At 42.9% G+C, this 144,179-nt stretch overlaps 3 protein-coding genes across 3 annotated transcripts; 1 reads left to right on the top strand and 2 right to left on the bottom strand.

Moving 5' to 3' along the window:
- Nucleotides 1-23,685: 23,685 nt before the first annotated feature.
- ABCB7 (ATP binding cassette subfamily B member 7) lies at nt 23,686-62,281 on the bottom strand. Its single transcript, XM_034064248.1, has 16 exons — nt 62,113-62,281; nt 55,505-55,582; nt 53,988-54,074; nt 48,598-48,717; nt 39,692-39,824; nt 38,983-39,251; nt 37,441-37,529; nt 37,270-37,357; nt 36,164-36,338; nt 34,658-34,815; nt 33,951-34,114; nt 33,658-33,787; nt 33,082-33,253; nt 28,732-28,835; nt 27,106-27,213; nt 23,686-24,749 (listed from the first exon to the last, which is right to left on the bottom strand). Exons 1-16 carry the CDS (start codon nt 62,278-62,280, stop codon nt 24,531-24,533), a joined length of 2,262 nt encoding a protein of 753 aa, XP_033920139.1. The 5' UTR covers nt 62,281; the 3' UTR covers nt 23,686-24,530.
- An 8,736-nt stretch (nt 62,282-71,017) lies between these two features.
- On the top strand, nt 71,018-83,472 carry LOC101877723 (uracil phosphoribosyltransferase homolog). Its single transcript, XM_034063756.1, is given in 8 exon segments — nt 71,018-71,188; nt 71,190-71,326; nt 78,229-78,271; nt 79,717-79,786; nt 80,445-80,507; nt 81,242-81,403; nt 82,176-82,274; nt 83,047-83,472. Coding segments are annotated over 8 exon segments (840 nt in total). The 5' UTR covers nt 71,018-71,029; the 3' UTR covers nt 83,154-83,472.
- Nucleotides 83,473-84,126: 654 nt separating this feature from the next.
- ZDHHC15 (zinc finger DHHC-type palmitoyltransferase 15) lies at nt 84,127-102,866 on the bottom strand. Its single transcript, XM_031045281.2, has 11 exons — nt 102,712-102,866; nt 99,074-99,100; nt 97,201-97,295; nt 96,009-96,129; nt 95,131-95,200; nt 94,490-94,522; nt 93,326-93,446; nt 92,399-92,531; nt 91,753-91,879; nt 90,769-90,878; nt 84,127-88,864 (listed from the first exon to the last, which is right to left on the bottom strand). Exons 1-11 carry the CDS (start codon nt 102,857-102,859, stop codon nt 88,794-88,796), a joined length of 1,056 nt encoding a protein of 351 aa, XP_030901141.1. The 5' UTR covers nt 102,860-102,866; the 3' UTR covers nt 84,127-88,793.
- Between the last annotated feature and the right edge of the window lie 41,313 nt (nt 102,867-144,179).

The following is a 144,179-nucleotide window of genomic DNA, read 5'->3' as shown; positions in this document are numbered from 1 at the left end:
AAAACCCTAATCAGAGGAGAAAAGTGAATTGGTAGCAAAGGCTACACACACCTGGTCTGCAGAGTACAGTCAATGCTTGTGGAGGATCTGGCTGACCCAGGGAGAGACCTGAAAATCGAGGCCAAAGCAATGGATGAGAAAGAACTATCTGAATGTATAAAACTTATAGTTTCAGCTAAAATACTAAAAATTTAAAAAAGAGCTTCAGTGGCACTTCTGAAGAATGAAAAAAAAAGGCTTTACAAGCTTTAGATTTGAAGCTTCACAAGCTCCTTATGAAAAATGCAAGCTTTGAAAAACTTCTGAAGATTTAATATTCTTACTTTGGGCTCTTCTACTGCCAACGGACGATGGATGCTGTAACTAATAAAAAATAATTAATGCAAATAAACAGACCCTTCATAAGGCTTCAGCTTCTCTTCTCCATCAAAGACTCAAGTCATTCATTGGGACATTGTAGAGGAAACAAAATCCAGCTACAGAGCATGTCTTTTCTACAATTGGCTCTTCTGCACTACAATTCATAATCAAAACCTTCCAAGTGCAAGGAAAGGAATTTGATTCTCTCCTAAGTAGACAGGTCCCCAAACAACTCCTAAGCATGGCAGAGACCTTACCTAGAATGGGACTGAGAAAGAGCTGGAGTTTGTGCAGGAGCCCTCTACAGAGCCCAGGGCCATGCAGGCAATGAAGTGACCAGGCAGTTCCTCTGGAGTGCTCAGTGTTGAGTGGTACCCTACAGTCCACCAAGCCACATCCCAGCACTCCTGGAAGTCTATCCATGTCCTTAACAGTTCTCAAGAGCTGACTTTTTTGGTAAGCTCCATTTGGGAATTTGAATGCCCTAAAAATGCAATGGTTTCATAGTATCAGCCAGCTTCTTACCAGTTCTGGCATGCCACGGAAAGTACAGTGACAATGCTTAGGCTTTAGTACACGAGAAGCTCCTTAGCCCAACAGAGAGGAGAGGCAGGAATTGCATCAACCATTTGCTTCTACTGTAGAAGTCCTGACACTCCCATCTCCAACTGGCTTAGTGGAGAAGCGTGCAACAGCTTCAGACAACACCAGTGAGCACCACAAAGCATTAAGGATGACCTCCACAACACGAACTGCCGACCAGTGCACAAGGAGCTACCTTGCATAACAGAGGCTCTACATGAGGCAAGGTGAGAAAGCTGAGAAACTGGCAAGAAACTTAACCAATGCCTGAGGCCAAATGTGCAACCTCTGCTGGTCCTGTCAGTTTCAACCACACACTGAAGACTGGCATTGCAAGGCCATGCAAGGTGACATCCACAAGTCCAAGCTCAAGCTCTCCCAGACTCTTAAGATGCTGTTGGCCTCATGCCTTGGGCTAACAACAGCTATTTGCAGAGACAACGATCACAGCAATGACAATGAGAATTCAAGAAGCTTTACAACTGATTTGATAAATTCACAGAATCACAGGATGGTTTGAGTTGGAAGGGACCTTAAAGCTCATCCAGTTCCACCCCCCGCCACAGGCAGGGGCACCTTCCACTGGAACGGGTTGCTTCAAGCCCCTATGTCCAACCTGGCCTTGAACACTGCCAGGGATGGGGCAGCCACAGCTTCTCTGGGCACCCTATGCCAGTGCCTCAGCACCCTCAGAAATTGATCAGCTGGAGTCCAAGCAGAAGCAACGCCAGCTCTTTTGGTGCTCCCATCTTCCCAGGCAGCAACAGTGGTAAATCCAAACGAGAAGATTGATCAGAAACTTCTAGTGACACATCCACCCTATTCTAAAGATACAGCACAAACAAGAAAAAGAACTACGGGATCAGTGAAAGGGAACAATTAGCCAGCAGAATTTTCTATCACGGGAGACTATTGAGACAAGAGCTTGGATAAATTAAGCAAATCAGGCATCTTGTAGTAAAAAGCATTTCCAGAGCTTTGTTAAAACCAGACAAGACTGCAAATATGAGCTCACCCATCACTAGGCACACACCCCCTTCTGAATGCCCAAGGGTCTGACGAAAACTTTGCCCAGGGACAACAGCCCCATTACTGCCCACTCCAGGTCTCCCTGGTGTCCCCCAGCACAACCTTTCCTGCGAGCAGAGGGTGCTGGGGTGCAGCCCTGGTTTATTCACAGAGCTGACATAGCAATGCAGACGCAGATCCAGCTCATACATATCACTGTTTGGAGCCTGCATAATCATCCAGCTCAGCCCATGCAAAAGCAGTATGAGAACACCTTCTGTACAGAAGAAATTCTCGAGATTTAAAGTTTTAACACAAGCTAACAAACGCCAGGGATGAAAGAAATCCTGGGATGAAAGATCTCCATGACACCTGCTTTGAATAAAAAGACATTGCTACAAAAATATCAGAGACCTGCTGGTCTAGAGCCTTTGCTACATGTCATTCCCCAGACATCAATTTGCAATAGAGGCACACAAAAGCAGTATTACACAGATTACATGCTACTCCCCTGAACTGCAAACAAATCTACCCAGCACTACCCCCTCACCGTCCAACCGCAACTGAACTAAAGCCACCTCCTCTTGCTGCTCCTAAGATGACTTTGTGAAGGATAAGGCTCACAGCCGGCTCAACACTGATCTGCAGGACTGACAGCTCCTCCCGCAAACTTCACCCTGGCTCAGCTTTACCAAATCCTCCCAATTTTCCCTTATAGGGAACGGATGGTACCAGCACTTTGGCACTGACAGCAGGACAGCTTATCCTCGGTTGGTGTGTCCTTCAGGCAAAACCCAGGCCCATCGCCTGGATGCTTAAATCTGTAACATCAGCGCTTTCTACACAACAACATAACACATGGTAATTATTCAGTGTTTCATTGCAATGGTCCTAAAATCAAAGGGGTGAGGTCCCACCAAGCCTCTCACACAACATGCGCATCACAAATTAGGTGGCTCCCTAAACCGTAACAGCCCAGACCCCTGCAGAGGTGACACCATGACCAACTCAAAGGAGGCAGGAAAGAGCAAGGTACCAACAAAGCATGGCTCGCTCGGTTTTATGCTACATGCCTCATTTACTCACTGCTGGCAGCTTCCACAAAATCAGGCTCTCAAGCACCTGACTGCATACATAGGTAATGATTATAAAGCCAACTCAAGCGGGGCTAAAAGTACACAAAGATCTAGCATAAACCCAAAAAAGTGCAATCATCTCCCAGGTGAAAACACAGGACTTGGAACGGAACTGGTGGATTAGAGAAAAATCATTTCGCTCCCAATCCTCAAAATATTGGTTTTAAATTCCCTCACAGACCCAAAATTGTCCTTACTGAGAAGCACTCGTAATTTCACCCTGTTTAACATTCAGGCTACACACCTCTCCCATGGCCAAACACAAACACAATCACAGCAGCATCTGCACAGCCCTCAAGTGAGGAGCAGGGCAAGGTCTGGAGTATCCACAGCTCTCCTCCCTGGATTCCACACAAGGAAAACGTTATTTCCCAACACTGCTTTTTGTTTGTGACAGGGCATAAACTTAGAGGGGATGGTCTGCTGTTGTGCTTGAGGAAATCAGCATGGTTGGATTGTTATTATGATGGAAATGCCTCATTATCCAAGGAGTGCTGCTGCACTGTGTATGGATGGTTGTGTCCCTACAGCCGGGCTGCCAACCTGAGTGAAACCCCACTGCGTGGGAACACTTTCTCCCCAAGCCTCACCTGGGCCCTTCGTGCTCCTGCAAGCACATTTAAGCCTTTGCATATATTCCTTTCCAAAACAGGAAAAAGATGTGCACGTGACCGATCACAAAAACATCCATGAGGCACCATCTCAGAAAAGGGAGAGCACCACCAAAGCACTGCCCCACACAGACACACTCCCTGTGTCCCTGTCCCAGCTATGGAAGTTAAAACCCACTGGCCACAATCTTTTCCCCTTCTTTCAAACCCCAAACCAGACTCCCCATGGCTCAGGCTCAACATTTAACAGAGCCTCACCTCCAAAAGGCAACAGCAAACACGAAAAGGGAAAAACAAACCCACAAAAATCCCCCCCTTTGCACCCCTGAAAGGTGCAGAGGGGGAAAGGGGGACGAGGCACACAGGGAAGCCAGCCAGTCGCTCCCCTTTTCTGCCTCCCTTTTATTTCTGCTGAGTGTAGTAACACTTGAACTGGCTCTCTTTATTTGCAGCCGGATACACGCTTTCAAAGATACTGTACTACTGTGTAGGCCAAGCAGGGACTCTCTTTCTTCCCTCCGTTAGGGCTTTTGGGAGAAAAATAATTATTCACCAGAACTGCCATCGTGAACAGAGAAAGCTAAATCAATGTAGCTTTGTATGGGCCATTGCCACTGCAAAGCAAATACTCCATCAAGCCATGGATCAGTGAGAATTTTATCACCAGGAATCCTTACGCACATCTTTGTGTGTTTTTAATATCCCTCTTATTACTTGGTGTACCCCCTCCCTCCCCCTGCTCCTGCACCCTCCCTCGCCGTGGATCTGTCTTGTGCCACTGGCAGCTACAGGGCTTGGCTGGGAGGTTCACATGCTCAGTGGGACCATCTCAAACACACAGCCAGGTCTATTCTCTTAAAAAATATAAATAAAGCATTGGTGCAGAGCAGATTTATCCACTGAACAGGTTGATTTATTTAAAAGACTTGACATACATCAAAACCTACTATGGGCTTACATAATTGTTATCCATTTAGCAGGTCTGGTTCTTTTGTCAAGTGTTTGTTTTTAAGAAAGTGATTCACTAAAGGCTGCTGCCTTACGGTGCACGTTACCCTAACAAATGTGGTCTTGCACAGGGTATTAGCTGAAGTGACTTTAAATTGCATCCTACCTGCTCGAGCACCGCTGTTATTTTCTGCTTCTGTATTCTCCCCTTCCCTAAACTAAGGAAAGCCGAGCAGCACGGCGTGTGTAGAGGCACACACACAGCCAGGATCCACTTCCCAGCCGACTCTTTGCTGTGGGCACCGCGGTTACCGCATTACCACGTTGCTCCAGCGCTAACAGCAGGTACCTCCAGCACCGGGGAGGCACATCCGAATACCAGGATGTTGCTGGCTGCACGGAGGGGTTTCGGGCGAAGCGGAAGCGGGGGGAAAACCTCGGGGAAGGCTTCAGAGCCACGGAGCCGTTTTGTTTTCACGCAGGAGGCTCCTTGAGGCCCCGGCTCGCACAGGCGCATCGCTCCCCTCCGGCCTCACGCATCCACCCAGCCGCCGACCCCCCAAAAACAAGCATTTGTGTAGCCGTGAGAAAACGCGGAGCCGCCGCTTCCATCGCCGGTCCCGCTACAGCTTGTTTGGGTTAATATATCACCAACCGCATCGCAGCAGCTCGTTTGGGAGACGAGGGTTTCATTATCCATCCATCCCCCCCCCCTCGCTTCCCCGTTCCAGCATCTCCACGCACACACAGGTCACACCGCGCTCGGCGAGCACCGCACGGGCGGCTCGGCGGTGACAGAGGCACCGGAATGAGAACCGCACGGACCCGATTCTCCGCCGCTCGCCAGACAGATGGTTAATTATATTCACAGCCGCATTTTGCGCTGGGATAGAGTTTCAGACAATGAACCGGTTCCCCGCGACCAGCCGGCTCTCCAGTCCAACACGGGCAATGACAGCTACTTTAACGCTGCGGCTTATTTTGTATTTTGTGGTTTAAATCCCATCCCCCCCACCATTCTCCGTTATTTTTTGTTCACTGCACACCCCCCCCTCCGCCTCACACCAGCCGCGGCCCGGGGGGTGCCGCACATCCCCGGGGCGCTGTGGGGCGGCGGCCCCCGCCCAGCACGGCACCTGCCCCGGGGCGGGGTGGGGGGGACACGGGGACACAGCCACGGCCACAACTTACGCGGTGCGGCCGCTTCCCCCCCCCCCCATCGCCGCCTCACACCACACACACACAGCCACCACAGAACCGGCCGCCGCCACAGCGCAACTTCCCCGCAGGCCTCCGCGCCCCGCACCGCCGCGCAGGCCGGCGCTGCCATCAGCATCCCCCCCGCCTCCTCCTCCTCCTCCTCCTCCTCAGCCTCCTCCTCCTCCCTACGGTGTATGGGGGGGGGGGGGAAGCTCCGCCGTAGCGGGACTCAGACTCACCTCAGCGCCGGGCCCGTGCTGGAGGCGGCGGAGCGGGGCCGGGGGTCCCCCCGCCCGCCAGGCGGTGTCGGCTGCGGCGCCTCAGCGCTGCTCCATGCGCCCGGGGCCCCGGCGCGCGCAGGTGGACGCGCCCGCCCCTCCCCCCCCGCGCGCGCCGGCCCCCGCCCCTTTCCCCCCCCCCCCCCCACCCCCACCCACCCACCCCCACCGCCGCCGCCGCCGCCGCCTCAGGGCCCTCAGCGGAGCCAGCGCTACCGGTACACAGCCACCGAGCGGCGGATCACGGCCGGGACCCCCGCGGCGCGCCCGGCACCGCGCTCCCTACGGGGAGGGGGCGGCTCCAGCCTCGCCCCGCCGCCTCCTCCTCCTCCTCCCCGTCCGCCCGTGCCCATTCAGGAGGTGCGGGGCAGCGCCGCCGCTGCCATTGTTTCCCTCAGCCGCGGGACCCCCACCCCACCCCGCTTCACGTTCACCCCCCCCCCCCCCTTCCCCTCAGGCCCTCGGCGGGAGCGCGCACCGCGTCGCCACCGGGCATAAAGGGCGCGTGTCCGCGGGCGGGGCGGGGCGGCCTCACCTGCCGCTGGGCCCGGGGCAGGTGGAGGGGCAGCGGGGCCGGACCGGGGCGGCGGAGCCGGGAGGGCACGGACACGGACAGGGAGGAGGGCGAGGCCCGGCCGGGCTGCACCGGGCCCTGGTTTACAATGGAGCCGGCCGAGCTCCCCCCTGCGTGCGGCCGCGGGGCTGAACGTGGTCCCCGAGCACGTCTGTCAATCCGGATTAATCCCCTAAAGCGCAATGGATGCCAGAAGTGAACATTGGGAAAGGGACGGGGAGCGGGGTGAGGGGTGGCAACAGCTCTCCTGGTTTATTTTCATTATCGCGTTATTAATGCGTAACAGCTTCTAAAACTCTGCTTTGCCTTCAGATGTTCATTCAAAGGAAGAGGCTGCCTCCCCTCCAGCTTGCTCAGGACTTGCCAGATGCCAGGGAAAGGCAGGGACACGGCAGAAGGTGCTTCTGCAGAACAGGAGGGCAAGAGAAACAGGCAGCGAACCCAGGAGCTCATCAAATACATCCCTGCTGCAGGACCCCACAACAGCTTTTGGTATCGCAGCCCAGTCTCTGCTCCGTGACACCCCCAGCACTGCCGACCTCAGACTTACTGAGTTACTGCACTAAGGACTACAGGAGAGTTTTGTTATTATAACAGCTTGTTTACCAAATAGAAGGCAAACCAGACCCGAGTATTTTAACTGCAATTGGAGAGAAGCAAGATGAGGATTATTGGTTTAATTAAATTCACTGTGATGTTCTCATTCTTAAGTTAAGCTTATGCAAAGTTCTGCTGCCTTTCATCCTGAACAGTAAAAAGTTGATTTAGGTAATACCACGACTAAAATTATCAAGCACTGCAGTCCTTGTTCTCACAGCATCGGAGAGCCCTGTGTACACATGCAGTAATAAAACAGGAATAGCATATAGCAACATATGCAATGCTCTCCGAATTCAGAACACTTCATACACCAACTTTCAGCACTGCAAAATAAGCAACTGATCTCATTTGTTCTATGTTAACAGCCAGGATATGCCATAGATGACATGCAAATAAACAATTTATTCCCACTGCAGCAGGGCACGCACCCTCCTGTAGAGACAGAGGCTTGCAGCAAGCAATTGGATTAAGGCCACAGAGTCACTGTCACGGCAGTGACACCTCCCAGCCCTGTCCTGAGTTACAGTTTTCCTCACCAGCATCACCACGTTGCTGTGGAAGTCGCACACTTCAGTCCCTTTGCATGTGTGTAGTCACAGTGCTGCATTTTATTTAATTCACCCATCGTTTTGCTGACAGAAAGATTTAAGTGATATAAATGTGTAATTAATCAGGGTCAGGTGAGATGGTGACAGTTGCCTGGCAATGCTTGATAAAATAAACATGGAATCATGGAATGGTTTGGGTTGGAACTACGTGCCTGGAAGCACCAGGACACAGACTCCTCTGGGTACCTTCAGAAGGGAGGCAGTGGCTGTGCTGTGTGCAGGGAGCCTGGCAGATACAGCCAGCTGCAGAACACAACCACACAGATCAGATGCGATGTAAGTGTGAGGAGCACCATCATGGAGATGAAAAGCCACGTTCCATTAAATAAGCACTGCATCTGGATCCAGTTTAGAAGACGACAACCCAAGGATTGAAATGCTGTCTTTCAAAGAGAAGACAAACATAAAGCTCAAAGATTATCTTTGTAGCTGTGGTAGAATATAATGCCTTTAGTTTCACTTATCCACACACTACCCATTTAAGGCACTTCAGTTACAGAACTACCACAATATTAATCAATCAGCAGCATAAAATCCTGCCCAGCATCTTTGGCAATCTGAAAAATTAACAGTCTGTGCACTGTGATCTTTTTATGTACTGCCGCAAACAGACGGAAGAAGTGCACTGACATGATGGAAGTGCAGCTCCACACCTCACCTGGGTAGTGATTTTCCAGGCTGTCAAATGAAGAGACTCACAGGTGTGAGAGCAAGGTGCTAAGAAGAGATCAGCAAGCCCCAGAATGAGGAGCAGCCGGGATGCCTTGCTTTGCCCTGCTGCACACCCTCTGCTCCCCTGACCTCCCCAAGGCACTGGCATCAGTCACTACAACCTGTGAGACAGACTACATCAGATATTTACATCTGTCCCATCTTCCTGGCTGTCTTCACACAAAATCCATGTGCCCAGACACACACACACGTGGAAGGAGTCAGAGTCTAAAGTAGCAGAACCTGAGTTATGGCAATAGGCCAATGCCACGGTGCTCCTCAGTTCCCCAAGCACCTGATTGTTCCTTCTTATTTGATGCCTAATTTTCCTGAGGGTTAAATCCTTCATTTGACACTACTCACTCATGCCCCATCCCTGGCAGTGTCCAAGGCCAGGTTGGATGGGGTTTGGAGCAACCTGCTTTAGTGGAAGGTGTCCCTGCCCATGGTAGGGGTTGGAACTGTGTGAGCTTTCAGGTCCCTTCCAACCCAAACCATTCTGTGATTGCTGCCATATGCAGCCCCTCTGCTAAAGAGTGCTGGAGAGAAAGGCAGAGGTTCACAGAAGATTCTAGTTTGCCTGTGGCCCAAGCACAACCTGAATGTGATTTTCAAAGCTCTCAGATCCTATGCTCTTGAGCAAGCCTGTAAAACCCAGTTCAAGCAGGAAGCTGCCCAGATGTTATGAACTTTGAAAAGCCAGAGCAGAAGGCAGCAGAGTAGCAGACCTCTCCCTCCTGTCCCACCCCACCACAAAAAGCTGGAGAGGATTTCTCCCTGCACTTTGTCAGACTTTCAGGACCAGCTTTTGAACATGATCAGTGTCATGCAGACTGCTGGCAGAACAGGAGGCACCCCATGCAGGGGGAGCTTTGATTCAGGTGGGTGAGGGACTCACCCTCCTTCCTCCTTCCTTCCTCCCCAGGTCCAGATGTGCAATTCAGAACTGGCTGTAAGCTGCAGGAGGTAATGCTGAGCCTGCAAACAGCATTTCATTCTTACTGAGGCTGAAGCAATTCCTGAAGAAGAAACAGAGCTGGAATCATCAACTGTCACATACTGAATTTCTCCTTCCCTGCCTGTCACACCTGGCAAGCCTTAGAGCTTTGTCAGAAAAACATCAAACCCCTTCCCAAGACAGTTGTTCATTATGAACCCCACTGATTGCAGAAAGGCTCCCACAACACTCCTGTCTCTTTGTGTCCCCCTTCCAGTGTGCTGTCTGAGAGGAGCTGGAAAAACAGTGTTGCTGTCTAGTCTATACCTTCTCTGATGGCTGATGTAAAAACTCAAAGCTGTCAGTGACCTCCCTGGGCAAGATGAATTTCCAATGTGCCTGACCAAGCTCTAGAAGGCAGGAGGTAAGGAGGGTCCCAAAGCAGATTACCAGGCTCCTCCGTTCCTTGATATGCCTCTTGCTCCACTGGTCAATCCCCTCCACCTCAAGAAAGCCCCAACTCTCCCCTGTAACTCCTTCCCAAGGCTAAAAACCTCATTCAAGTCAGAAAGCTCCAGTAGGTTAGTAGCCCCTGAGGCTTCCATGGCCCAATACAACATTCAAATTGTGCTACTGATAGCCTCTGAACCCCCACATAAGCCTGCATCTATTTCTCCATTTCCCTTCACCTTCCTCCCGACATTCCAACCTTAAATTGTAAATCTTTGTTTAAATTGTGCATTTGTCTTACCACGTTTCCACAGCCAAACACCTCATTATTGGTGGCTTCTGAACAGGAGGAAATAAAAGCTTATATTTGTGCCTTGGCCAAGACAAATGCTTTGCGGACAGAAGGCTCTGTGTTCTCTCATTTCCTTGGCAGGACTAACAACCTTGGCCACTTCAGGGGAGCCTACTGCATTAGCAGGGGGGAAGGGAAAAAAAGAACAAGCAAAAACCAAGGAAAACCAACCAGCAACAACAACAAAAGGCTCCAGAATGGTCTGGTGTGGTTGCAGTGAGCCAGAGCACAGGTTGGAACAAAACCTGGAGACAGCAAAAGGATCAGGATATGTTAGGGTGGAAAGCTGTGGTGAAGGGAAGAGGGGCCAATCTGCTGAATGACAGCTTCCAAGACAGCACAGCCAACTGCAGCAGTCGAGCTGTTTGGCTCCTGATACCCTTCAAGCTGAAACTCCCAGTACTTTATCACCATTGGGGTCCCAGAGCCTCTTCTGCACCCCTACATCCTGTGCCACATTGAGTCAGAAGGATGAGTATGAAATAGAGCAGATTGAGCCAAGGTGAAAGGGACCTCAAGGATCATCTGGTACAACCTTCCTTGGCAAAGCATGACCTAGACTTGATGTCCCAGCACCCTGTCCAGCTGGATTTTAAATGTCTCACCACCATAGATGTTGTTCACTCCCTCGGTTGAAGGTTCCTGCATTGCTGTACAGAGTTCTGGAGTTGTGCAGTGAGCCCCATGCAGCCTGTGCACCCCATTTACTGCTCAAGCATCAATCCTTGGTCCAGCACATCCCTGGAAAAACTCAGACCTGCCCTGGATTCATTATAGATCCACTCATAGCAGTAAATCTGGTGACCAGATGAGGGTGGACACCTCTGCTATGTGCACTGGGCTAAGGAACTGCAGAGATGCAGAAGATGCTTCTGGATACCACACAGGCCAAACCTAGTTACTGCTTTGGCCAAGCTGGTGGGCATCGAAAACTCCTGAATTAAGGTAAAGTCAAAAGAGGACTCTGCTAACAGGTGAAAGCACAGATTTTGTTTAGCATTCCCACCTCTTGTATTATGTTGTTCTCTGTTTGGGGTGGGCTGCAGGAGAAGGGAAGAAAGTTAAGTCCTGTTTATTGCTGATGGAGTTGTTACAAGTTGTGTTCTTAAACGTGATTTCATTTCTTTAGGAAACATTAAGCTCCTTATGCCTGGAAGCACCTTCTGCTTTATGCTCTTGCTTCAAGTACAGAGGATGCTCCAGTAGAGAACAGAGGTGATGAAAATGGTTGGGGTTAGTGCAAACAGGGCAGCAGCATGATGTGGCCACATAGGTTTTGCCATCCCAAGTGCTGCTTGGTCAATCTTCACAAATAAATTCAATCTTAGAGAAATCCATAAAGGTAAATTCATTTTTGCCAACAAAAGGGTTCTCTGAAAGGAATGCTCATGAAAACGCTCACTTCCAATGAACCTAAACATCCTTAAGCTATTTTCCTGAAGCACTGACAGCTTGGTGAGCTCTTAGTTGGCTTGCAGTTCACCTCTGCACCAGCCCACAGAACCACCGAAGTTGAGCTCTCACCTCTTTTAGCCCCATCTAATTATGCAACTTAACTACAGCAAGAACAACAGTTTTGCTGAATATGCAACAGTCTCGGCGGCATATTTTGAAGCAGGAGACAGAAGGAAAAGGCTATTTTGGTTAAAGTTCAAGCATTTCTATGAGGCTTGGCTGATGTGGAAGAGACAGAGCCCTCTGCGGTGTATCTGAAGTCAAATCCATTCTCTTCCTGTGTCTTGGCTGTGCCCACATCTACCTGAACAGAAAGCTATAAATCTTACTGGTTTTCCTACCCATTCTTCTTCAGGACTGTAGTTCATTAACTACAAGAAACACAGTTTCATTAATGTGCATCAGCCACTGACTTCCCCATTACCACTGCTGTCTCCAATCAAAGAATCATTTATGGAAAACAAGGGCAGAGGGAACAGCATGCTTTGGCAGCTTTAAGATTATCTGCCTAAAGCTTTGTACCCTCTGTCTTATATTTTTATGTTAAAGTATCACAAGCTATTACCATATTTTTCATTATTATTTGTGGCACTAAATGCTGCAGCACACAGTGCCAGATGGCTAATATTCAGAGTAAAAATAATGCAAGGCCAAGCTTAGAAAGGCTCAATGAGAACGTAACAGCATGTCTTCAGCCTACTTCCCTACTGCACGCAGTTTAAATATTAGCAGACTTCAAAACTGGGTTTCCAATTTAGAAGACTAACATACTATAGAATTCTATACATGCATATATACATATGTTTACATATGTACCTATAAAAAAGTTAATTCCTTTATATTTATTGCATGTTTCAAGGGTCCTCACATAATACATGGGCACATCTTCTTTCACTCTTTAAACGGTTCTTTTGACCAGTAAACCAACCCATTTCAAAATGCATGAAGACCTTCAGCAGACCCCTTTTTCCAGAGCCTGTTATTGGTACAAAATATATATTCTTTTAAATATATAAACAGCTTGAGTCCTAAACTTAACCAGATGGAAACGTGCCTACAAAGAGTTGGAGCTAATTCAGAAGAGACTGACAGCCAACAGATGAGCCAATTTAGACCACCCTATGCCAAAAATGGTCAATCATGTTATCTTATGTGTGACTCTAATCTGGCACATGCCAACTCCATCCAAACAACTTCAAGCATCTTTTTGGAAGACAGGATTATTTTACACACACTTTAAAAAACCCCATAATAATGCTTGATTTTGCTGGAAATATTCCATGGAGTTTCAGCATTTTTCACTAGAGAGTTTTATTAATTTATTTTCAGGGTAAATCTTTGGGTGTTTTTAATAGCCTGACAGAATAGCTGCTTCCCCATCCAACAAAGGCTGATTAAACCCATCCTAAACTGCAGTGCAGTGACGGTCCCCCATTTACTTAAATATTAATAAAAGGGAAGCTTTACACCTGTGCAAACCAATTTAGTTTCTTTCTTTAGGCAAAATGTTCCCTTTCGGAAACGCAAAGAACCAGGAGGGTAAGCGCAGGGGAGATGTACTTCTTGCACCTCTTGCCATCACCCCCCAAATTAACATCAAAGAACATTTGTCTACAGCGAGTGATTACAATAAGTTGTTTTCTTATATCATTTGTAATTCATCATCTCTCAGTGAATTTTATAGTGGTTTTTTCTACCTTCCAGAAGACATGTTGACAGATGCGTCGTTCATCTGCCTCAGATGGTGGCAGATGACCTCCTCCTCTGTCACTATATCCTCTACATCCCCTCTCTAGGAAATAACAGCACTTCTTGCCCCTAATCTGAATGAGAATAGCTAAAAAACAAAAACCCACACTAAGTTATTAGTCCACTCTGGCAGTACAGGAGCATTCAATTCATTCTCTAGTGCATCACATAACCTATATTTAAGCCCTGTCTCTCCTGTCAGTTTGCCTCTGTTTAAACTCAGCCTGAATTTTAGCTTTACACTAAAGCCCTAGGAGGTCTCAGGTGATGAGATTTCTCTATCTGTTCAATTGAAAGCTGCAGAAACCAGTGTAAACACTTTGCAGATCATCATCCTTCACAGGACACCTGGAAAGGCCACTTTAAAAGAGAGAAACATCTTCCAATCTATTGTTTCCAGACAGAATCAGGTAAGGCTTTTCTTCCAAAGAGGAGCACAGCAGTCCTGCCAGATAGCCTGCAGTTTGGGTGCCTTCTTGGCAATCACATGCAAAGATGTGATTTCGTTTTCCATTTGTACAGTAATTGCATTGCCTGCGTGAAGTTACTGAAGCTCATGTGGCACAGGGGAGTCGGGTCATTATCTATGGGACATAGTGCAAGGTCTCAATTCCCAGCCTTTTTATAGAGCCTTTTGTGATGATTGCCCCAAGATTTTAAGATCTATAGACATTAATCTAGACTGGTCTAGACATTGGGAAGGTTTTAGAGATCTTTCTTATTGGAGAAATATGTATTCTCAGTATGGCATCATTTTCTTACATTGTGTCTGCTTCTCTTCCAAAGGACAGTGTCAAGATGTGTATGACGATGAGCCTGACCACAGATGTTGACTTCGCACTGGAGGCAGCTCTGGCACAAAGGGTCAGTCACACTGAAGAGAGTCACAGATGCACTTCCCACGCATAGAACATTCAGGTTTTGGCTGATGAAAACGCCAGGGTTGAGGTAACCACACCAGGCTCACACCAAACCTTTCTCTAACTCGTTATAGTCTGTATGTTATTGTTAAAACACAGAACATTTAAATCATCTAGTTCCAATCCCCCTACCGTGGGCAGGGGCACCTCACTCTAGACCATGTTGCCCAAGGTTCTGTTCAGCTTGTCTTTGAACACTGCCAGGGATGGAGCATTACTTGTTTTGGTAACCTGTTCCAGTGCCTCATCATTCTCACAAGGAAGAACTTCTTCCTAGTATCTCAACTCAATCCCCCTCTGCCAGTTTACTGTTCATTATATTGTTCTTGTACCTTGGCAGCACATTGGGCTCCACTCTAGTGGACTTCTAAGACATTTCAGCTAATCCTTAGAGTAGTATGTTTGACACTTCCCAAACCCAACCACCACATCAAACAGTATCATATGCTGCAGACTGATCCACAAAGCTCACTTCCCAGTCTGCACAGGGGAGCACCTTCAAGGTGGGACACAGGTAGGATCAGAGATGCTCTGCTCCAACCTGACCCAGGATTGTCGAGAAGGTACGGGACCTTTGGAAAGAACCACAAAAGGCTCAGTAATGAGCACTTTAGGACAGGTGTGTATTAAACCAAGTAGATGTTGCCTGTGAAGTATATCACAGAGAAAACTTTGTTTCACTGCAGCAAACCCTATACTTCAGCCTCAGGGTGTAACAAACTAATCTAGGAAACAATCTTTTCCTGCAGAGAGACACAGCTCTTCTACTTGATGGGTCACACATACACATCTTGCACATTCAAGGCCTTCTACACATCAGTGACACACGTGTGCCTCTGAGCTGACATCTCCTCTAACACTGTCCATTTCATTTTACATTGTCACCGAGTTGCTTTGAACCATAAAGCCATCAGCCTGTGCTCGCCTCCCATGCAGACAGTGCTGGGCACATCACAGCACTCCATAGCAAGGACTCCATGAGGTTCCTCTTGTCTCCTCTTCTGTTCCCTGCAAAGTCCATAGGCTAACTATTTTCACTTTATTATCTCCTACAGTCAGAGAGAAGTAATCTGTTGAGTAACTTCTACTTCATCTGGCTCAAGTGTTAGGAATGTTGCATGGTCATGTATATAGAAATTCACCTGAATGGCAACATGGGTCCTGGATGAAGACTTTTGGCTCCCACTCTGGAACACAACCACTCCATTTCCATGAAATATCACTTGCATCTCACTCCAGTCAACAGGAATAAAAGCACCCATCTTTAACAGATGTCATGAACAGTTTCCAGATTGTCACAGCTTTCCAACGTTTTCTAGTTGATTGTTAGTACAAGATTCCTGTAAGTCACCAGCCAGCAACGCAGCCTCTTCCTCTGCTCATCGTGTTCCGACTGATGACGTGAGCTGTCAGACTGCAAACTCAACGTTGTCAAATAGCTATCATTTGTAGACTTGGGAAAAGAGTTTAGAATTCTTTTGAGCAAAGGACTTCAGAAATGCATTCAGTGGAATTTAGGGCCTGTGAAAGTCGGTGCAGTTTTCTGGCTGGAGCAGGGTCTCCATAGGACAGCTCAATGTCAGTAAAGCAGCTTTGGTCTAAGTCAGAGCCTGCCATTAGACATGAGCTTATGTTCCCGCTGAATGAATTACCACAGAACCTTTAAGATTCAAGTCTAAAACCACAGTCACTGTAGGATTTGCTTTTTTAGACACCTATTAGAATCAATTGGGCATTTGTTTGCTAGAACTTCACTACTTTCCAGTAGATTAAATAACAGCTAGAAAGTTTGGGGCCTTAAAATAAAGCAAAACCCACAACAGAAGCTGTCTGAGGCTGATCATACATTGCAAAGTAGTTTTCTGTGTTCCCCTTCTGTTTTCACAAGTATTACTTGCATTTGACTGTCAGCTACTCCTATGCTAAATCAGATAATCTCAGTATCACAGTCCACCGTTGGTTGTTTCCTGCTCCTCCTGCTATTAACTGTGGTCTCTGTGCTTACATTTAGTATATACATATGTACCCAGGGCTTGGTGGTGTGACACGATGGCCTTATGCGTGTAAATAAGGAGCTGAGAATTACTCTCTTGTAAATTACATATACATCTCCTACAAGATGCACCCCACTCTGGTGCGTGTTGTACTCAAGGTGTGAGTTACAGGCTGGTGTGTGGGTAAAGTACTTTCCAGATTGTGGCTAAGAGCTGCTCCATGATGGAAGCATCCAGCTAAGCCTGACAGAATTACAGCACCTGATGTACAAACCTGTGACACAAAATGCACAAAGGAAGTCTTAATCCCCCTTTCTGGTACAGAGTATTTTGTGACTAGAGAATCCAACATTCCAGACACCAGTTTTGGTGAAATTTGGAAATTCCAGTATGTCAGGTACCAGCAACTGGTTCTGAAACCCATCCTGATGGTCCATGTGCTGCTAGCATGTACAGGAGACCTCTTGTCTGGGGACAGGTAAATCTTGCCCACGCTGAGATTCAGGAGATAACATTTCAGCATGGAGTTCTACACTTGGTGAAGGAAGGTTTCTGTGGTCAGCTAGAGATCTCCAACATCAAAAATCCTAGGGGATTGATAAGAAAGCATAAGGCTAATGGGACTGAATTCAGTCACCTCCCTGTGTTACAGCTACACAGCACCCAGACACCCTTTTCAACAGACAGGGATGCAATTTGCAGCAGCACTAAGCAGAGCTAAAGGGTTCTGGTAAACACTAATTTTCAGTGGACATGACATTCAGAATCATTCTCTCCACACAGAGAGCTGTGTGCATGTACCACTCTCTGCAACACTACCTCCGACTGTTTTGGAAGCACTGCTACCCAGAGATGCTCCTGAAAATTAGATGCCTGTAGAACTCAATACAGAAGCCAGAGTGGACAAAAGCCAGCACTGAGCAGGCTGTTGTTGTGAGCTCCCTCCTATTTCAGGCTGCTTCCCTGCCCAAATGGGAAAAGCAGATGCTGTGGCAAAGCTCCCCAGGCAGTGTTTCACAAAGCAAACCTCTCCCCACAAGACAGATGTGGCAGGAGAGGTCCAAAGGTAACACAAAGACCTTCATTGTGCAGCATCCCACCCCACTGAGGTGACATGGTGAGGTCCTTCAGAAGGCAACACTCCTCCCCAGCATGTGAGGGACAGAAGCCATTGTTTCCTTAAGTTTATAGACAGGATTTAGGGACAGTTACAGCCCAGATATGGGGATAGGGGAGGAAGAACAGGGAACAAAGTAAGGTGATGTTTAAGGAGAAGCAATCAGCTTGCATGCAAAGCTGCAAGAAAAACTGCAAGCAGCCACTGTTACACAAAGCCAGGATTAGCATTCAAAGCTTGCAGTTAAGGACTGGATTTAGAAAACCTTCCTTCCCCTCTAACTCACGTTCACCTCTCATGGATTTCTCTTCCTCTGACATTTATATTTAAATGCTGTAAAAATACTGTTTAAAAAAGTCACTGCATTGAACATAGGAACCAGTTTGCTCAGGAACATGACATTTCAGGAGCAGCCTTTATAGTCTCACTCCATGGTCTAGACACATCACACAACACTGCACATCACTCGATTCCCTCCACACCTTCAAAGATAAACTTCAGGTGTTCCATGATGCAATTTTCCAGGTTACTAATCTTGTCAAATCCCCAGTCTTCACTTCAATTCTCAGATATATTCTTAGTCTATATTATTAGACCTCATAGCAGCCTTCCAGCATCTGAAGGGGGCCTACAAGGATGCTGGCGAGGGACTCTTCACTAAGGACTGTAGTATAGTAGGGTAATGGGTTCAAACTTAAACAGGATAGATTAGATTAGATATATGGAATATTATTAATCAGGTTAGATATATGGAATAAGATCTTTACTGCTAGGGTGGTGAGGCACTGGAATGGGTTGCCCAGGGAGGTTGTGAATGCTCCATCCCTGGCAGTGTTCAAGGCCAGGTTGGATGAAGCCTTGGGTGATACGGTTTAGTGTGAGGTGTCCCTGCCCATGGCAGGGGGGTTGGAACTGGATGATCTTAAGGTCCTTTCCAACTCTAACTATTCTATGACTCTCCGATTCTGTATTGTACATGTACTTTATGCACACACAGAAGTCTGGATTCAACTGTTAAGAAGTCTAAAGTCTGTCAAAAATCCTTCTCCTGTTAATGCTGAGGGTATTTATACTATTACATTCTCTTGCTAATGCTGCAGTAAACCTCACTGTAACCCAGCAGTGTGCGCCTGCAGCCCAGAAACAAACCATATCCAGCAACCGGATTCAACACGCAGTATCCCAGGTTGGAGGCTCTTTCCTTTAGCACCTGCGGGACAGCACACAGCAATAAAATATGGAGATGGGTTTTTTACAAGGGCCTGTAGGAACAGGACAAGGGGAATGGCTTTAACCTGCCTGAGGGGAGACTGAGATGAGCTCTTAGGCAGAAGCTGTTCCCTGGGAGGGTGCTGAGGCGCTGGCACAGGGTGCCCAGAGAAGCTGTGGCTGCCCCATCCCTGGCAGTGCTCAAGGCCAGGTTGGACATACACTTGGAGCACTCTTGCACTGCATCATTACAAGATTTAAAGACAGATTAAAGGAAGCTTTAGGAACAACTGCAGGAAGCTCATCCCACTGCACTTGAACACACCCAGCCTGCTCCAGGATCTCCCATCCCTTTGTCCCAAACATACCATGCACTCCACAAGTGGAGCTCGGTTGTTGTGGGGCAGTGACAACAGGACCAGTGGCTATCGCTGCTCTGGCTTATACAGTAGAACTAAGTGTAAATAAAAACAATTCCCTGCTTTCTCATTTGATAATGAGAATCCACAGTTACAGCTGCAGAAAACCAAAATCCAGGCAGTAACTACACACAATGTCATGTCAAGGGCTCAAGGAAATACTTAAACCAGATCTACTTCTATTGTTCATAAGTTAAAGAGTTTACATTTATAAAAATACAGTGTTTTAAAGTAAGAAACAGTCAAGCTTTTAACAAGGATTTGCATTCTCATCAGCAAGATGAGTCTCACAAGTGCTCTTCATGTGATTTTGCAGCTCCAAACACAGAAAATTAAGGGGATATAGAAGCTGAGTGGGAACAGAATTCAGGTGTGGTACATGAACTCACCTTTCTGATGGATCATCTGGAATTCGGATGCTTCGTGCTAACCCACATCCCCACCAGCTGTTCTCTGCTTCACTCCCATCACCAAGCACTGCAAACAAATGCTTTTACTGAGAAAGCCAATTCAGAGCTTCCCTTTTGGAGGGGAAAAGCCATGATTCCATGGCTGTTATTAAAATCACTGCTATTCATATTCCACACCACTGTTTCCTCTGGAAACTGCTGCAAAGCTGGAAGAGCCATTTTGACAGGACACCCATTTCTATTCACAAAGATAAATCCTTTATTCCGTAATAATTCTCTATACACAGCTGAACAACGGGAGTCAGGGTAAGAAGTCTTCCAGCGGAATACTTACACACTGGGATCTTAACCTGGCCTTTCTGGTTGTTCTTGAACATCATCTCACTGTACAATGTAATTTCTACATTTCCATTCTGAAAAGAAACCTGAACATAACTTAAAACCTCAGTGGTAAGAGATGTAGGTAACGCCTAATCCATGTAACAGAACTGCTGAGGAAACACAGGGATCATCTCCAAGTAGCATATTATTAATATCCATATTATTAATATCCTTTTGTAAGGAGCAAAATGACCTCCCCACCAAGCAGTGATTCAGTTTTCTAAGGTGGAGGTTAGAATTTCTTGTGTTGTGTCTTCAAATCTTGTGCCTAATAAGTTTTTACATGGAAATTCAATTCTCTAAGCTCATAGTTAATACATGAATATTCACTGCAAGAAACAGCCCCTTTTTAACACCCATTTTTCACAAACATTTATCTTTTAACAACAGAGAATGGGGGGGAAGGAATAAATGGCTTTTTCTACTCTAAAATTGCAGACAGATTTTTATAATGGTAATAATGACTTGAATTTAGGAAACCAACCAGCTAAAAGTCCAGATTATGGAAAGCTGCTGTTTGGAAAAGTGATGCTTCAGCTTAGGCAAGAGCAGAATTACCCAGATCCACAGAGGCTGTGAAAGAGCTCCCAAGTAAATCTGTGTTCTGTGAGAAACTGTGCAGCTTCATACACAGATGCCACATCTACTGTCTTAAGAGCCAGAACACTACAGCAAGAGGGTCTCCAATGCCATATCCCTCCCATTCTGTATTTTAAACATCTGCTTTTTCTGGTGATGTTCGAGTCATAGTATATGAAAACAAAAAGTGAAGCCAAAGAGAGCACAAGCTTTACTTTCTAGCAGACAAGAAGTCACCAAGTATTGCTCTGAGGTGCCACTCACAAGCCAAACGTTAACACTCACCATGTTGTCTAATACCTGCAAAGTCCATCTCCAGTGATGAAATGCACCAGCTCTCAGCTGAGAACTTCCCATCACAATCAAATCTAGCATTAAAATGGCTTTTGGTTGCAGACACTGAGAAGAGAACACCAGCTTCTGTGCTCTCTGTTGGCAATTGCTAGGATGGAAACCTGATCACTGAGGAAAAACCCCAGCTCTTCTCCATCTTTCAGACCATTGACATTCCTAATACTGGTGCCAAAGGAAAATAAGAATTGCTAGGATTGCAATATTACAATTTACAGCCTTTGTACATTACCTGCTGCATACAACAGTGGACAAATACTCCATTCCACAAACTAACTCATGGGGCTAGGCAGGGACAATACATGGTTTGGGTTTTTATTATCCACAACATAGGAAAGGGAGATGCCTGCTAAGAAAAAAGACTTTTAAACAAACCTTTGCCAACCATTTCTAGCAGTTCAGAGATAACTGCAGCTTTACAGCCAACCTTAGTGCTGTCAGGGACTAAAAAAGGAGACAATTAGTGAAAAGAACAGGAAGATTGTAAGCCCGAATCCTGAACTGCCGCTACATGAACAAGGATTCGCTTTGCTTCTGCACTCCAAGGATGAAAATAAGTCCTTGCATTCCATATACTTTTAAGATTGTTTGTAACTGGAGATTGGCTTTTTCTTACCCATCACTTTACTGAAGTGAGTAACGAACAGAAAACATAGCAAAGGTTTCAGCCCCACTAAGGTACTATTCCTGTCTTTAGTTGCAGTGTGAGGGTGTAACACAAGCAAAAGAAACACTATTTGCAACTACATTTCCAGAAGCACCAGATTCAGTGCTTTGCTGGTGCCCCCACAAGAAATCCTGCAGCTGATTTACAAACCTAACTCTGTCTATCAGTGTAATCATACTGGTGTAATTCCCCAGGGAAAAAGGTTATTTTTCAACATAGAGAAGTATCTTTATGTTTAAATTCACCCTGAAGAATTCTACCAGAGTAACCAGTGACAAGCAGATAATTTCCCTGAAGAGCTAAGGCCTAAAAGTACAGCCTGTTGTGGTGGGCTGAGGTTGTCCTTGGCTGGATCTCAGGTGGCCCTCAAGCCTCTCCATCAGTGCCCTCCTCAGCTGGACACGGGGAGGAAACATAACAAAAGGCTCCTGGGTTAAGATCAGGACAGGGAGATCACTCACCTGCTACCATCATGGCAAAATGGACTCTGTTTTGGGAAATCAGTTTAAGTTCTTGCCAGTTAGAGTAGGATAATAAAAACCAAACCCAACTCTTAAAACACCTTTTCCCCATCCCTTCTGCCTCCAGGACTCCACCTCATTCCCAGTTTCTCTGCCTCCTCCTCGAGTGGCACAGGGGAACAGGAAATGGGTGTTGAGGTCAGTTCACCACATGTCTCTGCTGCTCCTTCCTCCTCACGCTCTTCCCCTGGCTCCAGCATGGGGTCTTTCCCATGGGATACAGTTCAGGAACTTCTCCAGTGTGAGTCCTTCTGTCCTGGGTCCAGCAGTAGCCGTCCTTTTTTCTCCTTCTTGGTAGCTGGTGCAGTGCTGTGGTTTGACTTTCGGGCTGGGAATGGTGCTGATAGCACCGATGTTCTTAGTTACTGCTCAAATGTTTGGTTTGTCCAAGGACTTTCTGAGCCTCATGCTCTGCAAGGGAGGAGGGGACGTCAGGAGGAAGGAGAAACAGGACACCTGACCCAGGCTAGCCAGAGCGGTATTCCATACCATAGCACGTCATAGCCAGGAGGTAACCAGGAGAGACCCGGAAGGGCTGGAGCTCTGGGGGGATGGAGGAGGTATCGGTTGGTGCTCAGTCGGGCAGGGTGGGGTGAGTTATGGGTTGGTGGCTGATGAGGTGTTGTATTCTCTCCACTTGTTAGTTCCTTTATCATTATTATTGGTGGTAGCAGTAGTGGTTTGTGTTACACCTTAGCTATTAAACTGTGCTTATCTCAACCTGTGGGAGCTACATTCTTTGGATTCTCCACCCCAACTCTCCAGGAGTTGGGGGAGCAAGGGGGGGAGTGAGTCGATGAGCTCTGCAATTTGGGTCTAAACCACGACACCTTCTTACAAGCTGCAGCTCTTCACGAGCTTCTCCAGTGTGGGTCCCTTCCGTGGGCGCATCCTTCAGGATCAGATGGCTCCAGTGTGAATCCTCTGTGGGGTCACAAGTCCTGCAGCAAACCTGCTCCAGTGCAGACTTTCCACGGGGACACAGCCTCCTTCAGGCATCCTCCTGCTCCAGCTTGGGGTCCTCCATGGGCTGCAGGGGGATAACTGCTCCACTGTGCACCTCCACGGGCTGCAGGGACACAACCTGCCTCACCATGGGCTGCACCACAGGCTGCAGGAGAATCACTGCTCTGGCACCTGGAACACCTCCTGCACTGACCTCGAGGTCTGCAGGGCTCTTTCTCTCACAGTCTCATTCCTCTCTTCTGGCTGCTGCTGCTGTTGCACAAACATTTCCAACCCCCCTTCCTAAATATGTTACCCCAGAAGTGCTACCTTTGTTCCCGATGGGCTCAGCCATGGCCAGTGAGTCCACCTTGGGGCCATCTGGCACTGGCTCTATTAGACAAGGGGCAGCTTCTCATAGAAGCCACCCCTATAGACCCCTCGGCTACTAAAACCTTGCCACGCAAACCCAATACACCTGCAGTGTCCTGCAAATCACAAAGACTGAGGTTTCTTGCCACTGAGGAGGTTTTGACTATTGACATGCGGAGATTATTATAGCAATGCTTTTACCATTATCCAGGTCATTTTCTCTAACATTAATGACATAATAGAAATTTATGGAAGTCTTTATTGAATCTTAATTGCACCCCAGGACCACGACTGAAATAGAAAAAGGGACTGAATTCTGCTTTGACTACTACAGCAGATGCTGAGGATACAGAATCTTTGAGTTCAGATTCTTTAATTTAAGGGCAGCTCCCAATTCTTCATATTCACATCCAACATTGTGGTGGTTTTCCGTGAAGTCACACAATATTCTGTCAATTCCAGACTCTTGCCAGCTCTGTTAGTTCTCTTTTAGAGTAATACCAATGCATGGTCTGATAGCCCAGTATGAAAGGTGGTTTTGAAGGGTGAGATGGCTAATTCCAGTATTTATTGCTACTAGAAGCCTCTGATATTTTGTGGAGGCTTTTCTTCTTCTTTACAAGGAAGAACATTTTAAACCAAAATACCACTGAAGAATTTATATTGCATCTTCCTCTCTAGCAAATAAGTTCAAATTAGCTCAATTTAAATGGTGACATTTATCAACCATTAATGATGAGAAATAATGTAAATTGAGGACAAACCTGTTTACAGTTTAATAATGCACCTCAAGCATCTGCCAGGAGGGTTTACCAATGCCTAAAGCCTGCCATAAATTACACTCTTAGCTGAGAAGTTTGAAGTTTTTGAGCTCACCTCCTGCAGATGCCACTGAATATTAGAGATTCCTAAAGATGAAAAAATAGAACTCCTTTGGTTGAAATTATGTCCCTCTGAGAAACTGTAAAAACCCCAAAACTGCAAAACCCAGGAAGTATTTGAACACTGACTTAAAAACAAGGGCTGCGCTTCACTGTCATCTTGTGCATCCTTAACCTCTTAGACAAGATTAAGCCAAGATCATACTTAGCATGAACAGTTTCCACAGCCCTTCACACTATTGGTGATCTCTTCTTCTAGTTTCTTCCTTTCCTCCTCTTTGGACATACGATTATTCCTCTCTTCCCAGTTTGGATGGTTATGACTATCGAGTACTTTGCTGCTCTGTGTGTGCCACATTTCATAGTAGAGATTGCTAGGACTTGCAAGGAGGTCTGTGTGTCTACCACGTTCCACAACTTTACCCTGTAAAAGAAGAGGAGTAAGTCAGCAAACAATATCAACAGATCCTTAAGAACATAAATGCTTGTCACCCAAACCAAACATGTATTTGTCTTTGCTTGATAACAGACACACACTAAGAAGCTAAAAGAACAGAGAGGGAGGGATTTGTACTAGATAAGCAAAACACATTTAAAATCAAACCCTAAAACCCATTAGTGTAAACTGTGTTTTTAGATGGGTGCTCAGTAACTTGTGTCACTGCCCTAATGAAAATCAAGGGAGCAGCTTGGTTCATCTGTGCTATTCTCGAGAGCAAAGATGATTTATTGCCTATCACTGTGGAGATGGGAAGGAAGACCTGGAGAGGAGAACTCAAATCCTACAGACAGCAAAACACCACCACTCTTCAAGAAAACAGACTCATCTTTTTACTGCGAGATACACGTTTTACGCTCAGCAACTTCAAATTAAAACACTGTACTCCTTCTCCAGCCATTATTCTTTTGGGGAAAGACAGCATTATACAGACAGCTACATGGGTTTTGTATTAGAACTAAATTCGGATCTACAATTAAATCTACCTCCTTGTGACAGCTGCTGATGAACATGCTGGGAAAAAAACTGGGTCTTGTCACTTCTATTCCTAGTCGTGCTGGTGGAATCTGAGCAACCATACACTTGACCAGCCTAACTGCAAAATGTATTTTAAACTTGCAGAGGTTAATTTCCAGAGTTCACTGTAGTAGAGCCTAGGCTTTGAATTATGGCCTCTTTTTCCTTCAATGAGTCTTGAACAATCATGTAAAAGACCATTAATACAATGTTTACTCACTCAAGAATTATCCTGATTTTACCTAGGCAAAAGGTGCTGAAAAGATGATGCCCTACTTCCATTGCTAAGCAAAACCAGCCACAATCATCTTGTCTCATCTCCACTGCTGAGCCTCATTTATCTGGTTGTTAACACAGCACTCATCAGTCAAGCTGGGATGACAAGAGGCAACTTTCTGCTGAGTAAACGTCAAAAGATGCCACCTGAAGCAGTCGGGCATCACAAGTGATGCACCACGCTGCCTGCCTTGTTCGCAATCTTCATTATACTAACACCAGTCATGAAAGTGAGCACCCTAACTGGTTTACAGTTTGAGGTTGTGCTTTTATTTTTAATGTAACAGTTACACTCTAACACAAAACACACTCGTAGTAAGCTGTGAAAACTTGCCTTGAAAACAAAAAGCTGCAGATTGCCTCATAACATGTGAAAAACATTTGCAAGATGCTTTAACGTGTGGTTCCATAAAGGATACACCTTAGGAAATGTGATCAAAATGAAGGAAAAACTCCACAGAGCAGTACAAGTGATTTCTTCTACAACTTCAAGAGTCATAGGAAATGAGATTTGTATGGCAAAGATAGTCACGAATGCCACCATTTCATAAGACTTTGTTCCAATTCCCCAAGAAATCATTTAATGTAGTGTAGGAATAATTTATTTTCTTTTAGAGATGCATATTTTAGTCACTAAATACACCTATGATCACAAGCATATAAATAGCACCTGAAACAAGTGAATGCAGAGATATATTTAACATCCATTATCAGCAGATTAGAGCGCTGTATTTTCAGCATTATCAGTTAAAAGAGTAACTATGAAGTTAGAATGAAGACGTGTTTATTTTAAATCTATAGCCAGATATGGGTGAGAGAACAAAATGGATTTAGGACAAGCTGACTGTGAGATAACAGCTTAACAGTGATATTAGTAAATCAAATGTTTGAAACTTCTTCTTTTCATTACAAGAGAAGCATATAGAGAGGGAATAACCAGACTTTTCTACAAGTACAATAGAGAATGATGATCGGATTTATAACATCATTTGACCGAACAACAGTTTTATCTGTATGGAAACAGAACATGCAGTCCTCTCTCCTTCCTTGGAAAGAAAAAAACACAATGGATGTATGTGAAAAACGGACATTCAATAAGTTCTAAGAATAAAGTGTAAATTGGGGGAACACATGAGGAAACCTAATCTGAGAGAAGCATGTAACAAATGAGGTTCAAAATATGCAACATTAAGCCAGTCCCAGACCATCAAGTGGAATTTGTAATCATCCATCCGAAGAACATGTAATTAAATGAACTATGTAAATGAAGTGAAAATAGAACATACAAGAACCACACATCCAACTGATAAACTTTGTAAATATATAAAAAGCAAAGCATCAGCTTTTAGAATTCTCTGATATGGTTCATCCCCAAAGAATGGACTTTGGGGCTTGATGGGAGTATAATGTTTCAAAATGGACACACAGACTCTCTAAAACCAACACTGCTGTTATGTGAAAACCACAGATCCCAGGGTGATCTCCTCACCTGATCCAGCACAATGATTTCATCTGCATCAACTACTGTTGACAACCTGTGAGCAATGAAAACTGACGTTCGGTGCTTCACCATGTCCCTCATGGCACTGAGAATATTCTGCAAGATTCAAAGAGAGACAAACTCTTGACACACTCCTGGGTGGTACGAAGGGAAATAAAACCTTGTCTGTAAATACACAAGTTGCTGTAAGTAAGTTTTGAGAAACATTTCCAGTGCTGCTGCAGCTTTACAGTAAGAACCAGCTACAAGTACCTACACAAGAGCTCCAAGCACGAACTATCTGTGGCTCTGAGTATCCACAGAAAACCACACATATCCCAAGGGAAAAAGGAAGAGAAGTGTTACGTGACTGCAGGAAGAACTTCCCTATGCAGCCACGCTCAAAAGCAACATAAACAGCAGTAAAAACATGTGACAGTTATAATACTTTCAAATCAATTAAAGTTAAAGAAGAAAACCCCTCTCAATATCATGCCAATACGGAGCATGTAGTTAAAGCAATCCTGAGAATTACCTATCCACAGCTTCCACCTTCCTCAACTGCATTCAAATGCAAGCAGCACTAGTTGGGAATTTGTGCCCCCACTACAGTAACTGTCCATTCTTCCTGAGAAACACTTGCCTTTGTCTGAAAACATTCCCATTATCAGACATACTCTTGTGGGAAGGACTCGTTTCATTTGCTGCCTTTAAAGCTCAGTTCTGCTGTGAAAGTTTCAGCTTTGCTTGTGGTTCTTGCAATAAATACAGCAAAACAAGAGGAGGAATCCAAGCAGCTTTCTGTAGGATTGTGTTATGAACATTTCTGGCCCAATGAGGAAGCTCTACTATGAGTGTTGCACTATACAGATGTACGGTTTGTACCCTGATTGTTTTGTATCTGGAAAATGAAGGTAATTTAGTGATTACAGGTCAATAAATTTGCTCAATAATCTGCATAAGTGAACACAAACATAGCTCTAGCTCTAGTTTTTGATGACATTAGTTTGTGAAATTACTGCTGGTGCTGAGAGCTTTTGTGCTTAAGCAGAGATGTAGTTATGAAGCCTGATGCAGTTACTGCGGTCGTGTCACGACACCTGTGTCACAACGCTCTGCTGTTTCACAGCCCTTCCTGTGAAAGGAATACAAATTAATACCAGCACTGCAGGTCCCACCTACCTGATTTACAGCTCAGAAAGATGCTGCATAACAAACAAGAGGCTTTCTGTGCTGCATTATGTCATGATTATTTGTAAGACATTTTTAATGACTGCTAGATGTCACCTAAACATCCAGCAGTGGACTGAAGAGCTTCACACTTCATGGTCACCTCAAGTACTTGCAACAGCTTCAAGAGATAATTGTTTAAGAGTGACTGGGACCTCAAGAGTGCACAGCAGAAAATACACCCAGGGTTGATATTCTTCATTATGTCTAAAGATAGACAGACCAGACTCCAGCCTTTAGGAAACCAGCTTAGACATAGAATCTCCTAATAATAATACCAGGAAAACACATGATAGCAATGTGGCAAAAAGAGATTTCTTTCTGGGAGGAAAAGAATGAGGAAAAAGCATCAGAATCAGCCATCATTACACCACTTAAGTTTTGTATTTTTATATCCCCATTTACCTCTTCTGTAATTGAATCTAAAGATGATGTGGCTTCATCATAGAGAAGAATAAATGGCTCCTTTAACATTGCTCGAGCAATTGCAACTCTTTGCTTTTCTCCTCCTGAATGGGGGAAAAGGGAATAACAGATAAAGTTATAACCATGATAATCTCTATTCATCAGCAGGCAGGACTGGTTTTGGGGGTGGTTTTTTATTTAAATATACTTCATAGTTGCTACTGATAAAGGTCTCTACATGTTACATGAGATATCACACAAGTTCCTGCTCTCTGGTAAATCCAAAGTGACTCAAATTGCTTATCCTTTTAGAGATCCTTTCAGGTCTCTCCTTGAAATTCATCTAACTCTTCACTCCATAATGGCCCAGATTCAAAGCATCCCCAACAGCTTTAACCAGCAAACTTAATCAAAGAACACAATTAAAATGGTGCTGAAAACCACCTTCATTATGCCTGCTGGTTTCTGATGTGACCAGGTTTCAGACTAGTTTCCTCCCTTCACAATTCTCACAGCCAACATCTACTCAAGAGTAACTTAGGACACCTTTTACAGTTAGGAAAATGTGCATTTGAGAACTTAAAATCTGCTAACCATTTGGTATGCAATGCAAACATTTCACATTGGTGCTCTTGTCCTCCTTTGTTTTATTCAAGACTTCAAAACATTCCATTTAATACCATTACATTCTTGTTAATGTTCCATTCCTATCAGGAGAGAACATGCTTTAATAAACCATTTAAAAGGCTGATGATAATGCTGCAGTTCAAATTTTAAACTGTCTTTGGCAGAACACAGTAGCAATTAGAATTGTACAATTTACTCAGTCTATTTTAATATACCCTCCCTTTCTCACCTTTAAAGCCTGTTCAAAACTCAGCTTGACAATACCCATGTTTGAAAGACATTACAGTAACTAAATCCAAAGTCTTTCCTTATATTTGTAGCATATTGATTTGTTTCATGTACTTCTCATATTCAGGACAGCAGCATGTTAACCCTTCCATTTACAGTCAGGGGTTGGGACTGTTACAGCTCTGTATTACAAACCACTGAAAGGGATTCTACTTGAAAAAGACAAAACAACTTGGATTTCATCATTTACTCCTGATGAATCAGTCACTGAGACCAGTAAGAACTGCACTAAATGCTCACTTCACCATTTTAATTGATAGAGTTCTCATTGCAACTAAGGCTTCTTTATGTCTATTTTTGTACCATGCAAGCAAGAGAAACCACACTAGGGGACAGAAACTGAGATACTGAGCCTGTTATCCATGCTGCTGTACTGCCATGAGGGATCTTGTTTGCATTAAGGTTCTTGCCAACTATAAAAACAAATCCAGCACTTTTAAAGTATCAAGACAGCACTTCTAACATAGTTAGAATGTCAGTCCTCACAGAGGTAAACTGTTAATTTATTGGAGGAATCCATAACATACCAAATTCTTGCATACAGGCAGAATCCAATTTACTTAACTACGACACTCACTTGCTGCCCCCAACAGATTTATCTATTCACAGAAACAGGGGCCCAGATTAAGACTGCAGCCTTTATTGGCCCTACGCATCACCACCTCTGTTAACACATCCAAGAACCACATTAACTGCAACTGTGCCTTTCACACAGACACCCATGGCAGTGGTCCCCAAAACCATTTTTCTTCCCCTACCACACACATAAAATGCCTGGATTTTAAAGAGAGCCACTTAAACTCACAGAGCTCTCCATCCCCCTACTTCTCCCACAAAATAATATCTAAAATAGACAAAGCGAATCAGGACTTCATCTTTTTGTTGGAGGTACAAGAAGCCTCACCCAACTTCAATGTTAAACAGAATCAGAAGTTAATCTAATCTACACCTTTAAAACAATTTAGGAAGCCATTCCATTATTCAGAGATTCCAAGTAACAGATGCTGTATTTTTACAGAGCTACTGAAGGAACTCAAAAATACACCTCTGACATCTCCAACCCATGAAATAGCCAAACCACTTCTGGCCATTATAACTCTCTTATCAATGAAAACACTGATATAACAAAAGCACATGGGATACAGTGGACACACTGGCTCCACACTCCAACCCAAAGCCACACAGCAGGAGCACAGAATCAAACTTCCTAAGAGCCGAGCACGCAGCTGCATTTAAGATCAAGTCAGGGATGAGCAGATGTTTCTGAGAGCATTAGCTCATGATTCCTGTCCCCTACCTGTAAACATCACTGAAGCTTGTTTATTACTATTGTTTGCCAATACTCGTATAATTTGTTGAAAATAGAGAACTGAAGCTGCTACTTCAATGGCAGACGCCCACTCTGAGCTCTTTTTTTATCACCTCACAAATCCAGTGTCTTTCTCCTGAGAAACATTTTACAGACTCTTTTTATTTAAATGAAAAAGATGAAAAGAACACACTTCACTTTCTAAATGGCACTTCTGTTAAAGCACTGCTAGACAGGTGCTTATGACCACCACAGGGGTAGCACAAAAGGAAGGATGCAGTAAAGGCATACCCCAGTTTCAGTAAAGGGTTTGTTAAAGGAGTTTCAAGGTCAGAAGGAAACACCAACACATCTGAACACACTTCTCCAGATTCAGAATTGGACATAGACCCATGGAATGATTTGAATTGGAAAGGACCTTTAAGATAGAGTCCAACCATCAACACAGCACTGCTCAGTCCACCACTAAACCATGTCCCCAAGTGCCACATCTACATGTGTTTTCAATACCTCCAGGGATGGTGTCTCACCACTTCTCTGGGCAGCCTGTTCCAATGCTTGATAAGCCTTTTAGTGAAGAAATTTTTCCTAAAATCAAATCTAAACCTCAACATAAAACTAAGGCTTTCAGTAACCTGGTCTAGTAAAAGATGCTTCTGCTAACAGCAGGTAGGTTGGTCTAGATGATCTTTAGAAGATCCCCTCCATCCCAAATCATTCTGTGCTTCTGTATAAATGCCAAAACATTTCAAACCTATTGTTAGTCAAATCCTCTTTCTAGAAATTACCAGTCTGGGGAGACAGGCAGCACAAGAGAAATCTTTCATCATTATCACAGTTCTCTACAGTTCTGCCAGTACCTATCTTGAATCTTCCACTCACCCAGATTTGTGCTTCGCATATTTTATCTCCCTTTCAACCCTCTCTGTATTCCCCTTTTGCAAATGTGCATGCTTTCCCCTCCACATACACTCTGGATGCAGAATGTAACCTCTGATCCTCTGTTTCAAAGAGACCAGAACTTACGACTCCAGCATCTTCACAGCAAGAAACACCATACACAGCTTGCTGCCTGCAACAGGCAGCATTTCTGCCTGAAACTATGCTGCATTCCTGTGCCTCTGGATCCCCACCAGCCCCATGTGCCTTGAAGATCCACACTCCTCAGCACCATTCTGAAGCAACCTCAGTACCCTGAAGTTTCCAGACTCACTGAGGTTGTTTCTCTCTCCTGTAGGGCCACAGCTCATTCCCAGTGGAACAGAGCAGTCTGCCCTCCACCGCTCCACCCTACATGCAAACAAAAATAACTGAACCGTTCTTTGGTCTATCAATAAATGGTGTCTTGTGCACAGAGTCAGAGTGGAAGAACATTACACTCTGCCACGCATATTTAGAGCTTGCCAGACAGTAAGGCCTTGTATTCAGGAGTTTAGAAAGCCACTGCAGAGCTGTAGTTCAAACTGCATATGTACTGCTGTTCCTGCTGCTACTCTTAGCATACCCAGCGTTATGTTACCTACCTTGTCAAAATTCACTTGCTTAAACACTTTTAAGATTGTATTAGAAAAAGATACCAAACCAGTATCAAAACCTGTGCCTCACCACTTTACATATGGGCTAGCAAGTTTAGGTAAAAACTGTAACATGCTTTGCTTTTTCAAAACAAGACAACGGGAGATGGCCTATCGCATCCTACATGCAAAGCACACGTACAGAAAGCTCCCAATTCTAGTCACATGCATTCCACTACCCAAGCAGTTTACAAGAGAGATCATTTTTACTTCAAGGTATGCTCACACATCAACTCATTTAATGCTGCCTCTTGAAAATACACCCCTTTAAATATCTTGTAGAGTACAGTCGCCTTAAACTACAAATCCTGGCATTAATATTTAGCCTTGCAACTATGTTATAATGCAAATAAGTTAAAAGCAAGTCTGATTGTCACTTAGTGACATACATGACTTAGTGGTGACTTGGCAGTCCTGGGGTAATGGTTGGATTTGATCTTAAAGGCCTTTCCCAACCTGACTGATTCTACGATTCCATGACTGAGGAGTAAAATATAAACTTGGAGGTATTTGCAAAAGGGATACGCAGACCTTGTGCACTGAAGAACATACCTGAAAGCTTGAGTCCTCGTTCCCCAACCTGAGTGTTGTAACCATTTGGCATTCGAAGAATTGCATCGTGGATTCCTGCCAGCTTTGCTGCTGCATACACTTCTTCTGCTGTTGCACCGATATTGCCATAGAGCAGATTGTAGTAGATAGTATTATGGAAGAGAACAGCATCCTACATATATGGAAAGGATATTTTAAACAAGAAACCATGAACAATAGGTTAAAAACTATCCCCAGTCCATGAAAGAAAACAATACAGAACAGCTCAGATTTCTGCAGAAAGTGTGAAGGTGAAAGTATTTGGGGAAATTTCTTTTCCCAATAATAGGATTAATACATTTTGTGTCCTAAATATGTTCTGCACGATTTTACCACTTTGCTAACTCATTATAGAGGGTAATCTACTATAAAGCTAGATCATTTAAAGCTGGAGGCAGTTTCTCATGAAGCATGATGACCTTCAAAGGAACTAGACACTACCACTGCATTAGACTTGGCCTTCATTGAACCACAGTGTCAGAATACTGAGATTTACTACTTCAATGGGCTATCTGAGGAGAATGAACCATGGTATACCTGAGGTACGACTCCTATTGCCTTTCTCAGACTTTCCAAACTGACATCTTGTATGTTCTGTCCAGCAATGTAAATATTTCCTTTCTGAGGTTCATAGAAACGAAACAATAATCTCACAATTGTGCTTTTCCTGAAATAGAAAAGAATTAAAGCTTATGTTACACTCCTAGTTTGTCATTTACTATCTCCAATCAGAACTGATGTCACAAACATAATAAAAAGCAAAACACAAGAAGAAACACATTGAAAAACAAAATGCTGCATTGATTGGCATATTTAGTCCATTTACCCACCCTGACCCACTACCTCCTACAATGGCCACTTTCTTTCCTGCAGGGACTTCAAAAGACATTCCAGCAAGGACTTTCTGTCCCTGAAGGTATTCAAAATGCACATTATCAAAGGTGATGGCAGCAGTCTGTGGTGTGATCTGCAGGGGTGGAGCCAGCTCTTTGTCCTATGAAGAGAAGAGTACCACTTTATACACTGCCCAGCAAGTATCTCAAGCAGTTCAACAAGCCGAACAGTCCATTTCCTAGCTCAGAAGAAAGGCAAACAGACACTCCAGCTTGGATGGGCTGAAAATCATTACAATCCACCACATGAGTGAAATGGGTTTGTTCCTCCTTTGCCCCAAAGGAGGTAAAAATTTCTGCTTAAATGCTCTGCTTCGTAACTTCTTTTGCAGCACTAAACTCGGCATCATTAATTATAAATAAATTAATCATCTAGCACCAGGCATGAATACTTAAATAAAAGAGATCTCAATAGAAACAGAGCTTTTGTGAAGCAACTTTTGCTGTCACTAAAAGGCTCTCCGAGAAAAAAGCAGCTGCTATTGCACTAACAGCACATAAAGAGGAGGCAGAACAGCATCCTTACACAACAGCTTGAATAGAAATTAAACCTGGAAAGTAAGAAGCAGGGTGAAATGATGGCATTGCCAGAAAACAGCCCTATTAAATACCCAGATACTTTAGGAAAATAAGCTACTACTTACTTTAATTTTGGTATCTACACTGAGAAGTGTAAACAAGGTATTCATATCTATAAGTGCTTGTCTTGTCTCTCTGTATACTGTTCCCAGGAAGTTTAGGGGAAGAGAAAGCTGGAACAGCAATCCATTCACCATTACTAGATCTCCAACAGAAAGGCTGCCTTAAGACAAAACGGATGTGAGAGAATAAGGAGACTTAAAGGGTTGTCTTGTTAGGAAGCACCAAAAGATTAAAAAAATATATATAACCAAGTCAATCAAGTCTAGTTTCTTTTATCCCATTTTTAAACTCAGATGTTTAAATAGCAAACCAAATGCATTCCCACAAGATCAGATTTTACATAGAAAGGCGCCTGAAATGAGGGGCAATGCTTGTGTGGATTTCACTTAAAAGATGTAATAGCATCTGGAAAATTAGACAAGCAGCATAGCAGGAAATTCATGGAAAACATCAGATTGGAAAGTTGTCAGTTCCACAGAGAAACATAAAGGGGCCTAAATGAGTGAGAAGGGGAGGAACTGCTACATGACAGCAAGAATGGGGGAAGAATCTGAAGTACAATTACAGACAAATCCAAATGACAGAACTTGTCATGATCAAGAAAGAGGACCTGCATGCTACACACAACAGAGCTGCTAAAGCATATAGTGAGAACCTCCAGGCAGCTTAAAATCAAATACACTGATGAAAGGAAAACTCAGGATGACACACTGGCTAAAGGTAAGTGCAGGGTCAGTTCAGCTGAAACAGGTCCTGAAAGATGATTTAAAGCTGTATTTCTACCATCCTGCTTGAAGGCTATTCTAAATTTTATTAAGGACAGCCATAAACTGCACCTATTGACTTACCCATTCACAGCATAACTCTTCCCCATCCTGGCATCTCTTAAAAGAGCAAAGCAGACGCAAGAAAGGCAACATGATATAAAGGTCTACCCTTCAAACAGATCTGGATGCTAACAGTGTTCAAAGAATCATTATTTTTACTCTGAAATCACCTTGCTTTAGCTGAGCCTCATCCCAGTGCTGCATTCATCTACTGGATTTGAAGCTTGTACTGTGTCTTGCTAAACAAGAAGGCTTTACTTCATGTAGTAAATTAAACAAGTACAGATGCAACACTAACATATTGAAGCAATTGTTTGAATAATGTGGCCTTATTATTCTAAGGAAAGTGAAGGACACCAGTAATAAAACTACTGGAGACAAAGCACATGAATATATGCATTACACATTGCGGAAAAGTTCTGATCCTTGGCAACACGGGAAAGGAGGGTAAAAAGAAAGGATCTTTATAGAAGGTCCACAGCAGTATTTGTATTTATATAAGTGTCTTTCAGAGCCCTTTAACAGAAACTTCCCAAAATTTTATGACAAGCAGCAGAAACACCCAAAACCTCTCAAAGTAAACTATCACATCCACCATACGTTAATTTTAATTAACACCTCTATTATGAATGAATTAAAGGTAAAAGAGAGTCATTTTTAGCTTACAGACAGATGAGTTACCTGCAACAATGCCCTGGCTGGCAAGCACCATGATGGCCGTCAAGCCAACGCTAAATATAGCACTCTGTCCAAAGTTGAGGAGAGCCAAAGTAGAGGTAGTCTTCAAGGAGGCATTCTCATATCTCTTCAAGAACTCATCATACCGCTGGGCTTCGTATTTTTCATTATTGAAATACTATGATATACACAAAAATAACAACTGTGACAGTCTCAAACATACTAGAGTGTATACTTAGTTATATACTTCAGTATAAACATACTACATGCACAGATATACACACAACCCCCCTTCAAGACTTCTAATAGTTAAAAAGAGATAGAAGATTAATATGTGGAAACAAAACACATGAGCAAACCCCAGCACCTTCTGCACTGGGAAAGGAGACATTAGAGATCCCTACCATACTCATTCTGGTAACACTGGGTGCCTGTCTTGCACAACTCCTACCTTATTAATGTCAAAGCCAAACACCAGCTGCCATTTGATACTAAAAAGAAGAGAATGTTTCTGCCTCTGTGCTAGAATATCCTTGTGACTTTGTCTAGAACAGTACTTCTCACACAATAGCTACTTCTGAGTCCTTCTTCATGGCTGACACCACTGTTTATCATCCCAGTTCTAGCTCTCCAATTAAAAGTAGCATAAAATGAGCATTACCCAGGACAACCTCAAAGTGGCTCACAGGATTTTTTAACAGTAGCAGTACAAGAACTGATAGACCTGCTCTTTAATGTGAACATTGCAATGGAGTGCTGCAAACCACAACAGGTAATGAAAGCAGTACACAGGCCTTTGAGAAGACAGTATGCTGCAGGCTGACATTCAGAAGACAACTTTGCAAGTGATGACTCTTGCAGAAACCGAGGGTCAAGGTGACTGCGCATGAAAGAAACTTCTCACTCTTACTAGCAAATAGGTTTTTCCAAGCCCCACTAATGACTTTCACGCTACCCAGTCAATATCATGTAGTGCTCTTCCAATGAGTAATGTTTATCAAAATATGCTATTGCTCCCCATTTGTAGCCCTACAAAAGAATCTTATTGCTCACTCTCCTTAGACTGACGGAAGAAAGACAAAGAGCCTGGCAGTAAAGACTGGTCTTACCTTCACAGTCTCATAATTCAGTAGTGAGTCAATCGCAGCATTACCAGCATCATTATCTGCTTTGTTCATTTCTATTCGAAACTTAGTCCTGTAAAATGAAGGCTTAATATAGTGAAGAGTTCAGGCTGAGGCAACACCAAGTACCCTGAGGAATCTGAGGGCAGGCCTTACCTCCACTGAGTAATCCCTATCGTGAATGCTGCATAGGCTCCTAGTGTCCCCAGAGTCACTAAAGCAAACTCTGCACCACATTTGTAATACTGGAATAAGTAAAAGAAACAAACAAGAAGTTATATTCATGTTCAAAACTTCACTGTTGTCTCAAAACTCTAACAGCTTAACCCAAGACTAGGACTCTGAAGGTCCCTCCCAACATACTCCCTGCTCTGAACAGCTTAAACCAAATACAGGTATAAACTCAGAAGGAAAGCAGCAAGGAGAAAGGTGCAGATAAAAAGGTTGGAGGAGATAACCAAGAGCTAACGTGTTATGACACTTGGAGTTATTTTTGCCATTATAAAACATAAATGTTGCTGATGTTTGTGTTGTTATCACAAATAAGTATTTGTTTCCATGCTTTTGGGGTGGATTTTGAAAGCAAGCTGAAGACTAGGAAAGAAACAAATGGCCTTGCAAAAAAACTGAAGTGTTTTCTCTACTTCAGGGTACATCAGGAGACAAAAGCTATAAGAAGAAGAATTAAAGCACCATTGCAGGCTGGCTCACAGCCAGCTTGAGTTGTAACTTCCAAAGGTTATAAAATTAAATCCAATACCAACAGGGGTTTTAACTCATCTTGTTACATTCAAATTTTATTAAGTCCTTCTAAAAAGAATGGGGATAAACAAAACAAGATTCTTGCTTTTAATTTAGTCTAAGCTACATATTTATATTTTAGCCTGCAAATACCCAAAGATCCTGATTTCAAAGACAGTAAGTGTGATTTACAAAAGAAAAGGTTAAAATTAAGCTTAAAACCTGCAAGAAGCAGCCTATTTTCCAAAAGAAAATTTTCACTTTTAAGTTCTGGATAAGGGAAGAGCAGTATTCAGAAGAGAACCAATAATCACTCCCTCATCTATCCTCAACATGCTAAGACACAACATTCCGTATGAAGATAAGGTGAGAAAGTTGGGGGTGTTCAGCCTGGAGAAGAGAAGGCTGCGTGGAGACCTCATAGCAGCCTTCCAGTGTCTGAAGGGGGCCTACAGGGATGCTGGGGAGGGACTCTTCATTAAGGACTGTAGTGATAGGACAAGGGGTAATGGGTTAAATCTTAAGGGAAGTTTAGATTGGATATAAGGAAGAAATTCTTTACTGTGAGGGTGGTGAGGCACTGGAATGGGTTGCTCAGGGAGGTTGTGAATGCTCCATCCCTGGCAGTGTTCAAGGCCAGGCTGGACAGAGCCTTGGGTGACATGGTTTAGTGTGAGGTGTCCCTGGCCATGGCAGGGGGGTTGGAGCTGGATGATCTTGAGGTCCTTTCCAACCCAAACTACTCTGCGATTCTATGATTCCTGGACAATTATATTCTGCTTCCTCAGATTTAAAGTAACTAGTATTTGAAAATTACATATTGTTCTCCCTTACAGCAGTTGCTTTCACAACCACCTTGTAAAAGCAATTGTTAATGCTCAGCAGACTTTGGTAAAAGAAAACCAATGTATTATTCCTAAATGAGACAATTCCAAGTCAGGAATAAACACCACTTACCAGAATTCCACTGACTAGTGCCACTTCAAACATTGTAGGTCCCAGATTAAATACTAAAGCACTAAGAACAAAACTGATGCCTCTTGTTCCTCTGTCGATGGTTTTTGACAGAGCTCCGGTTTGCCTACTTAGATGGAATGCCAAATCCAGGTTATGAAGGTGCAGAAACACATTCTTTGCTATCCTCCTGATTGAATTCTGAGCTACCTTCCCAAATACTGCATTTCTAGCTTCGTTAAATAGCGCTGCCCCAGCTCTTGAGATACCATCTAAAAAAGATGAGAAGTTTATGAAATTAAAATAGTTATATTTCCAAGCTCCCTTCATGCATGAAATTACATTAGGCTCATTCTTTACATATTTTCAACATTTTTAGTTCAAAGGTAATTTATACTTAACAGGTCCAAACCTTTATGCTATTTTTCATTTATAAAGCATTGCACAGATTTTTGAATCAGCTTCTTCTGCAGCTGGTTATATGAAAGGGCAGGATTTATAATCAAGAATCATTTCTATAAGTATTATTTCATATTTTAATTAGAATACCCAGAAGCAGGTCACAGAACATTGGAAATGGACAGCAACACATGGAGTAACTGTGAAATAACCATCCCAGGTGCTTAGCAGTGCACAGGCCAAAAGCTCTGCTGTCCCATTCCCTTAATGAAGAACGTTAACACTTGTTAATGGATTTGGGAATACCACTTACAGCCAATGAGAACAGCAGTTGCCACAGTTGCCACTGTACTTGGTGCATCGCTGAGGTTGAGGATGTTTCCAGATATCTGGTTAAGGCTGTCTACTGCGTATTTAAACATGAAGGGAACCAATATATTCATGGCCTAAAAGCATAAGAACATCAATTAGTCCATATGCATTAAAGCATCTACCTATGGAACATGGCTGTTTTTCTGAAATTGCTCTACTGTTATATTTAGTTCTTAACCACTTAGTGCAGGTGAGATGGCTCTTGATTTCAAGCACAATGCTCTCCTATTAAGTCTTTACTCCCGGTACTGCAGGGTTAGTTTGTCTCTCTCGTGGGTTCCTTTAAACATCAATTTTTATCCTAAAGAAATCGTACAAAGGCACTTAAACTGAGGTTGAGCACTCAGTACAGCAATGGCAAGACTAGAAATGAATCAAATAGCAGACACACACCCCATGCTCCTAAATTACATTGCCATTACAGGTTGTTTGCTCTTGGAGTTGCTGACAATATTCACTATGAAGAACTACTACTACAAAAGAAATAACTCACCCTCATAGTGCTAACACTGGGTCAACGGAGATTATGTATTAAACCAAATATGTATTAATGGATGTATTAAACCAAAGCTCTAGTGAAGCCCAAGAAAAGAAGTTAACCTATCCTTTGTCTCTTCTGTTAAAACTACCTTAATATTTCAATAACACTTTCCATTTGCAACATCACTGTAAATATTAACTTAATATCTATATTAACCCAAGCATTTAGCAGAGCAGCACAGATGATTTTCCATGCAGACCATATAGCCAACAAGACACTGCAGACCACTTCAACATGAGCCTTCAATCAAAACACCAAAGTCCTATCCACAACCTGGACATATCATACATCACTGGATGATTCTGAAGAACACCAAAACCCAAATGCATCTCCTGTAACAGTGGTGTCTCACCTACATGCAAAAAACCAAGCTGGCTAGAGGTGTAATTAGACCAACTTCAGGACTTGCACAATTGCAGCATGAGGGAATACTAAAAACCTTACAGAAAACACACAATTCTTAAGTCTTGTTAATGTTCTATTGTTATATCCCTCACTTGTACCAACAAGAAAGAAAATTGTCATCTAATTAATAGATTTAATTCAAACAGCTTCTAACAGTGAAGATTTCAACATAAAGTATTCAAGGTTTTAGCAGCTGATCAAGTACGTTAAGACCTACAATCTTGTACCATGGCAGATGTTAAAATACTTCACAGTGAGCTCACTCTGCTTGAAGTTGAGGGCTCTTTTTCAATATTTGGGAAAAAAATTATGGGTATATAGCAAATTATTTCACATGAGAAGAAACAAAAAACCAGAACAGATTGACACAGATATTTCGTCTCTCTCCACCAAATGTTTTGTATACCCACTTAGATCCTGGTTGTATTTAGGGACATCTGTCAGAGCTGAAAGCCCACTGAAAGAACTGCAAATTAATGGGATAAAACTAGGTCTCAAGCAAGAAACGTGTAAAGTCTTTCATAACTTCAGTACAAATTCAAGCTGGAAGACAGGCTTTTAGCAAGCATAACAACTATACCAGTATCAGATATTCCCAGTGATACAAATTACTGTAAGTAGTGGAAGACTTCATTCACCAAGAGGGAAAACTGGGGTTTTGACAATACTTCCTTCAGTTACAGTTAAATAATTAATATATAATTATAATTAAAATTATTTTTAATGTTATATTTAAACAGTTTTAGGCAAAAGCCTTAAATACGAATGAGGAAGCAATCCACTTTCTCCTCTTCCTATTGGCATCTCCCCTGTGAAACAACTAAGCAGGAACAAACCCCAACCAAAGACGACCACATTTTCAGCACAGCATCATCTAGACAGCTCCCGAGAGGAGCCAGATGAGATCTGAGAGCATCTAAGCAAGATTATTACTGGTTTGTGAGCGCAAAAAGGAGAACAGCTGAAAGATCAGGCCCTCCTTCAAACACATCCTTCTGCCATTTCTCCCGTGCAAGCCTGAGCCATTCAGCAACAGCTCCCTTTTAATAGATTGGAACTGTGGAAATCTCCATTAAAGAAAATACCTGCGGTTAGCATTATCTGCAGAAAGCCAACAAACACCATCAAAGCAACAGTATACAATAATGTTTGATAACTTCAATTAGACACAGCAAACAGGTTACTGCCATTACATGCTTAAACCTTAAGCATAAAGCCCCACAAGGAACTGAGGAGGCATTAACAGAGATTCTGAATCTTTACAACAGCAAAATTCCACTCCCTTCCTTCCCCTGTACAATCAAAGCCCCTCTGCTTTCCCTTCAGAGTCACTGAAATTCAATTTTTGGGTGGCATTTTGTTCTTAATAAAGACAAATACACTAGCACGTGTGTTAGGGAGGTGACCAACATGACACAGTGCAGGTTTTCCTGGGAGACACTACTCGGTAGAAAATCAGAGTATTGTCATGCAGATTGCCTTGATTTGCTGCAGATTCGCACAAATCCCTCTGCAGGCATTGTACTCCTCAGCAGACCATGCTACACTACAGGTAGTTCAGAAATAGAACTACAGATAGATCTTAAAGTCCATTTCAAGAAGAGAGATGTATTCTTTAAGATGCAGCTCTCCACTTGCAATTAATTTAATCAGTTTTGCAGAAACGTCTTCCTTTACATCAATATAATTCCACCCAATAGAGTTTTAAATGAAATTTAAAGCCTGGTCTCAGGTTATAGCTGTTCCGATTCCTGGAGGGTAAAGCTTGAATAAGAACAAGGCAGCACAATATTGCATTTCATTAGCAATCTGCTTTCCAGTAATTTAATATTAACAAAAAGAAGAAGTTAATCTTACAAAGTTTATAGCCAGAGAGATGAGAAGCCATTATTAGAAACAGGCCTTTGCTACTCAATTTGTTAAGTCAATGAAATCACATTCACATGAATGGAAACAAAATCGCAGCCTTTTACATAAACTTAGAGCTACCTCTGTAGCAGCCTGGTTTTGCTGTTGGAGAACAAAAAGCTTTAAGCACACCTAAGTACACTATGAAAAGCCACCATGCAAAACAATTGTCTTATGCAATGTATAGGTTTCCCTCCTCCTCCTAATGCCCAAAAGCTTGATACTTGCCATTAAAAAGACCCTTTAAACACGAATTTGTACATTTTCTATTTATAATAGTGAATTAACAGCTTATCCTTGCCTGAATTTATTGGAAAGCAAATACGCACCCAAGAAGTCATCCCAAGTCAATTGCCCACATTTAACAGCATGTTATACTATAATGCATCATGCTTAAATGAGTTTAAACATTTCTTTAAATGACTGCACTGTTTTAAGCTGACAATGCATCATCTCTATTCCCCTGTGGGACTACACTATGTTTATGGCACACAGTCTTATCTTTCACTGTGCTCTTCCCAGTATTTCCTGTTGATAATAACGATGATGAATTGGTGACAGGCTGAGCCCCAACAAGATAAAATTGGTCTACACTGAGCTCTTCTTTTGCCAATAATTCAATGAGAAACGTTGACACGAAGATGACTGAATTTATCTCTGGACCGATATAAATGTACACATTCAACAGCTCCATTTGTGAAAACATAAACAGAAAGCTCCACCACTGGCAGAGGTAAAACTGCTAAAGAAGCTACATAATGTGATCCAGAAGAGGGAAGAAGCATCTGGCTTCATGTCTCCTCCACATTTAATGATGACCTGAAATGTACTTTTCCCACTAGCAGTTTCTAAAGGTTTATTGTCATTATCTAACTCCATCTGAGCCCATAAAAAGGGCTCAAACTCCAAGATGTTCTTAACTTATCAGATAGATACCGTTATCTTGGCATACAGGCTAAATTTACAACACAACCCTTGTGTCTTGCCTCCCTTGCCAACCAATTTCTTCTCCTAAAACTTAGAGGATTAGCAGTCAGTAGAAATGCAGAGTCTGAAAGATTTCTCTGGCTCATGAATAACACATGCATGGTCTGTGACCAAGAGGCCAAAAAATCATTACAAGCTGACAGAGGTGACAAGTGATTTTGTCATATTCATGTGTTTAACCCAGCTTCTCAGAAGCCCAAGCGCTCTTCTTGTGCCACAGAAGGAAAAAAGAAACAGAAAAGTAAAGCAGCATTTACCATACATACAGCAGTAGAGAAGACAAAAGCTGGGAGAGGGAATGTGGAGAAAGAAAAAAACAGCTATGTAGGACCTGAGCAGGCTGTTAACACACAGATGATGCCCTATGTACTCCCCTCAGCTGCCTTGCTGCTGCATCTTTCAGATCACACATGTCTAGATAGGCTATAAACATTTAAGGTAAAAATTTAAAGCGTGTCATAATACAATGAATCGTCCAAGGAATAAAAGACCTTACTAGCCCTAGAGCAGACTCCATCCTGTCAGCAACCAGTCATAAAAAGCCATACAAACAGCTCACTTTGAAGGCTAACAATACTACCAGTGGTTATGTGTAGACAAAAAGGCACCAAAAATCACAATCATTTGCTCCATGACAGGCAACTGGACCTCACAAAAGGAGCCAAGACAGATTGTAACTGCAGGCTCTTCAGTAGCTGCACACAAACCAGCTTTGGTTTTGAAACAGAACTTCACTGAACTGGAAGATTTAGAAACAAATATCTTCTCAAGCAGCAGAGCAGCAGGTATGATCTCCAGCTTTTGGACGTTTGGTGGGTAAGCCCAATCAAACTGGGTGTGATTAACTCCTAATGCTTTTTCCTATGACTGAGGATTTCCTAACCTACCTCTCCTCTGGGATTCCTCTGGAGTTTTCTTCAGTAAAACTGAAGCCACCCTACAGAATCTGTCTCAGAGAGTCACCACTTGGATCTTTTCTCCTGACTGGAAACTTAACTTTATAAATACATACATATAAAACCTCACCAAAATCGGAGGAAATTGTCCAAAAGGTTTATAAAAGCATTTCTTATTGGGGAAGGTGACTCGTATTAGGCATCACATAGTTCTCTATGCAAAACCCCCACGAACGAGCAGCTTTTAGACAAAATCCATAATAAGGACTTAAGTCCTTCAGACACAGACAAGTTCACAGTGAGCAAAGAAACTGGGTCAGGACTGCAGTGAGGAGAAAGACACGGTGGCATTCGGGTGCTGACACATGTATATAGCAGAGAAACTTTAGCAAACTTAAGGTTTTTTGTGTGGACTATCAAGTACATTGTAATTAACCTCCCAAGCAGTTGGAACAAAAGGGCTCCCAAAAGGGATAATGAGGAAGCTGCACAGCATTATACATAGTCCAGACAAGCCACAGGTAAACTAACTGGATCTCCTCTAGAACAAAGTGACCTGTAGTTTGCTCTGGAAGATAAGGAGATGTTCAGGGCTCAAAGCTATGACAGAGAAACTATAGCTCTGTAACAAACTATTGCATGTCAGTTATGTCACAGTAACTACACATATACTGAACGTGTAAGCATGAAGTAGTTGAAGAAAGTTTAATCCCCAAAGGCAGAGTGGGGATAGCTCAGGTGATGAGGGGTAACTTCTTAGACTGTAGTTACTCAAAAATGTTTGAGCTCTACCAAGGCTTTTCATGACTGAAACAGAACAAAACAAAACTTTATCAAAGGAGAGCTAGAAGACATCCCTGAAGGTTTTCACCCCAGCCAGTTATAACATACACCCTGCAGAGAGCTCCCTGTGTGTTTTCCCAACCACATCCAAAACATCCTTACAAAACACTTGTGCTTTAACAGGCACCTTCTAAAACCTGGGCAAAGCTCAGCAGGTTTTCTGCTCTGCTCCTGGGAATCTGCCCTGGACATCAGGGCTCCCATGATGCCTTATGCAGAACCTGAAGTAGGGAATTTAAGAGAACACTTAAGAGAGATCCAAACATCCAGTTACTTCCCTATAGAGCAATTAAGTGCATGGTTTTCTGACAGGGGGGAGCATCTCTCTCCATCCCAGCAGAAACATAACAGCCCTGCATTATATCAAAACCAGAGCTATTTCCAAGAGTCAGGCATGCTAGCCATCAATTTTGTTTTCATTATACCCCAGAAAGCTGCTTGAAACATTAATAGATTTTCTAAAAGCAAGGTACAAGGCTGCCACATGCAGGACCAGATTCATGACTCACATCCTCCATCATCTTCATATAACCTACAAATTGGGAAAGTGGAGGAAGAGAAAAAGAAGTAAAATACTTCCAACTTACTTCAAAATTGCCTTCAGGTTATTATTATTAACAGTATGATACGAGGCTTTAAAAAGAAAGTGAGTTAGAAGAATTTTCATATCCATCTGCTAAATACACATCACAAAACCTCAGCTAGCCAAGCATATAATCAGTTATCTATTATTGTGAGGGCAACTGCACGGTGCACAAGGTGAACTGCTCCTTGCAGCTGCATTTTGAGCAGATAGCTTACCAGTGATTAATGCTTTATTTCACACAGGCATAAACAAGGGTAGAAGTTCACCATGTACAGACATGCTACATCCTGCGTGTTGTCACCTGCATTATCAGCAATGTCCTGAACAGCAGCACAACCCAAAATATCTGCTGTAGCCAATACCAGCTAGCAACTGATAGACTGCTCATGAGAAGGAACTGCAGACCAGAAGATTGGCCTTACCTCTTCAGCTCACATAAATGAGCACATTTCCAAGTACTCTTCTTTCAACACCTATATAGCAGAAATTCATTTCTTCTCTCTTTTCATAACATGGCAATGTTACTGAACGCTAGTAAGTTGCCAGTGTAAGCAGCTTAAGTGCTGCAACTCACTGATTAAGTAGTACCTACTTTAGCTTATCCCAACAAAACACTAATATTGGCTTTATGTTTAGTAAAATTGCCATTAGAAAGAAACCCTGTTGAGCCATATGAAACACGCAAAATATTTGGAGTAAATTTTGTAATCAAACACATACTTTTTTCCTCCAAAGCAAAGGTTTTGTGCAAAACCTCAGCATTTGCTCTTCTAAACTATTTCTACAAGGTCTGTGAAATCTGAATATCCTCCATTAATTTGCTGAAAGCTTCTGCATGCCTACTTCTTTCTATGAACAAATAAATACTAATTTTGGTGCAGGCAAAGAGTATGAGATCCTTTCAAACAATGAAATAAAGGTAAGCATCCCTCCATTTCATAATCAAAAGACTACCAGAAAAATAGTTTGAATGAAAGCATGGTTCAATATAAAAAATAAATTATACAGCTTGTTTCATGTTGGGACATCAGAGGAGTCCCTGAAACAACAGAAATTTCACTGTCATCCCACAGAGAAATACCAAAAGACTGGAGCTCAAATTCCCTTTTCCATAGCACAGCATGAGTTATGAGTAGATACCACCAGTTTGCTCAAGTTCAAAGTAGAAAACAAGCATACAGCCTTGAGGAAATCCAGCACCATGCAAGAAAAGATCTGTAAGCAACCTCTAACTCACATTTCCCATCTTATGATGTAAATTATTAAATGGCAATGGAAAATACTGAACTAATGTGAGCAATGGAAATGAAAATTGTGGTTGTCATCATCATCTTCCTAACCACACACGTATATACTACCTGGACTTGTGCAAAGTGCTCAACACTGCCCCACACATGACATCCTTGTCTTAAACTGAAGACATCAATTTGACAGGCTGACCACTCGGTGGATAAAGAACTGGCTGGATGGCTACATGTCGTCAATGGCTCAATGTCCAGCTGGAGACCAGTAACAAGTGGTGTCCCTCAGGGATCAGTGTTGGGACCGGTCTTAAACGTTTAATATCTTTGTCGCTGACATGGACAGTGGGATTGAGTGTGCCCTCAGCAAGTTTGCTGATGACACCAAGCTGTGTGGTTCGGTTGATCCGCTGGAGGGAAGGAATGCCATCCAGAGGGACCTTGACAGGCTTGTGAGGTGGGCTGATGCCAACCTCATGAAGTTTAACCATGACAAGTGCAAGGTCCTACACCTGGGTCAGAGCAATCCCAGGCACAGCTACAGGTTGGGCAGAGAAGAGATTCAGAGCAGCCCAAGGAGAAGGACTTGGGGGTGTTGGTCGATGAGAAAATGAACATGAGCCAGCTGCAGTGTGCGCTCACAGCCCAGAAAGGAACCGTATCCTGGGCTGCATCAAAAGGAGTGTGACCAGCAGGTCGAAGGAGGTGATCCTGCCACTCTACTCTGCTCTCATGAGACCTCACTTGGAGTATTGTGTTCAGTTCTGGTGTCCTCAACATAAAAAGGACATGGAACTGTTGGAACAAGTCCAGAGGAGGCCACGAGGATGATCAGGGACTGGAGCATCTCCTGTATGAAGACAGGCTGAGAAAGTTGGGGCTGTTCAGCCTGGAGAAGAGAAGGCTGCGTGGAGACCTCATAGCAGCCTTCCAGTATCTGAAGGGGGCCTACAGGGATGCTGGAGAGGGACTGTTCATTAGGGACTGTAGTGATAGGACAACGCGGACTAGGTTCAAACTTAAACAGGGAAGTTTAGATTGGCTATAAGGAGGAAGTTATTTACTGTTAGGGTGGTGAGGCACTGGAATGGGTTGCCCAGGGAAGCTGTGAATGCTCCATCCCTGGCAGTGTTCAAGGCCAGGTTGGATGAAGCCTTGGGTGATATGGTTTAGTGTGAGGTGTCCCTGCCCATGGCAGGGGGTTGGAACTGGATGATCTTGAGGTCCTTTCCAACCCTAACTATTCTGTGATTCTGTATCACATGCATACACACCCCCTTAAAATACCCAAGCTATTATTTCCAATACTATGTGCTCCTCACACAGGAAACAAACATCTTAAGCCTATAACCCCCTTAAATAATAATAGAAAAAATTGTTCCTTGTACAAACTCCAAATGAACAGAAACTATCACAGTACAGTGAAGTATCTGTACTTACCTTTGCACTTGCTAAAAAGCCTAGGGATATGGCAACTCTGGCTCTCAGGTCTGGTCTGTCTTTGGGCCACACATAAGACAACATTGCTCTGATGATCTTTTTGGCATCTATTTCTTTCAGCTATTGGAAAGAACAAAAGCACTGCATCATAAAGAGACCCAAGGAAGCAAAATAAGTATAAATAACAATAAAGGATTAAATAATAAATAAGTATAAATAAAAATGAATTTAATACATTTGGATCACTTCTGTATTTTACTGGATAGGCAACAGACACTTCATGTTTGAGACTACGACTGCAGACTGAAATTTCAAGTTGTCAGTTTTTAGGTAATAAATCCTTGACACATTGCTAAAAGAGATGAATTGCTCTTAATTCACATGTCCTCAAGAGTGCAAGTGCAGCTAGCTGTAAGTGGAATACAGAAAAAGCCACAATTCACCATGGTTTAAGTACTTCACAGAACAAATAAACTGGTCCTTCTTTTTTATCTTCTTAAGATATGCTACAAAATGGGTTGGTATTTCTTCTTTGGAAGCTGTTTTAACATAGCACAGAAAAAATGGGAGGAAGAAACGCAACATGTGAAGTTAATGAAGTGACAAAAACCCAAGGAATGAAAGAACTCTGAAAGGTCTACAATAAACCTTAGTAGTTTGAAGAACATTCATGAGACACAACAGAATACAGTGTAAACCACCAGCATTTTAGCACCTAAAATATCTGAAACAGAGCAGTTATGTTAACATATAAATTCAACTGAATATGGATTTCAGCTCTGATTATTTGGTTGCAAATTTAAGCATTTCCAACAATTCCCTTCACAGTTTTTTGGTCTTCTTATAATCTTTGCTGAGAAGTGACAAACATTCTTACTTTGCCCATGTTTTTAGGGCATACAGTCCATCAGTGGGTGCCCAATGAAACTATAACTACCAGAAAGAAAACTATTCTAGTGGCCTTAACTCAGCTTTCAACATCACCACCTGATTTAACAGACTGGCCCCCTGAAGGTGGATAACCAGGCTTCATAAGGCAGATGATGTAAATGGCCACATATCAGCTTAACTGATTATGCCCATTTTTAATGAATTCAAGCAGGTTCTTCTCCAAACCTCAAATTTTGCTCTAAACAAGACTGCAGTTCAGTTAACAAGGCTTTTTGAGAAATATTAGGGGTTTTGATTTGAGCTTTTTTTGTGTGGTTGTGTTTTGGGATTATTTTGGTTTGGTGGTGATTTTGGTTGTATTTTTTTTACAGAAATACAAGTTATTTTACAGATGGACAGAAGTCTGTATCACCTACTTGAGAGATACATTCCACTAAACTCCCAAGCTACATATATTAACTAGCTGAAGCCTAGACCATGCTACTGAATCAAGAAGAACAGCATATGCAGTAACATACAGAACAAGCATCAACAACTCATTTTTCTCTGCTGATTACCCTGGGGTTAGCTTGACAGACAGGAAGGTTATCTAAAGCTGAAGGGAGGGCAGCAAATAGCAGCTAATCTCTCAATTTCAGGCAATATTTTGTAGTCAGGGGCCGGGGGGGGGAGTGGGGGGTACAAAATGTTAGTCCACACCTTTTAAAGATGACTTACCATTACAGAAGCTTGTCAAAAGGGTCAGTTTTAATGTTTCCCTCACTCTAATGTGTACTTTAAATGCTCCCTCCTTGACTTTGAGAAGAAACCAATTCAGAACAGAAATTCTATGGTAAGGTCCAGTGTGAATGAGCAAGAAAGGAGAGTCCTGTTAAAAGGTAAGATTGCTAAGGCAGCCAGGGAAGCCAACCCTATACAGGTAAGCTTTTCATAGCACTAGAAAACTCATCTCAGTGTTTCTAGTCATAGCTTCAAAGCAAACCAAAGGGTAAGAGATATTGCATTTTGTCAGCAACTGTAAATGTATTGGAGCATTACACAGTATAAGCACATTCCAAAGGACCTTTAAAAAATGGATATAGGGAAGATGTGTATTTGGAGACAGAATGCAAAACTGCTTCCTTTGCATCCTACCCATTCAGGAGATGAAGTATCTGCTGCAGCACATACATAAATCTTTCCATCTGAGCTGAGGATATGCATAAATAGCAGTTCAAACATTTGGAAAATATCTTTGATCACCACTTAGAGGTTAAAAGGAAGTTAAAAAGAGGTATCGCTTTAACACAAAAGATACTAGAGCATCAGAGCAGTTCTAATTATATGTTGCTATTGGCTAGTCAGACTTTGCACAGAAAAGCTATTAAAAAGAACAAAATCCAAGGGCTGCATAGAAGGAATCTATTTCCTTTCCTTCATGGCTCTGAACAGTGACAGAAGTAAATCCATTCAGAAAAAGAAGTTAGAAGGCAGCCAGCCATTTGCCAAAGGCCTTGCAAAGGAACAAGGAGAAATATCAAAGGAGATGCAAAATGCACACATATTACATCAAAGTTTACCATGAAATAAATGTTACCATTGCACAGAAACATGGATTGAAAATGGTTTAAATACGCAAGTGGCAACATTAAGAATTAAAATGAACAATCTGTTTAATTGACTCAGGGCCTTTTTTAATTCTCCGCTTATATAAAAAGGTTAAGGGGTGCATTTCTTTTATGTCCCTTTAAATGGCAGCAATGTTTTTTGGGAAGGGAGAGAGTGTTCCCACCATCTAGACACCTTTTTCAGCTAGATCACTTCACACTAGCTCACTACCTGACCATACAGTGACCTATGTAGCAAGACACCAAGGTGAGGAAGGAGGTAGGATTCTTTCTTCAGTTCCCTTATCAGCTTAAATATATGTCAAACTAATGCCTGAATTCTCCTTCCAAACTTTGGGAAAGAAATAGTGAGTCTTTTGTCTTCATACTATGGATCCCTTCACAGAATGCAAGCATACTAAATAGCAACTGAATGAACTGGTGGTGGTAGGGAAAGGCTATCAGGGTTCTATCATGACTATCAGTCTTTCCATAAGCAAGCAATATATGTCTGCTTGGCAGCAAGTCAGGAACCACAATTTTTGTATACAGAACATACAGGAATAAAAGTAACCCACAAAAAACCCCAAAGGTGGTAGAGAACAGCAATGGTTTCATTTTCAGCATTCAGTACATCAGCCACTGCTGGAAGCAAAGATTACATTGTAAAAGAACAGATGTGTCAGCTTCTCCCATAGCTCCTTGAAGATTCCATTCCCTTCATTTTCACTGAGGACCTCTTGCCTTTTGCACCCAATGTTCCTCTTTAGTTTTTCCACTCTTTGCACATTTCACCTCTCGTACAGCTAGCCCTTGCTGCTTTCTCCTGGACAACAGCTGATACTTCTTTAGTTACACAACAGCCTTTAACTGACAGCATCATATATTAACTACATTATAGCTCCATTTATTGGAATAAAAAAGTCCGGAGATTGGCTTATCCAGGAATAGCTGCTAGCAATGGGTGAACGCAGAATGCCACGGAATATTTACACTGCCTAGCAGGCTAAAAAAACACCAGCTGGCATCCAAATTTCTGGCTAACATATTCCTAGGGAGTTCTAATGCTAAGGAACATTCACTGTTCCTTAACGTTACTAGTGTTTTGGCAAACACAACCTTTCATTTCCTTTCCAACCCAAGAAAACCCTGAAATGTAAATCTGTGAATGATGCCAAGCTGCAGACCTTTGAAAAGTAGAAAGTAAAAAAAGTAATGTAATCTTTATAATGATTAAATAGATCTGTCCTGGAAGTTGCCCATCACATATTAGGGTCAGTTAAAAAAATGTCTGCATTTCAGGAAATAGCTGTTTAAAGAAAAGAACAAAGAGCCCCTTGAGGTATTTCTGAAGATAGGTCAGTTGTGAAAGTGAGTCTGTGAAATGGATCTGCAGATGAATTCTATGACGGTGAGTTTGTTCTAGGGATATACAAAAAGTTTTCCATGGAGTTCTGAGAAATGAAGGGGTTTTTTTGACAGCAAATGGGAATTATTCATCCCCAGGTGATCAGAAATTCTAGTAGGAAAATAAACCCCAAAGAACCAATAATGACGCTCAACAGATGCATGATCACCAAAGCAACAACACGGGATAATACTCTCCTCCCATTTCCAGGACAAATACAATCCATAATAATTCTATTCCATAACATACAAAATTACAGGACACTCTACTAGATTTACAGTCTGTTTTGCCTAGATCTTTGGAACAGCCTTACATGTTGCAAGGAGGATCTTAAAATTAGCCTGACATTTATGTTACATGCAGGGCCAGTAATACTGTTGGGTGAAGATGTCCGATTATTCTGTTTCCCTTTGTGCCTTATGCAGAAAAGACCACAGATGTTGGGTAAACCAAGCTGGTTATGAAATTCCCTCTTACTACCAAAGCATAAATTTTAGCAGCATCTCTTCTGACCTCTACCTGTAACACAAACAGGTTTGAATTCAGTGAAGGGAAAACTCTGGGATCAAAATTAAGAAGAAATCCTAGGTTTAACTCTTCAGTTTCTTTACAAATGAGGCTGTAGGAAAGACATCATCAGAACATTTAAGCATGAGCAAATCTGCGCTGAAAGACCTCCTTCTGCACTGAAATTCCAGCTGGTCATCAACATGGTCTTCACTAGATTTGGGAAGATCCCACACAAGTTCGAGCAAGTTATAAGCATCGCACTGACTGATTCTGTGTGACACATCAGAAATAACTTTGCACAGGAAGTGAGAAAATGAAAGTTACATAAACCCAAGAGCTTTGATTTTGCAATTTTAATCATGCAAAGTTTATATTGTGTTGTTTTAACCAAAAGCTTGCCTCATTTTCTCACTTTAATCATTCAGTCTAATAAAAGATACTGCTGCTCCTTACATACCTACCGTACTTAACATGCACTTCCTGAATATAAATACAGCCAAGCCACATCAGATGCATAAACATCAAATCCAAGTAAAAATACATGCAGTTTAATTACTTCCCTCCCCCTTCAAATGCAATTTTACCAAAAGATGCACTAACTGGTATTCACAAGCTAATTTCTACTACCCCAAGTGTCAAGTAACAGGGATGTATCAGTCAGAAACAAGAACAACAAACCACAATAAATTACAATGGAACATGCTTCCCATGAAAAAGAGTCTGACAAAAAGCAGGCCAAATGCAAAGGAGTATCTGACACAAAGATTGTGTTTTCAGTAAAACAACTGAAGCACTTGAACAGTTATTACAAACTTTCAGTGATTTAGGAGCTAGCAAACCAACATCAACAATTAAACAGCATTTACTTATCTGCCAATACAGTTTTCACCAAGTTGTTGCTTGGGGTCAGCAGCTTTTTTTGGGAGGGGGAAGAAGCTGATCACATTTTCACTTAAAAAGCAATGCTAATTAAGGAAAATTAAGCAAGTTTTTACCCCTTCCTTTGGGTCTGTATGAAGCCCTCCACCTGCATGACCATGCCAACATGTTCTCTTTTCTATCAGTTGCCACCTCGGGAGGATCTGTGTGAAAATGAAAAGTCAATTTGCAAGAGCCTCAAGAAACATGCATGTAAAAGCCAACAGGAAGAACAGGTCTGGTTTGCCTCCCTTATCCTCCAACTGTATTAACTTGCTTTAATAAAACATATCACCTCTCTCTAAAAATCTTGCATTACTTATGGAAACAATAGTAAGAAAGGGACTATAGATCTTACAGTATAGTAAAGACCACGTTCCAAGTAGCCAGGAGCTGAAGATGACAGAGCCTCCTGTTAACTGGGATATTTAAAAACTGAAAAGTGGACTAAAAACATTAAGAAATTGATGTTTTGGAGGATAATTGTACTCTCACACATTAATGTATAAAGTGGAATACATTTAAGCAGTAATAATGTACATAAAGAGCGACAAGGTTCCCTGCTAAATAAACACAGAGGAAGCTTCTGAATTTATTAATGCATGTACATGTACTACATGATAACAACTCGCTACCACTAGGCATTTGTCCAAGTTCAATTTTGAAGTGCCTGTCACTAACAATGGACATGGTAAAGCTTTTCAAGAAGAGTCTGCATTTTGTTTAAGACACTTGCTGCATGTTTACCATCTCCAGGTTCAAGTGATGTAAAAGCTCTTTAAGAATTCCATTTCATGTGCATGGTTTGACAGCAGACCTCAGGGCTTCCCAAATCTAAATTTCACTGTCTATATTTTAAGGAAAAACATTATAAAACCAAAGTAGATTTCACACTTTGAAGTCCTGATGACCCTCAAACAATTTTTAGCTGCTTGAGACAGTTTGATGAGTGGTTATTTATTAAAATTAGAAACCCCAAAACAACAAAACCCAAGACAAACGCATTTCCCAGCTTCATTCAAGCAAAGTGTGTTACTGAGAAACATGTCATCATTATTCCATGAACAGTAAAAACTGCAGCTTCCTTATGTTTACATGATGTTAAGGCAAGCAGGCTTCCCAGGAATAAGAGCCTGACATCCCGACATTCAAAATGATAAGAATAAATTTCCATGGTTTCTTGATATTCCACAACCTAAGCAGTTGTGGAGTTTCTAAGCAGAATTCTGAAGTAATAAAGCCCTACAAGGAAAACAGTTTCCTGTGCATTGATACTTTCTATGCCTGACAACAGGAATTTCAGTATCAATACACAAACCCTACGTTTTTAAGAACTGTTCTTTGTAAGTTACTGTGTTATTATCAGTTTCTAGAGATTCAAAGGGACTTCTTGAGGAGACTGCAACACTGAAGCCTCTAACAAAACCTATCTCCTTTTCTAGAGGCAGACACAACTTGCCATTTAAACTGCTGCACTTCAAAACTGTAAATAGTGAAGTAAATGAACTACCCAGCAAACTAAAGTGAAAAAATGCTCCAAGGGCTTGAGTTTCCTCTTGACCTGCAAGCAGGAAGAGAACCAATTTATACCTACCTCTGAAGCCTCTAATAACGGCCTTGTATAATCTCCCCCCAGACTGTGCCATGATCTTTGCTTGCAGATTGGTGGAACCTACAGAACAAAAAGGGGGGGGGGAAGTGAAAAAGGAGTCGTGCAGAACATGCACTTCACATTCAGAGAATATTCGTCTAGCTCATGTAAACAAGCAGAACATGAAAACAGAGCAGATGGCTTTGTTCCTTAACAAGTGACCACAGAAAAAGAGAACTAGTGGGGAGCAGCTGTAAAATAAATTACATTCAACCATTAAAAATGCCAGTGACAATGAACCTCCCTCTTCCCTGAATCCCCACTCCCATCTGGCTTTGTTTCTTTTGTACCATGAAAGCACCAAGTTTTCCCTTTCTTCCCATTTCAATTTCCTCCCAGGTTGGCTTCTGATTTGTTTCAACTATTCTTTTGTTCAGTTTTTCATTATAAATTGTTATTCTTATGCTTATAGGTTCTGCCATTTCCAATCCCTCTTTGCTTGGCTCATGCCATGCCTGTCTCACAGACCACAAGGCTAATCAAAGCTGCAGCTCCTCACTGGAAAGCACTGGGGCTATCAGAGATTAGAACATGCCTGACTACAGGTTTTAGGTAGGCAGGACATGAGACACCCAATATCATATACCCATCGATGCATCTTTAATAGATACCCTGCTAGGCACCAACTGCAGGATGCTTACATGTTACACTGAAAACAATTACATTTCCCTAAGAGTTTCAAAAGACCATTCATTTTCCCTACATGGACCAGCTGGAAGTGTTTCCCCAGTGGCAAAACAGGGGCCTCTCCTTCGGTTTGCAATGACGGTGCCACATCATCTTTGACACACTCGATATTAAATCTTTTACTGCCCTGTTGCAATATTAACCACGCACCTCACGCTATAGAAAAATCATTACCACAGAGCAAAATCATAGAAGAACTGCTCATCAGCCCAAGGCAAAGGACAAGTATCATAAAAAGGGTATTTTTAACCTTGTCAGGCAGCAGCACTGCTGTATTTTATACCCTGCCTTAACCATTCCTTTGCTCCTGTCCTAAGATACATACTGTAAATTATAATTTAGTCAGTCATTTTAAAGGAAATTAAGATTACTCCCCCACAAGTTGCCACATGGGATGTGCTTATTTCAAGTACTTCCATTATATGACATTACATACAAAGAAATGCTTCCAAGACCTGGGTTAAATGCAGGAGCTGCAGTTATAAAGCACTTCACTGTAGAAATACTCATAATTTTACAGGTTCATGTCCATCTAAGTAATACATTCTCCATATGAAAAGCAACGGTTTCATCAACAGAAAACATAATGGAAAAAGAGAAGGACTTCAAGATGCCTCAGCACATCTCAAGTTAATGCAAACCAATGCAGTCCTTACAAAGGCACGGTTGAGACAAAAGTTCCCACCAACATGGAAGAGGAGTAGGAGGCACTCCTGCCAAGGCATCTGGGCAGTACCTAGAATCCAACACCCAGCTAAGCTGTATAACCAACACAAAAGGCAGCAGTGTTTGTAACTCAGCAGTCACCTCAACACAACTCCACCTGCTTCACCAGTCAGAGGCCATTCAGGCAAATGGGTTAAACTATGACAATTTAGAATTTATAGTGGAGACATGATCCAGGGCAAGAAGCTACATCCAGCAAGTCCTACATACACACCAATGAGATTGAGTTCCTGTCTCCTACAACCTAGAACACATTTGGTACACTGAAAACCCCAGTATCCTTACACCAGCATTTATACTTCCTCAAACACCTGATACTGATAAAAGACCATTAAGACAAGTTAAGAGTTTAGGGGCTGATGAATCACTGCTCACAACTGTGCTTTGGTTCCTCTTAGGACAACACATCCATAACCCCCCCAGGGCAGCACCATTCTCTCCTGCTTGGCCTCTTAAGAGAAAGAAGAGTACTGTAAGAATTGAAATCCAGGTATTTAACTCTTTATTCCTGGCAGATAAGAGCACACAGCAGATGCTCCAACAGCTACTGGAAATAAGCTAATTACTGTCCTAGAGTGTACTCCTAGGACATAATAAAAATATTTTACTAATAATCCATATCCTTTGACCCCAAAGTCTTCAAGTTCTCTTCTGACTGATGCATGCAACAAATAACATTACAGCAACAACTTCAACTGAAACACCAGCAGATCTAATCTCAATGACTACAGCAGATAGCCTACTTACTTGACTGAAGCTATAAACTGTCACGGGGTTACAAGATGAATACAGTAAAAAGATTAAAAGATTTGCATAAAGTACACAGGAAATCTTGTTCTTATTTTCAGTCTTGAGCCTGGAAGACTGGAAGTCTCAATCCTCTCCCAAGCTCCTGCCTAAAATCCAAGTCTTGGCAAAGAAACAAAGAATTAAACAAGGTGAACAATTTATTTCACTGATACATACCTGGCCATCATAGTAGTATTAGTAAAGCTGCCCAAATGAGTGGCATCACTCTCCACACATTCCTCACTACAACTCGTTCTCAAGAGACTTAAGACTACAAAGGAAAGGCATACCTAAACTTTATAGCAACAGATAAAAGTAGCAGGTTATTGCTTTAAAGGAATGGGAGCAAGTCCTGCTTCTTTCTAAATTTAAGAAATTATGCAGGGAACTTTAATTGTGGCATTTCCTAACTTCTGAATGCCTGACTCTACACCATTATGTTCTTTTAATGTATTTTTGGATATGATTCTAAAGGATGAAACAGATGTCTAGTACTGATTGCACATAAAAGTCATATTGCTGAAATGTCATGACTGTTGGTAGTAGTTTAAATACTATAAATGCAAACAAACAACAGGGTTTAAACACATTTGCACAAGGTCAAATCTACACTTAGAAGCTTCTCTCTGGAGTATGTTACATGCTGCTCCAAACATAATCTAATGGGGATGTTTGGGGTTTTTTAACTGTACAGAAAAGAGAACTGAAGGTAGGATTCAAGTACCTGTGCACTGTTCAAGTCCCACCTAATTTTGCCGAGTTTGCAAGGCAAACAAAAAGAGAAGATGAATAGGAAAGAGCAGAAGAAGAGAGAAAAAGTGAAAATATTCTGGTATAAATGTAGACTACACTGTCACCACTATGAACAATATAAACTTAACTGGAGTAAGGTTTAACAAGGGTCAAAATGCAATTGCTCTGTACGTATACCTAGAGCAAACAACACTAAGAAAGTTAACAAAATGATACCCACCCCCACCCCCCCATTTTACCAATCTACCCTCATATTTGGCTTGTTTTGGTAAAACACATCTCATTGGCAGAATAGAAAACCCATGCAGCATGACAGTAGGCACCCCAGTGTACACCACAGCACCCCTGTGCCCTCCTCATATTCCCCAAATGACTTTCAGATCAAGTTCCCGTATTCCCATCTGTTCCTTTTCATTATATATCCTTCCTCATGACGATTTTCAGTATTATTAGACATCCATTTTATACAGAGACATATGGGATTGCTTCCTCTATAAAGGGATTTTGATAATTCAAGGAGCACAGAAAGCACATATCTGTCAGTAAAGAAACTGCTGATTAATAGTTCCCATGCATCAAGCTGTTCAACTCCACCATCAAAGTCTAGAGAAAAGAATTTAGCAATGCACACAGACATGTGAAATGACAGCTGGACAATAAACATCACTGTCATTTCCCAGAACAGACCAGGCTTCAGGTAAACTAAAAAAGCTAACTGTAAAGAAGTGTAAGGAAAACGCCCCAAACTTCTCTTACAACCACTTCAGAGCAAGGGGTATTACTAAATTATGCAGAAGAACACATGCTTTATCACCTCATGTGGCAGCTGGAAGGGCAAGATAATGCAAGGGGAAAAGAAGTATCTTCTACTTTTTACCGTTAACCCTTGCAGTAACATACAAAGCTACACTTTCAAAACTGCTTAAGTCCTCTCTGAAAGAAACCCCTCTGTGTATTTATTGTCTTATAGAGAGTCCTACTAAAATAATTATCCTTAAAGGATTCTGGACCTTTTCAGTCAAATGCTGGTTTCCTTCCACTGATGTTTTAGATCAAACAGAGCTTTTGGATGTGGGCAAAACTGTTCCACAAAATATAAAGCAAACCCTAAGCTTCCTAATAAAGAAATACCACCTTCCAGAGCTTACCAAGCAGGCCACATCCAACATGTCCATTCTCTCCACTGGGTTCATTTCACCAGAGCTTTTTCCTTCCTTTAACCACATTTTTTCCTCACGAGTTAGGCTAGGGCTATCCTGTTTACCACTCTGAGCTGTAAAAACACAAACAAACCTCTGCTGCTTTGTGTAGTTACATCAGTAAAAGCACAACTGGGGTTGTACAGTTGATTTTACTCACAAAAGTGAATTCACTATAGAGCAAAGAGAAGTACCATGTTGCCAGTATAACTGTGTCACATCAGGTGTGCCCTCCCAGAAAGGCCCTATTTAGGTGCCATTCAGGAAAGATGTGCCATTAAAGCCACTCTCTGGATTTCACATGTGGTTGGGTCCTGCCAGTCTCCCATCCCAAGTGATGGGAGGGCTGGATCACAGGCATTTATTTCACATTTACTGCCCTTGGTTATACTCAACAACCTAATGCAAAATCTAACCCATATCTGTTACCTAGAATATAGCAATAAAGGTAATATAAGAGCTTTTCTGCACACTAAAGTACACCAAGATGTGGCAGCACACAGCAGCCTGGAGGCTTTCACAGAACAGTGCCATAAAACACTCCTTTCATTAAACCTTATTCCCAGATGACTGTGCAGGACGCAAGCTTAGGACCCCAGCAAGTAAATTTAAGTAGTTTTAAATGCAAACGCAGGTGTGTTTCTTCAATTTTTAACACATAGAAAAGCTTTCAGAATAAGCCCATTAAAAATATTTACAGCTCGCACTAGTGTATAACCATAGCAAAATAATCAAATAACTGGAGCGAAAATAGGATGCACATACTTGCTCCCAGAAGAGGTTTTAAACACTGAATGACCTAATTTATAAGAACCAATGGCTAATCTCTCTGAAATACAATCTGCTGAAGTGCCTCACCAGCTTTTGACAGTCACTTCTGTTGGTGCAGGGACAGTATTCATTGAGCTAGGTGAAAAATGAGAAGGAAAACTGAAATCACAGGACAGAGCATTTTCCTGTCAGCAAATTCAGTTAAATGTTAAGAAAATCATGGCAACTAGTCCCAAAATTTGTAAAGGCATTATAACAAACAACTCCAGAACACTGAGCTTGAGCCTCCTGCTAGATGATAATCAATTTGCACAACACACTTATGTAAAATGTGCTGTTTGTCATAATGTGGAGCTTGAAGCAGAATTACATTCAAAATCAGCAGACTGTCAAAAAAAAACCCAAAATGAATAATTGACCACTTTCTAACATGGAAATGCCTAGAAAACAAAAGGCCAAAGAGATGAAGCCTTGCACATACACACACGCTATAGACACAGCCTTAACTTCCTAGCTCAGAAAACCTAGTGCAAATCAACATTCAGCAACATGTGGCAATTCAAACTTTTCAGCAAGAATCTGCATTTCTCACATGAAAACAATAACATTCAAAAGGAAAAGGGAATGTTCATTAATACTGCTACACATTACCATGACAACATTGCTACTTATTCATTCACATCTAAAATATGTCCCCAGGAACACTGGGCAATACCGAGTACCCAGATATACTTCATCATATCCAAATACCAAGCAAAAAGAAATGTCAAAGAAACTTCAACTCTCAGCTTCTTGTCTTGCACTAGTTTCAGAATAAACCCCCCAAAGTCACTGTTTCAGCCCTCGTACATATATATCTCATCTATTAAGTAACATGAATTTGACTGCAGTCCATGACAGAATTCTGCCTGTCAAGGGCAACTAATCAAGGCAGGTGGCAGTGAAAAGCTGCTCATGGAACAGTGGTACTCCCAAGAAAGAACAAAGCTTATTACCAAACAGAAGTAGTGTCTGAGAGCCCATGGAAAGTTCATTCTTGATCTTTGAGATCCATTGCCTTCACTCGCTTTGAACACTACACATGAATTATTGAAAGCTGGACTTATGTGTACTCAATTCTCATAACAAAAGCAATCATTCACTGGAACACGTTACACTCTTACACCGCTGACGGAAACAACTCCAATTCCCATTTCCCTTCCCTATGTAACAGCAGAATTCGCTGTCAGAAGTTACCCTCGACACAAACGTTCAGCACCCATCCAAGGGCACTCTTTTTACGCCTTACCCACACAAACATGCCCAGACGCTCGGACACCGCGGCCACCGAGGGCAGGCTCAGCCCACAGCTGTCTCACCTTACCCACAACTTCACCGCTCTCGACCAAAACACTCCCCACACACCGAGACCGGAGCCCCACACCGGAGCCAGGCACCTGCCCTCCCGGAGAGGGGAGGCTGAAACGGGGCAAGGACGGCACAGGCCGCCCCGCCGGGCTCGGCTTGTGGGGAATGGGGCAGCACCGCTGCCCGGCGGCCGCTCCTCACCGCCCCCCCCCACCCCTCACCGCCCGCCCCGGCGCCCTCCTTCACCGGCCCTCGGCCGTGGCCCGGCTCCGTACGCACCTGGCCGCTCCGCGGGGCCGCCCGGGGCCGCTGCCGGCCGTTCCCCGTTAGCCACCGGTGCGAGCAGGCGGCGGCTGCCGCCGGAGGACGGAGCAGGGTGAGGGCGAGCAGCCGCCGCTTACGGCCGGCAGCGGCCGCCAGGCTCCGCGGGGCCCCCAGCAGCGCCATCTTCGGCGGGGCGCGGAGCAGAGGATTGTGGGACGGCGGCGGACTCGATGGGAGGAGACCGGGGCGGGGCCGCGCTGAGGAGAGGGCAGAGTCGTCGCCATGATAGCCACGGTGCTCGGTGCCCGTTGGGGTCAAGCTCCCGGCCCGGGAGCCTTCAATCCGCCTCGATAGGGGTGTTCGTGACTAAATATAAAGTGACTAAAATAAAGACAATGCTTTTGAGAAACCGGACTGTTGAAGCACGGCGGTTCTAAAGCCCAAACCACGCAATACAAAGCATCCCTCATGTTGGTAGGCAGCTCCATTAATCCCTAGTGAGGCCACATCTGGAGCGCTGTTTCCCGTGCTGGGCTCCTCAGTGCAAGTAGAGAGGGTCCAGTAGAGGCCACAGGGATGATGAGGGGTCTGGAGCATCTCTCTGAGGAGGAGAGACTGCAGAAGACTGAGAGGGGATCTCATTAATGCACATAAATACCTCCCTCTCTGAAGGCATTGAAAACCTGCCTGGACGTGTTCCTGTGTAACCTGCTGTAGGTGGCTCTTCCAACTCTAATGATTGTGTGAATACAACCGTATATTATAAAGTCTTCTTCAGTAGGGTGCTTCTTGCCACCTGCTGCTTTCTCCACGCACAGCTGGACACCGGTGCTGCTGTCAGACAAGAAGGGGTTCCCAACCTGGTACACGTCCCTCTCAGCTGTTTTTGGGGACCCACACAGTGGTTTTCCAGGGCTCAGGCCCAGGCAGGCCTCAGCCCCTGGAGCCGTGAGGACAAGCTATGATCCCAATGACACATGGCACCGCACATCTCCACACAGACCTAATTCAGCGTCCCATGCCCTTCCTGGCATTAAGCTGTGAGCTACCTGGGAGAACTCCTTTGGCTACCACAGCCTGCAGATCGTGCTCAGCCATGGGTCCTGTGAGTCCAGAATCATGCAGCAATAGCGTGGTTCCTGATTTAGGACAAAGGCATGCCGTGGGTTACATGTACCATGGCCTGTATGCTCCCGTCTGATTGGCATGCAGAGCCAGGAGGAAGCTGTAACCGTGTGGCATTTTTAATGACATAAAGATTTCTTCAAAGCTACCAGAGCTTGACTACTGGTGCTCTTGCCTTGAGGGAGAGCCGTAAGCTCATTTGCAGGGAGAAAATACAGAGAGACAGAGAGAAAGGAAGAAGACAATTGGCTTAGAGCTGGTTTTTAATGAGGCTGGCTTTCTCCAGCCTGTGCTTTGATATGCAACTTTGCTCCTGACCAGGATTCACTTTAAGCGACAGAGGAGACATTTTTCTGTCACTAATCTAATTCTTCATCATAATTGCGTTTGGAGCCTGGTCTGAACAGTGCCGCCCTGTGGCATTGCTCAGAAAGATAAACAGAAATCCTAGGCTTATGGCTTCCATTCATCCACTTCCTTCTGCATGCTCTTTTCCATAGGGAAGTTTGACCAGGGAAAATGTGGTGATTGTGACAATTTGGCTGGGATAGCCTTGACGAACAGACTGGCCAGCACTTTTGGGTGATTTTAAACATGTCTGCAATGTTTCTACATGTGTTCCTGAGATAGCCTTTGTACATACACTGTATGTATGCAGATGCAGCACATCCTGGATCAAGCTGACCTGCAACACAGGCTCTGAGCTGTATGATTCACATCTAGTATTGTCACTGTACCGAGCTGTGTGGAATATCCTTTGTGTGGATAAAGGAGCCCCGAACTGTGGTATGGAGGGATTTAACACAGCTCTTGTTTCTCTCTAATGGAGATTTACAAAATCCATTTATTGTGTAAAACCTCACAATACTGTCCTGAGGTGACTGCATTACTACAGTCCTGCCTTCGTTACACAGGGAGAGAAGAGGGTCCACATACCTATACTGTGCGTCAGCGATGGAAGCTCTCACGTACTTCCAGTAAGACCCTAACATTCTAAAATGCCTAAAGGCAGAGTTCTGATCTGGAGGCAGGCACTTTGTTAATGATTTCTAGGAAAATACGAACTATTAATCCTCAGAGTTACACTGAAGAGCAGAGCAGCCACACACCCTTGAAGAGCTGTGTGGATTCCATTTGTAGCCAATTAAGTAAGTGGCATAAATTATCTGTGTTTTGAAATGTTACAGAAACGGCATTTTTCTTCTTAAAAAAAGACCCATGGTTTTGTCCACCTTTCCACTTGTCCTATATTTTGTATGGCAAACACGTTACATATTGCACCTACTGCTAACTCTTTTACAAGTTATTTAAAGTGTATCCTGTCAGTTAAATACCACAGGGCTACAGAACTATCTAAAATCCTGGCCAGAATGGCAGCCACTGAAAAAGGCTGTTTAACTTCCCCCATTTTAGATACAAGCCATTCAGGTTTTGGTTGGTTGGTTGGTTTTAGGGGTTTTTGGGTGGATTTTAGTTTTATTTTTTTCAGTGGGCTTTTCATTACACTTCTTTTCTCCTTAAATGATCTGTGCTGTATTTTGGTTATTTCATTTTGGTCTGTTCTGGAGCTTTGTGATTTTGCTCTGTGTTGTATTGGTTGTAGAATACATGCTGTTACATCCTCACTAAGTCTTTCTAAGCTTGGCCTTGCATTATTTTTACTCTGAATATTAGCCATCTGGCACTGTGTGCTGCAGCATTTAGTGCCACAAATAATAATGAAAAATATGATAGTATCTCATGCTACTTTAATGCAGAAATATAAGACAGAGGGTACAAAGCTTTAGGCAGATAATCTTAAAGCTGCCAAAGCATGCTGTTCCTTCTGCCCTTGTTTTCCATAAATGATCCTTTGATTGGAGACAGCAGTGGTAATGGGGAAGTCAGTGGTTGATGCACATTAATGAAACTGTGTTTCTTGTAGTTAATGAACTACAGTCCTGAAGAAAAATGGGTAGGAAAACTGCTAAGATTTATAGCTTTCTGTTCAGGTAGATGTGGGCACAGCCAGGATTATTAACTTACATTGCTACAGAGTCATTGGTTTCTAAGCATTCAACAAGTTGCCAGATCCTGAGGACCTTCCTTCCCCTCACCTCACTGGAGTCTCCTGAGTAAGGACCTTCAGTTTTGGTTATCACTCTTCATGGAAGATGCTACTGTGCAGGTAGAAATGGGTGTGATTGTAATGGCAGTGCAGTTTGAGACAGATTGTTGTGGTGTGTGTGGGAACATAATTATGTTGTCTGCATCTCGTAATAGGAATAGAATGACAAAATCAGCAGTTGTTTTTACTTGCAGTGGAGTCCAGGTAAGGGCTGCGGGACAGAATTCTGTGGGCAGATTTCTGGGCCTGTTTGGTGATTAAATGCAGACTGTGCTCCTTTCAAAGCTTAACAGAAACCTGTGTTCATATTACAGGCTCTGCCCTGTTCATTTCTGTCTCCAAGCCAAAGAATTCTGAAGGAAAGTACATAGGTGATTATCCAACAGGAATGTAGTAAAGTCTGAGGAAAATACGGAAGCCAGAGGGTTGGTTTTTGTTTTTTCTGAAACGGTTCCTGTGCATGCTCAGAGGACAGTGTGTGTAGAACAGTGCATGGGTGAATTAAGCTTCATACTTTAAATCCCTGCTGCTGGATTTCTTAAACCTCTCCTTTTCTTTAAAAACAAAGCTTTCAGAAATCAGAAGCAACACAAACCTGTCCCCCCCTGAACCTCCCTGATCATCCTGAATTGTATTTCAGAGATATCCTGAATTGGGCTTTCAAATCCGGGTTTCAGACAAACACCTGCTATTACTTCCTGCATTCCCTTGCTCTATTGGGGAGTTGTCCTGTGCATGGAGAAGCATAAATCAAACGTGGGGTTGGTTGCTCTGTGTGTGAGCAAACCAGCAGTGGGGAATCTGACTGCTGGGTTTTGCAGATGTATAAAGTAACAGAGGAAACCCCCCCAGATCTGCTTAACTTTGCAGACAAGAAACAGCTGTGAGTAACTGGAGCTGCCTCTGTGCCAGATTTACCGGTGGGACCAACTTCAGAACAATTCCAGAGCACGAACTGTGCTTTTCCCCTGGCACAGCAGGAAGTCTGCGAGTGGGAAGCAGAGACTTCAGTTCTGTTTCACACTGACCACTAAGGGGAGCTCTTCATTGATGAGATGGTGGTGTGCTATCAAGAGGCTCTGATAACCACCCCCCCAGATTGTAGTCCTCATTGTGTTACAAGTGTGTGCTGTACGTACCCTGATTGCAACTTTGTTTTTGTTCTCTAGGGTGAATAACTGCATTGGATTTTCTAACTACAAATTCTTCCTACTCTTCTTAGCCTACTCTTTGTTGTATTGCTTGTATATTGCTGCCACAGTCTTCAAGTATTTCATTAAGTACTGGACAGTAAGTCACAGACTTCAGTTATGTTTTCATATCCTGTTTGCATATGTGTGCTTATGAGTATCTCTGGCAGATGACTCTTCTCCTATAGAAGGAAATAAGTGTTTCTTCTGCTTGTAGGATCCCCCTTGGCTTTAAACTTTCCCAAGCCATTGCTGCTCAGCTGTAATGCTGCCTGGTTGCTATAGCTGAGTTCAGGGCTTCTGAGTATGCCTCATATTGCAGGAGCTGCCAGATTTTAATGTATATACACAGGAAATTCAGCATAATGTAAAGAGGGCTTCAGTAGCTTGTGCCTCTTATCCCCCAGTTTAAACTGTTGATTAGCTGCATGGCCAGTAGTAAATATCCATATATCAGACTTTAACTGTCCTCTTCATATTTAAAAATAATACCTCCAGTCACCTGATGACAAGAAAATATATTGAAGAGAAGGGAAGCAAGGTAACATAGAGATGGGGATGGCTATGAAAGGAGGAGAAGACAAATCAATTTCTGCTACAAAAACATTAAAAAGCTTTTTAATGTTTTTCTTTGGTATTTCCCTTCATCTCTGAAAGTAATTTCTTAGTACAGTAAATTCCAAGTTCGTAGTGTAGACAAAGTTTACTTGTTGTTAGTGCAGTACTTTCTTATATACAAGTACTAGAACAGCCTGGTTGTAAATAGTTACACCCTCTGTGGTTTTCACTAGTACAAACTTATGGTGAACTTTTGGACTTGCTAATGGTGAGTGAACTTCCACCTGATTTAATCACAGAAAGATGTCCTGAACACATAAGCACACCATTACCGGCTCTAAAAGTGGTTTGTGAAGTTAGTAGATACATTCCCATGTTTTTTTAGCTGCTTATATATAAACAGGAAGTGACACCAGGCACTGTAAAACAGCAATTAAGACAGTGTTGAGGACCATCACGTCATGCCCATCCCAGGGGCTTGTCTTAGTGTTTACTTTGAAATCATTCCTAATGCAAGATAGAAAGAAGGGAAATTATCAGCTCTGAGGTTTTCCTCCATCTATCCAGCTGACAGATGGTGTTGTCATTTTGTCGCTGAGATCCAGAAGAGAAAACCTTGTCTGGGATTAAGCTTTCATTAAAGGGCATCCAGATTTAGGACATCCATAGCCAAACCATCTTCATCTTTTCATTCAGACCTTCACTTCCATGAATTTCCTAGGATTTGTACCTTTGGTTTCACAACTCATTTTAACATTCCCTTTGAATGATTTAGTGTACCCCAACCCTATCTTTAGAAATGCTTTTTTTCCTTGGATAGAGTGAGTTGGAAACATCTTCTGTCTATACAATAAATGGTATTTCTTAATAGTCCTTCTGGTGCTTCAGCAGAAAGCATTCACAAACCCATTAGCAATATTCATGAGAAGATATATTAGTATACCTATTAATTAGCAGTGCTCCCTTGACTTGGATACATTCTTCGCACAGTGAAGCTGGTTTCTTATCGACATATAAGGTTCCAGCTCTGCTTCTCTGATAGACTATAAATAAGCACTTGGTTTGCTACTATTTCTTGATCAGGATTAAACGCAGACATAATCAGACATATTCAGGATGAGAATGGGTTTATAAGGAACAATATCAACCTTGGCTTTGAGGATTCTGTGATAAAAACTGAAGCTTCAAAGGCCTGAATTAATATACCTATGTGAATCATTCAAATCAGTTTTATAGCTTTTTATAAAGCCTCTTGTTTTATTGCAGTTCATTCTTTCATTCTGCCCCACATTTCACAGTTCACAACCATCTGCAAATGTAAATTTTTAAGACCATTCTGACTACATTTCCCCCCATTCATCTGTTTTGAAATAAATAAATTAATTCCAGTTTATTGCCTCTGAAGTGCCTGGATTTTATGAGGTATGTAATACCTCCACACTGGAATTTCTGTGCTTCTGCACTACACCCCATGTAGAGTTCTTACAGGAAAAACTATCTAAATGCCCATTTCTGTTATCTTTCATTAGGCAGATGATGCTTTCAAAGTGTTGAGAAAACACGAGCAAAATAGTTCTTCTGCCAACACCCCATATGTCAGGGGTGTCTTCATTTTAACCTTCATTTTGCTGTTGGGGATGCTGCAACACCCCTGACACAGCTTAAGCTACTGCTCAGTGCACTCATCTTGTGCTCAAGCCCTGGTTTGTTGCTGACGCAGCTCTCAAAGGACTGGTGGCTGTACTCTGGAGTACACCCAAGTTCACCCCTCTATTGGTACAATATTAGTTTGCCACAGTATTTTAGCATTTCATATTTTAGTATTGGCACCATAGTATTTGACAGTGCTTTGGGACGTGGTGTGGAAAAAGTCCAGATTAAATACTTCTTGAGATTCTATTCACAAATCTCTGTGGTGTCATTTCCACTCCCAGAGCTTCTATTTCTTCTACCAAGCTGCCTCTGTCAACTTTTCCAAGTGCCATCTCTGGAGCATGCATTGATTTCTGTCTGTCTCCAAGGAGATTCTCTGCTTCTACAGCTAAATCTGCAGAGAAACAGATTTATTTTGTGGCAACCTACTTGAAACAGTGTAAGTTTATAAAACTGGCCTGTTAGCTTTCTGTGGCTACAGCATGAGCTTTCTTCTCCAGGTTAGGTCACTTGAGAGAAGGAGTTGTCATGCTTATGAGCATGGTATGTATACAGTCACCTTTTCTTTCTGTGTCTTCCTTAGGGTTTGTGCAGTGCCTTGTACAAGTACCAATAAGCTGGTATCATGGAAATAAACTGATATCAAAAGGAGAAAGAGAAGATTTGAGCTGGAAAAAAAAGACTGAAGAAGTCTGGGGAGGAAATAAATCCAGCAACACTAGAGAGTCATTGAAGAAGGAAGAGCAGGTAAAGGAAAATTTGCATGGAAAATATTCATATAAAATATATTAAGTACCTTATTAGTCTTAAAAATATAGAAAAATAAGCCAATATGCATTAAAGTGGAAAATGTAAATTCTTAAGGTTGTTTTTGTTTTTTTTTTCTCAGTTCATGATAATGGGCTGTTAAAATTAATTATAAAATTTCCCATCAAATACCATGCAACATTTGATATTTTGAGTATATACATACCTAGGTAATGACAGATTCTTCAGTGCAGATACATTTCTCATGCCTTAGCCACTTGAAATGCCCTAAATGAGAGAATACCAATTATCCCATCCCAATTCTACTGTGAGAATGATTTTGCAGATCTTTACCTTTCCTGTATTTAACTTCTTCCCCTTACTCCTCAGTCTCCTTCCTTCTCTCATCACTAAGAGTTACTCATCCTTCTTAAACATTTACAGCATGGGGTGCAGTGACCTGTAAACTCACCCGCAGGCATTTAGCACTTTTTCTTCCTTTCTCAAACCTAATCACCTCCTCCCCACAATCCACTGATGTGTTTCTGCAGTGTTAGATGATTGACAGAACGTTATTTTCTGTATTCAATCAGAACATTAAACATTCCTGTTTGTACTTCACGAGAGGAATCTTTTATTTCTTGTGCAGTTAGCGATTATTTCAGAACGTTAAAACTGAATTAGAGATTATTCTGTATAAAGAATGAACTGAATGATTAAATGCACGTTTTCCATCTTCAGTTCAGGGTCTCACTTGAAGTACGTGAGAGCTTCTACCACCAACACACTGTACAGGTATGTGGAGCCTCTTCTCTCCACGTGTAACGAAGACAGGACTGTAGTAAGGCAGCTACTTCAGAACGGTACTGCGAGGTTTAACACTACCTGTTGGTGAGTGATTTGTGAATCCCCGTTAGAAAAGCACAAGACCCGTGTCACATCCTGCTGTTCGGAGCTGTTACCCTCACACAGGATAGTCCATGCTGCACATGCCGGGTGCGGCGATAAGCCCGAGCAGGGACCATAGAGCCGAGAGGTAGCGCTGCGGAGCGAGCCGGGCAGGGTCTGCACACACACACACACACACAGAAACAGACACACACAGACACACAAACACACACACAAAGAGACACACAGACACACACACACAGAGACAGACAGACACACAGACACAGACACAGACACAGACACACACACACACACACACACACACACACACACACACACACACACACACACACACACGGTGCACTAGCACTCAAGCGGAGCTCCCATCCGCACACGCTGCTCCCCCCGCACCTTTCCTCCTCCGCCACCGGAGCGAGGAACGGGCGGGGCCGTGACGTTACCGCGCCGGCGGCGTCAGCAGCAACGCCCCGCCCATAGCGCCCGCGCTCCCTTGAGTGACGGACACCGCAGCCAATAGGACGAGGGCTCTGCTCGAGGCCCCGCCCCCCGCTGCGGCGCAAGCGGGGCCGGCGCGGCGCGTGGCGGCAGCGGCCGTGCCGGTGAGGCGGCGGCGGTGAGGGGGGGGGTGCGTGCACCCCGCTGCATGGAGGCGATGCCGTGCCAGAGCCAGCGGCTCGGCCCGCGCCCGCACGACGAGCCCACGGCGGCCGGCGGAGGCACCACCACCACACGGCTCATTCGCTTCGCGGAGCCGGGCGAGGACAGCGGCTGCCCCAGCCCGGACAACGGCAGCAGCAGCAGCAGCAAGTAGCAGCTCCAACGGCGTGGCGGCGGCGGCGATCCCTGCCGGGGAGGGCGGCGCGGCGCCGCTCGGGCCGCAGCTGAAGCTGCTGCCCATGAACGACCAGCTGCGGGAGCTGCAGACCATCATCAGGGACAAGTGAGCACCGACGGGCCGGGGGGGGGGGGGCGGCTGCGGCTCAGTCCAGGCCGCGCTCGGCGCAGCGCTCTGAGGGGATGCGGGGCGGCCGGGGTGCCCGGTGCTGAGCCCGAGGCTGCAGCCATGTCTGGTGACGTGCGGCCGCTCCGCCTCAGCGCTCGGGGGCTTCGGCAGCCGCCCCACCGCGGGGACAAAGGCGGTGATTCGGAGGCGCTTAGAACCCCTTACGGGTTTGTGCGCTCGCTGATGAGAGGTTTCCGCCTATCCCAATACCTGGAGCTCGCTTCCGCATCATCATCACCTTACAAAGGAGCATAAAGCGTGTGCGGGCTTCCACTGACTACATTACTGTTGTGCTGCCTTAAGAGTCCGCTGGCAGCCATGTGCTCCCCTCCCCGCACACGCGTTCAGTGAGCTCCTTGAAGGAACAGGCTGCTCAAGGACTTGTGTCCGCTCCATCCCTGGCAGTGTTCAAGGCCAGGCTGAGCCAGCTTCAGCCCCGTTCAGCCTGGCCTTGAACACTGCCAGGGATGGAGCAGTCACACAAGCTGCTCTGGTGGAAGGTGTCCACGGATCATAGAACTGTAATAGATAATCTATGAAGATCGAGGTATCATGTCAAGGAAAATGTAAGAGCCAGGTCGTTGTAGTCTGTATTTTGAGGGAGGTATGTGGGGGGGTTTAAGGATTTTGGGGACAAGGATGGCCAGATAACAGCTCAAGAGGGTGGCCTGGGCGAGGTATATTGGAGAAAAGTGGGACTAGCTGAAGTGGAAGTGAACTGGAATCTTTGAGGAGCAGGGACTGGAACAATTTGGCCAAAAAAAAAGCATTTCTGGAACAGTATGGAATAGCATAAAGACTAGACCGTGGTGGGCAGGGAGGAATTAGGGAGAGGCAGTGTGAAGGAGGGAGGCAGACAAGGACAGTTTATCTAGGGCACATCACCTTTTTTGAAGACGTTATTTGCCATCACTGTCACCTTCTGTCACCGGGAGTCCTTGCTGTCACTGTGCAGACATGAAGCTGTTGTTCCAGTTTTACACATCTTAAACTGGAGTGCAGAAATCCGTGCCCCAGTGCTGAATACCCAATGTGAGATAGTGAAGACAGAATGTTTTATAGCTCATTACATAGCATGTAAGTGTTGAAGGCTTTCCTCCCACTGGTCACATCTGTAGCTTTTGAGTGATCAGCACCTGGAAGGTGATACTGTAAAGAACTGAATTTATCAGGCAGCATATGACAAGCTTAAGTAGTGGCCATCTATTGAAAGTGAAATTTGCCTACTGTGATGCAGGAACCACCAGCAGACACAGAGGTGTGAAATCAAGTTTATCGATAGGGTGACCAGGTTCTGAACAAACCCTTCTCTTCCTGCAGCACGATGGCTTTCTAACATCTGCAATAACTAACATACAGCACTGACATGGTTCTTCCCTTTGTTTCAGTTCTGGCCATCTGCCTAGTCTCTGTTGGTATTTCTGGGTTCTAGAGGGCTTAATTTTCTAGGTACTATCTCTAATACAGCTTTATGCAAAGGCAGTGTCTCAAAGGCAACACCTACATTAATTTTACTAGCTGACATAAGCATTCAAGGTCTGCCTGGCACCTTCCTTATAAGTGGGCTAAGGAGAGAGAGGAATTCCAAATTCTGCTTCCTGATGGCCTGTAAAAAGTTTTGAGGTTAGTGAAAAGGAAGTAGCGTACAACCTTAATATCTAGGCAACTACTAGCAATGTAATTACTGTACCCAGCCAGGGTTTGTTATTCTTGTTTTGTTGTAAGTAGGTTGTGAACTCTTGCACATAGGTTTAATTGGTTCCTTCTTATAGTGAGTGAAATCACCAGCTGATATTTTAACTTCAAAGATACTTCTGAGTTGCATCAGCTTCATTGCACAAGACTTTGGTAAGGGGAAGTACAGAATAAGTCTTGTAAATAATGAATTACTCATAGCAGCTGCAGTGATAGCAGTGTGCTGAGCAGTGGAGATGGCACTGTCACTTTCCAGCTCCCTTCCTAACCAGGGAGGAAAACTGGGAACTGCTCAGAGAGGCATGTGTAGGCTTTGTATGTAAGGACAGTAGGGAAGCATTATTTCCATGTTCTGTCCCAGAACATCAGCTGCACCTCAGTAAATAAGAGACCTCAGACTGTCCTATTCCAGTACTGGTCACTCAGAAAGATGTTATAAAGTGCTCAGCTGCAAGGAGTTAAAATCAAGAGCAGATGACACCAGAGCTGCCTTAATTTAAGGGGGGGCAAGTTAGAATCAGGCTTGCTTACGTGGAGCTAAGGATGGTCAAGCAGATGCAGAATTGTTAGAATAGTTCAGGTTGGAAAGGACCTTAAGATCATCCAGTTCCAACCCCCCTGCCATGGGCAGGGACACTTCACACTAAACCATATCACCCCAAGGCTTCATCCAGCCTGGCCTTGAACACTGCCAGGGATGGAGCATTCACAACCTCCCTGGGCAACCCATTCCAGTACCTCACCACCCTCACAGTAAAGAATTTCTTCCTTATATCCAATCTGAACTTTCCCTGTTTCAGTGTCAACCCATTACCCCTTGTCCTTGGAGGCAGGATCACCTCCTTCGACCTGCTGGTCGCACTCCTTTCAATGCAGTCCAGAATACAGAAGACCTCAGGGACTCTTGTCTGTCTTGTGAGCTGCTCCGAAAAGTAGAAAGCTCTTCCCTTGGTCCCGAGAGGATTCAGAGAAAGAAATTCTGGCCTTCCAGTTGGGAACACTGTGCAGGTTAAAAATGTGTCTGGTCATCATGTCCTGCAGTGGGTTCAGACAGTTGCCTGAGTCAGTAATGGCCATCTGATAGACTAAAATGACCATGTATTTCTTTGCTTCATTGAAGTTAACAAGAACTGTGTGCCAGAATGAGGAGATGGATGGGTGGATCACCTCAAGTGTACGTGGGTTTGCTCATTTTCTCTCAGGCTTGTTCACATCTCTGTCTGGCAAATGCTGAACGGGTGGGCAGATGCAGTTTGCATGCTATGCTGGGAGTGAATTTTGAGTCATCTATTAGGGTTTAAGTATTGAACATCTGGGGACAAAGTTACAGCCTCTTTCTGAGGAGGGTATGATCTCAGAGCAGTTTCTGGCCTTCACAGGGCACAACCAGGGCTCTGGGAGCAGTAGTAATGCAGCAATTTGCAACATAAAGCTCAGGTTTCTATAGAAGCAAATTCTTTAGGTCAGATTTGTGGTGTCATTTTAACTCCTGATTTAGCAATAGACCCGATTTAAATGCAGGCATTTAAAGGTTAGTGTTACCAGAGATCATTCTGTTGTGTTCTGCAAAGGCTTCTTACTCCCTGGGGAACTGAATGAACAATATAGACATGAAGGCAGTAAAGCAGTAGGACACACAGTCCTGACTGCTATAAAGAGTAGGATGATTCAGGAGTGTGTAACTCGCCTGTGATGAGTAAAGATGACTGCTGCAGGCAGGAAGAGTGGAATCCCTTCCATATACCGCTCCCAGCCTGGGCACTGCAAAAAGTGAAATACTGAAGTACATTAAATACTGAGGTGCTGCAGGTAGAACCTGGTCCTGCTTTACCACTACATCATCAACCCTGAATGGCAGCAGTTTGCCCAATGTCTCAAGTTTTCTTAGAAAAACCATGTACAAACTCTGTTTAGGGAAGCAGCCTTATTTTCAGTCTTGCCTTCACAGTGCCCTGGGTGTCCCTCGAAGTTCCTCTGTAAGGTAACTGGAGAAACAGGAACTGCTCAAGTGCATCAGACCACAAACGCTCAGAGCCCACAGCTGCATTAGTGATTGTGACTAATACCAAGTGCTAAAGCTGGAATAAACCCTGTAGTTGGCTTGTATTACAGTACATTCCCAAAACCATTCCTTTTCACCTCTTAAGACACACACATGACTTTAACTGTACACTAGCCAGGCTTCTGTACCTTCAGAAACTAAATGAAACTCATTTATATTGTGTAACATCATGTTCCTGTTAACTGTGTGCTACATAGGTTTTAATGCCTTGGATTTTTTAGGTTTGTCTTGTTGCTTGATGAAGAAACGGAAGTTTCTAGCCTGCCATTGTTATTTTCCATCCTTGTACCTGGTGTTTAAAGTGAACAGCTGCAGTGTTTTCACATAAGCCTTTTTTTCTGGCCCCTAGTAATTCTCTCATGCTGTGGGGTTTGAAATCTGGTCCCAGCTGGCGGTGTGCAAGGGGTCTGTCATTTGCTGTTATTTGCCTGTCAATTTTGTGTACTGTTGTTTCCTATTGTCCTCCTCACTGCAAAAAACAACCCTAACTGCATAAGTTCACAGTTCAGTGAACTGTGCATAAAAACATCTGTGTCTCTCTGGACAGAGGAGTTCATTTAAAGCCTAGTAATCTGTATTAATAGCTCACAGTATTCACTCTAAACATGCATCCCTTGGCAGTCAAAACCGCAGTCCTGGTGATGCTGGGTTTGTCTTGCCACAGTCAGAAATAAGCAAACAGCTTGATTTTCACTCACATAAACATAAGATGCTGCAGAATCCTGGGGATCTAATGCAGAGCTCTTTTTATAGTGTTTAAGGAGACATCCAGAGTCTCATGGTTGCAAAACAAGAGAGGGGTATGCCTGCTGTGATTAATAGGAAATGGTATATACAAGTACCTGCTTACGGTATCAGTGCTTTGTCTGTGTTTTTAAGGCCAGCATGCTGTGAGTGTTGGCTCCTTACTTGGAAATTTGTCCTGCTGTTGTGTGGTGAGAGTTGGTCTTGACATGGGAAGTGAGGTGTTAACAACTGCTTTTAACATTGGGGCCTTCACAGTGTAGCAGAAGGAAGTGAGTGAGCTTACTCTGTCCTCTGAAGGGTTCAAAAGCTGCACCATCACAACAGCAAAGGTTGCACCAGCAGGGAGATATTTTCATGGGAATACTCATTAATCCCTGCTTGTTTTGGTCTCAAGTTCACTAATCTAATCACACAATGAGGGAGCTCCAGATAAGATAGGATATGTATCCTGCTTATCACTTACGATAACTCTATCTCAGGGATCTGCACTGTTACTGTCCTGTGGGTACTGACTGAGCCATAAGAGCAGCTGGAGCAAAGCCCTGTGGCTCAGAGCTGTGGGGAATGTACCAGATTGGTGGACACCTGATCTTGAGAGATGTATTGGAACTGAGTTGTAATGCTAATACAATGGAAAGCATGCACATTGTCATCCTTATATTTTCATAGAATCATAGAATAGTGAGGGTTGGAAAGGACCTTAAGATCATCCACTCCCAACCCCCTGCCATGGAAGGGACGCCTCACACTAAACCATATCACCCAAGGCTTCATCCAGCCTGGCCTTGAACACTGCCAGGGATGGAACATTCACAACCTCCCTGGGCAACCCATTCCAGTACCTCACCACCCTCACAGTAAATAACTTCCTCCTTATATCCAATCTGAACTTCCCTGTTTCAGTTTCAACCCGTTACACCTTGTCCTATCACTACAGTCCCTAATGAATAGTCCCTCTTCAACATCCCTGTAGGTCCCCTTCAGATACTGGAAGGCTGCTCTGAGGTCTCCACGCAGCCTTCTCTTCTCCAGGCTGAACAGCCCCAACTTTCTCAGCCTGTCTTCATACAGGAGGTGCTCCAGTCCCCTGATCATCCTCGTGGCCTCCTCTGGACTTGTTCCAACAGTTCCATGTCCTTTTTTATGTTGAGGACACCAGAACTGCACACAATGCTCCAGGTGAGGTCTCATGAGAGCAGAGTAGAGGGGCAGGATCACCTCCTTCGACCTGCTGGTCACACTCCTCTTGGTGCAGCCCAGGATACGGTTGCTTTCTGGGCTGTAAGCACACACTGCAGCCGGCTCATGTTCATTTTCTCATCAACCGACACCCCCAAGTTCTTCTTGCAGGGCTGCTCTGAATCTCTTCTCTCCCCAACCTGTAGCTGTGCCTGGGATTGCTCTGACCCACGTGTAGGACCTTGCACTTGGCATGGTTAAACTTCATGAGGTTGGCATCAGCCCACCTCACAAGTGTGTCAAGGTCCCTCTGGATGGCATTCCTTTCCTCCAGCATATCAACAGAACCACACAGCTTGGTGTCATCAGCAAACTTGCTGAGGGCACACTCAATTCCATTGTCCATGTCAGCCACAAAGATGTTAAACAAGACTGGTCCCAACACTGATCCCTGAGGGACACCACTTGTTACTGGTCTCCAGCCGGACATTGAGCCATTGACCACAACTCTTTGCCTGCGACCATCCAGCCAGTTCTTTATCCACTGACTGGTCCACCTATCAAATTGATGTCTCTCCAATTTAGAGACAAGGATGTCATGTGGGACAGTGTCGAACGCTTTGCACAAGTCCAGGTAGATGACGTCAACTGCTCCACCCCTGTCCATCAGTTCTGTAGCTCCATCATAGAAGGCCACCAAATCGGTCAGGCAGGATTTCACCCTAGTGAAGCCCTGCTGGCTGTCACCAAGCACCTTGTTGTTTTTCATGTGCCCTAGCATGCCTTCCAGGAGAATCTGCTCCCAGACTTTGCCAGGCACAGAGGTGAGACTGACTGGTCTGGAATTCCCTGGGTCATCCATTTTCCCCTTCTTGAAAATGGGGGTTATATTTCATGCTGTAATTGCTGCTGGTGTAGGGCAGCAATGTTGGCAGTACTAAGAGGCAGACTCCTGTGTTAGCTCACTGCATCTCAATCTTCATCACCAAACAGGAAACCCATGAAGCAGAATCTCTGTGGGAGGAATTTTGTATACAGTAGGAGACTTTTCTCTGAACTGCCTTTAGAATATACTGTCCTTGAATTAATGTTATATTTAAGCAGTGTCCTTAAAAGTTATTCCCCAATGTAAACTATAAATTATTACCTTTTCCAGGAAATCCAGTAGAGGAGACTTCGTGTTTTCTGCTGATCGTCTGGTAGGTGAAGAATTCCCTCTTCGTGGTGTCATACTTTAGCTCTTCCATAAAATGGGTCTTTCAGGATGGAACAATGATGGCACAGTCACAACTTTTCTACACAGAGGAAATTGCTCTTTGACAACAACTTTCTGTACAGGGACTGGTGTTCTCTGTTCATCTCAAAGGGTTCCAGAAACCATGTGTCAAACACAACTACTTCAGGTCAGAGAGCAGTAGTAACGAGAGTACTCTTTAAAAACAGATGCACAGAGGCTGGATATAATTCAATTTTACTTTGAAATTGTACTTTTGATGTTATGAACAGAGCTGTACAATTTCTTCCAGTGTAGATGTTAACAATCACTTGCATGCAGAAGTGCCTTCTGATGCTTGTGGTGGATTAGATTAGTAGCTCTGGGTCCATCCACCCTGGGAGCTGGTTTTTAGCCATATGGAAGTTACTAGCAGGGACAGAGCGCTTTGAAGTTCTCACACGTTTTAGTAAGTAAGAACAAAGACTGTTGGGAATGGAACATTTATCTTATTTAAGGTACATGCTTAAAGAAAACCACAGCACTCACACCCACACTTGTACTTCCTCGTGTTCACAAGGGTGTTTGCTGTTTGCAGATCCCCATTGCTGACAATGAAAGCCTTTTCCTCTCTAACAAACGTTGAGTCCAGAGACTCTTCAGTTACCAGCACCGTTTGCTACAGGCAGTTTTCCTGTGATGAGCCAATCTTAATCCATGCCTGGTCCATGCTTGCTCAGGACATAGCTATGACCACAGCCTCCCACTGTGCCTGCAGTGCTTTTTATCTCAGCAGCTTTTCCACTTCCCCCCTGCTCTTTCTGGTCTGCACTGTGTGAGGGTGCAGGTGCTTGGCAGGGCATCCCATAGTAACCATAGCTGGCAGGCACCAGAAGAAGGTGCTAAAGAGATTTCTAGACCTGCTAAACTTCTCTTTGAGCACTCAGTGGTGCATTTACACTGCTGCAGGTTCTGTAGCTGTCCTGGCAGCCCCACTGCAGCTCACAGAAATGGGGATGTGAAGGTAGACCCGAGAGCCTTGCTGATGGGAGCTGGGGCAGGGTCCATTTTCCCTTTTTTCCATGAGTGTTTTGTGTTGGCAAAGTGAAGCTGCATTGGTGCTTCCCTCATTTGTTGAGGAAAAACTTGTCTGTGGTGCCTGTGCCTGCCAGACAGAAATAAAGTCAGTTTTGTGACTGCTGATGAACCATCCCCTTCCCTCACTTCTATTTTGTAATGCCTTCTGTTGATTTGTGGACAAAACAGGCATCGCCCCAAAAACATCTCTAAATTCAGCCCATAACTACTATTCAAGTGACCCTTCAGACTGTTAGGAGTTCACCTCATACTTGTAACACCCACTAACATTTAGGGTCTTATCTCCACTGATAACAAATCCCTTTAAGGTGACTGATCTCTTTGATTCTACAGATCAGACTTGTGGTTGAAGAGGGACTGAATCAACTGCCTTACACAGAATGCACCGTCACCACTCCAACAGGTATGTGGGGGATTACCCCTCCCATGGATAGCACTATAAGTGGAAACTTAACTAATATAAAACCATATGGGACCATTACAAGAATCATACAATATCCTGAGCTGGAAGGGTCCCGTAAGTCCAACTCCCTGCTCCTAAAACTGAACTATGTAAGAGCATCATCCTGACACTCCTTGAACTCAGCCATGCTTGGTGCCGTGAGGAGCCTGAGGCTGGCACAGTTTAACATCCAGGGCAGAGAACAGTTAAGGTCCCTCCTGGTATTTTAAAAGCACTTACCAGGCTTCTTAGGGGACCTTCTGTTTACCTTTATATGGCATAGCATCATTTAAGATAAATACAGAACACCTGAGTTATAAACCACACCCCTGGAAAGCAACACTTCTGTTCCCCCTTCCCAATGTGACTTTTAAAGGTAAAAATAGCACAAGTTCTTTACCAGTTCCAGTTTGGGCTCTGTTCTGTTGTCTGCGTGGGCTGCAGGATGGAGATCACTTCATCCCACCTGTGGAGCTCACTGCTGTTCCCTGGGCACTCGGAGGAGCTCAGTTCCATTTCCATCACGGTCACTTAAAACAGCATCCTGCAGAGGGGCATTGAGATGGGGCAGAAGGAGCAATTGCTGCCATTAACATCTGCTTTTCTTTCTTTCTCACAGGACACAAGTATGAAGGAGTCAGATTTGAAAAGGGAAACTGTGGAGTCAGCATAATGAGAAGTGGTAGGCACCTTCTGGTTGTTCAATGAGCATGAATTGAATGTTTTGGAAGCCTGTAAGCAACTGCCTTTCAAAACCACACAACAGCACCTTCTCTACAGCACAGGTCTACCCAAACCCACCAGCAGTTACTCTCACTTAGGTATCCTTGATCCCAGAGCATCAAGCAGTGTCTGTCATTAACTTCTTAGGAGACAAACAGCTGCTGCCACAGATCTCATCTGGCTTCTATCAGCTGTTCACTGTGAGAGGCCAGGCCAAGTGTCCTGTGTGCTCCAACCTCTGCAGCTCAGGGATAGGGCTCCAAATGAACCATGCTCGGGGTCATTTTGCCCAATGCCACAGAGTCCTTTGTGTCTGGGATGTAAAATCCAGTGGCCCCACAGCTTCCTGCACTGCTTCCTGCACTGGGGCATCTCTGGGCAGAGCTCAAAGATGTTCTCCAAACCCCACGTTTGTTCAGATGTTTCCAAGCTCTCACCTTTGAGAGCTCAGTGCTGGTGTGTGTGAACACTGACACCCAGGAGCAGAGCGACACCGAGCAGAGCCTGCCTCTGCCCAGACAGGGAGAAAAGGAAAAGAGCTTCCAGTGGTTTTGACACCTGGAATGGGAGGGGGAGAATCTCTGTTTTGAGCAGTACGGCACTGCAGGGTCTGCTCAATCGTAGCCTCGTGCAATTGTGCCCTTTCCTAGCACGTAACAATTTGTTGTTGGTTTTTGGTGCTGCTCCTCTCAGGAGAGGCGATGGAACAAGGATTACGAGACTGCTGCAGGTCCATCCGCATTGGGAAGATCCTGATCCAGAGCGACGAGGAGACGCAGAGAGCCAAAGTTTACTATGCCAAGTTCCCACCAGACATCTACAGGAGAAAGGTTCTGCTCATGTACCCGATACTCAGTGAGTGTCTGTCTCGTGCAGTTCCACTCATCTGGACAGGGAGGACATGGAATTGAAAGGAAAAGTGCCAAATTTCAGGGGCTTTGATTGGGTTTTTTCCTTGGTTTAGGTGCCATAGCAGGGAACTGGTCAGGCTGTGCCAGAGTCCCTGTTAGCCAGCCTGCACCAGCACGAATGCAGAGCAGATCACCCGGGCACGCCTGTGTTTGTGAGAGTGGCTGCAGCATTAAGGCTTGGTATCAATTTAACTTTTTAATAGGTGCCATGAGAAAAGACTCAAACCGTATTTTTCTCATGCTATTAACAGACATTTTTGGATTAGTATTAGAATCCTAGAAGTAAATTACTTTAGAATTAAATACAGTTAATACTACCCAAAAAAACCATAATCTGGTAAGTGTGGTGAGGAGTTTGTCAGGATAAAGTAACTTTTCCAGGGTAAGATTTAATTCTGGTTGCACACATGGAGCTCTTAATTGCTATTTTACTATTTTAGATGAGCTTTCTTGCCTCAGGGCTTTAATCAAATCCACTGACTTCAGTGCTCAGACCCAGCAGAGCTGTTGCAGAGTAGGGATGAAGTTCCCTCGTCAGGATACCAAAGTCTTCTCCAGTTAATACATGCAGAGGCAGCAGTTCTGCAGTGGGAAAGGAAGGTGTTGTCATTCAGTGCCACCCCAGTGTGAGCACAGATGTCCTCGGGTGGCTGAGGACAAGTTCTCCAACAAGGGGAGAGGGGAGATACTAAACAGATCATTGTTTCCCCTTTCAGGTACTGGCAATACCGTCATTGAGGCTGTCAAAGTTCTTGTAGAACATGGTGTACAACCAAGCGTCATTATCCTGCTCAGCCTGTTCTCCACACCTCATGGTGAGTTAAGGGGTGTGAGGGGGACAGGCACAGGTACATGTAGTGGGGAGTTACCTCAGTGAGTGCTTGGGGCAGTGGTGCAGAGCTGCTCCTTTTCTTGCAGCGGCAGTGCTTTGTTGCTCACCTTGTTTTACCTGAGTTTAAAACTAAGAGTGAGCAGGGAAATGTATGGGGCGGGAAGGGAAAAGCCCATTACACCTAATGCCAAAACTGCAGGTGGTAAAGTATTCCTCAAAACAGGAATGTGCAGTGCTGCCAGGGCACGGAATGCTTCAGTGGCTGACTGAGCAATACCTATCCTGCTACCCTCAGGACTGGCAGCCACGGGTGGCACTGAGTTGGTGTGTACATGAAGCTACAGAGCAGTGTCTCTGTGCTAAAGGGCTTAACGTATAAAAGGGGATCCAAAGGGGAACGTCTGTGTCTGTGAACACCACAACAGATCTGTGTTGTTTTAAGCATAGGCCAGAGCAGAATTCACTGTCAGAAACACTACTGAACTGCAGAGTTATTCTCCTGTCACCACTGTGGTGATTGTATTGGGAGTGTAAGAGTGTGGTAATGAGATAAAAAAACCAAGTAAGAACCCCCCCCCCAAAAGCAATACAATAACTTCAGGAAGTTCTCCCTCATAGACAGTCAGCTAAGGCAGACACATGAAGTGGAGGTGGAGGAACAGAGCCTGACTTACCTGTGCAGGAGGTCTGCTACTCACGGTTTAACTTGTGGCCACAGTGCTGCATTAACTATTGCCTTTGTCCTCTCTCAAAAGGTGCCAAATCCATCATCCAGGAATTCCCAGAGATCACCATTCTAACGACAGAAGTTCATCCTGTTGCACCAACACACTTTGGACAGAAGTATTTTGGAACAGACTGACCCACTCAGAACACACGGATGTGACTCTATGATGTTACAATAGGTTGTTTTTTTTCTACGTTTTATTATTGGTTGAGGGCATGTTTTAAGATGTTTTTGGCCAAAGGGGGAAATACTTGACTTAGGTCAGTTCTGGTTTGCTGCCTGAACACAGAGTCAGGTTCAGTAACAAAGCACTATGTCATGACAAAGTCAAGCATCTCAACACTGGGGTTGTATAAAGTGCTACACTCTCTGCTTTAACTTATTTATTCTATAGCCTGTCTTGTGGCTGCTTGCACAAGCAAAATAAAACAACTCAATCGGGGTGTGTGCTTCAGTTCTAGTGCTCACACTTGGATCACTCCGGGTCAGCTGGTGTGGCTGTTCCCAACACTTCCACAAGGGGGTGTGCTGGAAACTGTGGCATTCTTAGCAGCCACACCAAACTTAAGCAGAATCTTGTCTTTAGATGATGGCCCAGAACTAAAGAGAGGACTCTGAATTCTTTTAGTTCCATTTACAGAGCAACAGGGCTTAGAGCCAACAGACAAACAGGGTACTGGTGGCTCTGCGCCCTTCTGAAAGACTCAGTGTAGTAATCGTATGGATCGGATTAAACAGGAACCTGCAGCCAAATTCTTTCTTGGCTTTAAATCCCCTAGCACTGAGGACACAACAACAGGCTTGTGTCTCACCTTACTATAACTTATACTTTATGTATCAAGACAATCCATTAATAGTTTTGAAATACACCCATAGAGTAGGAAGTGCAGGAATACAGGATATCACCACCACCAGAGTACTTCACACCTTGCCAGGAGAGTGGAATGCAATGGCTTGGGCTGCCCCAACCAACACCTTGTAGGATCAGGGGCAGCGCTTGGTGAATCCTGGTTTAGACACAAATAAAGAACCTTCCCCTCTCCAAGCAGTGATTTCAGTTGATCTGAGCTGTGTAAGGCCTCAAAGAAACAACCATTCACAAGTATAATAAATTGGCCAAAAGTGGGTTTAATGCAGCCCTTGCCTGCAGTGCAGTACAAAGCGTGCAGGCTCTCTTGTATAAACCGTAATAGAAAATGACAGCAGACCGTAGAGGATATTCACCTGTAGAAACCATACGAACACCAGGAGAACACTAGTGGAACATACACAAAGCGTAACAACAGCAATGTTTGTCAGACAGTAAAAACGAGTATCCAAAGCTTTTGTAAAAACCCATTTGATATCAAAAGTCTCAATGTCAGCAGCAGCATTAATCTGAACCCAACTCATGTCATCAGTGGAGCTGTTGTGCCACTTCCCAGTAAATCCAAGAGTGAGGAATTGGTATGAAACAACACAGCTGAGAGTGGCACATCCCGAGCTGCTGCACATCTGAAAACCTCATAGAGAAAAATAAATAACACTATTTTAAGCAGCATGAAAGCATCACCACCGTGCGGGCTGGTCTCGGAAATGTAAACTTAGGGTTTATCTCACAAGGTTTACATTCCAAATGGGAGCTAGGAAAGGAGAAAGTAACGTTTTTAGGGAAGAGAGAAAAGCAACACGGGCAGATGGATCCCACTGCCCTGTGCAAAGCCGAGCCTGAGCGAGGAGAACCGCAGACCCACACCTGCCATTCAGATTAGGTACAAATACATGGCACAAGTGCTCGAAGTGACAGCCACTCACCTGCACAGGGTCCAAAACCCACCATAGACAGCTGAAAACTGGCAGTATTTTAGCTGATATATTCAGGAGGAAGAGGAAGATGGAACAAGAATAAAGCTGTGTGGCAGTGGGTATGATCTGGGAGCTCATCACTAGGAAAGGAAATAAAGCATTTAGCAGGAACAGCACCAGCAGTGCTCTTGCGGAGCTCCACCAGACCAGTGCCTCTAACGAACCCCGCTCCGCAGGGAAACGCTGTAACTGGTGGCTTCAGAATGAGTTTGTAAGATTCTGTAACAAACCCCAACCTGACAGAACTGGAAAGATCTCAGGATCAAGGTATTTTCAAGTACTATGGATCAAATGCAACAGTTGGTACCACACAAGTCACCCACCCTTTGAGTTACTTAATTGTGGCTTGCTAAGGTCAGCAGCACCTCATTCATCTGATGATGGAACACTCCTGTGATGGAGCCAGCTCTACAGTGAATGTGCTCTGCTGACATCCCTGAACCCACCTCAGCACATCGTCCTTTAGTTCTGGCTTTGGGGAAGAAACAGTAAATTCTTTTTAACACCCCCCCCCCAACACTTACATTCATATTATGTTACAGACTTTATGCAGCAGGTTTGGTAACTACTACTAGGTTGTGCTTTCAGTCCACATCAGCACTCGGAGCTAATGACTACAGCTAGTCTATAGAGTCTGCTGGTTTGCTCCAGGAAGTAAACATCCCTGCAGGGCTGCTGGGAAGCTTCCTGGTTCTCATAGCTACCTGCACTAGGTACAGCCCACTAAAACTACACAGGACGCTTCCTCTGCAATGGAACATAACCATATCCTACTCCAAAAACACTGTACCAACCCAGCAACAGACAATGCAGAATGACAGCGCAGTGCAGCTTATGGAGCTCTTCATTCCTGGATAGGACTCGGTGGCCAAGGAGGGGACTTGCCCACCCAATAGTATCCATAGAAACATCAATGTGATGTTTTCTGCTTAAGAGTTCAGTGTACCTGAACGTACATGGGTGAGAAGGAGGAGAGCAGGAGGTGGTCCCTGCGGGTTGGTCACTTGGGAGCATTATTCTGGAGGTCAGGGATGGGATGGTGGCAGCACAGCAAAACCCAGCAGAGCGTTTGTTCCTCACTCAGACACATCCATGCAGAAGGGCTGCTCACAGCAAGTCTTCACACAAAGGACATAAAATGGATCTGTAAAATGCTGCCATACAACCCAAACAGGCCACAGGCAAGGCAGAACAGCCTGCACTTGGCCTGAACTCCAACTGCAGTGCATATTCACTCGTTACCTGCAGCAGTGACTACAGACAGCCTGAGGAATTCCTGTTTTCCAGTGCATTTACCAGGCATAACTGACAGAACTTTACACATCCTGCATTTATCACAAGCTTTGTATGCAGCTTTCGGAAGCTAAGGAAACAAAAAAGTCCATTGAAAAAGTAAATGGCAGCCCAGCTTTAAAAGCATGGGTAGCAGGGGCCGAGAGCAAAACTGCTGCCTGTACACTGCCCACATCCCTGTTAACAGCCTCTTCAAAGGCTAGGAACACCAACTGCAAGAGGCACATGCCACCTGCACTTGTGTCTGTGGCATCAGCAAGTTTCCCACATGCTCTTCTGCCTCATTTTTACACCACTTTTGTGTTTGTTTCCTGGCTCATTCTGGAGTTTTCCAACCCCGACGTGTGACTGTTGATGTGAAGCGGCTCTGAAGCTCTCAAACTATTTGTTGTTTCTACCTGGACCAAGTGAGGTGGAGCTGCTGTTAAGGAAAGGGGAAAACCAGGCATAACTAATTGCAATTAACGTTTCTAAGTCACTCAGAAACCTTTAAAGCTGTTTCTAACTGAGCAGGAGAGCTGTGTCACCACAAAGACATCTGTTTTAACAATAAGACAAACACCGATCCTCTGCTACCTCCTGAGCAGTGCTGCAGCCAGCAGGAAGGAATGCTGCCTGCACACCTTGGAGGCAGCTCTTGTGCTGCTGCTGCCTGGCAGAGACCCAGCACTGGAACAATGACATGGCTGGGACCAGAAACAAATCCAGCCAGGGCACAGGAACCTGCTCAGAGAGCTCCTGTAAATCCACACGGCTTCTGACACAGCTCATACTCCTGTCTTCAAACCACACTTCAGCTGACAGAATGAAACAGGAGGTCACCAGATCATCTTCCTGTTACTGTGTAAGAGGAATTGTGAGTTTTAAAAGGCACAAATGGCACCTCTGTGGGTGCTAAATTCCTACACATTTCCTATTGTGTTTAGCTGCCATCCTCCTCTCAACAGCCCCCTCCAGAACATGTTTTGCTAGCAACGAGGTGATTAATTCTACCGCATCTTTCATCAAACACAGGTCAGGGTCCTCCAAGAGATTTACATTAGCAATGCAGGTTTAGACTGACAAGAAAAGCAGTTTCAGCACTCAACAGCCATTTGACAGAAACATCCATCAGATGTGGTTAGAGGGGCTGAAACAGGAACACCCAGATTGCTCCCTGTGGCTCTGAGAAGTCAGCATCACCCACACTCAGCCTGGGTGAGCCTGTCCTGAACTGATGTTGTACTGAGGTCACTGCATGTCCTATACCCAACTACAGAGGCTGATGTGTGAAATACCTGTGGTGCAGGGCATGGTTTACACCAGGGAGTTAAACATCCACTCCAGTGGACAGGAAACCTGCAAGACTCCTGCCTCATAAACACATTTCCACCAGTAGCAGTAGCAAACAGGAAAAGGGCTCAGTGCCTTTGTCACCAGATACTTATCAGGCAATTTCTCCTGACATGCACAACTGCTGCTGCAGTCACTGTCAACACAATGAGCTGATAAACAAACACAAAACTGGGAACCAATGATCCTAAAAGCAGTCTACTGATACTTGAAGCATGCACCTAATTCACAGGAGTGATGGAGCTGCCAGCTCTGAATCATGCAGATAAAAAAAACTCGGGTGTAGAAAAATGTGTGTAATCCTGCAGCAAATCCTCAGTTCCAGTCCACAGACTAAACCCAGTGGTACATCCCTGACTGCAAATGGAGCTGAAGGAAGAAAAACCCCAATCACCTCAGTGCTGAAAACCCTTCAAACCACCAACCAGCCCATGTACATAGGGAGAAGCTTGAAAATGTTCAATGTAAGCATTGGCTGTTCAGCATTACAGGACTAAACCCACCCTTGTGAGGTGTAAACTCCAGACTCTGCTGCTGGGGTGAAGCTCTCAGTGCATTTCTAACTCACACGTTCAGAGTTTACACCTTCCCCTGACTCCACAAACACACGAATGTCCATCAAACACTGGTCCAGGGATGAGCTGGTATTGCAGCCCTAGGAATTAACACAAACTCTACTGTCCACAGGTCCCTTTTGCATTTTAGGTGCCTGCAAGTAGGACTGGGCATAAAGGACGTTGAAACTCTAAGACAATTACACCCTCCCACGGCCACAATATTCTTGACTCTCGGTTCTGGCAATGTGTTCTAGTTTCATGCGCAGCTGCACATGTATAATGCATGTTCAGCACTTTGTCTTTCAACACACTTAGCTCCAACTGTCAATTTAGTGCCAAATTTCAGTGGGTTCGTCTCTCACGGAGTTGAACTGACTCAGAACTTTAAAGGTGTCAGAAGATGCCACTTGTCAGAGCAGGCTGGAGAATCAGTCTCATGATAAACACCATCCCCAAGAGCATTATGGCTTCGAAGAACCTCAAGAGCTCGAGTCCCTGATGTCTGCAAAACGAAAAGGCCTTTGAACTGCGCTCAGGTCAGTATTTGTACACCTATTGTGAATAAAAAATATAGAGTTTTTATAAAACAAAGAGCAGGCCAAAGCTGGTTGGCCACAATCCCTTTATAAAACTGTTCTGTTCACTCCATAACTTAAAACTTAGAAAGCCTTGAGACATCTGGATGGCAGGATTCCTGGAAAAGCACTCTGGAATGCAGATTCCAATCAGATGATGCTCCGTGATGTTCTCATCCTGAAGATCCACTTGTTTTCTGTCCCTCAGAACTGAAGTCCCGGACGCTGACTCCTGAGAGGGAAGCTGGAATACACATACAGAAAATGTGCAGCTGTAAGTGCTGACCCGATGGGCACTATAGATGTCTCATCTATACTGGGATATCTCCATACCATGTGGAATGACAGGTTTCAGTCCCTCCACAGAATGGCACCATTCAATCCCCACTACCTACAGTAAATATACTTCGGGGTTTTTCTCTCAGTGGAAGAAAATGGAATCACATCTACAATATGCAAGAAGCCCATTAGGGAAAATCTAGGGTTGCCCTATTGGTGTGCCAGGCTGGGCACTGGGGTACAGCACACTGCCACACAGTGCAGTTATTCAACAGCCCCAGCAAAGAGAGGGGAGGATTCCCTGACTGTTCCACCTCCTGCAAGTGGAGCAGCAGAGGAAACTCCTGAACCTCCACTGGGACTGAAACTTCCAGTCACACTCCACTGGGAAAACACTTCCTGGGGAGTGAGGTGGACACTGTCTGTGTGCAGGGCATCACCCTGCTGTTAGGAAAGCCAGGCCAGATTACAGAGCAGTGAACACTCTGGTAGCAGCATCTTTCTTGAGCTGTGTCATCTGTTCCTGTACCAAAGCTTCTCCACAGTGAATAAATAAATAAATTCATTATAAGAGTAGCATTACAAGTTATGCCATTTATTCCTGGCTGTTGGCTGTTCACAACTTCGGTTTCTTTCAAGCCTGTATCTGCAACTTCCCACACTCTTCATGAATCACTGAACAGATTTCCAAGTGGCAAGAGTCGTTCCTGCCACGTTTACCAGAGCAGCTGCCAGGTTTGCATCCTCCCCTGCAAACAGGCTCTTGTGTTCACTGTGTCAACAGCCAGCACAGGCCTCCAGGAGGGACACTGTTTTCTTTCAGGTTCTCTCAGACAATGTATTTTTGGGACAAGAAGGAGAAATACTGGTGCAGCAACACCATAGTCAGGTGAGCAGCCTTCAGCACACTCACAGTGGCTCTGCCAGTGCATTGTCTGGTATGCTGCAGTTAAGAGTCAAACCCTGCCCAGCATCACCTGCCCATTCCCTGCAGAGCAGCTGTTTAAAGGTGATGAAGAAAGGAATACTGACCTTCCTGGACAAGCTTTGTACCACTGCATGTTCAGACTGCTATGTCTCTTTTTCTATGGCAAGGGAGGAAACTTCACCAGGAATAACAGAAATAATAACAGAAATCAAAGTAGAGGTAAGTAAATCTGTTTCCTCACTGAGACATATTTTTCACTAAGTGTGGGAGTGTGTTTTTAAGCATGATTCCAAATAAAGACAACTGTTTGTCAGAGATACCTGAAGAGCAGTTGGTAAACTGAGATTACTCCATTACTGGCTTTACCTATTCATAACTGCATCACAAGCTTTAAAGCCACAAAGACAAGATCCTTCTGTTTTAACGGAACATTTCAGACCTTCAATAGGATGAGCATTAATAAATCTGAAAAATATCCAGATTACCATGAATGTGGAAGCAAATGTTTCCAGTCTCTGGCTAAGAAATGGAACAAAAACCTCCCCACAATATTCTGCTCCTTATATGAAATGGTAAAAGCACAGAGACATGTAACAGTAGAGTCATTAAAGTAAGCTTGGCTCCACCTAACAAAAATCATCAGTGAATGGATATACACAGAAAGGGTTTTTTTCCTAACAGGACACATGCCCCATGGCATAAAAGGTGTGTTTTATGTTTCAGAAGCTGGTCTAACCCAATGTACAAATATGCTGGTTCACCTAGAATTGCTCACAGCACAGTAATTCTTCTCTGGAAGGAAGGAGGGGTCATTCCTGGTCAGTGATTCTTGGTCAAGCTGGAGCTGATTAAGCCAGCACAAGCTTTTGATTAGCTCTCATAATGCATGCATTTGTCACTGCAGGTGGAGATATAACCAACTCCCTTCACTGGTAGCTTACCATCAGGTTCTTCATCCATTCCATCATCTTCCCACTGCTCTTCATTTGCTAGGAGAGGATTCTGAGCTTCACACAAAGCTCTCATGGGGAAAAAATGCCCATCGCCCTGGCTGCATGGAAAAGGCAGAGGAAGACACTGTGAAAAGCAGCCAGAAGCTCTGAGGGATGACAATGTCTACACATCTTATCTGCAGACAGTGTTTTCTGTCACCTCTATTTCCCATCTTTACTTAAAATCAAGTTTTGACAAGTACCAGGTTTCTATTTTGTGGCAGCCCAGATACCAAGTTTTACTGGTGAGTTGTGGCCCTCAATTCCTTCAGGCTCTCTGGAGAATAAAAGTTCAAACCCATAGCCTGGAATTAAGTTTTAGCAAAACTTCAATGTGCCCAACTTGATACAGGGAAAAAAGTAGTGAGGGAGGAACTAAGGAAAGCAGTTATGTGGAAGGAGCAATTTAAGGTATAAATTCTAAGGTGTAAATCTTACCAATTTATATCACAGACTCTTGAGGGCAGAAACTGCACTCTGTGTTTGAATGATACCCAATTGAAAATGGCCACAATCTTAGTTAGATGTTACTGAAAGACAAAAGAGACACTTCCCTCTGACTTAAACTGTACACTCTGCCAAAGAGAAACCTGTATCCGGGTGTCAAACAAGAGTCTGAGAGCATGTTCAAATTCACATAACAAGTAACAAAGTTAAACCCCAGCTGTTGGAGCTTGATGAGTGCCCACTGCATTCCCTAACACCCAGTAGCACAGAGGAACTCTGAAGTGAAGAGCCTTTTTCCTCTGATGCTTTAATTGCTCCTCCTGTGATAACTACACACACTATAATGCGCCTCTGAAAGTAGTTGAGCACTGCCTCTCATGAACAGAAAGGATTTTGTGCTGATCCTTTCCCTTTAACTATACTTAAAAGTGGAAAACAGGCAGCAGTGAACATTTAGAACTCAGCACTGACTTGATTATTCCTTACCTAGAGGCAATGGGTAGCAACCAGAGCTTCTTTTCTTCTCCAAACACTTGCTGAAGGTTCTTTACGAAGCCAAGATTGAAGCCATTTTTATCTGGGCCGTTTTGAAACACAGGAGCTGAGAAAGCCTCTGCACACAGACACAGTATCAGTGAAAACAATGAAACTCAGTGGCAAACACTGTGAAACAGGATTGTGCATGCTGTAGGCTGTACAAGCAACAGGGTCTAACAGGTTATCAACTAGCATGACAAAGATACAAAGTTTGACAATAACACTTCTTCATTTTGCAGGTCTAGGAGGACTTTCACACTGAAGGGAGGAGTTGGGTCTTGCAACTGAACCACATGGAACAGCCAAACTGACCCACAGTGCGTTTAATCCAGGGAGCAGAGGTAAAAGTGAGCTTCACTCACCGTTCACCGTTCACAAATACCATTGTACAAATGCATAACCTTGTTATAATCAGACTTTTACACTTAAGGCTGTCATTTCCCCAATGAAGCCGTTATTCACACCCCCTATAAACACCTCATTTGAAGTGACATATTTCTGCAGCATTGTGCCAAGGTCTCGTATTTTCCTCCCCTCAAAACCAATGGGACTTTTGGTGTGTCTTACTTCAGAGGGTAAGACCCAAGAGCCTTACCTAGAGTGGATCTGTTCCTACTAACGAGCCAGCAGTGGTAGCCGAACAGAAACATAAGGCTTACAAAGAACATGACCGCCACAAAGAGGAGGAAAAGGACGTGAAATTTGGAACGTCTATTAGTCAGCTCACCCTGCAAAGAAAAACAACACAAAACAAGTGAGTGATAGGAACAAATAAAAGCTGGAGAGTCTTAGTTCTTAGAGAGATCCTCTGAAAGTGCTGCTTGGAGTTCTCAAACTTGTGTGCACAAATATCACACCTTACAGAGCAAAGCCAGAAGAGACAAACTATCTGGCTCATTTCCCCTCCTGTAGCCAAAGCAGTGGGGGTTTTGAGTGACTACCCAGTAAAACAACAGAATATTAATAAGCTAATGCACAGCAAAGTTAAGTTACTTAAGCACAGTCACACACAGCAGCAGAAAGGACACAAAAACCTACAGACTGAAGGCCATGCTCTTATTGGGGCTGCCTGTTGGCATTGCCTGTGTACAAACAATAATGGATAACTGGGTAAGAAGTGTACTTCATTTCAGTCGACTTTTAAATTGAGAAAGGAGTCATACAGGGATTAGGAAATGAACAAGATGTTTCGATATTATTCAGGGAATATGCACAGATCATTGCCAGGATGTTCTGCTTGGATACCAAAGACTCTGAGATCCATCCGTGCAAATACAGGAAGAGGAAAAGGATGTGACTTCTTGGCTAGAGCTCACTCTAAAACCTGAAACTCCTGAAGTCTATTTGCTTCTCACTCTGTGCATTTCACACATACAATGGGAGTTAAACTCAGAAAAGGGGCCCAGGAAAATGCCTTAGAGAAGAAATAACCTCCATAGACTGACACAAAAGAGGTAGTAAGAAGGACTAAACCCCACGAGATGCACAGGATACAAAAGAGTAACCAAAGTTTGTGACTTACTGTCCAGTACTTAATGAAATACTTGAAGACTGTGGCAGCAATATACAAGCAATACAACAAAGAGTAGGCTAAGAAGAGTAGGAAGAATTTGTAGTTAGAAAATCCAATGCAGTTATTCACCCTAGAGAACAAAAGCAAAGTTGCAATCAGGGAACGTACAGCACACACTTGTAACACAATGAGGACTACAATCTGGGGGGGTGGTTATCAAAGCCTCTTGATAGCACATCAGCATCTCATCAATGAAGAGCTCCCCTTAGTGGTCAGTGTGAAACAGAACTGAAGTCTCTGCTTCCCACTCGCAGACTTCCTGCTGTGCCAGGGGAAAAGCACAGTTTGTGCTCTGGAATTGTTCTGATGTTGGTCCCACCGGTAAATCTGGCAGCTCCAGTTACTCACAGCTGTTTCTTGTCTGCAAAGTTAATCAGATCTGGGGGGATTCTCTGTTACTTTATTCATCTGCAAAACCCAGCAGTCAGATTCACACACAGAGCAACCAACCCCAGGTTTGATTTATGCTTCTCCATGCACAGGACAACTCCCCAAAAGAGCAAGGGAATGCAGGCAGTAATAGCAGGTGTTTGTCTCAAACCCAGACTTGAAAGCCCCTCTACAATTCAGGATGATCAGGGAGGTTCGGGGGGACAGGTTTGTGTTGCTTCTGATTTCTGAAATCTTCCTTTTTAAAGGAAAGGAGAGGTTTAAGAAATCCAGCAGCAGGGATTCTCCAAAAGTATAAAGCTTAATTCAGCCATGCACCGTTCTACACATGCTGTCTCTGAACACGCACGGGTGCAGGCAGTAAATAGGATTGCTGAAAGCAACCACCAACTGCATGCTGAAACCAGTACAGACCCAAAGTCAAAAGCTATACTGAAGTCCTTTTAAAATGGGAATTACAGTCAAAGAGTGGATTAGCAGTTGGGTTTTAAACTCTGTCAACATAACAGCCCTTTTACACACATGGAACAACCATGAATGATTTGGCTTTCAAAACATCAAACACTTTGAGGCTATTTCAGAGTGTAGCTATTTTCTAACTTTCCCAGCATCAAGAGGTGCATGGTCTAAAGTGAAAGAGGCACAAAGACACTATTCTCTGGAAGAAATCCATTCAAACAGCCTCTCTTTTCAGCAAACTACAAGCCAGTATCCAGGACATACCATGGGCAGTGATGATCCATTTTTAGCACACATCTGCAAAGGGATAAAAAAGACAAATTGAAGGTTTTTGTGTGGTATTTAAGTGCCAACTGCAGATCAATAGCGAAAGCCTCAGATTCTTGAGATTCCTGCATGACACAAACTCAGGGTGATGCAGTCTCTGGGCATTTTTAAGGTAGGTACCACTTTAAGATGGAATATTTATTACTTTTTCAATATTAACCAATGTCCTTGGTACTCTGCAAGGTAACACAACACAAAAATGATTTCTGCTGTATAAGGCTTATAATCTTTAGAAAACACCACAGGTAAAGGTCTGGAATATTCAAACAAACTAAATATATATTAAAAAAAGGCAGATCATACTTTATTTTAACCTGCCCAGGTTAATCAGTGGATTTTCATTTACTGGCATTGCTTTCTAGCAATTTAACACTGATGCACTTGCAAGGTATGGGAACTGCAAACGCTTCAGGGCCACAGACAGAAACGTTGTTGCTAGTGCTGTCACACACTGCCACTGCTCTGCGGACTGCAGCTGGCCCAGAGGTACAAGGCTACTTGTATGTGTAGAGGCCCAGCCCATTCACATAACTTAGTGTTGATTATTCACTTCAGAGACAAACCATCCAGTAACTCACATGGCACAAACAATACAGTGGTGACAACGATCAGGCTTTATCAGCTGACACCGATCACAGAACCGAATACCTGAAATCAGAAACGTATTAATACTGAGTAACAAAGCTGTTCTTTTCCCACATTAGTTAACATTCCCCCCATTTCCTAACGATTCATATTCTTTCCTCTATCATTTCAAAAGATCAGCCCATCTGCAGCTGATTTGTGCTGCCAGGTTGCAATCAGCGAAGCAAAGTTCATAATTGTTGTGGAGGCCTGTAAATGTAAAGAACAATCCTCCTTGCAAAGCATACAACAGCTTCAAAGTGATAAAGCAGAACTGTATACACCTCGCTGGCTTTCACATGTACTACGACTTTATTACATTCCATATGGATAATTGCCTGTACAGCAGCACTTTACTGCAAAATTCTTTGGCTTGGCAATAGAAACAAAGAGGGCAGCACCTCCAATATGAACACAGGTTTCTGTTAAGCTTTGAAAGGAGCACAGCGTGCATTTAATCACCAAATAGGACCCGGAAATCTGCCCACAGAATTCTGTCCTGCAGCCCTTACCTGGACTTCACTGCAACTAAAACAACTGCTGATTTTGTCATTCTATTACTAAAGGCAGACAGCACATGTAGGCATTTGAATGGTAAATACAAAGGGGAACCTATTGCTTCTCAAAGGCAGCACTTGGTGCTCCATTGAGATGAATATTCAGGGCTTTTTTGTTTTCCCAAACATAAAACCCGAGCGAAAAGGCTTTACAATTATTCACACAAGAGTCACTCAGCACATGCAGTGGTGTTAGGAACACCCTGTGTGTCAGCAGTGTCACCTGCACTGCCAGCACAGGCCACTGCAGAGCACAGAGCCACTGCTCCGCTCACCTCCGCTCCCTGTCCTCGTGTACACCGGCAGCTTCCTCGCGATTTCAGCCAGAATCTGCCTCTGCACCTCTGGCCTTTCTTCGTTTTCATACCGCTCTTGGTCAGCATAGGACATGTGGTACTGGGAGAGGGAATGAGAGGAGCAGTCACCCATGGGTAGCAGAGGGAGTATTGCAAACACAGGCAGATTTGGCAACATTTTCCCTCCCACTCCTTCTAATGAGATTAATCTAATGTGAAAATGCTTTTAAGAAGATGAAGAGACAGTAAATGCTGGACAGCCAGATTAGGATGTGATGCATTAGTAAGAAACAGGAAAGGGAAATTAAGCATCACAAAACAACATACTAGAAGTGCTACTACTGCTGCCTTAGATTACTCTTTCTCATGAAGAACACTACTGACCATGAAAAGGTCACTTCAGGCACTTCCCTTGTGAGCAAGAACCTGTCCCAACCATAATTCTGTATTTCTAAAACTGGGATTAGCTGTTTTTCATACATTTACATTCTTGTAATTAAGATGTGATCCCAGGCAAGTATATCTGGAGTGCCACACAAACACCAGCCTCACGCCATTGCTCCAACACAGTGTTCTATCAGTATTTCAGAGGGAGGTAAAACTAAATGCAAAAAAATCCACCAATCTGAACATGAAAAAGTAACTATTCAATAGAAAAAGAACTGAAACAAACGTCTGCCTGTGCTCAAACCACTAAATCATACCCTTGTCCTAAACTAAGCCACCTATGTTAGAGAACAATAGCAAACCCTTCACTAAACTATTAATCATTAAACATGCTGAACACCATGAAGAGTGACAACCAAACTGAAGGTTCTTACTCAGGAGCTGCAGTAAAGCCAGCAGAGGGAAGGTGCTCAGGACTTGGCTTGCAACTTGGTAAATGCTTAGAGATCAGTGACTATAAATATGTAAGTTAATCATTATCAGTCCTGTTATTCTCAACATGAAAACTCCTACCAGCTCCTGAAAGACCTTTAGAAGGCAACACTGTCTCTGATTTAAATCATGCTCTTTGGGGCATTACAGGATTCTCGAAGGAGTAAGTTACTCAGTTTTTATGGAGAACTCCAGGTCATTTTCCATCTCTTTAGGAAATGCAACCAGTTGTTCAGATCAACTAGAACAACTGCTTCATTCTGCAATGAATGACAAGTGCTTGGGCTCTTACCTTTTTACCTGGCTGCACCGGGAGAGTAAAAATAGACTTCCAGTATGTCCACACAAAGAGCACAAAGATAATATGGAATATTATAAGATAGGCCACTAAAAAGAAACAAAAACAAAACAAACAACAAACAAAACAAAAACAGAAACAGAACAATGATTTCTTAAGCAAAAGTTTCATTCATGATGGGCATCATTCCAATCTTTCATAACAATGACCTAAAAATACAGGAGAAGTTCTGCAGCACTGACCAGTATTAGATAAGAGCTAAATCCTGTGGTGGGGCAGTGGCATTTCAGAGTTCTGTGGCTGCAGTTAGGGGTCATCTATCTCACAAGCCTCTCCCTTCTCCACCTGATCTGATTCCATGGGTAAGAATACAGCTATAAGAGACATCACTGGGAAGGACAGGATTCCTGCTTCTCCCCATATCCCAGGCATAAGCAAAGCAGAACTGGGTGTTGCTGAGCAGCACACAGGTTAATACTGCAATACTCCAGCATCTCTACATTTGGGGTTCAGTTGCTACTAAATGCACCTACAAGCACAGTACTATATTATAAGGGTATTGTCCACTCGTGCAGTGCATTCTTCACTACTTGAGAGCTGAGAAACACTCCAGGACAGCTTTACATCACCAGAAAAATAATCACATCTCTTCTTAAACATCTTTTAGATTTACCACAGTTGATATCATAAAACAAATCAGGCCAACATCCCTCAAATTGAGCCAAACGGGTCTTGTGATTACTGAGGAAGAACTGTAATCCACCAGACACAAGATTATCACATGTAAACCAGCATGCAGACTCATCTCATTTCAAAATGCATTTCAAAGCCTTTGGCCATAAGAAGGCATACTGAAGTTTAGAAAGCCAAAGGACAGCGAACCTACAGCTACACAGACCATGTGGTTAATCTCTCTTTAATACTCAACTCAATAAGACATTATCAAACAGCTACCATAGTTTTATTCAAACACACCATTTAATAGCAATAACAACACAGTTTTCCCCCCATTTCATTTAAGTTTCAAATTCTAGAAATTAAGATTAAAGTAACTACTACTAGTGACTACTAGACTAGAGAAGTCTAAAACCCAAGCAACTTCTCAGGCAAGTGTCTGTGTGAAAACATAACTGGTAAAAAGACCAGACACAGCTTTGAGACCTTCTAGGGGGATGGATGATGATCTGATACGCCTCAAGAAACACGATGGGTTGTGTGAATGATTTGCAATTCAATTCATTAGCATGCTCTCAAGTTTGAGATGCTATCCCTATACCACATGTAGGTGGAGCTCAGTCATTTCTACACTAATATGTAAGGAGATAAATCTTGCAAAAGGTTTAATTCTGTTGATAAAGCAACACAGCAGCATGTTAGAGGAAGCTCACCTGGAGATGCACTGATAGATTAGGCAGCTAATAATTCCCTTCTGTTGAGCAATCATTAATAGCATGCTTCCTACAGTTCCTCTGTAACAGTTTCAACTATTAGGACAGCTCTATAATGGAAAGAGAATTTACTTGATGCAGCAATGTGGAGTATCTCTAAAGCATCAGCTGGCATTGCTGGTGGGACATGGGTGTACACAGACATATACAGCTTTTCCTGAAAAAGGGGATTGGGGCCTTTTCGAGTTCTTCTCTTATACCAAGACTAAACTGGGGCATTTCAAATACACCCAGAAGTTACAGCATGTCTCACAGTGCATGCTGTGTGCTTCATGAGTGTGAAATTACAGCCAGGAAACACTGAAAGGGTACATAGGTATCAAAAAACCGACAGAAATTGCTTTTGCTATTTTACCTGGCACGTTTGTGAATCTTTTTACACAAGCACTGAATGTCAGCAGCAAACTGCATGCACATACCTTTTTCTACTGGGTTGCTCAGAGTCACTGTAAGAGAAAAGAAACACGTGTAAACAGAGCAAAGAGGATTCCCAGAAAAGCCTGTGACAAATAGATAACATTTCTACCTGAAATACAGCCATTTTGGGGAAAAAACCCTTCAAATTCAACAGACAAAAAGAGAGCCCAAAGTTTAGCACCAAGTCAAAAGCATCTGTTACAATTCCTCTGCCCATGCAAATGACACCCACAAGATGTTCCATAACTGCTGCTTATGATTTATTTCCCCTTGTTACAAAATAGATTTTCTTATATTTGTACACTGGAAATAAGACAAAGACAATCCACTGTGGCACCATTACCAGGGCTCCTCTAGCAACTGTCCCTTGTGCATGTACTTACAAGCACATACTTGTAGCTTGATCCCCCACAGCAGCAGTGCCCTGATGCATTTCTGCACCAGCATAAATTACAAATGCTCTTAGTCAGCAGCAAAGGATACACTCTAATGATCCCATTATTTTTACACTTCCCACTAATGGAGTTTTTACAACCCCTCCCAACCTCACCATAATCATAGGAACAGTCCCTACTAACAGAACCACTTAGAGCAACCCCAAAGGATACATTGCTCAGTGTTTGCTGCTACTGATCCTTTTAAAAGCCATCATCCAAGTTTAACTGACAAGGAAAAGACATCTTGAACTGAAAATGGAGCTGTTCTGTGGTTTCTTGACAGAATACTGCTTGGAAGACAAAGACTGTTCTCAGGATGGGAGCCCCTTATATTGAGCCTTGAATCTAATGGTTGTAACTGAACCAGAGGCAGAGTAATCTGACAAAAATGAGACTTAAAAGATGCATGAGACTGCACTCAGCAGTGGTGACCCCACCAGTGGCTCTGTTGGGCTGCACAGCCCTTCACTTCCAGTGTGCAGCCAGTGCCTGGGAAGAGACTTTACTCTTCAAGACTCTATCACCTTACTTGAACAACAAGCTTGGAAAAGGTAAATCAGAGCAGGACACAAGAGGCCCCACTCTTGCTAATGAAACCAGCTTTTCTTTTAACCCTGCTAACAAACTATTTCACTCTCCCAGCTCTATGATACACAACAATGCATGTGAAAAGAGAACAAATATTTGCCATGTCTCTGTGTGCTCAACTTCAGATGGGGGAGGCTGTTAGGAAGCATTTAGATTTCCTTTGGTTTGCTGCAAATCAAACTATGAAAAGTACAACTCTTCACAAACACTGCTTGGTCCCCTCCTGAAGTATATGTGACCCTTGTAGCATGGCCTTCCCAAGGATTTTACATGGGAAAAGAGCAAACCCTTACACAGAGACTACACAAAAGGTTTTATTGCAGGACTCTGGGTCATGGTTCTCACTGTGGCAGCATCCACCAACCAGACATGAAATCACAGCCTCCTCTGGAGTGTTGCTTGCTGACCATACCACTCAAAGTTTAAAACCCACTGTCATGAGCCACCTCCAAGACTTCACCTCCACATCACTCTCAATCCACAGCAGCCTGCACTACTGAAGATGAAAATCAAGTATCCAAACACCATCTATTTACACCCTCGCAATGGGAATATACAATGAACTGGCAAAACACAATGGAAACCTGTAATAAAGGAAGCCAAAACATGAGGAAGCCTTCCTATGCTAGAAATGTCAAAGAGAGAGAATGTCCTCAGAGATGGTTTTCAAGCAACTGCATATGCCAAGAGTTACTGCTCAAGCCCTAAAATAACGTCGTCATTTCACTTCTGTGCAGAAAACCTCCTCCAGACTCAAAGCAAATGCACGAGAGAGAAAGATGGGGCAAAGAAACAGACGGGAGTGGGCAAGGGAGTGATTCTGAGCTGTGATTCTAGGCAGGGAGATAAGCTCCTGCCAGCTCAAGCAGCACTTGCAGAACAACAGAGGCCCAAACCACACGCTCAGCTGAGTCTTTTCTGATAGCTACACTGAGACTTGGAGTTCACAGCTGTTAAATGTTACTGCACTTGCACAGCACTGCAAACAGAGCACAAAAGACTGTCAGCAGCTCAGGAAAATACCCTCTTTCTCTGTCACATGTTCTGATTGACAGTTACATGCACCTGGGGGTTATCATTCCATGTGAATTACTGGAAGAAACCACCCAAGTTCATGGAGATGGGACCTCAAGTCCAAAGTCAAGCCAGGAAACAAATGTGAGCTGCAGAACAACCCTGCTGCAGCACTGGGGAGCATGGGAGGGGTGTGGGTGGTGCCCATGGGTGCAGTCAGTGAGGGCCACTGGGCTACTTAAGGCTAATTAATGTGGATTAGCCCCATGTGTGAGGTGAGCAGCCCTGGGACCAACAGCCGCTGAGCAAGGAAAAGGGGTTTTAAACTGAGACTAAGAGCCTAAATGATGTTTAAGGTCCCTTACAACCCAAGCCATTCTGTGATCCCATGACACAGCTTGCAACCTCAGAGATGGAATACAGTGTCATTATTTGGGAGGTTTGCCGAGCTGCCAATTAAAACAGATCAAAGAAGAGGCGTTGTGTTTTAGTCCCCATTAAGAAACAACAGTCTCACTGCACTGGCAGCCCTAATAAGCCTGATTTAAGTTTAATGTGCAGCACCAGAGACCGGCTCTTTCCATAGAAACCTCTCAAACTGCCTGGAGAACACTATCTTCCTGTCTCTGGCTTACCCTGTCCCCAGGAGGAAGAGCATCACCCTCCTCCTCCTCACCACTGCAAAAGTCCAAGCTACCAGCTTTCCTCTTCACCTCCACCAGACCTTGCAACCCTTTCTTTAGTAACCGGTTTCTGCACACACACTAAGCCAGAATATGGCAAACACAAGAAAGTTTGTACTTGCTATACAGTTAAATTGTTCAATTATGCAATTACCAGCCTGTACCAAAATCATCCTTTCTGAAGTTCAGTGGTTTTCACGCTGCTGTACGAGGTTCTTGGACCCATGACTGTGATTTAGCATAACCTCTTTATTTCCCTTTCAGAACACGACCAAGTGACTTCAGCTCTGGGAACACAATGACTTTTGTTACTGATTAAACCAGAAATCACATCACATGGCAGCAACAGGGCTGTTCACTGTGGTATAAGCCTCCCAGTCTTCACAAACGTCACTTCCCCCGGCTGACATGAGAACACACAATACATGGACTCGTGACTAAGGAACCCACAGACCTGTCCAGCCCTGCCAGGATACAAATCCTATGGAAAGCCAAGGCAGCACACTATAGAAACCCCACTAAGTAACCCCACAACGGCCTTGACCTGTACCAGGGTGTTTCCTCCCACCCACCGCATCACTTCATTACCACCCAACCAGGGTCATGTATAATAGAATCCCAGACTGGTTTGGGTTGGAAGGGACCTTAACGCTCATCCAGTTCCAGCCCCTGCCACAGTTCCAACACCTTCCACTAGAGCAGCTGCTCCAAGCCCCGTCCAACCTGGCCTTGGTGTATCCCAGCACGGAAACAGCTCCTACCTCCGGACACTCGCCCTTACCACAGGTCAGGGGCAGCGGGGCCTTGTCGTGCTCCGGACCCGCTCCAGCACCGTCCGGCCCCGGGGCAGGACAGGCCCCCGCTGCCCCCTGCCCCATCCCGGCCTCACGCAGCACCCCCGTCCCACCGAGCACTCACCCAGGCACAGCTCGCAGACATAGGCGTAATAGGACCAGAGCACGACGAGGGTGATGATCAGGACGGGCAGCCAGGCGAAGGCTCGTTGGCAGCACCGCAGCCACCGCGACACAGCCATCTTCCACCACACCGGGGCCGCAACGGCCATCGGCTGCTCGGGCTGAGCAGGGAGGGGGGGACGATGGCGCTCGATTGAGCAGCCTGGAGGGCAGCGGTGGCTCTGGATTGGGTGCGGCGCGGCGCTTCGGCGCCCCCTGGCGGCGCAGTGCCTCCCAGTTCGTCCCAGTTCAAGCTGATGTGCGATGCTCGGTGTCCAGTTGCACACGGCGATGAGGTGTTCCCTTCCCAGCTGGAAATCCACCAGCCTTTCCCTCTACAGTAGCATCCCTGTGGTGTTCCACGTGTCTGATGGCTCTGATGTCCTTCCTCTGCCTTCTGAATCTTTGATCATCGTCATCGAATCCCAGGTTGGAGGGACCTCAAGGATCATCTATCTGGTCCAATCTTTCTAAGCAGAGCATGAGCTCTGTCCCAACTCATGGGCAGGGGGTTTGGAACTAGATGATCTTAAAGTCCTTTCTAACCCAAACCATTCTATGGTTCTATGGTCTAGACTAAATGTCCCAGCACCATGTCTCTCTACAACTACCCGAAAGGAAGACGGAGCAAAGAGGTGGCTGGTCTCTTGTCCCAAGTAACAAGTGACAGGACAAGAGGGAACAGCCTCAAGCTGTGCCATGGGAGGTTTAGATTGGATATTAGGGCAAATTTCTTCACCAAGAGAATGATCAGGCATTGGAACAGACTGCCCAGGGCAGTGGTGGAATCACCATCCCTGGAAGTGTTCACACACTGTGTAGATGCCATGGGTTAGTGCTGAGGGAATGGTTGGACTTGATGACTGTCCAACCTGCCTGATTCTGTGATTCTGTGTCCAGCTGAATCTTAAAAGTGTCCAACATTGGGGAACCCACCAATATCCTGGGGAGATTATTCCAGTGGGTAATTGTTCTCATTGTGGACAATTCGCCTCTGTGTCCAGTCAGAATCTCCCCAGGAGTAACTCGTCTTTTCCATGTGAATCACTGTCGTGGTTTACACCCATTCAGCCACACAGTTTCTACTCCCTACCCCACCTCTTTCTTTCCTTCCCCCCCCAATCCCAGAGGGATAGGGAGGAGAATAAAAAGAATGTAACTCCCATGTATTGAGAGAAGAGCAGTCCAGTAACTAAGGTATAACACAAATAACTGCTGCCACCAATAATAATAATGATAAGGGAAATAACAAGGGAAGAGAATACGATAGCACCCACCAAAAGGAGCCCAATCAGAAGAGAGAGCGCCCTTCCAGATAACTCCCAGTTACCTCCCTGGGCATGATGTGCTGTGGTATGGAATACCTCTTTGGCTAGCCTGAGTCAGGTGTCTTGTCCCTGCTTCCTCCCAATCTCCCCTTCTCACTGGCAGAGCATGAGACTCACGAAGTCCTTGGTCAGAGTGAACATCAGTGTTGTCAGCGCTGTTCCCAGGCTGAAAGTCAAAACCACAGCACTGCACCAGCTACTAAGGAGAAAATTGACTGCTACTGCTGAACCCAAGACAATCACCAAATCACCCCTCGTCTTTTCCATGTGAATCCCTGTAAAAAGAGAGTCTCCATCTTTGCAGCCACCCTTTGAAATCTGGAGCATGAGGATAAGGTCTTCCCTGAGCCTTCTTTCCTTATGGCTGGACAAGCCCAGCTCTCTCAGCCTTTCCTCATGCAGTGGCATTCTCAGTCCTTGGATCATCTTTGTGGCCCTTCTCTGCACCTTCTCCAGTCTCTTCACATCTTTTTTGCACAGTGGGGACCAAAATTAAACACAGTATTCCAGGTGTGGTCAGAGAAGGACCAAGTGGGATGATGATTTCTTTATCTCTGCTGGTGATGCCCTTGATGCTCCCCAGCAACCTGTTGGCTTTCTTTGCTGCAGCAGCACACTGCTCTCTCCTATTGAGCTTGTGTCCACCAGGACCCCAGGTCCCCTTCCACAGAGCTGCTCCCAGCCAGGCAGATCCCAGCCTGTGCTGTACTATTAGATTATGTTTGCAGGACCTGACACTTAATACATTTTGTACCAAAACCTCTTTTTATCAGTAATCTTCCAATTTTGTACCTTGTTCTGTAAATCTTATCTTGCTTCTCCTGTAGGATGATCCTGTCCTTCTGTTCTGACACTACCAGCTTTGTGTTGCTTTCAAAGTACCTGAGCACAAACCTTGGTTACTAGTGATGCACATGGGAAGATCAGACTCAAGACAATGTGAAAGGAAAGGAGCATCCCCTCCAACAACACAGTAACATAGCAGTTAATGTAAAAAAGGAAGAAAAAAGCCCATGCCACCAGCCCAGTCTGCTCCACACCCCCCTTGGAATTCCTGTAGGAATCCCCCTCATTTCCACATTCAGTAATGTGTTTTGAATTAAGGCTTCAGTTAATTAAATCCATTACATTGCATTTGTTAAGGAAATTAGTTTTCTCATCAAGAGAGTGTCTTATCTAACAGATTGCACTTGTGATAAAGCCCTGGTGTAATTCACCACTTTCAGTCACCCCTTTGTTCATCGGGTTTTTTCCCCTCAGCTTCCCTCATTGCTGGTCTCAAGCTTGCAGGCTGTGCTGCCTCTAGCAACCTTCTCTTTGAATACAGGTACCACATTTGCCTTTCTCCTGCCAACATCTCTGACTTTAGACATCACCTCAGACTGCACTTACTAATTCCATATTCAGTTCTTTCAATACTTCAAGTGGAGATAATGTCCAACCTGTGACTTAAAACATTTGTTCAGTAATGAGGTGATGTATCTTAACCTCCCCTCTGCCCTGCTCACAGTTTATATGGTCACTATTCTCTCCTTTGGGCTACTAAACTTCTTTAATACAAGCTCTTGACTTTCTGGCACTTGTTTTAGTTTTCTGTGTGTGGGACAGCTTAACCAAGCTTTGGATAGTCCCTGCTGTAGCAAAAGTGCTTTGCAGATACCATATGTTGGCCTGAGCTGTGTATAACCCTAAACACAAAACCTCAGACAGCAAATTAGATTGTGAAGTCCTCAGTCTACATATATATAACCCACAGTCTTTCTATATGTATATATTTGCCAGAAAGAGATATGCTCCCTCTGGGGCATTCAGGGAGAGGATTCAGGACACGTACACTCAATATTTTGAGGCTTTGGAAGAGCAAGAATTCCCACTTGCTTTCTCCTCCTTCCCACACTGTGTAGACCTGAGAAACCAACATTTTTACCAGCAGTATGTTCTACAAACATCCCTGCATGAACCAAGCCAGAGAATCTCCTCTTCCAGAACCTCAAATCTGCTCATCATATAGATGGGATATGGCACATCCATGATACACAGTTCCTGTGTGTGTGTATATAAAGCTGGAAGGCAACCTCCCTGTCAGGCAGCCATGGAGCTCTGCAGAAGTGAGCAGCTGTTTTCATATAATGCCTCTGTCAATAAAGTTAAGACTTTTTTTGTTCAACAGCCAGTTTAATGTGTTCAAAGATCCACATGGATTATCTTCAAAACTCTTTTGTTTCATGGGCTTCCAGGGGAGACTTAGTCATATAAACATGAGCTCATCTGAGGTAAGAGATTCCCAAGTACAGCTCTTTAAAACAAAAAGAATCATACGACCTTGAAATCTTGTGATTCTTATAAGGTATTTTTTGCACTTGTGGTTCCAGTGTGAGCTCCCCATTGAAACTGCCAGCTGGAGTCAGAACCTTGTGCCCTTTTCAGACATCAGCACTACAGATGTTATTCCAAAGCAATGTTGAATCTAAAGTTGAACGTGAGCCCATTTAACAAAGTGAAGTCCTTTCTGGATGTGCAGCCTCACTGGGCTCTGCAGCAACGACAGCAGCTGCAAGTTGCCTGATTCAAGAGAGTGGTTTAGGAAGCAGAGGGATTATCCTAAGTGCTATCTGTACCTCTGAGTTTCATTCTGCCATTTGCAGTTTCCTGCTAACGCACATCACACACAACTCTTGAAACAAAGCAGCAAACTGCAGAGTTCCGAGAGCTGAGATTTCACCCATACATGTGACCAGACTGCTTAAAAGGACTAAGAATGCAGCTGTAAGGGAGGCAGGTAAGAAAATCAAGTACTTGCAGCTTCAGGGTGATTTAAACAAGGCTCATTCTCACCAGCTTTTTATCAAACCCCAACTCTTTGGGTGCTCAAAGAGAAGATGGTGGTGGCTCCCAGTGCCTCAGAGACTGGGCATCAAGAAGCACATCATACTAAGAGCTGTAGCCTGAAGACTAGAGTAAGACTGACACCAGCTAAGATGGCACTGGCTCACTGGACTAAAGAAATAGCTAAAAAGCATCAGGAAACAAGATAAGCTCAGGAAACAAATGCCAGTTTTGACACTTTACCTATTGCAGAAAACCCCACAGGACCACGTGTACCACTTTCACCAAAATGCTGTCTCTCATATGAGAAAAAGCCCTTTAAAAATGACATATGGTAGAAAATGCTTCTTTGTATTGTCCTGTAAAAACCACACAACTGGAAAATGCCGTTTGTATTTCCAGTGCTGAACATGAAACCGTGCACAGATCACAGTGTGCATTTCACAACCACATTCTAATCCAGAAAATCAAAGCTGTGCAAGTTACTTTCCCCACTGTTCATTTCAAAATCTTGCTTAAGCTTGTAATACATGCAAGCCCTGAAGGTATGTGGAAAGATAGCTACAAAGCAGTTGCCAAGAGTAATGAGCCAAACCTTGTGAAGATGTAACTTTTCAATCTGCTTTTAACCTAGTGTGTGTAAAATAAAGGTGTAGCCTTCTTTAATTGTCAGATCTATTTATAGCTGGGTAGGTTATACATGGGTTTGCTTATCAGTGACAGAGATTGGCAAAGAAATGTGATAATCCATGACTTGAAAAAGGAACCAAAGCCAACCTTGGCTGGTGGCTGAGAGCCCTTTTTGATCTGAAAAAGGCTTGTGGGCCTCAAGGCTGGTCTGTTTTGTCATTTATTGTAGGAAACACAGCACCCCTCCCTACCTTGATCCTATGTTGATAGGACTATCACATACCAGACTTGTAGGTAAGTAGATAACACATCACAACACATGCTAAACCTAATCATATCAGATTTGGGCTTTGTATCAAACATGCTGCAGCCCAGCTCCTGCAGAGGTGTTAGACCAAGCTTTTCCAGAAGAATGGAAATTAAACAGCTGATTGGAGAGGAAAATAAGAGAGCTGGTCCAGAGAGTGGCCATGCAGAGCTCTAACTAACGATTAACACCTTGTCCATCATCTAGATTGTTGTGTGTTAATACAGCATGAAGTTTTCAGTGTCAGCTCTAGCTGGAGTTTTCCAGTAGCCTTCCCAGCTAGTTTCAAACAGGCTGGGATTCAGCAGTTTTGTCTGATTGATGTATCAGAAAGTCCAAAGGACTAATGAGCCAAATAGGATTAGGGAATACTTTTAAACAGTAGATGCCATTGATCATCTTCAGACTTCACAAAAGAGCCTTTTATTTTTACTGGTGACATGTTTTATGACAGCTTTCCCTTTTTTTTCCCCCATTTTCCCAGCTAAGTACTGGGAGATGGTGAAGCACAATGAGGCTTCACTGGTACTAACCTATGAGCTGTATCTTGTTACATTAAGAACTCTCCACACTGGGTGATAAGCTGCCATCTTCCCAGGAACCCCAGGAAAACCTCATTTTTGATACTTTTTGCAGCTCTGTACTGGGACTTCTTCATTTTACATGAGTTTTGTGTACACATACAAAGGCCTCATTGCACATTTATCCATGTAGTCTGCATGCAACATCATGATACTGTCCTGCAATGGATAAACCAAATTAAGGAAGCTAATAGAACATACTCACTTGAGGTAAGTCAGCAGTGCTCTAACGAAGTGAACAGAGCTCGGTTCATACATGCCAGCTTTGAGATCTCTCTCTACAGCTCTGGGACAAAAGTTAAGATTTAGACAGTTATCCTACCACTGATACTGAAACCAAAGCGGATTGACTTTTCCACTCACAGCCTTCCCTGCTTTCTTTGTCCTGTACAGTGATTCCTGCCTCGCCTTTGACTGTAAGCTGCATGCATGGTGGTGGCTCTCCAAGTCATCACCTGCTTCCTGCTCTCTCCCATCCCCCAGTTTAAAATAGGATCCTAACTTAACGCGGAAATATGGGCAGGGTACATAGGGTATGCAGCAAGGTCTGTCAGCACAGATCGCAGCTAAAGGGGTCTGAAAACCTTTCAATTGCCACCAAGTGAAAAAGTGGCCATTTGCCTCTAACTCTGTCTCGTTATTACAAACGCAGGCATGTGGGTTTTGAGTATAAAGGAACATATGGTAAGCGAGGGCTTGTACCATTAGAGGGTGCTGGAGTCCACACAATACTGACCTGCCTTCGGGTCCAGCCAGCTCAAGAGTTCCTCATTGCAGACTGCCCTATGCGAGCGCAGCGCTGGCAACAACGGAAAGAGAGGTCGCTGGGAATAAAACCCATAATAACCTTGTTTTGTCACCTTTATAGCCTTGCCCAAACATCGTTCAATAGATTTCATCACACCTATTGTCTTTGTATACTCCAGGGAGACTGGAAAGCTGATCAAACACACTTCACAATACAGGTTTAGATAAGAAGTCACACAAAATGCCATAATGTGACATTTTCTGAGTTCTTAATTTTGCCCTTTAAATAACACCCTTTTAATTGGACAGTTGATATTTATCTTGTCATATCTTTTAAAGGCAAAACATTAAACCAAATACCATTCTATATACATAGAGCAAACCTGTCTTCCCCATCCCTCTTCCTCTCCTGCAGTTATCAAGTGAATCCTGAACTTAGTCACAGACATTTGCTATTTGACACTGGACTAACTATATTTGGCAGTAATCAAGTCTAGTAACCTAATGGATGGACCTTTTCCTCTTGCCTCTGCAAAGACCTTCCTCATGCAACAACCTTAGAGGAGGATAGATAGGGAGAGAAACATGCTATGCCCAGGGAGATGCTCATGTGATGTCTTAAATCTCTGTACCTTTTCAGCAAATGGAGTCCTTGTCCCATGTGGATACATGGTTTGTGGTTTCTATAACTGTAGTTATAGAAACTATACATAACTATATTCTGTGATTATTTATTTAAATCTACGCTTTTTACAATCAATGTTCACTGTGCTTTTCCCCCTCATGCTAATGAACTTCGAAACCAGCTAAACACACTTCTAGCCAACGCGTTATTTCCTTATCCTTTAAAACAACTGCACAGAGCGTTGAGTCCTCTGACCATGGAGAAGCTTAACCACAAGTCAGGCTTTTTAATCTCAGTCTATGCCACCTTTCGAGAATGAGATGCACACAATTATGTGATTCTTCAGAGTTCTGTTTGAAACCATAAAACCACATAGGTAGGCTCAGAGATGCACAGAGAGGAGGACATTCTGGTAACCTCACCACATTCTGCAGTTTGAAGTTCTGCAAATCATTCTCATTGTACCTGGTGGAGATGGTTCCGGAGCTGAGCAGCAGTGCTGAGTGTAGGCAGGCAGCATATGCCATGTGTAATTCTTTCATTTCCTGGTAGCAGCAGTTCTTGCAGGCACAGCAGCAGGGTTGTTTATTTTTTGTTCTTCATCTTCATTATTAACATTCTGTTAGATCTCTTCACTGCACCTGGCTGGTTAGTGACGGAGTATAATGGCATCTTTGCCCTGGGCTCTTGAAGACGGTGCATATGGATGGGGAAAGCAACAGATAATATGGATGCAAATTTCAGATTGCTGGTTCCATCCCCGAGGCACTTAAAGAGGACAAATCTCAAGGAAATGGGCAGAACAGCAGGACTGTGCTTTTAGGTCCAGCTGAAGGTATAGGCTTGAAAACACCCTTCATGCTCCTTGCGGTATTTCCCTTCAGAAAATAATGGAACATAAACTGTTTCAGTCAGCAGCACCTGTACTCTCTTGCTGAAAGCAAGATCATCAGGAGCACTCTACCAGCCAGTGCTTGAGGAAGAGCCTGTCACTTGCACAGGATCAAGATACCAGAAACCCAACACTGATGGTCTTTCTGATGAGCACCCATTAAGGATCACTGGCACAGAACACACACTGATTTAGACTAATCACCTCAAGGAGCAGTCTTTAATGAACTGAGGGGGAGGCACTTTCAACATTCAAGTCTATGTTCTCTTGCCTACAGAGCCATTCACATGGAAAAAGCAACTGTCTCTTCCTATTTATGTAATCTTGTTTCCCTTCCTGGAGGTTTTGCTTTTCTTTTTTCCTTCTAAGTGGTTTCATACTGATAAAACCCCTGCATATCCCACACATCAGAGCTGGTGTGACCCCAGCAGCACACTGGTATTCAACCTCTGACAGTAAAACACAAACTGAACATTCTGAACTAGAAAGATTTATCAGGTTTTACACTAAGAGTCCTCTTGAGCAGTCCTGTACATGCTCCTTCTGCTAACTGCCTCAAAGCAGCCACTGCATTCAAATACATGATAAATACCAGTGCTGTAGAATCTCTCAAACATACTTCTACCTCCTCCACAAACTGCCAAGAGAGGCTTTGTAAGAAAAATTAGCTTCATTTTCAGGTATTTTTTAAAATCAGAACCATAATACCTGACTTCATGTCTTTTTTTGACTCTTTTCTCCACTGATGCATACCCATCTCCTGGAGGATGCTCCAGTCTCATTTACATCTGATGTTTCTTCCAAACTTCTGAACCTGTGTCAGTCTGGCAATTAGTCTGAAGGCACAATTAGTTACATTGGATTGCTAGAATGGATTCCATCATACCCTGGGAATTCTGCTATTTGTAATCAGCTATGGAACTGTTGCTAAGATACTGGAATTATCTTTTTTCTTTTTTTGGGGGGGTGGGAAATTATATGTAAAATATTTGCCTTTCTGAAGTTACAAATCCAAGACACACAAAAGTTTAGTTGGTTCTATGAACAATTCTTGGTGCATTCATGTATTAGTAGTATATTAACTCTTGACTTAGAAAACATAAGGAAAACCCCATAAGTACCTATTGTATCTATCAGAAGCATGTTATAACTGATGAATGTTTACTTCCATGATCTTTTTCCTCTGTAGCCTGAGCTGCACATACACAGAAAGCATTGCACGCACAGAGGACAATTATTAACTCTCTCAGATACAGTTTGTACATCTGTGTTACTGATCATCCTCTACAGCATAAAAATATATAACACTGAAATATAAAGGACTCAGCAATGAAGCTTGTACCAAGATAACTAGGATGACTGGACCAAAGTTCAGCTTTTACACTCACGTTCTTTTCTCAGTTTCCTACCTGTGGCCCCATAGAAAATGCTGAACAGTTCAACTTCCTCCCCTGAGCTCACCTTCGATTACTTTTAGAAGGCTTTCTCATCCTTAATTGTCATTAATCCAAGTTATAATGACTTAATCCTTTAATCTCTTTCCAAAAGTCAATCATGAGCTTTTCACTACTGTTCCTCTTTTCTCCATGTGCAGCCACCTCAGCAGTGACAGACAGACTCCAGCATAATTGTGGTACATGCAGGGAATCCTTTTCTAGCAGTAATCGTCTAGAGATGGATCTTCTCAATTGTTCTGAACAGACTCTGTCAGTTCACTGCATTGTTCTCTGCATGGCATTCTAATGGATAAACCGGTTAGTTTTACCATGTTTTAGAGATAATGTCCATTTTCCTCATTATTATTTTGCCTTCAATTCCAGTGTATATTTCCTTTGCTTTCATTATCTGATAGAGACTTTTGGGTAGAGAAGTCTGTAACTGATGAGTTGTAATTAGAGCAATTGGAAGAAAAGACTGTATTATCTACCTGGCTTTATTCCTAATCTTACTTTCAACTGCCAAAATGTTGGTGAAAGTCTGGTTGCACTGACACTGATTTCCATAATCCTTATTTAATTCTTCACTTCTTTTTCTCCATCATTTCTTTTCCTCTTGTCAATCATTAATCAGGTAGTAAAGAAGAATTTGTGGGCATTGTGTAATTCAATTAATTCTCTCTTCCTAGCAGAGACTATTTCTCCCTTCTAATCTGACACATAATTTATTTTAGCTTCATCCCTAATAACAGCAAATTCTATTCACTGGGATACAACCGAGTCCATCAAGTGATGAATGTTCTGTTCACATTGTTACAATCTCTAGTTAATCCATTTCATTTAAAACTAGGACACTTACAATACCTGAAATTGTCACTTTTAGTCTTCAATGTATGATAAAAATAATACTAGTGTATGTCTGCTGCTGGTTAAACCTGCCCTTGACAGTCCACATCCATTTTCTCCGGCCTTACACAACCTTCAGCTAGTCTGGATTCTGCCTGCTAAGGATGTAATGGGTATTGTGAATTGTAGCTGATGACCCTGAGAAAAATGTAATTTATTGTCAATTGTCCATTATAATCTGTGGGAAAAACAAAATACTTTTCTTGAAATATTGTGTGAAAAACAAGTTTTGGCCCCAAATTTTCGGAACATAACCTAACCACTAGATTCACTCTTGTAATGCCGATGGGCCCCCAGAGTGCTCATAAATATTGGCAGTGTGAAGTAGGTAGTATTTTGCCAGTTTTTTAACTGCTAAACTGTAGTTAGTGTTTTTAACATAACAACGCCCTTAATGCTATTCCTTGGAACTTCACCCTGGAATTCTGTTTCAACCCACTTAGGTCCTAGGACATGTAGAACATCTAGTGATATTGCTCCCAAAGTATAGGTGATGAATTTGCTGATAGACCTCAAGAAGGGGGACTCTGCATTTCAAACAGCTGCATTTCAACTGGAGCAGGAGGAAGAAAAGTGATTTTTGTACTTCCAAGTTTTATTCACTTTTGTTGCATGTCTATGTGAGACTTCCATTTAAAGCCACGTTTAAGGTATCCTATTTCTAAAATCCTTATAAAGCCTTATAAAAAGGTTTTTTGTCTGTAACAAGCTCTCCTCATACTGAGATGTATGTGGAAGACAACAGCTGAAATACTCAGTAGGCAGATCCTCCTAAGACTACACACGAGGCTAGAAGCTTGTTGCTTTTCTTTCAGTAATTAGTTCATAGCCATTCATTACTATGTTGAGATCTAAAATGTCATTTCAACTCGATTTGTATTTGCCTCTTTATCTGGACACTCTCTACATCAACACTGGCACTTAATTTCAACAGAAGTCTTGTGAATGAAGAAATGAAAGTGGGGATATAGAACTCATTTATCACCATGGCTATGTTACTTACTGCTGTTTTCCCAGGTATGCAGTTTTATTTGTCAAGTCTGTTCTTGATGTCTGTATCAGTGGACAGTTTCTGCTAGGACACCTACATATTTTGGAGTACTTGTAGAGAACCATATATACAGTCAGTAGCTATACTGCATCAAGGATGACAAATACCTTATTAGCACATTATATATCACAGCTGAGACTTGGGCACCAAACACAGACCTGCCTGGATCCTTAGCACATGGTATCACAAGTTGTACATTTAAAGTATCAGACTTCTCATGGTTGCTGTTTTGTTCAGGACAACAGCCCACACATGGAATATTATCCTGTTTTTCAACCTTCTAGCTTGGTTAAAGTTTTCTCCTAACAAAATCTTTTCATCCCAAATTGAAACCATGGCTATTGTAGCCTTCTGAACCGCTAATGAGACGTGGCTGTGGGAATCCTCAAGACCAGTGAGTCTGAATCTTAAAATGTATTTGTGTTTATGTAGTGGAAATATGAGAAAGCATATTTTGACTAATGGTATCACCCTAGAGAGAAACATACTTGTTATAAATATGTTCCATTGCAATAGCTGGAAATCTAACAATATTGCCATAAACAGGACTTACATCAATGTTTCTGCTTGACCTTTCTGGGAGAATAAAAGCACCTTCTGGGAATGCAAAACAAATGAATTTTTGGAAGCAAAATGAGTAACACAGCCCTTCCTCTTTATAAAATGGGCCCTGATATAGCTGCTGCTTAGTAACAGTTCCTCCAAACGATTCATAAAAGCACCAGATGTAAAGGTGAGCACGTGTGCTTAACTCCCGGCTCTGATGCAAAACTCAGACACACTTGTGCTGTGGGTATGAGTTTGAGATCTTAGATGAATAACTTCATCAAAATTAAAACCATATCCTTCTAGACACGGATAATCTATGCAATGAGCTCCCCTGACACTCGTGTTTCTGCCAGTTGATGTGTTGTTGGAGTTACAATAGCTGTGGTATACCATTTCCTGGGGCTTCCCAACCACAGCTAGCTCTCTTCTGCATTTTCCCCTTAGGGGAAAGATAATCTGTCTAGCACAGAAAACCTGCTAGAAATAGTGTGATAAAAGCCACAATCTGAGAACTTGGTTAACCTACAAAAATACTCTCAGCACCTCTGTAGTTGAGTGTATTTAATAGGACCAGAACAGTACCGAGACAACACAAATAATAGTCAGTGTTTCTGCCCATAATTAAATACTATAGATAAAGGTAAATGCAGAACTGAACCAACATTAATAGCTTTTTTTCCCCCCCCTTCAAACATTATTCTAAATGTCCTGTTCATTTAGATTATCAGAATCCAAATTAAAGTATTTTATAGTATCTTATAGAAATAGCTAAAAAAACCTATTTAGTACTGCAGCTAAACCTCTTTTTTATACATTGCTAGTAGCAGATACATTATGTTCACATAAGGAATACTATTAGCCCAGAAGTGTAACAAAGCTCCTGGAATCCTCCTCATCTCTACAGCCAGTGACTGCTGAAGCAGTTTTTGATCCCTTACCCAGCTCCTCAGGTTGGTGAAGTAAGAAACATGAATCCCTCATTGTAACATACAGTTCCCTCATACAGTTTCTTTTAAAGAGAGGAAATAATTTAAAGCCAATTAGAATTTCTGATGCATTTATTAGCCAATAATAAATTAAAATAATAAAAAAAGATCACCACATTTGCCTTGCAGAGCCTGATAAAGTAAAGTGCTCCCAAGCCATCCTGAGCGCAGCTCTGCTTTGGCAAGGCAGGTTTAAAGCCAGCCAGGAGCCTTGCCAGCCTAAGTACAGAACCAATGCATTTCTAGATTGGCTCTTCTTCTGTGGCTCCTCTTCTTCTGCCAACTGGCTCCCATCACCATGGCAGAGCAGAGGCTGAACTCCTTTGGTTAACCCTCTGCTACAGCCAGGCAGCAGAAAGGCTCTCACTGTCTCGGTGTGGAAATCTCATCTTTCACAGGTCCTGGACTGGTGAGTGTGGCTGCACAGCAGTATTTGTGCAATCACTAGCAGATACACACTGCTCAGGTTTTCAAAAGACACGAATAGATGGAGTTATTCCTACTCAACCCATCCCACAACTCTCCTTCCTCTCTCTCCACACATTCACATGTTAAAATTAAGTGGGTCTTAACAGATCCCTAAGTGGGGTATACCCAAGTGTTTCCAATTTACCCTCAGTGAACTTGAATGAAAAACATTTGAAAATGAAATTCAGGGTGAAATCTTACAGCATTGCTACAGCATATGGAGCTAATTCCAAATAGCACTTTGATAGTGTCATGATCTGTTAGAAAGTGTTCACCTTATACCAAACGTATTATAAACTCAGTTGCCTCACTCAGTGTACGTTCATCTTATGATCCATAAGAAAGCTATTTAGAGGATTGTGAAATACGAACTTTGGCCAGAGCTAATCTACAAAGATCATTATACTATGGATGGTGCAGCTTGTTTCTCCTGAGTTTCGTATTATTCGACTGTTCACAGCTAGTAAATTCACATCTACTAAGCTGCAAAAGTTATCAGATGAAATGCAGCCCATTGTAATCCCCACATGAAGTAAATAACTGATGAAAAATTAGTTCTAGCATGTGTAACAAGTATTTTTGCAAACAGCATTTGATAAAAGAATTGGCTTTATTAACAACTAACTTATTCACACAATGGAGAAAATGCAGAAATCTGTCCTATCTCTACAGGCCACAGCATTTCTCAAGTGCTTACCAGGAAAGAAACAGACTTAAGTGGAAACAAAAGCACATATAGAACCACATCTTCTGGCAGGCACAGAACTTGGCACTGGAAATGCAGTGGTAGAAATATGTTGAAGGGATTTGCAGGATGTGAAACACAGTGAAAAGGCTCTTGTGCTAATGGAAACCTTGTTATTGGGCTGCTATAAGATGCACTAACACCACAGAGGAGGCCACATGCATACCTTCAGACAAACTGTTCGTTGCTCTGGGTTTAAGGTCAAAGAAAGTAGTAAACTTGCACTGCACTTCTTGAAACAAGACAAGGGACAGCGACTCCTCCCATAGAGTCCAACTAGCTTCTGGTTCTCCTAAACCTAAACAGGCAGTATTATCACCAACAAGCTGGTCCAGCAGCCAGGACAAATGTTAACCCAAGCACATATTTGTGCTCATGTTGGGCTTTCCCCTCTGCCACTAGCAGCAAGGCTGTGGTGTGAAGCTGGCTGGGACAGATTCATGCTACTCAGAACATCCCCAATTTGTAGGGAGTTCTTAGGAGCCTCCTGACCCTGTCTGCAATACAGGGTGAAAGAGTCTAAAAAATCCTTGGGTTCTCCCTAGAAGAGTAAGTTTTCAAGCACTGTAAATTGTGCTTTCCTAAGCACTGCTTCAAATCTGGAGCACTTTCAAAAACCTACTTCCTTGCAATGCACCAAAATCAAGTTTTAGAAGTCCATCTGCTGTGTAACATTGATACACCACCCGAGCTCTGATGTTGCAGCAAGCCTACTGTAGCTCCCCTTCAGCAGCTTTCCAATCAACAATGCATGCAGTAACAACCAAGAGCTGTCACAATGGCTCCAGCATGAGGCATCAGAAAGGATGCTCAAGAGTGTATCTGGTGAAAGTCAAACCAACTATGCAGAAGAGCAGGAAGCTCAAGCAGTTGTTTGTGGCAAAAGGTGTTGAAGAAACTTCCACCACATGCAGTGGTTGCTCCGAGCACTGAGGAGTCCACTGAGAGGGTTAAATGAAAGGCACCAGGTGCAGGTAGAACCAGGTAAATGTGTCAGGAGAATGAACTCTAAACTAATTCCACCAAGTGCTGAGTCCTGGGCACTTCACTCCGTTTTAGTCCTGCTTTCACAAACTTCTACTATTCCACTCTTGTTAGAGAGAGCTGGAACAAGAATCATCCCAGATTTAACCCTCAGAAAATGAGGGTTAAGCCTTCCACTAGGGACAACCTCATACACCAGAGATGGCAGAAGTTCTGTTCACTTAGGACAGACTTTCTTCATCCCCTTCTCTAGGGCAGCCCCTCAGCCTGCATCAATGCTTCTCCCTAATGGGCCAGTGGTGTAACAGCCCCTTTCCTCTGCCTCGTTTCTCCTTCACTCCCGCAGCAATTCCTCTGCCTCTGAAGTCTGTCCTCTCTTCTTGCCAAAGAGAAAGGAATGACAAAAGCATTCAAAGACAAAGACAAACAGAGAAATCCCAAGCCTCGTGTGTGACATAAAGAAAACAATTCACATGATCTCTATTTTTGTAACCCTCGTCCTCCTCTCACCCCCATGCCTGTTGTTATCACTCACCATGTTATTGTTATTACTTGAAATTTGTTTTTAGAAGTGCCTATCCAGTGCTGGAGGTGCTTGAATCCACATGGAAAATACACAAAACATATGTCTAACTTGGACCCTGTGCTCCCCGAGGAAGGGCTGCTATCCTCTGTAGTGCACTCAGCACACTTATGGCATGAACAAATTATGAACAATAATAATAAAGAATAACTTGCGCCTATTTATCTGTTTGGGCTATGAAACTGATCTGTCAATGACCCTGGAAACTCTCTGACACACACTGTGGTTGAGTTAAAACCAAGCTGCTCTTTCCATTATTTTCTTTCCGAATAGCTTCAGTCAAAATCCCAGGGTAGGTGACACAGAGCGACCCTCCTGCTTTTGATGTGAATGGGAAAGGATTTGTCTTTTTATATCAAAGCTAGCTGGGAAGAGGAGGTGGGTGGCCATGAAAGGGAAAAGCCATGAAATTGTCTCCATTGGTTTATAAGAAACAGCCATTCGATGGGATTTTGGGAGGGGGAAACCTTCTGAAAAATGTGCTGGTGTGATTCCTCCAGAGGCCAGCACATCTGAGCCAAGCACTCGTATCAAGTGAGGGGGGGCAGGAGAAGTTCTTCACTTAATTGAGAACACACTTGTTTGCAGAGTTCAATGTCGGGAACTCCAACATTGTTTTGAAAAGACAGAGTCTTGTGTAGGTGTCGGAATTCAGAAGAGGCAAAACAAAAAGGGATGGAAAAAGGCAGCTGTGATGATTTAACTCTCCGAACACCTTTAGCTCTTTCCCTTCCTGTGCCCCACCAACTGGATCTCGCTCTTCTCTCTTGGCTGCTGTTAAGAGAGGCAAGCCCGGCTGCTCTGACCCTCTCCCTCCTCACTGCTCCAGCTTCCCCTCCTCCAGCAGCCTCCTCCTGCCTACACCCAGTTTACTGCACCTACTTCTTCCTGTACGGAGCCTGTACAGGCTCCACTACATAACGGGTGGCTACCAAGAAGACGGAGACTCCTTTTCAGAAGGAAAAGATAGGTAATAGACACAATTTTCTCCTGGGGAGATTCCAACTGGACATAAGAGGGCAATTTCTCACACTAGGAATAATCAGCCATTGGAATAATTTCCCTAATGAAGTGGTGGATTCACCAATACTGGACACTGAAGATTTGATTGGACAGGGTGCTGGGACATCTAGTCCAGGTCATGCTTTGCCAGGCTTGAACAAGATGGTCCTTGAGGTCCCTCCACCCTGGTATTATGTGATCCTATGACCTCTGATGTTCTACCTTTATGCCCGAACACAATAGTAAAAGTGCACACTTCCACTGTCTTATCTGCCAATTCTAACAGAACACAAAACAGAAAACAAACCAACATCCTTTAAGATTCAGATATAATTTACATACAGAACACATACAGAATGCCTGTATTTTGACAGTGTCTTGAGTACAGATGATCTGTAGGAAGAGGCTGAAGGTAATGTGTTTCAGAATTCAACTGCTGCTGGTTGGATGCAATGGCAGTTTTGTATCCCTGCTTTTGAGACTGACAAATCAAGACAAAGTTGTTGTGCATAGCTTGAATCAGATTAAATTTACCTAAATATTACCCTCACCCTTATCTACTAGATGATGCCTTGGTCTTTTTAAACACATTGAAAACCTGGAGCAGAGTAAAAACATTATGAGTCTTGTTCTCAAAGGCTGTAATATTCTTAATCCTAATCAATAAACTAATTGACTTATATCAAGGTGATGAACTAGGATTCATTTTAATTGGAAACAGCCACTTACCAGCTTAGGTATGGTTGAAGCAACTAAACTAGTGGAGAAACCAGCATACAATGCTGAACAAAATACTCTATATAATACTTAGTTTTCTAAAAGATGTAATTTTGCCTGCTCAACAGCTACTTTCTCTTTACACAAAGAAAGCTATCTTTCATCACATCTGACCTGGCAGTAGAACAATGATATAATACTTCCGACTTAAAAAGGATAAGGAGAGACAAGCAAGGTACCAATGTGATAAAGGAGTGAGAATAAAAGACCTGGGGCAGCAAGCCAGTTCAGGTTGATGTGATGTATTCTTCTGGGTGAGTCTTTTTATCTTATCCTTTATATCTTGGCTGCATTTACAGTAACAATGTGGCTCCTCTTTCCCATCATCATATAGTTTAAATTGATGGACCACTTCTATTTTATCAGAGATATTTTGCCAAGAGAAAGAAGATAGGAAGAAGACTATTCTGAATTTGAAGATAATTAGTTGTTTTACATAATAAATTTAATGGCTAAAGTTTTTGAAAGTCTCAGTTAAAAGGTGACCCAGCAGAAGATTAAGTGCTTGGTGGCAGGCAATTTCACTCACATTAATACTGAGGGAGAAGACTGTGTAAATCTGTGGTTTAATCACATTACTTATATCACAACAGATAACTGCTATTGTATCCTGAATGAATACCTCTGGCATAAACACATTTTGTTATATCGAGCATAGACTCCTTGCAAACTGAAGACAGACAGGATACACTATCACCAAAACCTGCTTTAATTATTATAACAATACTAATGTGAATCTTACAGTTTATGGGAAGATGTTGATATGTGGTAAGGGGAAATACTGTGGTACCCCAGAGAGATGTCACACCTTTCTCTTACCTAATATCATTAGAGACAAAAAGCAGTATCACAAGTTTCTGACATAAGTATGGTTTTGGAAATCCAAATGGTAAAGGGTTGGATTATTTAGTTAAATGCAGCTTCTGGTATTAGCTTGTGGTTGGCTTGGTTTGGAATTAAGTGAGTTTTTCAAACTAAACACCCTCTAAGTTTCAGTTCAAAAGCTGACATGTTTGCCCCTCTCTCACAACCAGGAATTCGGGTTTATTTTATCAGTTTAAAGGCCAAAGTGAAAGCAAGTTCAGTGATTTTCTTAGATCTCATTTAAAGCAGGAAACAACTCACAATGTTTTTGTAGGCAGCTCAGTAATATTTAGCAGAACTTCCCGTTTCAAACAACACATTAAAATAATGGGAACAAAAGGAAGAAATTGCATTTACACATAGTCTGACTGCAAAAATAGTCTAACTGCAAATGTTATGTCCAGGTATAACAATCAGATGAAGGTAATGCTGATATTAACATTTCTTGAGGGACTGTCAGTATAACCAGACTATGGGGAGATGGGTTGAAATTAAAAAACCTTAATCCAAACCTGTGGTATTTCAGTTCTGAATCTTTCATCCCTTAGGGGTGAGGCTGAAGGATATGGGATCTGGATCTAGTTCTTTATTCTGTGGCTTGGTCTCTTTTCCAGCTCCTGCAGAAACATGTTCATCAAGATCTCCTGACAGTTCTCTGCATCTTAGTTCTTCTAATGATAATGTGCAGCAAGCCTGCCCTTTTCCCTATGACTTTATGCTTTTTACATGACTGCAGCATGTAAAAAAGGCAAGTACAGCAACTCTGTGAAACACGCAGAAACAAATGCTCATGGAACAGCCTCTCCCATATTTTTATCAGGATTCCACAGACCTGGGATCTCACATGCAGAGCACAGTTACATTTGATCCAACACACAGTGATGCCATGGACTATGATGAAGGAACAGATTTCAGTCCTGGCCTGCTAATGAATCAGTTTGCAACAGTGGGGCTGTGTGGGATACTGAGTATTATGATTATGGAAGCCAAAGCCTTGGGGATATAGGTAAAAGCTGCATAGAAATGGGTAGTCCAATTCTCTTAAAAGATCACCAGCACTTTTAAAATCGTTCCAAGAAATAGAAAATATGGACTACAAACTAGGATCCCTTCCAAAAGATGCGATCAAAGCCCTGATACCTGTTGTTTCATCACAGCCAGTAAAACTTCTGTAATTACCTGAGGACACTGAAGCCTTTTACTTGTGTTGAGTGACACGGCATTGTGTGCCTTGAGTTAGAAAAGTAAATATAATACATGCCTGTGACAGCACCTCAAGAAACAAAAATAAGGAGAGATCCAATTACAGGTGAATACTAGTATAATCCTGAAATTGTTATTTCCCCTTCCATGCTATGCACCTTCCCAACCTCCAAAATGACTATTGACCTGCTTGCTTTTTCATGTGCTTTAAGCTTCTGCAGAACGTGGCCCCCAAAATACCTTTTTGTGTTTAATCACTGAGAGCAGCCTCATCATTTAATCAAAAGCCTCTGCTTTAATCAGTGATCTCCTTCCACTCTAGGCTTACAAGGAACAGAGAGCATTCTTCTGTAACAAGCCTCTGCTCCTGAAAAATGAGGGATTGTGTAGACACTGAAGGCTGAAATCCTCCCAATGTGCCCCAAGGGATGCCAAGTGTAGCTCAGGGAAGTACAAAGGGAACCTGTTCTTGCTGCTTTTCAACTGTGGCCCTACTTAAATTGCCACGGGGGTTTCACATTTCATTCTCCTAAGGTTACTGTCTCAGGCTTTCTGTAGAAAACATTAAGGACTAAGGCCCTGCTTTAAACTGACTTCCCTGGGAATAAGGCTGGGCTCGTAATCTTATGGTAACTAACAACTCATGTTCGGTATTGTCTGTTTTACATGCGTGAATCAACCAGCTAGATATTTAGAGAGAGCTCCTAATTTAATCTGTTGATACATACACACACAGAAACACATACATGGAATGGAAAGAAGGTAAAATCAAATAAAACAAGCACTTTATACTTCACAAAGCCTTTTCATCTGAAAATGTCACCTTCTTTTTAGACATTTGATTAAAACTCTCACTACAATCTTAGAAGGCACAAGCCACTAATAGATATGTAGGAGGATCACCTGATCTACTGTTGAAATGCTGCCGCTTCAGAGTGGAGCACAGCATCTGGTTTACACATCATAATGGTTTAGGACATGAAATGAAGGTTCTTATAACCACCTGAAGCTGTAAAGGAAAATGTAGGTATAAAGAATTTTAATCAACTCAATCACTACAGCCAGAGCCCTGGGAATGCCGATGAATAAAGCAGGTAAGATCCTACCACTAATGTTTTGACTCTTCTGACAAGCCTCCAAACCATTTCATCTTGCCTCTAAAACATGTTCTCACTTACCTCAGCTTAAATAAAGACCTAGGTCTACTAAAGCTGTAGAATCATGCCAAATTTAAAGAGGGGTGAATGACAGCAGTATTGCAACTGGCAACTACAGTGTTTACCATAGCTATTAGCCACATCCTAACTGCAGTTGAGGGATGCTATGGCTGCACTCTGATGTGGTGATGATTCCTGTCCAGGGGAGCAGTGGTAATTCTGGAGTACATGTACACAGGCAGGAGTGGACATACTCTGCCTGCTCATCAGGCTGGCTGAAGGCAAGTCTGCTTCAGCCTCACAACCCAGCTAGCTGAGCTAGCATGTCACCATGTAACCAACCTTGGAGCAGGCTTGTGTGTCACCGGCTCAAAGCATAGAGAGAAGAGCTCGTGTCTGCACCCACCAACACAGACTCATCTTCAGTGTGGGTGCCTCTGGTTGTTGACAGTGTTTAAGAACTGAAAAGGAAGGGTCCTATTTATCAAATCACATTAATTCACATTTATTGGGACACTGAAGGAAGAGTGATTGAATGAAGCAGGCAGCCTTTGTGAGACAGAAAAAATAAAGAGAAACTTGATTTTCATTTTCAAGGGTAGGTAAAGTGCAGAAAATCTCGTCTTTCCTTTCCTCCTCCTCTGCTTTTGACAGACCTAGCTTTCCTACCCCTGAACATAACAATCCCATAACAGAACCCATAACTCCAATTGGAAAAGGCTGTTGTTGCCAGCATGTGAGAAGATGAAGAAAGAGTTACACCACAGCCTGCTCCCTCACAGTGCAGAGACAATAAATCGTGGATGGGGTGATCTGAGACATTTAATATGGTTTCCAACAAATTCAGCTAGATCCCTGGGTTCTCATTGGCACTAGCAACGTGTAATAGCCAAATAAACAGAATATTGCCAACACGTCCTCTCACCCAACAGATGTGCAGTTCTTGCTCTTATTGCTAGTGAAGATACAATATAGTACATGTGCAGAAGATGACTGCAATTTAATTTACACCAGTTGTAGCATAGAAATATAAGCCACTACCACCACACAGAGCTGAAATCATGGGATGGTGCCATCTGTATGTAATTGTTAAGGTTACGTTTTCCATTACATTTTCTTCTGGAGGAAGGGGAGGATATACAAGTGGGTAGCAATCATAACAATCAGGCCTTACAAAATATCAGTCAGAAATCACACTGTCGTTTGCTAAAGGGGTGATTTGCATTTCATTCTGACACATCAGAATGGTCTATTTCTAAACAATGTCACAGAAAATTAGATGAAATTGAATTTTTATCCCAAATATTGTAAAGCAATAGGCCAGACAGATGGACAGGTATGGCATTACTTCATCTGTGGCATACTAAGCTTGGCTAAGGGCCTGTGGAGTACAAATGTTTCAGCAGTCCTTAGGGGTTAACAGGCATTACATTCAGTGAGGCCCAGAAATTAAAAGATCTAGGAATTGTTGCTCTTTGTTTTAACCCTGGAAGAGGCTGCTAGGCTGGGAGAACAACCAGCCGAGCTGGACTAAGCAGCTTCAGAAAACTTAATTGCAATGACTGAAAACCAACCCAAATTACATTAAGCATTACATTACATTACACTTATTTATTCTGTTGCATGTATTTTCTTGGAAAATAAATATTTTACAAAGACCCTAAATACACCTTGGAATACCCTAGGAATATTATATAAAGACTCTGCCAAGTCTTTCACTTGTTTGCATCTTCCTAAAGAACTCACTAGTAGTCTACAAGTAAACCTGAGGGTGCTTCTGATCCCCTCCACACCTTCATACCCTGTGTGTGCCCTTGTTCTGCAGTTCCCCTGAGTCTTGGCAGTGCTGACAACTGCCTGCAGGACAGACCCACAAGCTCAGGCAGTGGTCTGAGGGGATGGGGTAGCCTGGCACTACGTTTGAGTGGAGATTACATCTGTGGAATGGTGCTCTGAAGCACCAAGTTCTTTGGGTCTCTGCTAAGGACTAATCCTGAACAGAGTATTTGCTTTCCAGAACCCCTGATGGCGTCAGCTCCTACAAAAGGAGACCTACAAAAGGCTCTGTAGCAGGAGGGAGAAATAGTGTTTAATTTAAATACACTTTTGCTGTGTATATTCATCTCACAGTTGTGAGTTGTGCCAGTGGAGCCAATAATTTTCCAGTTCCCTCGAAAGTTTGCCCAGGTTTTGTGAGGACAATTTCTTTCCTGTGATCTCTTTTCTGCAAAACCTCAGATTTGCATATGGTAGTTACATTCATAGGCAGAAAAAAGGGAAAAAGGGATAACTACCCAACTGCACAAACCTTGCCTACAAAAGGTCTGTGCTGCTTCACATAAAGACTCTTGGATAGGCCAAAACAGGTATTAATCTCTTTGAAACTCTGACCTCTGGCAGTCCTCTATAGATCTGGAAATACTCTGGGAGAGAACAGTGCTGCAAAGCATTCACACTTTCAAAATGACAATATACCCATCAGCGTATGTCTATTCTCTGACATCTTCCAAGGTAAGCATTGCAGCCAGCATGCTCTTTTAGTTAGAAAAACCTACACCAAACAGTTTTACCAACATTTGCCCATCCATCATTCTTCAGAACAAAATCTCTGGCAAAACTGCCACAGACCAAGAGTTTGATGGATAGGGACTGGATGCCCTTCCAGTGAAATCCAAGAACTTCAGCTTAATTGTTTTAACTGTTAAAAGTGGCTTTTTTAGCAAGCGACACCTGTGAGATGGAACAGTAAAATAAATTGTGGCTATCTTTAGGTTAAAAGAAAAAATACTTAAACCCTTTCTAGACCTGCATATACATGTTAAAAACCAATCCAGGCCTGCAGAATGTAAGGGTTAAGCTTCTGTCCACTTCACATTGAAGTGTTAAGTGTTTCCAGAGAGCCTGGAACTCCAACTGGGCAGTGCACACTTCAAGCTAACTGGCAAAGAAGTGTTGCTTTAGGCTTAGAAACGCTGTCCTTTCACTTCTGGGACCTGGGTTTATTCCAGCTTAATCCAACTACAAATTGTCTTGAAAAGCCTGCAGCTTCATTTAAACTCTTCCCTCCTCCTTGTAGCCTATAATTACCCTGCAGTTAACATTCTTGTTTACCAGTGGTGATTTCTGAGTTGTGTCAGTACATGTGTGTTTATGTAAGAGATGGAGTCTTTAATAAAAGCTACATGAACTGACCCAATGCTCTTGGGAAGGATAAGACAAATTGGTGTGGAAAACTGAAAGATCTTAATGATCCAAAGGGGAGTTGAGTATTAAGACAAAGCACAAAAATAAAGTATCTAATTTGTTTTTGTTTCGTTTCTTTGAAGGACCTACCACAGAGTTGTTTCCCCTACCTGCTGTAAATAATTGCTTCTGCAATATTCAGTCATTCAGAGGCTGTTGGGTTAGAGTAGTTGCAGGATGATAAAGTACTTTGCAGATAAGTTTATATGAAGAGAAATTAGACCTATGCTGCCAGAATAGTGACTCAGCCTAATGTGCTAGTTTATAGGCTGCCCTGGTCTTGAGTGTCATGGCTCAAGTCTTGGCAACAAGGACCAGGTGAACATTGTGTTCCTCACATGAAGCGTCCACTCTCTGGGGCTTTGGCTGTCTGGCACATGTGCTTGCAGAGGGATGCTACTGCATGGTCAGTTAAATGGTCTCACTGCCTTAAGCAGCAAAACCCATCTGCTGAGTTTCTGTGCAATTAGGTGCACTAAGCCCCAGAAAAGATCCTTCAGAAATAACCACAGCCTTTAGTGAGATGCAGTATTTTCTAGGAGCATTATGGTCTAGACTGTAATAGGAGCTGAGAACATATAGGACCATTTCTGAGTGGGATGCAGAATGGAATGAGGCTGTCTCTAATACATACCAAGGCAGATTAAAGAAGTGGGCAATGGAAGGTAGGCACAGGATGGCACAAGAGCAGATGCTGCAGTGCACTAAACAATTCAGTTGATGCTTGTGACAGACTCAAACTTGTTTTCTTAGTGTGAGTGCTGGCTCAGAGATATTCTGTTGTCTACACTGACTCTTTTTTCTAACCTCATACACAGTGGGCCTGTAAAACACCATCAGTGTAATCTCACTTGTGTGCCACAACAAGCTACCGACGACTGCTGAACACAATTACACTGCAGTGCTACAAGGACATGAAAGTGATTTTAGCCGTTTTAGTTAAAAATCAATACAGGTGAAATACTATGGGAAGGCACATTTAATAACTGTGTGCTCCAGAGGGTGTTTGGAGACTCCTCCAGACAGAGGTAACCATGAGAACTCTGTTTCATCCATCTATCCATCCATCCTCCACTGCCACTGCCATATTGTTGGTGGCAGCATCGAGATGCTCAGACCCAGCTGCAGCCATTGGCAGCTCCCTGGACTCAGTGTATTCCTGCTTTGCTTCCCCCGTTACCTCCCTTCTTTCTAAAGGCCCAGGAAACCCTCTCCAGTGCTGCCCTGCTCCTACTTCTGGAAAACAATAAATTGGACATCAGTGAATTGAAGAAAAACTCTCCTTAGAAACTCAGTGTGTTGTGATTTCTCTAACACATTCATTCATGATGGTTTTCCTCTTTTCTTTTGCTTTCTCCTCATCTATCAGTCACACATAGGTCTGCCACTGCCCATTATTTAAACTCATCTGAGCAAGCTTCCATGAGCTGTAGAAAGGCAGAAGTACAGTGACTGCTCCAACTAGTCTGCTGCTAGGAGATCACAGTTCAAATCATCAGGTGATAAACCTCCACTCTGATGATGACGAATGCCCACACTGAGAACCAATGAGCTATTTCACAATCTTCATGCATGTTATCGATAATAACATCTTAAATTTACTGTATTCCAGGAAAAAAACAAAGCCTCCCATCACTTTAACGTGTGTGACAAATGAAATCATCCAAATGAGAGAGAAAAGTAGTATTTTAGAGCCTGCTTTGACACCTTTTGCTCACAAGAGCTACGGCTCACTTGCAAGACCAGTTTACATGGTTAGCAGTCAGGTTATAAAGCCTTTTAAAAAGGTCTGAAGCTTTGCAAACATCTTCTGGGGTTTGCTACAACTTTTGCATGAAGCTGTATGTTATACACGCACCAGAAAGACTTACCATGGATTTATAACTCCCTGAGAATTTCTTTGTCCTGTATTATTTCTACTTGTCTTAAGAACACTATCAAAGCTGAGGTTCTAGATGATGATCAAATATTTATCTAAGGCTTGGTTTGGGATTTGAGCCATGAGAGTATTTGTTTTCAGGCATGGAAATATAAAGGCTCTGAAGAAAATACTTCGCTCAAGTCACAAGCTAAGATAATGTAATGGGCTTATAAATTTTGTGCTGGAATCTAAAGCTTAGAAGAATTTAGCTGTGAGGCATTCACTGCAATAACAACAATAATATAATAATATAATAATATAATTGTAATAATAATATAATAACACTAAAGACCTGCATTTCTACAAATCTTTATGCAAGTTTGCATGGAGGAAAGCATAGCCATGCTAGGGAATAGCCAAGAAAACACTTGAAACAGAAGAAGAGAAAAGCTCTAGATCTGTAGCAATATTTGGCAAGTAGAATTTGGCACTTTAGGATCAACATGCTTTTCTAGTTAAAAGTGCAAACTATACTATTTGTACCCAAGAAGGATGAATCTTCTGGATGCAGCTGGAGGGAGTAATAGTCTCTTGAACAGCCATATGGGTTTTCAAGTCTGCCTTGAAAAAACACTTTCTCCTATAGCTTTAAATCATCTCATGTGTCCTCTTCTCCCATCCTGCGTTAATGAATCTTGACTACACTTATTCTGATCTTAAATAAAGGAAAAAACTGGTGTACATTAAACATAACAGTTTATCCCTGTTGTTGGCACTAAGGACACTAAGGCATTCAGACTGGCATGGTCTTTCAGACCCTTCTATTTCAAAAGCACAGGTTGATGCTCCTCAGATGATGGAGGAACATTACTGGTACCATCACACACTTCTCACCCAGACTTCAGCTCCTGTCCATCTTTCTGAGGGTAGCATCAGACATATCCACAAAAACATCTCCTGTTCAGTTCTGAAGTACCCCCAGAACTGTGTTTTGGGGTTTTCTGAGCTAAAATACCTTAAAGATTGTAAAGGTGGCTGGAAGAGTGCAATAGAAGATGAAATTACTATAATTTTCAAGGGTCGGGTGCAGGTGAATCCAGTTACAAAGCAGAAAATTCAGTTGTGACTTAGTCATTTGAAACCCTATTGCAAATGCAGCTGAGGGCACTCATCAGCATTGTGGTGAAAGCACGAAACACCCCAAAAAAGAACCCAGGGAACCGTTCCAGTCATACAAAAGAAAAACCTAACAAGAATTTAATAAAACAACAATCTCAGCAGCAAAATGACTGAGGTGTTTCATAGGCAAATGTAATGCTAAAACCACCCTTCCACAGCCTCCACAAAAACTGTGCACTACAGCAATGATGAGAACTTGATGCAGTGTATTTTCCAAAGCACAGAGAGCCAAGAATAATATAACATCACCAAGCAGACTTCAAAGCCCAGTTCCTGCACTCACTCTTTGCTCCTCTGCATCCCTCCGATGCCAAAGCACACACGGATCGGAGGGCTCTGCTCAGCAGCTGCTCAGGATGTTTGACAGATTTCCCAACCTCTTACAGCACTTGTAAAAGAAGTTTCCAATAGAGGCAGTGCTTTGACTGTAGCATTTACAAGAACCAAAGAGAAAAACAAAGAATGAGGCTTGTTTATTGATTGACTGACAGAATTTACACTGGAAAAATGCAGCACTGTCATTGTGCAGGGTGTTTTCATGGGGGACTGCAGATGTTTACAGCAGCACATGGGAACACTTATTGCTCCAGCAGGGAGTAAAGTCATTTTGGGAACAAAGCCTTGTTAATTCAGTGCATTAATTGCTCTATGAACTATTCCAGGTTGGTAAAATTGAAAGCATCCAATTTTAAGTGACAATAAATTCATCCTCCATCTACAAAGGCCTTTTAGGAAGCGGGAACATTTGCTATCAGGCTGCATAAGAAGCACATTGGCAGCATAAACATTTACAAATAACACTGGAAACCAAAACATTCAGGAGTGTTAGCCAGAATCCTCACAACTCCTGACCTAGTCATGCCAGTAGCAAGACTTCCTGGGGTTTAATGGTGCAGTTCTGCTCTTGCCCAGTGTGGAACACTGAGGGCTGGAGGATGGGTGGGAGTGATGCTGCAGACCATGCTGCAGAGCTCTGGGGTGCTCTGGTAGCAAGGACTTCAGCCTGAGATTGGCAGTGGGAACTCTGCAGACCAGTACACACATTTTAGTTTGCAGAGGTTGAAAGCAGCCTAAAACCTAAAGCAGATATGAGCCAAGATCATAAATTTTTATCTGGGTTGTTATTATTATTATTATTATTATTATTATTTATAATTCATTGAGTTTCTGAAGTACAAAAATGTGATGGGACCCCTGACCTAAAAAACTACCAGAGCCAACTGGTAGTTTCTCTATAGCTCCTGTGAGACTGATGAATTGGGGCTGAAATCACACCCAGGAGCAAATCTTAGACGACTGCCATATAGTTTGGATGAACAAAACATTCACCTTCATCATCCCCAACACCCATCCCAAATATCCCATTTCACTGCCCACTCACGTATAATGGGATGGGAAGTGGTTTCCATTAGTCTCAAGCTACTTTTTTTCCCAGTTTAATAAAAGGTAGCATCAAAAGCTCTTTCTCACCCACAAATGCCACACATAGGCAGCAGCATGATCTGGCAAGGATAGTGGAGATTAGTTGTGCTCCATACACGGCAGCATTTCCAAATATTCCATTAAGGCCAAATCAGTCCCTGTGGTCCCTGACAACAAAACTGGGGCAAAGAAGACTCAACTTGGCTATCATTTTGCTTGGTGGTGGTTGTTTTGGCCATTTTTGTTGGGTTTTATAACTTGGCCACGATCTTGTGAGCTCTGGGTTGCATGTGAAAGATTGGAGGCAGAATGCATGTTTGCTAAACAGAAGTTCACAAAAAAAACATAGTATTTTGTTTAATACTAAACCTAGCGATAAAAAAAGTCAAATACTGGAAATAACAGAAGCCATATGAGCTGAGGGAAAGATCAGAGTATGCAAAGATACCCTGATGTTCCATGTTCCAGAGTGTTCCCATTGCCTCTTCCACTGGCGTACTTTATACATTGGTTTCTCTCAGCTGTGAAACAGAGAAAGTGGTCCTCATGCCATGAAACATCTGTATTTAATAGGTGTCTGTTTGTAAAATGCTTTAAACATGTAAGCCATATACATACACCACTGCTGCAGCTTCATTTTTAAAGTAGACAAAACCTGACATTAGTTTAATGTGTGACAATTTATGTTGGTATTTTAGAAAAGACAAACCACTGAAGCCTTGGAAAATAACTAAAAACTTATAGCATGAACCAGTGGTGTTAGGAATAGGCATCTGGCCTCTGCTACATCATAAAAATACTTTTATGTGAGAACACACAGTTTTATCCAGCAGAAGACAACATTGTTGCATGGTTAAAATGCATACAGATCCTTCAGCTTGTTCAGACAATGATCATCCATGTCCTGTTTGCAGCTACTGCTTCTGAAAGACCTTTGACAGACCTGACCAAGGGCTAAACTATATTTCATTCACATCAAGAGGGCAACAGAAGAGAATCAGCTCCAGAAAAGATGCCTTCAAAAACCATTATAGCTATGATCATCCTTTCCTATGACTGGGACCACACAACTGCAACGCCAGGATGTCCTTACATGGGGACTCTGTTCTACGTGTTATCTCCTCCTATTAACCTTCAAATCTTAGAACAGCCATAACCTCACTCTCAGTCTAACAAATAACTCCAAGGGCTTTTCTGACACTTGTTCTTTCTGATTTCTCTTTTTCCCTATGCATTCTGGAGTGCCTGGGACAATGACTTCTAGCTTTCTGTTACTCAGAACACCCCATGGGTGCTCAACATGTCTGTTTTTACAACTAGCCACTTCTGCAGTGTGTTTTTGATCAGGTTCTTCCAACAACCTCACGTTAGTGCTTTGTGTTTAGATAAAGAATGGTTTTACTTCAAACAGAAAATTCAATCAGACTCAAACCCTGTAGACTTGAGATAGAAATTGCCCTAAATTTATTGTCTACACATGTCTAACTGGAATTTCACTTTTTTCACACAGTATGTTTAAGCCTGTTAGACACTGTAACAATTATTTATGCCTCAGACTGGAATGGCTTGGGTAGAACAATCAGAATCTTCTAAAAAACATGTTTTTAAAGATAAGCCAACTAGCTTTTCAGCTTCAAATGTAGGTTTTGCAATAAAAGACATTGTATAAAACATTATAACCATTGGAAATGCTTTAAAGAAATAAATTGAATTTAGAAAGTTCATAGTTATTTTTGCGAAGGGAAATGTGGTGGGGAGTTTGGATTCAACATTGCACGACATCATAAGTCTTGGGATACTTGGAATTCTTGAAAGACAGTGGAATTTCCAGAGCACTAAAAGAAAGCTGATGGTGTGCCAGTTTTCTAAAAAGGGTAAGTTGGACAGCCTGGCCAAATGCAGGCTGGTCAGCCTCACTTCCTAGACAAGAAACTATAGTGATAATGGCAAGCACAGTGGTTCCACTCATGCAACTCAACTCAAGAGCAAGCACAGTGATTCCACCCATGCAACTCAACTCAAGAGCATTTATACTTAATGCAAATCAGTACAGGTTCACAAAAACCTTTTCTGGCTGATCTTCATCAAAAGGTGTTCACTGAAAAGCCAGAAAGATACAAAATCAACATGATAGATATGAAGAGGATTAAAAATTAACTAAATGCATTTAAATGCAGTTCTCTGCATTTAAATGGGGAGCCAGAAATGTACTTGCCTACTGATAACCACAGTGATTGTAATTAAAATACATTAAATTAATTAATACATTAAAATATGAACAGCAAGAAACACAAAATCAATATTGAACAAGGACGATTGTATAGAATATTGTGGAAACAGAAAGGAGAAAGAGCTTCATCACTGATAAAGTGTGACATCCATCACATGGTAACCTGCCCAACAGTGTCAGCTTCAGTACAGCCAAGTAGAATGTTACTACAGGGGCTTGTACTGTTTGCTCAACAGTGACTCCAGCTCCTTTGCAGGGATCAGAATGGATAAGCAATTAAACAAGAACTCCCACATGCAATATCCAATATGGGAAGTGTGGTTATATCAACTCTGCTTATGGTACTGGTGCAGCTGCTACCCCAACACTGTTACAGGTTTGATATCTACAAATTCTAACTTGATCTTGCTCAGTCTGGTTCAGAATTAATAGCTAATTATGTTCTAGGCAATGGTGTCTATGAGCTACATTGATTTAACTTATTAAGCAGAGGATTCTGTGGTAACTTTGTAGAGTATCTAAAAGAAGAAGTGAAATCTAAGAATTGTAAGTCTAGAGGCAAGAATGCTTTCAAGTCTAGAGAGTAAAAGGTGCACAAACACTGACTAGGGACTAAGGAGCAAATTTAAACACTCTGGTTACCAACTGTTGCAAGAAGTGAAGACAGACTGTGATGAATGAGTGGAAACTGTAAGATCAGGATTTTTCTAGTTCAACAGGGATTAATGCCTGTGATCCGTAACTGTTCTACATGACCACAGAAGCCCACTTTTGACTATAATCTTTATGATCTATAAATCATCAGAACATATCACCTTCCCAAAACTAACAAATGAAAGAAAAGCATGATCTAGCCACATCAGAGAAGCAGGGTAAACAGAGCATAGGCATCAAGCTTGGCATGGTTGTAATGTATTTACTAATACGTTATCTGGTTTGTGCATTGCTGTGTCTCCAGGGCACTGCCCTGAGCCATTCATGCATCTCCTATGGGAGCATCAAAACGTACCCAGTCAGATGCAAAATAGAATTTGGTATTACCTTCAAGAGAAAATAAGATTACATGATTTAAATATGCAGATTTTTATAATACAGAATGTTTTTATTATTAACATGTGCAAAGAAAACACTGCAATGTGACATTTATGTGACTATCTATGCTTTTATGAACAGCGACAGAAGTTCATACTTGTATTAATTCTTGTCTGTAGAACAAGTTTTCTATGACCTTTCTGGGATGCAGACCATTTTAGATTGGTTTTTTAAATGTTCATAGTTACCTAACAGCTTTGAGCTGGTATGAAGACCCGTGATGCAGAACAGGGACTTTATAAGAAAGATCAAAAGAAAAGAGGAAAACAGCCAGCATCAGACAGACACACACATAATAACAAATAACAAGGATAAAACTTTTGTGACCAATACTAATTCAAGAGCTTGGATGTTGAACTCTTAGTCTGAGTGCCCAGAAAGGATGGAGTGAGGACCCTAGCTTGGAATTTCCTGGCTGTCGTCAATTCTGTCACAACCATAACATGTTTCAACATGTTTTCAGCTTTTAAATTTTTTCCCTCCTCTTTAATATAGTCTAAACTAGACATAAAATGGAAAAAATGTACTATTTCCACTGAGCACTGATGCCTTTGACATCTGCTTCCAAGTGTTATTCATCACCACACAGTGTAACAATCTGAGAGCAAGTACAATGTACCTTTTGGAAAAAGTGAGTCTCTGTGATTGCTTCTCAAAACAAAGCCTGCTCTTTCCCCTGGTAGTTAAAGCTCTATGGACATTCATGGAAGAAAAGTACAACAGCCCACCTACTCCTCCTAGCAAGTGGTGGTATTTGCCTTGCTGCTTCTTAGGGTCAAAGGCAAAAAGGTGATGTCCCAGCTATGGGATATTGTCCCATACTCCCTTTTTTCAGGCACAGTTTCCAATATTTTTAAAGCTACTCCCATTCCACAGTGACATTATTTTATGCTCACAACATTTATAAGTAGACAGCAAGGGAAGCTGACAAAAGTCCTGATGAGCTTCTATGTCATGGAGTGGACTAAACCAGATGGCCTTGGGAAACCCACTTTGTGTTCCTGGAACAGGCAGCACCAAGACTGCAAATAGTACCTAGGACAGAAGGCAAATTCAGCATCAGCATGCTGGAAAGGTGATCCAAATTCAAAGCATGAGATCCAACAAAGGTAAGTTCACAGTGGTGCCTGCAGGAGGGAATAAATTCATGTGTGTACCTACAAAGTGTGCTGGGATGCAGGGTGGTCATAAAGTTATCACAACTCAAAGAAGTGATTGCAAACACTGCACCATAGGGTGGGATTGGTTTTGATCATAGGTATCACATAAAAGGTCACTGCTCTGTTTTGCACTGGTGAATCTGCAGCTGGGTGACAGAGTCCAGCTTTAGTCACTGAACTCAAAGGCAGATAAAGCCCAAGAAAAGAGAATATAATAGCATTAATTCAGAATTTTTATGTTTTGCCTAGATAAATTTGAAACAACCTGCAGATACTGGTCCATCATGGCTCCATCAAGAAATGCTTTGTTGAGGAGGTTTGTATAGTTAACACTATTCTCCCTTTGAAATATGGTGTTTCCATACAGACTGGATTGTCCTCTGTTGAGTGCAGGCAATTAAGGATGATTCAAATACAAAAAGCAAGATCTAACTGTGCACAATTGTATTCTCCTTTTTAGATAACAGTTACTTGCATATTAGTTCTAAGCATCATTCTGAAGGGGAATGACAAGAAAATTAAGCTAAGGTCACAGGAGTTGTGTCTGTCATTACTTCTGCACAGAATTGTTACTCAATTCATTATGTAAGGTCTCATGAGTTTGACAGCAAAAGCAGAGAAGTGTGGGAATAAACATAGATCTCCTCTGTCATATATAGCACAATGAAAAGAATGAAGTTCCAGGTAAGGACCTTAATTTAAATACAAGTGATGGCAATTACCATTGGTAATTTAGAAGATCTTGTTGATGGGTATGGCAATGAAATGAATTTGGACAATTTCTGTGACTAGTTATAAGTGAAACCCCCAAGTCTGTGAGCAGCAAGCTGCTATGATTCCTCATTGGTCTTGTACAGGACACTCACATGCAGTGAGTGTGTCATAGGCTGCAAAGATCTTAATATAGATCTTTGCCATGGTCTAAAGAAATACAAAAAGTTATGCTGAGTGTCACTGTTTTGAAAGAGTCTCTGCTGTGATCTGAGGTGCAAATTTACTTGAGCATACTCTTTACAAAGTGTTGACATAGAGACATTATTTAATTCTTGTACAGCAAGGGTGACTTGTATGGATCAGTTAGGACTGTCAAAATAGACTGTTCTGTGACTAAGGACTTGCTCCATGTGAGCTGTACTTGTGGTATCAAATTCTTGGGGAAGAAACTATGCTCAGAAATTGGGGGAGCAGCTCAATTTAAAATGGTCTAACACAGAAATAATGCTCTTTTGAAGAAGAAAATACTTCAATGAAATACTAGAGAAGTAAACAGAAGGGTCTTGTCATAAAATCATTCTAGTTGCAGTCTGTACTAAACACACCGGTTGAAAGAACAACAACTTAACCTAGCTATGCCAGTGCTCATTTTAGGGATTAATTTTCCTTTGCATTGATTTTGAAATTAAGAACTTAATTTATCCATATATGGTCTCCAGCCAGGAATAGCAACCCCCTACACTGGTAAATACAAGTATATTCCATTAGTTCCGATGCGATTGTTAGAACTACTGACAAAGTGACTACATTTGGAACAAGAATGCTGAATATCAGCAAAAATCTGGGATCTAAACCCTCTGCCATTCCATTAAACCAGCACCTATTTCAGGGAACAGGGAAAATAAACAAATAAATGAAACTCCCTCACCTTTCAGCTGAAAAGGGGAAAGGCTGCAGTCTCTCATCCACTGTTGCTATTGCAGCAGCCTTATCCACTTTCTCTCACCTCCTCTGTAGGACCCAGATATAATCAAATCATGAACAAATTTATCAGCCTCATTATAATCTCCTTTAAACTGATCGCCATCCTGCCAATACCTTATATTTTTAAAGCAACATCACAAAGTTGGAGTCTGGTACCAAATTAACTTCTGGAGTGAAACACAAATGACATGGCCTAAAACATGCAAAAGAAACATTTTACTTCTGAACACTAAAGTCATACCACAGAATCTCAGACTGGTTTGGGTTGGAAGGTACCTCAAAGCTCATCCAGTTCCAACCCCTGCCATGGGCAGGGACACCTTCCACTGCAACAGCTGCTCTAAGCCCCTGTGTCCAACCTGGCCTTGAGCACTGCCAGGGATGGGGCAGCCACATCTTCTCTGGGCACCCTGTGCCAGCGCCTCACCATTCTCATAAGTAAAGAATTTCTTCCTAACATCTGATCTAAACCTCCCCTCTGCCAGTTTAAAATCATTCCCTATTTCCTCATAGAGGTTCCCTGCCTAAAGAAGAGAGCAGTTCTGGGAAAAAAACAGCCTGCTAAGAAATATGAAGTAGTAGTTACACTAGTAAGTACTACTTTCAGAGCACTGTATGAAGTTGGTTCAGTCAACTTGATAGCTTCTGCCCTTTATAGCCAAGATATCTGTGAAAGCAAAAAACAGCAGGAAAAGGTTTTTACTAAAATAAATAAATAATAATAAAAAAAGCCACAGAAACATGAGGCTTTGATAATTTTGCTGACTTAGATACTATGGAGCCTGTTACACCTGCACAAATGTCAGGGAGTCACGTAAGTGATAGAAGCATTTCTACGGGGATTTACTGACTTTACTGAGAGAACAATCTGCCAGACTAGCAGGCTGCTGTGATGGTTTGGTTTCCCTCCCAGAAGATCCAGGCTGTCGATGGTGCTTTGATAGTGGAGTTAACTGAACTCAAGCTCTGCGTTAAGTCCTCCAAACAAGAAGTTTCAGTTGCTTGAAACACCACTTGGCACACATGTATTCATCATACCCTGCAAAGGTCAAAATTCCCCTCTAGCTATAGTCAGAGTATCAGATATTTGCTAGAAACAGCTTTATTTTGCTTACTAAATTCAGATATTTTTTGGTTTTGTCATCAGCAAGATATCCACTCCTATTGCATAGTTTAAATTACATAGATTAGTGACACAGGCCAATACTCCTTAATGGATACAGCACAGATCTAATCAGTCTTCATTTCCTGTCTACTACTGTCTAGTTCAGCCATCTAAACCACTTCCAAAACTCTCTGAACAGTGTTGTTCTATCCTTAAATGAGGGGGGGAAAAGAAGAAAAAAAAGAAGAAAGAATTCCCCTGTTCCTTTGCCTGGCTACACAGTGTGAGCATTCTTCTATTTCTGTCCCAACAGCATCCTGAGATACAAAAGGGAAAACCAAGCATGTCATTTCAGCTGTACCTATCCACTGCTGCTAGATATCAAACAATCCTCTGTTGAGAGAGAGAAGTAGAGGTTCTCTTTGGCATGGCCCTAGAGGGATAAACAAAAGGCAAAACATCCCAAAGTGCAGCTGAGCAGCTCTTCTAAACTCCTGGTGTAGCCATTTAATCAGAAAACAGCTGGGATGGAAACTCTGATATTTCTTGGCAGCCTGTGCAACATTTTCTTCTCACTGGTGAAAAGCGTGATCCCGAGGGTTTATAAGTAGGCAATAATTAATCAGACATCCAAGCACCTCAACAAATGACACAAAGCTTCAACATCTCTGAACATTCCTTCCCTTCTTTCTGCCTTATTCAAAATACACTGTGAAAATCAAAGCCCAAAGTTAAAGACCGAGAGGCTGCCTGGTGGGCAGAGGAAGTTCATCGCACCAGTCAACAAGAACACTGAAACATGTGTTTCTGATCTACAGCTAACCCAAAGGGGAAGAGCCACTCACATACAATGGCTTAGTGAAATTGTGCAATTTGAAGGATGATATGATAAGGACACACACAAAGAGGCACTACCGTGACCAGGTTTTCTTGTAATATCTTGATAACTCCCTCCCAACTCAAATAAATACTTAAACCACACTGTTTCGTGCATTAATTGCCTTTCACAATTAATGTGTGCGTGATGTACAAGCCTTTCTGCAGAGTACTTTAGAAACAATTGTGATAAAGAAAATGCTGTTGTCTCTAAGTCTGGTGGCATAAGTAATGCTTCCCTAAAACCCAGATTGTCAAAACAGACACAAAAATTCTAGTTCCACACAGTCAAAGCCCAGAAGACTAATTGCTTCGTGTTGCTGAAACATTATAAATGACAGAGACATAGAAATGCCTTTGCATTTACCATGGGTGAGTGTGAACCGGCAATAACCACGCTCCCAAACAAGTATATGACTAATTTGACTGGTGTCAAAATCTTGTTTTTCTACCAAGCATCTCATTCCAACACTCACAAATGACTGTAGTGCCACTGAAACAGAACCACTTTTGTGGCAGACAGTGGCAACTAAAACCGCATCGCATAACAGCTGAGGGAAATAAAATGTTGGCAAAGATGATGATGTCAAATCTCCACTCCTGTGGAAATTGCTCTGGGAAATTTCAAGTGCATCTCAAGTATGAGCAAGTACTTTCAATTTATGTAGTTTCAGCTATATAAAGCAGAGACAAGACCTCAAGACTGCATCTTTAATTTTCTTCTTCACCCTCATCCTAAGCAAGCACTCTTTCCTTAGAGCAAACTGAATACTCAACTCACATGTGATCTTCTCCCATTCACTGTTAAGCCCAGCTGCTCTACCTAAAGCTGAGGAGGAACTAGAAGTATTCTCTCAACTTTTGCTTAACTGCCAGCAGGATGTCACCCAGAGAGAGGTGGAAATTGCAAAGTTGCTCCTTGTTCACTGATGGGAATGTAAGTGCTGAAGCAGTTGTGCGTAATCATCATTTTGCACAAAGCTCTGATATAAATCAATAGAAATTGCACGCTCCGGTGTGTACATAAATAAAGATATAAACTTTTGACTTGAAAATTAATCCAAGTATTTAATTTTCTATAACCTGAATCTGGAAAGAGATTTAAAAGCAAATAGTAACTTGGCTGAAAGTCGCATCTTTAAAGGAGATGACGAGGCAGTGTCAGGGTAAAATTCAAGTATTTACTTTTTATTGTCAAATATACGTTTGCTTTGAGCTTGACATAAACCAGATTAGGTCACTTAAGAATTTAACAGAATTTATTGCAAGTGTATTTCAAAACAACCTGAGATGCCCAAGAACTCAATCCTTCTATTCGATCATTCCACCCACTGCGCTTAGTGGAGTCAAATCCGGCTATTGAGGAGCACATCTGTAGCTAATACTTAGTGAATAATTCTCCTTTTAGCTAGAGGAAAACCTGCCGACAAAGCCTTTTGGTGAATATGGAAAAGATGAATGAATACTCACCAAGTAAAAATCCTAAGATCTTCCTAACGCACGTTCCGTTGGAACGAATAATGTTGAATAATTATCTCTACTTGGTCGCAAAGAAGCATAAACAAAAACCAAACAGACTCCAGGAAACACGATCACTAGTTTTCCATATGCTCTATGTGCTGGTATTGTGCTGGAGCTGCTGCTTTTTACAGCTGCTAACACTTTGCAGAAGGGCTGTGACTTCTCACTCTGAGCTATTGTCCTCCTGCTCTGCAAATGTGGGCTCTATGATGATGAGGCCTGAACAGGACAGAAAACTATGGCCAAAAATGTTTCTTTGGGGAAACTGGTGTCTGCTGAAGATATCAAATACAAACAACATTTAAAGCCATTACAACTTCCCTCCTGGAGCTTCAGTGTTTTGCAGTTTCACCCAGTTGCCAAGAAACGCTATTAGAATTTGGCAGAAGCAGCGCTCCAGTGCCATGTCTTGTGCTCATGACAGTTTTAGAGTGCAACAGGCCTCCTTCTGAGCTCGCTTAGGATGACAGAAACACAGTGACATCAGTGGAATTCTTCCTTGTCTGCACCAATTTAAACAAGTCAAAACAGGCTTCACTTTACAAAAGACAATGCTTCAAGCTAATTTGTCACTTTCTAAGGAGGGATCATCCCTTCTGGAGTTCTGTTGATTACCTCGAAGAACTGTTAGAACTGGAAAGTCAAGTCTCCTGATACAAAATGAGGTGTTACCAGCAGTCTTATATGTGATTTGCTTTGGTTTTTCATAAAATCAAATATATTTAACAATTCTGAATGGCATGTGAGCAGGTTACAGCAGACCCTCAGAGACCTGATAACCTGAAAGAAGAACATTCCCATTTGCAGGCTTACTAAAGACCAAGCTGTGGTCAGGGGTTTTGATAAGAGCCCACGTGTAAGTGAACAGCAATGATGAAGGTGACAGTTAAGGAATAAACAGGAATTTGTGTCTAAAAACTCAATGAGAGAAAATTATATCTAATCAGATCAAGACACACTAGCCTAGGAATTAAACAGTGCTGGCTAAAACATGCATTTTCTGTAGCTAAAATCAGGAGAGTTTTCAATATAAATCAAGGTATAGGTACTTATGAATAACTCCTATAAAGCAAGACACAAGAATTACAGTGTAGCAAGTTGACACAGTAAAACCACAAAACTACAGGAACACAGATGATAGCAACAGATCCAGCTCAAAATACGCAAAGTGGTGAAAAAGTAACCACAAAACACCCAGCATGTAATAAGAGATGCAACTGGGAGTGGATAAATAAAGAGATTATTAATTTATAAGGGTTAAAAATCTCGATATTGGAAGTAAGAGAGCTGCAAAACCACACTGGAAAGCTGATAATTTGCAAGAGAGAAATATTCCACATGCTGTAATATCTACCTTATGGTTTGCTTGTATGATGGGAGCTAAATTAACAGATGATTCATGGCAATGTTACCTATGGATTTTACTGAATTTATAGAATGTTATTATCAAATTACATAGACTTTAATTAAAAATGTAAAAGTCAAAATCCTACAAATAAGATAATCTATTTCTTCTGCTTCATTTCTCTGCTGTCCTTCCTAGGAGTTAATTGTTTCTTGTGACTGGTCAAACAGAAAGTAACATGTCCTATAAATATATATATATATATATGTACGTATTTACATGTAAATGTTAACCAGTTGCTAAATCCTATACAAGTGAACTTACAGTACCTTGAAAACTGTTTTATTCCTTAATAAGGAGTAAGTTGATATGAGAACAAATCCAGACAAAATACTCAGAAAAGGTGAAATAGCTGTTTTAAGGGTTGAATAATGGCAGGAGCTCAGAAACTGATCTCTAATACATACACCAGAAAATTCTCTAGTAATGATGATTTAAAGCCTAGTAAATACAACACAAGACTATTTTCTTTCTCACTACTTTTGCTGGTGGGACTATCAGTTCTCTAAAACCCTCTGCCACCAGTTTCCTTCTTTATGCTTCTATTTACTTCAGCAACTTAAGTAGAGAAATACTGAGGCTTCCTGTACGATTTTATGAGCCAGTTGGGTGCATGATCATAGGCACTGGTAAAACCAGCAACATCTCCAGAATCATTTGTAAAAGGTGTGTGATGATTACATGTTCATCCTTACACCTGTGTGTATGTTCTTAACCAGAAAACAGGGATCCACAAAGAAGTTCACTGTAATTCTAAGTCAGTGATACCTATGAGAGATCTACAACAGTAACTGAGAAGCAGCACAATCCACGAGCTGAACCATCAGTTCCAAGGCCTTTTGGTAAGCATGTTTTCTGGAACATCCCCTTAGAAATGTTTTCTTTAAATTTGTTAAAACAAGTAAGGTCTGCCCACCCTCTTATGTCTTGTTTGATTGGTTTGTTTCCAAGTATGACATGATCCCAGGCCATATGGTTTAAATTAGGGTGAGGCGCTTTGCAATGCTGTGACAAAAAAGAGTAAGTCATAACAAAGCCAACCAAGTGCATGAACATGTTTAGCAAGACCACAGTTATGATTGCTTAATTCTACTGGCCAGAGCCACATGAAACCCAGCCATGGATCAGATGCAGCAATGGCTAGTGCAAGTTTTTCCTCCCCTATCTCAGCATCATCCAGGACATTCCTTTGCTGCTACTGATTGTAGCATTTGTTTCTCTGGTCATTTAAATGTCAGTTTACACTCAGATTTGGTAAACATCTTTGATGCTGCCTCTTAGTCAATGTAACGCCAAATAGTCTGTCAAGACTCAGAGAGGTTTAGGCACTTCTGTACTGTAATTACCCTCCACACTACCTCAGCTTTCATGTCTCAAGGTCTGAAAACATTAAGTAAGTTACCGATACCTTTTACAGTTGACTCCAAGTTCACGTAAACTCAAATTAAGAAGTGTTACAACTTTGGCAGCCAGGTCCTGCAGAGCAGCACAGAAATGAGTACATCCATTTAACTGAATATTGTCTCAAGACATTAGTGATGGCAACCACAGAATAATATGAAAACTTGGTTAGAACAGAAGAAACATCCCCCCTCAAGTATTCAAAGACTCCAGCTGCCCAAATGCAACAGCCATGGGCTACATTCTTATATAAGCCTACGACAAGCTTGAATTGGGAAGGAATGGGAAAGTTCTCCAAAAGCATAACTCCTCCAAGCACAGATTCACAGAAAAGCAGAATTTCCCCAGCAATATCTACACTGTCTCCAGATCAATAAGCACCTGAGATGGACAGTAAATGGTGCTCAGATTGATTTTGGGAGTCTTTATCACAAGTGAACATTGGCTACCAGCATTTCTGCTGAAAGGGAGCTCTCAGGAAGTCAGCTGGTGTCAGCCTCTGCCTGCATAGCCTGTCCACTACCAACTTCCCAGGCAACAGGGTACCTAACAACATGAGTCAGACTAAACAGGAGCTGTAGTCTCATTAG

This window comes from Melopsittacus undulatus, chromosome 6 (assembly GCF_012275295.1).
Source record: "Melopsittacus undulatus isolate bMelUnd1 chromosome 6, bMelUnd1.mat.Z, whole genome shotgun sequence".
Taxonomy (NCBI): Eukaryota; Metazoa; Chordata; class Aves; order Psittaciformes; family Psittaculidae; genus Melopsittacus; species Melopsittacus undulatus.
Note: the sequence above shows the minus strand (reverse complement) of the source record. Positions and strands in the feature narration are given on the sequence as shown.

Coding starts and splice junctions, on each gene's coding strand:
- ABCB7 (XM_034064248.1), bottom strand. CDS start 62,280: ATGGCGCTGCTGGGGGCCCCGCGGAGCCTGGCGGCCGCTGCCGGCCGT. Junction 55,583..62,112: donor CGGCCCCGCGGAGCGGCCAG/GTGCGTACGGAG, acceptor TTTGTTCTGTAG/GTTCCACCAATCTGCAAGCA. Junction 33,788..33,950: donor GTAGGAGGTAGTGGGTCAGG/GTGGGTAAATGG, acceptor TTTCTATTTCAG/GAAAAGCACAATTGTGAGAT.
- ZDHHC15 (XM_031045281.2), bottom strand. CDS start 102,859: ATGGCCGTTGCGGCCCCGGTGTGGTGGAAGATGGCTGTGTCGCGGTGG. Junction 96,130..97,200: donor CGGTGCAGCCAGGTAAAAAG/GTAAGAGCCCAA, acceptor TCCCTCTCCCAG/TACCACATGTCCTATGCTGA. Junction 90,879..91,752: donor TTGCTACCCATTGCCTCTAG/GTAAGGAATAAT, acceptor TTTTCCATGCAG/CCAGGGCGATGGGCATTTTT.